General features: G+C 35.9%; 3 protein-coding genes across 3 annotated transcripts; 2 read left to right on the top strand and 1 right to left on the bottom strand.

Moving 5' to 3' along the window:
• Nucleotides 1–59,495: 59,495 nt before the first annotated feature.
• Nucleotides 59,496–105,962, bottom strand: ppp1r13l (protein phosphatase 1, regulatory subunit 13 like). Its single transcript, XM_056478208.1, has 13 exons — nt 105,835–105,962; nt 87,753–87,837; nt 81,045–81,157; nt 78,629–79,169; nt 76,513–76,605; nt 75,396–75,475; nt 72,752–73,124; nt 71,064–71,530; nt 70,830–70,967; nt 69,355–69,488; nt 67,967–68,133; nt 64,826–65,019; nt 59,496–60,369 (listed from the first exon to the last, which is right to left on the bottom strand). Exons 2-13 carry the CDS (start codon nt 87,787–87,789, stop codon nt 60,334–60,336), a joined length of 2,373 nt encoding a protein of 790 aa, XP_056334183.1. The 5' UTR covers nt 87,790–87,837; nt 105,835–105,962; the 3' UTR covers nt 59,496–60,333.
• A 424-nt stretch (nt 105,963–106,386) lies between these two features.
• On the top strand, nt 106,387–110,201 carry opa3 (outer mitochondrial membrane lipid metabolism regulator OPA3). Its single transcript, XM_056478351.1, has 2 exons — nt 106,387–106,547; nt 108,744–110,201. Exons 1-2 carry the CDS (start codon nt 106,406–106,408, stop codon nt 109,073–109,075), a joined length of 474 nt encoding a protein of 157 aa, XP_056334326.1. The 5' UTR covers nt 106,387–106,405; the 3' UTR covers nt 109,076–110,201.
• A 2,481-nt stretch (nt 110,202–112,682) lies between these two features.
• On the top strand, nt 112,683–140,591 carry hnrnpul1 (heterogeneous nuclear ribonucleoprotein U-like 1). The gene is made up of 16 exons (XM_056478436.1): nt 112,683–112,790; nt 117,379–117,574; nt 117,669–117,833; nt 118,960–119,176; nt 121,181–121,254; nt 121,340–121,479; nt 123,134–123,233; nt 123,327–123,439; nt 125,716–125,982; nt 127,211–127,333; nt 127,591–127,719; nt 133,445–133,610; nt 135,696–135,956; nt 136,045–136,196; nt 138,062–138,226; nt 140,382–140,591. Exons 2-16 carry the CDS (start codon nt 117,415–117,417, stop codon nt 140,496–140,498), a joined length of 2,349 nt encoding a protein of 782 aa, XP_056334411.1. The 5' UTR covers nt 112,683–112,790; nt 117,379–117,414; the 3' UTR covers nt 140,499–140,591.
• The last annotated feature ends 3,588 nt before the right edge of the window (nt 140,592–144,179 follow it).

Below are 144,179 nucleotides of genomic sequence, written 5' to 3'. Positions count from 1 at the left end.
TCTTGTGACAAACAGTCGCATGCCAGGAAGCAAGAACAGGATCTGCTGTGTGTCCTATCGCTGTTTATAGTGTGGTTCATGTGTCGCGTTTAAAACTTGGAAAGCACAAGGGGTGCTTCTTCTAAACTCTATTTGTGTGTGCTTTTGAGTATGCAAAAGATATTATATGTGAATGGTTTGTACAGCTTTTTTTTTTTTTTTTTGAGCTTGAATGACATCTCTTCATTCTGGTGTACACCATGTCTACCAAGTAAGGGTACTATTGGCAGTGGAAATGAAAGCCTGACCAAGGTGACCCATACCAAACTCTACTGTACTTTAAATGTACCAGATAGTGGAAAAGAGGTAATAGTGACCTGTCAGTCCTACAGACGTTTTAATGTGGAGATGAAACTGTATTATTTTTAATGTGGTGTATTTATGAGTTTGTGCCCAAACAGGGCTCAAACACTGATGCTCTCCTAACAATGCCACATAGTAGAAATTTTGCTGCAGTGCCCGGGGAGCAGTTGAGGGTTTGGTGCCTTGCTCAAGGGCACCTCAGTGGTGGATTTTGAAGGTGGTAGAGAGAGTGTTCATTCGCTCCCCTATCTAAAACTACTGCATGTACTGGCTATTCAATCTTTAACATTAGGGTTACAAGTCTGACTTTCTAAAAATTAAACTACAACTGCTCAAATCTGCGAATTTGATGATTAGCAAACAATATATTTTGTAGTCAACATGTTGGATGGATGAGAAATGGACAAGAATGAAGATCTGAGCATCTCTGACAATAGTCAAATTGCTATGTCAAGGCAACTGAGTCAGCATATCTCTGAAATGCAGTTGTGGGAGTTTACCAGCACATATTTGAGAAGAGAAAACAAGGTTTTGTGCACCTAAGACTCATCATTGCTTTTCCAAGGCTATGCCCTTTGTGCCAACAGAAGGTATATTGTGGCACAATACACAAAAGATAAATATAATGATGGATTTAGGAGGATATGGGGCTGCATAGCCATAGTCCAGTCAGAGTGCTAATGATGGCCGCTATTCACAACAAAAGCAGCTATAATGGGCACACAATTGTTGCCATTGGAAGGCTGCCTGGTCTGACAAGTCCCATTTTCTTCTACATCACATAGACAGATGTCTATGTGTGCACCATTTATTTGGGGGAGTAATGGGACTAGGATACACTGTGGGATAAGGACAAGCCAGTCATTCAAGTGAACATAAATGTGACATGTGCTACCTACTTAAACACTAGTACACCCCCCTCACAATAGTATTCCCTAGTGGAAGTGGCCTCTTTTAGCTACATAATGCATCCTGACAAACTACATGCATTAGTCAGGAGTTGTTTAAACAATATAATGTAAAGTTGAAGGTGTTGCCCTGGAGTCTAAATTCCCCAGATCTCAATTCATTTGAGTTTTTTTAGGATGAACACAGAACCTCAAGGATCTGCTGCCAATGTTGTGTCAGAGACTGACGGGCACCTTCAGAGGGCTTTTAAATCCCATACCTCAGTGGGTCAGTGCTATTTTGGCAATAGCAGAACACCAACAGTATATTAGACATGTGGTCATAATGTTTTGATTCATCTGTGTAAGAAGGATTGGTCATGCCTATTCTGCTGAGGTGATACCTGAAATTGAATGACTGAGTGAGATTACTTTAAAATAGTATTTCAACCTTGAGAACATAAACAGATCTTTATTGCACATGCAGCCTTTAATCAACTGCAGGTAAAGAGCATTTATTTCCAAAACAAAAGAACAAAAAAAATCTAAATAGGGGTATTTGCTGTGAAGCCAGTAGTCATACGTAACTCAACAATTTTTACCGTACATGCACAAAAGGGTCAGTATACAATGCATGTGACAAATTTTGTCATCATAATAGCATATACACACGTTCCAGATTTAGTTTTTGCACACAAGTCACATACAGTTGAAGTCAGAATTATTAGCCCCCGTTTTATTTATTTTAAATTTTTTAAATATTTCCCAAATGGTGTTTAATAAAGCAAGGAAATTTTCACAGTATTTCTGAGAATATTTTGTCTTCTGATGAAAGTCCTATTTGTTTTATTTTGGCTAGAATAAAAGCCGTTTTAAATTTTTTAAAAATCATTTTAGGGTCAAAATTATTAGCCCCTTTATGCTATGTTTTTTCCGATAGTCTACAGAACAAACCATCATTATACAATACCTTGCCTAATTACTCTAACCTGCCTAGTTAACCTAATTAACCTAGTTAAGCCTTTAAATGTCACTTTAAGCTGTATAGAAGTGTCTTAAAAAATATCAGATAAAATATTATTTACTGTCATCATGGCAAAGAGAAAACAATTCAGTTATTAGAGATGAGTTATTAAAACTATTATGTTTAGAAATGTGTTAAGAAAATCTTCTCTCCGTTAAACATAAAATAGGGAAAAAAATAAACAGGGGGGCTAATAATTCTGACTTCAACTGTATGTGTATAAAATCATTTTGTAGCATATAGTTCATCCACAAGGTGATAGCTGTCTTGATGCACTGATTAAAAAATAATCAATGAAAAACAACTTAAACCGCACTGACTGGAATGTGCACAAGCTATAGCAACAATGCATGCCTACATAGAATGTACTGTAGCATGCAATAATGCAGTGTCGTTTACATGGGTTTTTCACATGTGGTAAGAGATTGCGCACAGATGGACACACAGGCTAGGAGATATATCGTCACCTTGGAATTATAAGGTTCTATCTGCGTTCTAAATGTTTTGGAGAAATTGAGAAGTTTTTACATTCCATATAGCAAACAACAGGCACGGATTGGCTAATCAGGAGGACCGGGAGAGTTCCCGGTGAGCCGGTGCGTTTTTTGGCCGCGAGGGTCAGTGTCCCTAGCTGCCTGCACTCTCAGCAGTTGCACTTTTTCATTTATTTATTTGACCATAGCCTCACCTTTTTTATTCATTATTTTATCGTAGCTCTTCTCTTTTTATTTATTTTCTCGCAGCTGCATGCTTCATAAGCAAAATGCAGCCTGCAGGTTAATGAAGATGTAATTATCATTCGACCCCCAACATCGGCACCTTGCTTATCAGAAAAATCATTTGTTAGACAGAGATGAAAAATGGACAATAAAAAGCGCAAAGGTGGCGCTGAAAAGGCCAGAATTTTAAAAAGCTGAGTATATTTTTTTATTAAAACCAGCAGCAGCAAGAATACAACAACTCATAAAGACGATGAAATGGCCGGTAAGTTAACGTTAAGCTACTTAGGAGCAATGCAAAACAATGATGTCTGCCAATCACTGTTTATGTACCGAATCTTTTCTTGTACTATAGCTCTTCAGCAGCAGCCAATTTGTCCAGTTTGCTGCTAACATTGAAGAACCAGGCCCCGTAACGTTACCAAGCAACAGTCATGAGCCCAAAACACTAGAATGGGCAGATAGGATTGTCATTGAGTGAATATAAAAATTTGAATAATTAATATAAATGAACATTACACCTGCTCAATGAAAAATGCTGAGACAATTAATGAAATTAGATGATTCGCTACATTAATAAATCTTATTTAACTTGATCAGAAGGCTAAAAAAGGGAAAAATAAAGATGAAGCCATCATTAGAAAGTAATATTCTGATTCAAAATGTCTGGCAGATAACAGTGTAATACTTGTTTTATTCTTTATTTGTGTTTAAGGACTGGATAAACAATTTCGCACAGAATATATATTCAGATGTTGCAGAAAAGAATGTTTTAAAAAATAGTGTTGGAGATTTAGCTACCCTTTAATGTTCTCATATTTAAAAAAAATATATTTGAAGTTATAAAGCAGTTGTGTCCTTGGAAAAGATGTGGTAGTGTCATTAGAAATGTCAATACATTTAATTTTAATCTTTATTTTTATGCATAGCTTAATATTTGTATTTATTGGATAATTTTGGATATTTGTGAGCGCTAATTCCTACAGAAAATAGATTTTGATACTGTTAAACATTACATTGTGTTAAAAGTTCAAATAAATCTTCACTATAGTACTGAATTGGAAATGACATTATTTTAATAGTCGACATGACAGTTTAACATGACAGAGACCCTAAATATACTCTAAATCTAACTTATCAAAGTTCTCTTACATTTGCAAATCGGAGTAAAAAAAAACACAGTAAATGCAGATACAAGCTTCTAATTCTAAAAAGTCATTTTCCGCTTGGAATTATAAGGTTCTATCTGGCAGATCATTAATTGAAGCATTACTTCTCAAGAAATATAATCAGTCTGCTTATTCATTTAATTAAAATATAAATTGTTGTTGTAACAATCTGTTGATGTTTGAGAAAGTTAAATCTTTGGTTTCTATAATATTTATGTAATGTTTTCGGATGAATATTTTTTCTTGTTCAAATTAAGCATACAAGGCTGTGCTAAATATTTTGTCTAGTGCAGATTTTAATTTTATGTAATTAACATGGCAATATTAATAGAATGGTATGCTTTATATGAATTATTGAATTATATTTATCAAATTATATGAAGTATTTGCCCTTCAAGGATTAATATCAAATTTAAAGACTTAAAAAAACAGACAATGAGCAAATGAGTTTAATAAACACTGAAAATGTTTTCTCTGACTATAAATACACAAATACAAATTTCCCATTTAATATATTACATTTTTAATAACTGTTTCTTTTTCAACAATGTAAAATTTAACATTATATCACAATGTCAAAAAAATGCTTCTAAATCATCGCATTTACACACATCTTTTCAGTTTCAGGTTTCTTCTCAATGTTGTGTTTCTTTATGGTCTTTCTTGCTGTCAACAGAGCAGTGCAGCAGAATGACAAAGAAAGCTGATTCTGATTGGTCCTCGTGCGTGCATTTGAAGTGAAGTTTCATAAACTAATTTCGAGAGGAGCACGTGATATGATTGAGTACGTCTGGTCACTCACCTGTAATCAGTAATAATCCAATCAGAGTGATCCTAGTTTACTATAAATGGATCATTTTCTCCCTACTGTTTCTATCTTCATTTGGAAGAATCCCCTCTTCCACCCCATCTCCTCCTTTTCCTCCCTTTTCTAAAGGGGGAGCTCTCGAGACCTACCTGATCTCGGATCTCCTGATATGCTTATCGACCAGGCGGGAGCCCTGGGCTCAAATATCTCCGAGCTCAGGGTTCTCTCCCGGGACAGCATGCCAGACCTGCTTTATACGCCAAGCATATCTAAGTGGGAACTCTTGAAATGCTAATTGGCTTACAGAAAGAACCTAACCATAGAGCCAAGCTAGAGTTCAAATTTGTAGATAAGACCTTTTCTGTTTTTTTAAATAAAAAGTCTTAAAATGTAAACAACTTATAAAAAAAACATCACATAATGTAAATAAGATGTCATTTAATAAGAATACGTGAATAACTCAATTTTGACAAAAATGCAGATAGAACCTTATAATTCTAGGGTGACAATATATTTTTGTCGCAATGTGCATTCAATGAATGCCTGTAAATGAGTATAAATCAAATGAATATTTGAATACTTTGAATACTTTTGAATACTTTGAAACAATGCATGTTGTTGTCTGTAATGTATGTGTAATGTGTAATAATCTGTAATGTATGTGTAAAATAACAAAAAAGTAAACTTTAGACACAATACAATGTCTGGACTCCATTGCGAGATTCAGTGGTTACATGTTTTATTCAGCATAATGTATAGGGGCATAAAAAATGTAACTTCATTATGCCTACATAGTAGAATAAATAAATATAAATAAAATTTCCTCCGGGTGCTCCGGTTTCCCCCCACAGTTCAAAGACATGCGCTATAGGTGAACGAACTGTCCATAGTGTATGAGTGCGTGTGTGTGATTTAGAGTGTGTGGGTGTTTCCCAATACTGGGTTGTGGCTGGAATGGGCATCCGTTGCGTAAAACATATGCTGGGATATTTGGCGGTTAATTGCGCTGTGGCAACCTCTGAAATAGAAACTAAACTGAAAGAAAATGAATGAATGTATAAAATATAGCTTAGTTGTTCATAATATGCACTGTCAGAGTTAACACAACATTTTTCTTCCTTCATATGAGGGTGTTAGCCATCTTGATGGCTTTGTTTCCAGGCAAACAAAATGCACGGTAACAGTTTGCACATAAGTCTAAGTGGGTGCTCCAAGAAAAAAATCTTTTTTATTTTTATAAAAAAATATAAAACTAATATAAGTTTGGTCACACCAAGGCTCCAAATAAAAAAAATGAATTGAGCCTCCATTGAAAATCCAATAGGTGTCTAGCAATAGTCCAGAAATAGACTTCACGTGTAGTCTTTCATTTCTGTCTTGTTCTTGATGACAAGTCTATTGTTAAACGTCTATTAGATTTTTACTGACAGACAAAATGTAGCCTTGTTTTATCAGTCTCTGTTAGATATCTTTTAAATATACAATTGCTTGAAGAGACTCCAAAGGTCACATGATCTTACACAATATTTAAATAACATAGTTTTTTTTATACTTTTGGAGCCATGGTGTTGTCAAATTTTTGTTTCTAGACAAACCATTAAAGAACAGCTTTGTATAATTACAAAGCAGTCATTGTGAGATGATATTTTTTGATTCTCGGGCATTGCTAAAATTATTTTACCAACTAACTGATGAGTAACAATGACTATTATTACTCCAATTAGGTGTTTGACATGTTAAAACTTGGGCCCTGGCCAACAGATATTTTAACACACTGTAATAGCAAACACAAATTCTCACATTGAGCATACAATTTTCAGGTTCTACTGTAAAAATCAAAACCTTAGCTTTAATTTGGAGCTGATTTAGACAAGTGAACAATGCTGTACTGTGTTATTAATGTGAACTCTATAGTAAATCCAAACAGAATTGTTTAATCCGAGGCAGTAAGCCCTTCATGTTGTTTTCACCCCCTGACCCATATCTAGACATTGTTTTTGTGAAATTTAGATTTCCATTCAGTTCATGGAGGAGAAAAAAAAACAACAACAATTTGTTCTGTCCTGGATTTTAACATTAATACGATGGACCTCAGGGGACCCGACTGGGATAAAGCTGAGAGCAGGGGATGGACATTAGTAATCAATAAAAATCCTCTAGGCTTATGCGTGGTGTTTCATGAGGTGCGCTCTCTCTCCCTCCTCCCTCCACCACTCCAGTCTTTCATGTGTGTTGACGGGAATAGGTCATTCAGCACGGTGAATCTGATGCTTCATTTGTCTTGTGCTGTCAGAACGACAGCTGTTTGGTTGAGTGTATGGTCAGCATGGATCAATAGCCTTTCCTCTTGCTCGCTGCACCTTGGCTGACAACAAATACACTCACCATTTACCTCACACACAAATTGGGAGGACAAGGGCAGACGGATGAAGAGGTTGAGGTCGGTCAGAGGTCTGCATTAATACGGGGGAACAAAAACAGAACTAGCCACCATACATATACCGTGAACCTGCACATTTGACGAGTGAACAATAGACTGAGGGGACTTCTGTGAAAAGATGTGATATGTATTGAATACAAAAGGCACTAGACAGAACACAACACCATTATAAACTAAAAATAGAAATGCGTTTTTTATGTATTGTGTGCGTTAATTTTTTATGCATTAACATTTGAAAATGGTTTTCCAAATGCAAGGTTTTGGAAACAATGTTATTGCCTCTGTGTAAATTTTGAAAGCACAACTTTGAGAAAACAGTCTATAGTAAGTAAACAACACAATAAAAATGGCTGATTACTGATCTGAATGTGCATTGACGTGTTTGTTCACAAAATGGTTCCCGTAAATAGTGGCTTTGCATACCAACCCAGGCTCATTCTGATTACGTACCTCATATACATTTCTGGAGAGTGCAAAATAAGTTTTTGTTTTCGTGAATACATCAGAGGCCACTGTGTACGATTTTTCAGATCTCAAATTTCTGTCGCGGGTACATCTCAAGTCCTCCGGCGTATGTGTCGAGCCACTGGACAAACTGGTAAAAGCAGAAAAGCCATCCACATGCAGGTAAGTGGTCAGCTGGTAAGCACGAAAAGGAATAGCATCGTACCGCCCCGTAGCGTTCAATTTAAAGATGAAATGCAGCCTTACAAAGCTCAAAATTCGTGATCTTCAGAAACCAACCCAGGCTCATTCTGAAAACGTGGTCCAGAGGACGTTTCTGGAGACAGCGAATTATGTAGCCGGAGGTACGTATGGCTGCATTTCATTTTTTAAGCGAGCGTGGCAGGCCGGTATGACACCATTCCTTTTAGCGCTTGACGGCTGACCACTTACCTTCGTATGGAGGGCTTTCCCGCCGCAACCAGTTTGTCCGAGGAGCTGACCACGACGACGACGACCGGGTTTAAGTCCAGGGAAGAGCAGTTCCAGAAATCAGGTGAGACTAAAACAGAATCCAAGAAATAAAGCAAAGAGGTTCATAACAGGGTGAGAGTTCGGTAAAAATACGAAAACATGGTAAAAAAAAAAAAAAAATCGGGCTTTTTTTTTTTCGGACGGCTTTTGTAAATCGTTGGTTGGGTTTAGGGAGGGCGGGTCAATCGGCAAAATCGGTTGGGTTCAGGGAAGTCTATCATTCAGCCAGTCGGACAGACAGACGTTCGTTCGACAGCAGCCTCTGGTGGGTTTACGCGAGAACAGCGCGGGCGCGAACGGCACTAGCGGGAGACGTCCGAGAAGCCAAAAAGGCGCACACAGTGGCCTCTCGCGGATTCGCGAAAACCAAAAACTGCAAAAATAAGTACCTCCCGGGACGTATTTCGCGGTCTCCAGAAACGTCCTCGGGACTAAGTTTTCAGAATGAGCCTGGGTTGTCAGAAACATATATAGCGCTACGTTTTTAAGAATGAGCCTATGTTGTTGCAACACATTTATGGTTAAAAGCTTGTGCTCTCCAACACCTGCACATCACACTAACAATTCACGTGTGCCACAAAACATGCATACTAAACACCATACTACACACGAACAATAGAAAAGTAACAAAGTTTATGACATACAAATCAACAAGAACACATTATGTTACACAAAAATTATGATAATTACTTTGAACTATAAAATATGGCTCTTGCACAATGGAAACTAAAAACAGAATGCAGTTTAATGTTCTAAGGGGCCATTCACATGTCACATCTTTTGCATACTCAAGTTCGTTATTTCCAGTGGTTTGTAATGCACTCATATTTTCCAGGTGAACCTAGTTGAAAGCAACTTAACTTTAAAGAAGTCAAGCGCAACACGAGTCATGTGACAAGAACCAACCAATCAGATTCACACTTTGTATGGAATATAACATTTCAGTAATAACAATAGACTAAATACCTCAATGTGGCATGGTGGCTATCACTGTAGCCTCACAGCAAGAAGGTTGCTGGTTTGTGCCCCGGCTGAGTGAGTTGGCATTTCTGTGTGGAGTTTGCATGTTCTCCCTGTGTGTGCATGTTTCCGTCGCGTGCTCTGGTTTTCCCCACAGTCCAAAGACGTGTGCTATAGGTATGAATGAATGAAGGTATGAAGAATTGAATAAGCTAAATTAGCCGTCGTGTATGAGTGTGAATGTGAGAGTTTGTATGGGTGTTTCCAAGTGCTGGGTTGCATCTGGAAGGGCCAAAAAAAGTTGGCAGTTCATTCTGCTGTGGTTACCCCTGGTAAATAAAGTGACTAAGCCAAAGGAAAATGAATAATTACCTCAAACAATCACTGAGCACAAACACTGCAGTGCTTTTTTAATTTCCTCCATAAATAAAACTTTTAGGTCACACTTTATTTTGATGCTCAATTTGTTGAATTTAAAGGGCACCTAGGTTAGCCCTTTTTTCAGATTTAACATGAGTCTTTTGTGTCTCCAGAATGTGTCTGTTAAGTTTCTGTAAAGATTTTTTATTATACCTTTTATAAGATTCTATTTTATACATTTTTGCACCAGGAGGCTGTTTTGTTGTACTGTACCTTTAAGGCTAGTCCTCCCTGCTTACCGTTTCTACGTGCCTTTCATCGTGCCTTAATCTCCTCCCTCGGCTGCGTCAGACTACAAACACACATAAAGGAAGCAGATCCCATGTAGCGTTTGTGAGAAATACTACAGTAAGAACTTTAAAAATTGGTATTTGATGCATTTGTTGGGTTAAGATGAGTCAACTTAACGATGAGTCACACACAATGTCGTTACAAAGTTTACACACAGTGCAGCAGACACACACACACACACATACAGACAGACAGACAGACGGACAGACAGCGTGTTTAGCTTTGCACTCTTTTTGCATGCACATGTGACAGGATACAGGTTAATCTCCACTGCTGTATGAATATCTGTTATGCTAATGTACAAAATAAACCTAATTTAACGTCCACAAACCGGGATTAAAGCATCTTTTTTATAATTGTTCTGACGCGAAAGTAGATTTTTCACCATAGGTGCCCCTTAGGGTAAATTGTATCTACTGTATATTCAATTAATTCTCATTAGATTATAAGTAGACTGTTAGGTTGGGGTTGGGGTTAGCGTAAGTTGACATGTAATTGCAAAGTTTCTTATAGTCAGTTAAATGTCTGTTGAAGGAGAATATCAACAGATATTTAGCAGACAGTCTACTAATGCTCAAATGGACCGTCAAAATTAAGTGTTACCACAGACACCATGCGAGCAGAAGGTCAGAAGTGCATTGAAATTGATGAAAGACGATGTGCCTTGTGTTTTCCACACAGTTTCAGATGTAATATAAGCTGTTTAAAAAAAAAAAAACTTACTTCAAGAAAGTTGAGATTTTAATCCCTTTAGCACAGTGATATAATTAAATTGCCCGAACAACTATATCTACATTCATTCATTCATTTTCATTTTGGTTGTATTTGCAAAAAAAAAAGGTTTTTATTATTTTTTATTTTTTTGAAGGTTTAATTTTTGTTTCAAACTTCCGCTTTCACATAGTTTGACAAACCAAAATACTAGAGGACAAAAAATGTTGTTACTACAGGATCCAAAGGCAGAGCTATCTGCAGCTAAAAAAACATTTATGTTTACACATAAGGCTACACAAGGGCCTGTAAGGGACATGGACAGTTCTGCAGATACATGGAAAAGTGGAGGTAGAAAAGTTAGAAACAACTCTGAATGAGGAACCCTTTCACAGACACATTTTCAAGATATACAGTATTCTTGTGCTGCAGCTTGTGAGACCCTCTTTGGAATGAAAGACCACCAGTTTCATATTTGGTAAATTGCACTCTTCATATGTATTGTATGCATATCACACAGTTGATCGCAGCACTTGCAGTTAAACTCACATCATAAGCAATTTATTGATAATTTTTCCACAGTTGGCACTAAGAAGGAAAACAGCAGCATTGTCTGAACAGCAGCTAGCATCAAGCATCAGCTAAATGAGTCTGGACAAGGGATTAAAAGGCTTTTATTTCTGCAAACAGCACAATGCATCATTTCTGATTGATTAGCCTGGAGTAGATGTCTCATATCAGCACGTTCTAAATGTGCACATGCTCAAACTACCTATTTTTCTTCTGCATTCACACACAGCAGAGTTATGGTAATTGACAGGTAATATTACAGCTTCAATTATATCAATAAAACTGCTTCAATTAATTTTCCAGTATTTTAAAAATGTATCTGTTCACAGATGATTTACAGATAATTTACTGGTAATATTATGGAAACTCTGTATGTGTGAAAGGAGCTATTGTAAACTGACCCATGAAAAGGTTAAACCATTCTAGTAAACCACTGGGTTACTCCTAGTCCAGGCATCACGCAAAGCATCAAGGTGCAAAGATCACTTTGAGCTCTAATCCGTCCTGCAGCAGAAGGTTAATGTCATGACGCATATACAGTAGTAGCATATCCTGACCCGACTCATCACGTCAGCCATCTGAAAAGGTTAAGGTCATTTATTCTGTTGATTAAAGCAGTAATCCATATGGAAAATCTGTGCTGTTCTTATATGCTGGAGGATTGTGGTAATAGAGAGATTCATATTATTTGACCTCACTTGCACAGGCAATAACGAACACACACACACACACACACAGACCAAAAAGCCTCATACTAATTTCTACAGTATAAAATACATTACGCCGATGGAAAGTCTTCATAAGTAAAATAAGTGTGTGACTTATATTTCACTTACATTGACTTTCCATCAGCGTAACGTATTTTATACTGTAAAAATTAGTTTAAGGCTTTTGGTTTTATGTCTTGACCTTACCCCTAAAACCAACATTCACAGGAAACCTGGATGTGGAAAAATTTGAATGTCAAAACGCCTAGTTAAATATGATTTTGCAGCATTTATTTCTTTGTGAACCACTATAATAGAGTATACCCAAGTCATTATACAATTTTATGGCCTCTTAAACCACATATACCTGTTCACCCACACACATTTACACACAAATAGCCTGCATATATTGGAATGTATGGCAGTGGCATATATGTGTGCGCACATGCTGTTTATTCAGGCACACTGAGAGCAGACAGGCTGAAATAATCCCCAGTGACAGTAGAGAGAGTTTCACACCTGACAACAGCCAGACAAATGAGCTCAGCGCTGCGCTCCGCTCCTGCTCATTACATTTGGACGCACAGAAACCCGCACAGGCCTAAAAGAAGACTATAACATGCACATGAAAAACAGTATGTATGATAGACAATTAAATACCAATATGGTTGGTATACTTAAAGCAAATTTATTGTTGTTGTTGCTGTTGATTCATACATTAACAGTCATTTACAATACAATATACAATACACTGCTGCAATTTATATACAAATATATATATATATATATATATATATATATATATATATATATATATATATATATATATATATATATATATAGCTTTGGATAAAAAGCGTCTGCTAAATGACTAAATGTAAACATATATATATATATATATATATATATATATATATATATATATATATATATATATATATATATATATATATATATATATATTATTATTATTATTATTATTATTATTATTATTATTATTATTTATTTTATTTTATTTTATTTTATTTCATTTTATTTTATTTTCTTTTTCTTTTTAACGTCTTGTTTTTAACAGGGTTTTGATTAAGGTCAGTTATCCAAACTCATTATGCAACTAGAACATTTGAAAAAACCCAAAAGCTTAAACAAAACTTCAAATAAATGATGCATTAATTAAAAAATGACAAATGAATGAGATTAATTATGAGATTTAAAAAGTACTTTTAAAAATTATTAATTAAAGTTCAAAATCCTGAGATAAAAAGACAGAAAGAAAATTGACTAATCATGCTTATGAAATAAAACATTTGACTTTTTTTGCCATAACTGTTAGAGAGCATTCAACTGTAACATGAACTTTATTTTACTGTAGGACAGTTATGCAGTATGTTACTGTATTTTAAAGTTACATTGTGAAAATGATGGTGTATTTTACAGTAAAGATATTCATACAATTCTGTAAATACATAGAGCAAGATAAATAGTGTTGTATATGTTAATACAGTATTTTGCTGTAATTAATTTACAGAAAGTTATTGTAGATTTTACAGGAAATAGTTAACAGCGTACCTTATCGGTTTCGCATTTGCTTTATACACTGAAAAAAAGATGTCTGCAAAATTGTTGCAAAAAATTTTTATGTGTTGAATTTAAACAAATTAAATTTAGTAATGTTCAACCTAGTTTGTTTGTTTAAATTTAGCCCAAATAAATTGTTTACAAACACATACTATAAAAAAATTTAGTAAATCCAAGCAATCATTTATTCATTCATTCATTTAATCATTTTCTTTTCGGCTTAGTCCTTAGTCCTTTATAAATCTGGGGTCGCTAGCATATGTTTTACACAGCTGATGCCCTTTAAGCTGCAACCCATCACTGGGAAACATTCATTCACACACATACAGTACACTACGGACAATTTTATCTTATCCAATTTACCTAGAGCATGTTGCAGGGGAAACTCCACACAGAAACGCCAACTGACCCAGCCGAGGTTCGAACCAGTGACCTTCTTGCTGTGAGGCAAGCCCCCAAGGAATCATCTTTGAATAATTTTTTTCAGTGTATATGCAATAATTTTCATTTTTTGACCCTACCAGTGAACGAAAATACAGTGACACTGTATGGCTATAAAAATGTTTTGCTGTAAACCCTCCCTCAGTGTGAACAGAGCTATACTAATAACTGAAAGCATATTCAAATTAATTTCCAAATGAACACAGGATATTTTCGACATTTTGAAACGTGTGATGGAGCTGATAATTCACCTCGATTAACCTCTGAAATCAAAGAAAAATAAAACATTAAACACAAATTCCAGACAGCATACACAGTGCTCTGTAACAGCCCCCCATTGCTAGTAAGTGTACAGAGCCTTCTCTCAGTCAGCAATGCTGCGGTTCAGAGTAGCTCCAGTTAATGACTTGTCACATTACAATCCTCTTAAGGAGCTTGAGCTGAATCCAGCTGGTTTCCCACTGATTTCCTGACCCTGTTGTCTAGCGTCTCTCTCTCTCTCTCTCTCTCCCTCTCTCTCTTTCCCTTTCTCTCCTACACACACACACACACACACACACACACGCACGAAAGGCGACCTCAGCAATGCAAAGACCATCCAACCTCAACAAGCTCATTACCGAATCAGCAGCTGAACCAACTTACTCAACACATCCAGCATCCCTATAGCCCAACATGTGTAATTCTCTCACTGCTGGAGTCACAAAATGGCACAGAACTGCTGCATTGAGAGAGACAATCTGATCTGACACAATCTGCACAATCTGATCTGACAGATAAGTTTAAACCTGCCCACTTCTATAGCTTAACATAGTAAAGAATTTTTTTTTAACATACAAAAAAAGTAAATAATTAAATAAATATAGCTTCTAGACAAGGAGCAGGTGAACGTAATTAGCACAAGCTATACAGAGCAGTCATTTTTACATTTTTAAAATTTGTAATTTAATAACTTTGTTAAAATTGAATTGACCATGAATGGCTATAGCGAGCAAGTTGACCACATGCATTTTAGCATCCGCAGTTCAGTGTTGTCAACTATTTTCAATTAAAAGGCGCTATACGCTCTGCTCGAAAAGTTGATAAATGTTGCTAGATTACGTCATACGTAAATTTGCATTATTACTGACGTCATTATTTTTTTACAGCAACATCTTGTTTTTAACTGGGTTTTGAATCAGGCCAGTTGTGCAGCCTGACGAAAATTGTGCCATTATACAGCTGGAACATTTAGAAAACAAATTTCCTGCTTACGTAAACCACAAATAAATCATGCTTTAAGAAATCATGAGAAATTAATGAGATTATTATACACACATATACATTTCTGGAGAGTGTCAATTATGTGGCCAGTGGTTTGTATGGCTGAATTTTGTTTTTAAAATAAATCCTACGGGGTGGTATCATGCCGCTGACAGCTTCTGTTTCTTTTCGCTCTACCAGCTGACCTCTTATCTCCATGTAGATGGTTTTACACTGTTTCCAGTTTGCCCAGTAACTTTCCATGTATGTTGGTGAACTTGAAACACAGAGATGAATTGACCACAATGACGGGGTGGTGAATTTTCGGCCTCTGGTGAATTTAACAAGAACAGCAGACACGAATGGCACTCGCAAGAGAAATCTGAGATCTGAAAAAGTGTACACAGCGGCCTCTGGTGGATTCGCAAAAACAAAAACTGCAAACAAAGGTACCTCCTGAGATGTATTTCGCGCTGTCTAGAAATGTATACAGAGGTACGTATGCATAATGAGCTGCGTTAAAGCAAGACTCTTATCGGGTGATAAAAAAATCGCTGTTAATCTATTCTCAAAGTTAGGTTGGGAGCTGGGTCTATTCTATGCAAGATATGATGACTTTCACCTTGATATTTTAGCATGGATGTATACTTGGCCAGAGAGCCTTCTGAAAAAAAGTGCCCTTCTGAATCAAATCAGCAGGATGCCCTTCTGGATCTTTCACTTACTTCGAAGACACTACTGACTACACTTACATGGACATCTGTAATCTAGTTATTTGCCTTAATAGACAATAATATAATTAAGGTGTTTACTGAAGTGCTTTCATGTAAGAGTTTCCTGTCATTTTGGGTGCATTTCGGCAGTTTCACTATCATTCAAGAACATTTCATTCATGCCCCCGTGACAAACTGTTGTATTACACGCAAATAACGAGTAAGGACTGGTGGAAGAGTGTTATGGAATTACGCCACTAATTTATGCATACTCCACGTCTAAATCCATTTCTGTTTAGTTCAGTTATGACTTTAGTTGGCCTATGGTAATCAAAAATTGCTATTTCGAGCTTTTATAGGCCTAAACAGTTAGTAAACACAACTAATAGTTAGTAAGTACATCTTATTCAACACAATTTATTTTCATCACCAATTATCATAGAACAGTTTCTCAAGCAGTTTGTGATGCATTTTGGAAACAGGAGATGAGCCCCTGGTCTAATGCGCCACCTGGCTCAAGAAACCCGTTCTCAAAGACTTTCTTTTAGTCATTATTTGGGTAGCACACATATTCTGAATTCAAATGAGCCATTTTAATCTAGATTAATCTAGAATAATTTCAAGATTACAGTGAGATTAATCTAGATTTAAAAAAAAATGTATGCCCGCCTATACTAACTACATAACTTTACTTCAGAACATTTCCTTGTCTTTCAAAATAACATTTTCACTGTAGTAAAAAAATTGCTAAAGTGACATACACACATACACAGGCAGTCTGGTAACTCGTACCCAGTTATTGTACAAAAAAATTATATTTTAAGGATAACGACCTCGTAAAATATGACCACAGACATTCAAAGCTTAATTCTAAAATCTCCATATAAGCTTTGAATGTAGATATCATTCTCTTTGGCACAGTATTATGTGAATGATCAGAATGACTGCTATGGCCATTTTACCACAGTAGTTATATAATTCTGGTAGTTCCAGTGTTGATGAATGAATGAATGAATGAATGAATGAATGAATGAATGAATGCATGCATGAATGAATGCATGAATGAATGAATGAATGACTGTGACATCAACCACTGATTGGAAGGTTACATTGCAAATGTAATTGATAACAGATTACAAGTGTAATTATTTCACATAGTGTAATAAGTAATGTTTGGATTGCTTTTAAATCTAAAACATGTATCATTTTAAACAGGCAGGGTCATTCATCCAATAACACTCAACACTGATTACTGTCAGACTTTCAGAATCCTTGTAAAAATGGGTTTTTAACTACTGCGGTTCGAACTGTAGTTTTGCCGAATGACTAAAAAAAGTGATCAGTATAATGGTGAAAAACTGTACATAGTCAAACCATCCTTCTGCATTCTTATACCCAAAACGGAAATAAGGGCAGCATTAATAGCTAAAAATGTGGGAGAGCATTGCTATTACGTGATTAAATAGTATTGCAATATGAAGCAATTATGTGTTAATGTTAAATCAAAAGTAATTCACAAATACTTGAAAATGAGATGATTTAATGACAATAATTCTCTACGGTTACAACTGAATTAATTATAAAATAACTGTAAAAATTGATAAAACATGAAGTGATAAAGACATATGATAATAATTCTACCCGGTTTTAAATGTAAAATAAAGTTACCTCAGAGAGAGGGAGAGACAGGGGGAGGGAGAGAGAAAGACAAAGAGAGTAAGTAGGCCTCAAAGAAAGCCTGATAGCAGTAGAGCCAGAGAAGATCAGTAGAGCAGGAGTGAAGCAGAGCAGGAGAGGAGCAAAGCAGGAAAAAGAACAGACCAGGAAAAGAGGCAGAGCAAAGTTTACCAACTATTTTCTATCTTTCTTGACCATGTGACCAAAGCCCAAATACTGAAACATTCAAACTGACCAACTAACTTGTAACCACATCTAATCAGTATCTGCCTTTGGAGTCAGTTTGGACCTTCTTCGGTGAAAAAACATGTATTGCCATACAAACAAATGCATATGATAATATCAGCCTGATCTCACGAGAAAACGTAAGTACTTTACGTTTTGTCAGTTTAGTGGCTAATTCGTACAAAATTGTACGATTTTAAAAAGAAGGCATGGCACCTAACCCCACCCCTAAACCCAACCATCATTTGGGGATGAGCAAATCGTACTAAATTGTACGAATTAGATCGTACGAATTCATATGAATTTGCCACTAAATCAAAAAGTTACGAATTGCCATGAGATTGTGTTAAGGTAATTTTCATTCCTACACCTTCACCGCTTTAATTAAAATGATTCAAAAGATATATCATTTTAAAGCACAGCCACCACAAAATCAAAATTGAGTACCATTTCACTTTAAAGTCGTTCTGAGTGTAAAGACATACGTATTTAAAATCAAATCATCCCTTGAAGAAGAAAAACACACGAGCATCACATCACATGGGCTTCAGCTGTTAAAATAAGATTATTTTTATGGGAAAAAATATAAACATTTTAGGTTATACAGAAAATACAGTTTTCACAGTAAAAAAATCATTATGTCATTGGAGAGTCTCAGATACCACAAAAACAAACATGCTTGCTTGAGTATTCACAAATTCATTTGACATTTTACAAATTTTAAAACCTCTATCTTTGTTTATTTGTTGTTTTGCACGTGATGGTCTAACCCAGGGGTCACCAAACTTGTTCCTGGAGGGCCGGTGTCCTGCAGATTTTAGCTCCAACCCTAATCAAACACACCTGAATGAGCTAATCAAGGTCTTACTAGGTATACTTGAAACACCCAGCCAGGTGTGTTGAGGCAAGTTGGAGCTAAACCCTGCAGGGACACTGGCCCTCCAGGACCGAGATTGGTGACCCCTGGTCTAACCACATCCCTTTCATTTGGCAGATCACTTGTTCTTAAATTAGAAGTAATGCAGTTTTATAAATGAAGACATAAAATATGTCCTAATTCACATGCCAAGTGTGCAATGTTTATGCACCTAAATGTCAGTTATGTTCTGTAATTTCAGATTCCAATGCTGACACAGACCACATAAACAGTAGTATACATAGTGCATAATTTGTGACAGATTTTTAATAGATTAACTGAATTTCTTACAGTGATGCTTTTGTTGCACTATAATACTGTATCATACTTTTTTATTATTATTTATGAACCGAAAAAATGCATCAATTGATGAACTCATGAAAAAAAAGCATTTTTAAATAAACGAATAGAATTGATTAAAAATGAGCATTATTAACACTAATGGCATCCTTGAGCAAGCGGTCTACTTACAAAATAAATGATAAACAATAAATCCAGCAGCTTCCAGTGGCTTAACCAACAATGCACGAGCGTGTGCTGTTCTAAAAACTAAAATTAGCTGCGCATATCCAGTGAAGCTTTTGTTTTTCTGTAACCCGACAGCTATATTTTGATGTTTCAGTGGTGGCTGGTGCTTTAATCTTCACTTTCAAAGGGAATCAAGTGATGTAGGCCTGTGGACAGACCTGACGGTGACTTTGAGCTGAGACAAGAGCAGTTCAGTCTCTTGTAGCTAAAACAAAGCCTAAATGCTGACAAAGTGTGTTTGTGTGTGCGTGCGTGCGTGCGCGTGCGTGTGTGTGTGTGTATGTGTGTGTGTGTGTGTGTTTGTGTGCGTTTGCCAATGTGTACTGGTTTTGTTGCAGGGTTTGTGCGGGTGCTGGAAATCATTTAAAATGCTTGAATTTTATTCTAGTGTTTCCAAGGTTTCAAAAGTGCTTAGATTTTGGATAAAGTGCTTGTTGCTTCCATAACAGTTTATCTGATTGAATAGGTAATAATTATTAACTTTATGAGTGTAAGAGGCTAAATTATCATATGCATTTGTTTATATGGCAAAACATGTCTTTTTGACTCAAGAAGGTCCATACTGACTCCAAAGGCAGATACTGATAAGATCAGGGCCTGGTGTGTGGACTTTGGGGCTTTTACGATGTGGTCACATGTTGATTGGTCAGTTTGAATGTCTCAGCATTTGGGCTTTAGTCACATGGTCAAGAAAGATACAAAATAGGTGGTAAAACGCTGCTTGGGCTCTTTTCCTGGCCTGTTCTTTTCCTGGTCTGCTTCTCTCCTCCTCTGTAGTCTATCTTCTCTGACTCTACTGCAATCAGGCTAACTTCTGGGCCTGCTCTCTTTGTCTCTCTGTCTCTCCCCTTGTGTCTCTCCTTCTACCTCTGGTAACTTTAATTTTACATTTAAGCTGGGTACAATTTATATCATATGTTTTATTATTCCATATTTTATCATTTTATACAGGTATTTGTAATGAATTCAGTTGCAACCATAGAGAATTATTGTCATTAAATCATCTCATTTTCAAGTATTTGTGAATTACTTTTGATTTACCATCAACCATTAATTGCTCCATATTGCAATACTATTTAATCACGTAATAGCAACGCTCTCCCACATTTATAGCTATTAAAACTGCCCTTATTTCTGTTTTTGGTATAAGATTGCAGAAGAATGGTTTGACTAGGATGTACAGTTTTTTATCATCAATACTGATAACTTTTTAGTCATTCGGCAGAACTACAGTTCGAACCGCTGTGGTTTTAAAACCCATTCTTACATTAGCATAAAATAAATATGCATAAATTAAAACTAACATGCATGGGAATGACTGCTTCATGAGTGAATAATGCATGAAATTACATTAAATATCAATTTGAGATGCAAGATGGCATTGAAAGAGAGTAAATGAGAGTCATTCAATGTTAGGCTTTGGAAAAACCTGGAATATATTTTTTTCCTTAGACTACAGAATGCTATAACTCGGATATAATGTGAAGTATGTAAATATGTAAATTAAGGTCTGGGAAAGCCTGAAAATGCACCTGGAACGTGCTTAAAAAGTGCTTAATTTTGACTTTGGAAAATACAATCACCGGCCACTTTATTAGGTACACCTGCCCAATTGCTTTTTAACAATCAGCCAATCACATGGCAGCAAGTCAATGCATTGAGACATTTAGACATGGTCAAGACGATCTGCTGTAGTTCAAACCGAGCATCAGAATGAGGAAGAAATGTGATTTTGACTTTGAACATGGCTTGTTGTTGGTGCTAGACGGGCTGGTCTGAGTATTTCAGAAGCTGCTGATCTACTGGGATTTTCACGCACAACTATCTCCAGGGTTATAGAGAATGGGCAGAAAAAGAGAAAATATCCAGTGAGCGGCAGTTCTGTGGGCACAAATGCCTTGTTGATGCAAGAGGTCAGAGGAGAATGGCCAAACTGGTTTAAGCCGATAGAAAGGCAACAATAACTCGAATAATAACTCGTTACAACTGAGGTATGCAGAAGAGCATCTCTGAACGCACAACACATCCAAACCTTGATGCAGATGGGCTACAGCAGCAGAAGACCACACCGGGTGCCACTCCTGCCAGCTAAGAACAGGAAACTGAGGCTACAATTCGCACAGGCTCACCAAAAGTGGACAATAGAAGATTGGAAAAATGTTGCCTGGTCTGATGAGTCTCGATTTCTGCCGAGACATTCGGATAGGGTCAGAAATTTGCATCAACAACATAAAAGTATGGATCCATCTTGCATTGTATCAACAGTTTAGGCTACTGATGGTGTAATGGTGTGTGGGATATTTTCTCAGCCCACTTCGGGCCCATTAGTATCAGTTGAGCATTGTCACAGCCACAGCCTACCTGAGTATTGCTGCTGATCATGACCACAGTGTATCTATCTTCTGAAGGCTACTTCCAGCAGGATAACGCACCATGTCATAAAGCGCAAATCCTCTCAGACTGGTTTCTTGAACATGACAATGAGTTCACTGCACTCAAATGGCCTCCACAGTCACCAGATCTCAATCCAATACAGCACCTTTGTGATGTGGTGGAACGGGAGGTTCACATCTTGGATGTACAGCCGACAAATCTGCACCAAATGCTTTATGCTATCATGTCAATATGGACCAAAATCTCTGAGGAATCTTTCCAGTACCTTGTTGATTCTATTCCACAAAGGATTAAGGCAGTTCTGATGGCAAAAGTAGGTCCAACCTGGTACTAGTGAGGTGTTCCTAATAAAGTGTATGTAAGAACCCTGTTGGTGATTTATGAGGACACAAATTTTATAATTACATGGGTATGACCTAGATTTTATTCTATGTTAAGGTGGTTTATGAGTACATACCCGGTGACCTGGTAATTAATAAAATGATTAAAGTCATACTTAAAAGGGTCTTCAAAATTTGCCACGTTTCCTGTGAGTGTTAGGTTTAGGATAGGCTTAAGACAACATAATAAGTGTTTTTAGGAGTTAAAGTTAGGGTTTGTAGATTAGGCTTAGGGTTGTAAATTACATAATGCCAATGCAGGGTCCTCATAAACCACCAAAATAAGTATGTGTTTATGAGAGAGAGAGAGAAAAGAGAGAGAGCGGGAGGGCTGAGATGTACCGTGGCTGCAGGCTGTACATCACTGAGGAAGAGATGCTGTCTTTGTGCAATTTTCTGTTACGCGTGGCATTACATGCCAAGTATCAGCAATCATCAGAATCACTTATCTTTCCTAGAATGTTCCAGCACTGTTCTGCGCCTCAGGAGCCATGAATTATTTATCTCTAAAAGGGGGGGGGGGGGGGGAGATAGAAAAATTGGTTGAAAGGATAATCAGAATGGAAAGATGGGATAAAAAGTGGAAATCCCACTAAAATCCCACTGCCTATCCAAATTGTTCAATCCCTCTCTACGTTTCAATCTATCCTGTTCTCTCCTGTGGTTTGCCCCCCTCTGCGAAGCTCTGATGATGTGCGTCCAAGAGCATGAACTCGCTTTGTGAGGGATCAAGATGACTTCCATCAACAAATGTTTCACAAAAAAACACAAATCTGCAAAATGGGGGCAGAATGATTCGAATCGAAAGCGCATTTCTGTCCTCAACATCCAATAACACTCAAGTCATGCTCGGTCTAACTCACATTTGTAAGGTGTCTCATCCATGAAATTTGCAATTAAGGCATTGTGACGGTCAATATTTAGACAGGCATAAGCTAACACAATCCGTTTATTGAGCTCCCACAGGACGGATTTATGACTTGGATGTTGCTTCTTCATAGATCTCGGTAATAAGATATCTTTGCATGAAATGTTTATCCTAAATTCCTTTGGGGGGCACAAATGAAAGAATTGTTGACATAAAGAAAAATTAAATGGTTGTGTATTGGATGTCGAAGGTATAAATTTATGACTTTAATGCCAAATGTTTGATACACTGTTGATCTTTTCTAATTCATAAGACTGTGAGATCGAGTTTTTGAGTCCCATGTAAGTTAATTTTTAAAAAGTTACACACACATTCAAAGAGGACAAAACTGTATACAAATCATAAAGATATCCCTTTTATTTTTCCAGCATCAGTCTTGATAACTACCAAAAAGTATACATTTTAAGCATGTCAACCCTTTGTATAAGTCTCCAAAATTCCACTATTGTTTTATGTACTAATATTTCCCACATTTATATATTTAACGATAAATAAATATTTATTATATATTTATTGTTTTTACAGTTCAGTTTTCCATAAGTAATCCACCAGAGGCCGCTGTTGACTGACTGACTGACCAATCGACTGACCCACCCTCCTCCTTCCCTAAAACCAACCAATAGTGTTTTCAAAAGCACTGATTGACTAACCCACCCCCTTCCCTAAACCCAACCAAAAAAGCCCTTGTCTGAGTTTTCAGATTTTACCACATTGCCACCCTGTTATTTACTTTCCTGGCTTCTGCTTTCTTACCCACTTTCTGGACTCGAACCCCGTCATCTTGGCCAACTCCTCTCTGCATCTGCCGACATACATTCGATAAGTAACTGAAATGGGGCCATAGCAATGTCAAACGGCAGTGGAACGCAAGCTCACAAACGCATTTAAATCCGTAAACTTATCCAGCATATGTTTTATGCAGCGGATGCCCTTCCAGCTGCAACCCATTTCTGGGAAACGTCCATACACTCTCATTCACACACATACACTAGGGACAATTTAGCCTTCCCAATTCACCTGTACCGCATGTCTTTGGACAGTGGGGGAAACCGGAGCACCCGGAGAAAACCCACGCGAACGCAGGGAGAACATGCAAACTCTACACAGAAACACCAACTGACCCAGCCGAGGCTCGAACCAGCGACCTTCATGCTGTGAAGCGACAGCACTACCTACTGTGCCACTGCGTCGCCGCTACAGTGTTGTTCTTCTTCTTTTCTTGCTACAGTGTTTGTGGGCGGGACCAGGGATTTTCCCGGGTTTGTGTGTGCAACAAATGGGCGGGCTTAAGTTCTGTATCAACGTCATGCCGGCATAGCTAAAGACAAGACAATTCATTTAAAGCACTATGAGTCGACTCTTTTATAGATAAATCAATAGTTTTAAACAGCACACTTTCAGATTAAGTCTTTAAATATTTTACTTCACTTAGAGCTGTTTCGCACTACATGGAAGGTCATTTTCAAAAACCCATAATATATAGCCATAATAATCTTTAAAAAAACTAATTCAGCCTGTAGTCTTGAAAAACATAAAACAGGAGAAAAGTGCTCCACAGGCCTAACCAGAAAAAATAAATATAGCAAAATACAACCTTTTTAAAAGTATTGTTACCCAGGCTCATTCTGAATATGTACCGCTATATAGAGTGCCAAATACGTCCCAGGAGCTACGTTTTATGCAGTTTTTGTTTTCACAAATCCACCAGAAGCTGCTATGTATGCTTTTTGGACCTTAAATTTCTTTCACAAGTGCCATTCGTGCCTGCTCTTCTCACATAAATCCACTAGAGGCCGCTGTTGACTGACTGACTGACTGACTGACCAATCGACTGACCCACCCTCCTCCTTCCCTAAAACCAACCAATAGTGTTTTCAAAAGCACTGATTGACTAACCCACCCCCTTCCCTAAACCCAACCAAAAAAGCCCTTGTCTGAGATTTCAGATTTTACCACATTGCCACTCTGTTATTTACTTGTTTATTTTATTTCTTGGCTTCTGCTTTCTTACCCACTTTCTGGACTCGAACCCAGTCATCTTGACCAACTCCTCTCTGCATCTGCCGACATACATGGCGAGCAAACTGGACAAACTGAAACAGTGAGAAAGCTGTCTATATGGAGATAAGTGGTCAGCTGGTAAGTGCGAAAAGGAACGGTGTCATACCGCCCTATAGCGTTTATTTTAAAAACAAAATGCAGCCATGTGTACTTCTGGCTACATAATATGCGATCTCCAGAAATGTATATAGGGCTAAGTGTTAGCCCAAAAATATTTACAATTTTAAAGGCTTGTCAACAAAATTCAAGCCGGTTAAAGAATGTAGTGACTTAAAGCTTAAATTTATGCTTTTTTAAAAATGCTAATTTCTAAGATTTTAACAGATTGTTTGTGCTATGTCACTAAAGACAATGTAAGAATCCATTAATTTTAAGTGCAGAGGAAAACTGGTTCATTTTGAGCTTTTATTTTGCTCACTTTGTGTGTTCTGGTTTTAAAATGTCCTGTCACGTCACCTTCTTCAGTCACTTACTTAAACATATACACAGTACGTCACAGGAACTGACATGGAAAGAGACCCCACTGCTAAGTGATGCTTATGCTGGAATTTAGTTTTAGTCTCTATGAGACTGTGTGTCCTTCTCCTCTGAGAAGCCGCCCTGCTTTAATTATTCATGACAGGACGCATTGCCATGACAGACATTTCAATCTGGGAGATCGCTTAAGTGAAAGACTCATTCATGGATTGCAAGTGAGTACTCTTATGCTTTGTAAGAGTTTCTCTTTGACATCAATCATTTTCTTTTTGGCTTAGTGCCTTTATTAATCAGGGGTCACCACAGCGGAATGAAGCGGCAACTTATCCAGCATATGTTTTCTCATTCACACACATACACTACGGACAATTTTAGTTTACCCGATTCACCTATAGCGCATGTCTCTGGAGTTGTGGGGGAAACTGGAGCGCCCAAAGGAAACCTACACAAACACGGGGAGAACATGCAAACTCCCCACAGAAATGCCAACTGACCCTGCCGAGGCTCAAACCAGTGACCTTCTTGCTGTGAGGCAACTACTTCACCCAAAGGAAAAAAATGACTATAAACTCTCTGTGCAAACGATCAAAGGAAAACACTTAGATGTGGGAAGGTGAAATTCTGTGCCCCAGTCTTAACCCTTGAAGTTGGCCTGTTTCAATCTTAGGTCGGTTTCTGTTACTGGAGAACTCCACCCTCAGGAGAATCTTGAGCGAGCCAGGGGTATACCAAGATGATGCTGAGTTGCATCAAACTTTGTGTGATATCATTTAACAGAGTAAACCATGCAAGAATCGCAGTCTTCATGAATTACCTTGCCTTACCTTACCTTGCCCTTCGTTTATGTCTGTTTTAGTAGCATCGACTCTCATTTAAAATCCAGAAAGCCATGAAGAACCAGAAGTTCCAGAATGTGTTCAGTAAGCAGGCAGCAACTCATTCCCATCCATGGGACCACACTATCAACCTGCTTCCTGGTGCTAAATACCTAATGTTTGTGTTTTTACCCTTTGTCCATCCCGCAGCACAAGGCAATGGAGGCTTATGTATAAGAAGCAACAAGTCCTTATTCACGAACAAGAAGGATGTGTGGGTCTTCACCCGTGTATCGATTGCTGGGCAGATTGCAGATTTACACAGATTGTGCAGCATCATTAGCAACTTCTTTGGTTCCCTGCAGACTTGGAATAACTCAGAGAAGCTTGTATCTTCTCCAGGCTAGACCTGCGGAGCATGTGTACAACCATGTGGATGATCACTCCCTCTGGGAATTACAAATATAAGGTTATGCCGGATGGGCTCTCCATCTTTCCAGCCTACACACATGTAGTTTCTGAAGTTCTCCACTCTCTCTTATCTATAAACAAACAGGACAAACTGAAGACTCTGCTTTGACTCTGCACAGCTTGTTTGTATTTCTGTTTAGATTTCAGAAGGATCTGTCAGGAACAAGTACATGGTTTATTTTTAATGAAGTCCTGATCGCATTAGAGGATTAAATGATTTTTCTTTCTTCCCAGAGCAATCGGAGGCAATGTATTTTAGTAAATAAGGCACAATTAATTGGAGGGATCATTGGAAATCTTTTGTTGAAAGATGAAGCAGTCAGCTGGATCGAACCATTGCAAATACAGGTAAGTATTTTAATAATGCTTATTCTGGCAATGATGGCTTTATATAGATAAAGTTTTCAAAACACATGACTTCTTTGAAATATTGAGTGGAAGTTAATACTGTTTCCTGTGCAATTACATTAGCCAATCAAAACATTGACCATTTATGGACAATCTGTAAAGGATTGCCCCTTAAAGTTGTCAAGAAATGGACGTAAAGATTGTCCTTTTATCTTATATTGTGATTGAAATGGTCCTGAGATGAGAAAAAAGGGCAATGCATGATTTTGTCCTTTAGCAACCTGTTAGATCATTGGAAGGTGGGTTCTAAGAAAATGAAGGAAGATTACACACAGGCAAAAGCAGGGCAGAAACAAGACCCTCCCAAAAGGCATTCCATGTGACCAGAAGTGAAAAGTTGTGAAAAGTATATTTAAGAGGACAGGGAGGGTTAAGCTATTTGATAAAGGATTCATTCATTCATTCATTCATTCATTCATTTTTTTTCAGCTTAGTCCCTTTATTAATCTGGGGTTGCCACAACGGAATGAACTGCCAACTTATCCAGCAGATGTTTAATGCAGTGGATGCCCTTCCAGCTGTAATCCATCACTGGGAAACATCCATACACACTCATTCACACACATACACTACGGACAATTTAGCCTACCTAAGTCATCTATAGTTTGGACTTGTGGGGGAAAGCGGAGCATAAAGGATTATGAGGGCAAATAAATTTTTACTAAATAATGAATTGCACAGATACTGTACATTATTTATTTAAAAAAACACTAGTATATACATATAAAAATAATAATAAGAAAGTAATTCTTCATTTCATTCTGATTTTAAAAACAGATAATTTCCAAAAGACAATGAGGGTTGAAAATACTAGATTCTCAGATAAAAAATAAATAAATAAATTAATAAAAAAAAAAATATATATATATATATATATATATATATAGTGAGTTATAAAATTGATATAACATTACAAGTGAACCTCAAGGAACATTAAAATGGTGAAAACATACATGAACAACAAACTGAACAAAACAAGGTAAATTACTTATCCACAGTTTTAAAACAGACATCAGCAGGTCTTGATTCAAGTTAAACACACAATTGCAGGCTCACAAAATCTTTATATTAGCATATTAGAAAAAAAAGATGTCTAAGCAGTTTGTATCAAATACTGTAAATGTGTTTCTGTTTAATGACATTTCCAACCCCGGCTCCTTCTGAAAATGTACCCCTATATACATTTCTGGAGATCGCAAAATACGTCCCAGGAAGTATGTTTTTTGTTTTCAGCTTTTGTTTTCGCAAATCCACCAGAGGCCGCTGTGTATGCATTTTGAGATCTCAAATTTCTGCCATTCACGCCTGCTGTTCTCACGCAAATCCACCAGAGACCACTGTCGACTTACTTACTGAATGACTGACTGACTGACCGATTGACTGACCCACCCTCCTTCTTCCCTAAACCCAACCAATAGTGTCTTCAAATGCACCGATTTATCCGCCCACCCACTTCCGTAAACCCAACCGACAGTTTTAAAAAGCAATCCAGAAAAAGAACAGCCCTCGTTTGATTTTTACCACGTTTTCAGATTTGACCACATTCTCACCCTGTAATTTACTTGTTTATTTAATTTTTTGCCTTTTTTTTTTTGTCTTACTTGCTTTCTAGAACCGTTCTTCGCAGGATTTCACAGGTCGTCGTGGTCAGCTCCACTCCGCATCTCAAGATGCTGATGTACATTGCAAGCGAACTGGACAAAATTGTAACAGTAAAAAGTCGTCCACACGGAGGTAAGCATTCAGCTGGTAAGTGCGAAAAGGAATGGCATCACACCGCCCCGTAGCGTTAGTTTTAAAGACAAAATGCAGCCAAACGTACTTCTGGCTACATAATTCAAAATCTCCAGAAATGTATATAGGGCTATGTTTTTTGAATGAGCCTGTGTTGGACATTTCATGGTCTACTGTAAAACAGCTGTATCTTTGAATCACCTTTATCAATTTATTCATGGCATCAAGCACAACATTGGTATCTGCATCTTGATTGGGCTGTTATTATTATCTTCAGATTTCCTTGCAGTTTGTGTACATTTGACCTGCACCTCCGCCAAGAAGGATGCTCATCATGCTCAAGGTCACTGATAAGACCTTGATAAGACACTGATAAGACTTTGCTGGTTAAACTACATCTCTGGCTCTTCATTGGCCAGAGGAGTACTCAATGGTCCCCGGACTAAGTCTGCCCTTTCCCAACCTTAAGTTTCATTGCATAAATTATATTGAAGTATCTTTTTCTCTGTTTCTGCAAGCCTGCTCTGTTCTGGTTCTGGTCAGATGGTAACCCTTCTGTAAATGGTCTAAACCTAGGACACACCAAGCAATTTCCAGTGTTAAGCAGTAGCGTCACTACAAGTAGTGACGCTACTAGCTTAACTACATTTCTTAGTAGCGTGGCGGTAGCATCGCTACTTTCTAAATCAAATAGCTTTTCAGTAGCGAAGCTATTTTATTAGTTAAGTAGCGCAGTAGCGTCCATAAAGCTACATTTACCGATTGCGGATTAACAAGTGACGGCACCAACATTCACGGAGCTGTCAGCCAGTGTCTAGCTGATGAAAGTAAATCTATATGATGGCGAGAAGGACGATTTCTTCTTCTACCTGTTTTACAGTGTTCAACAACAAAGTTTTTGGTGCGTTACTGCCACCTCTGGTTGGCGACGTCCCTAACCGAAACTTACTTGATGGAAAGATGACTGAGGGAGAAAGATATTTCTGAAGCAGGACTCCTCGTGACCATACCTCGAGAAGTACATGTTAAGATGCAATAACTTAATTTCTGATGCTGTGCTCAAAAATACTTTAGTATATATATATATATATATATATATATATATATATATATATATATATATATACACACACACACACACACACACACACACACACAATATATATATAATGCTTTTTCCAGAATATTTCCCTTTACTATAAATTACTTCAGTACTTTAATTGTGTAACACCTGGTTTTATTGGATTTTTTTGTTTTAGCTGTTATATACTATAATGTGTTTCTGTTAAGTACAGCATATTATTTACAGTAAATAACTGAACTGAACTATTCTGCCTCATATGATTCATTGACAGTTTTATTGATCACTAAGATATGATTGACTCGGATTAAAGTTGCTTCGATTTAAAAATAAAAATTGTAAAAGTAGCTTAGATGTAGCTAAACTACTTTTGCCATGTAGCTTTTAGCTTAGCTTGCTACATTTCCCAGGGGGTAGCTTTTAGTGTAGTTAAGCTACATTTTAAGTAGAGTAGCAAATAGCTTAGCTCACTACATTTTTCAAGTAGCTTGCCCAACACTGTCGATTTCAAAGAACTAGTATAGAGAAAACTGGCTGTTCTTTTGTTGTTGTCCTTCTGGACCAAAAGGACCAAAAGGAAAACAGCAATTTCAACGAGAATGAATCTGAGAGAGGATGTACCTTTCTGCACCAGCAGGTGGCAGTAAACTGTATTATAATTCCAGAACGGGAAACCAGAACTAGTGCTGCACATATACAAACCATAAATAAAACAGCATTTATGTACCATTTTCAAAGTACTTCTTGCTCACCAAAGAGAGATTCACTTTTGCAAATTTTTCTGATTATGTGATAATCAATATTGTTTTAAAATATTTAAGAAATATGACGCAATGACAGTCAACTTGTGTTTTCCCGCTTGACTTGTGTCATTTACTTATTTACATCACTTCAGTTTTTGTTCACTTGCCTTGATTCATAACTAATCTGGACCAATCAAATCGCTCTCTTTCACCAGCGACTGACACTGATTTTACATCGTGAACAACTGTCTGATGTGATTCCAATGATACGAGATATGTGAAACACTAAACAAACTAGCCTGACAGAAGCTCACCTGATGCTGCCCTACAGCCAAAACTTGCTTTATCCCAGCCTTTAAAGTGTGGGTTGGAAATGAAACACGCATTGGTACATGTATTTCAGCTCTGGTTGTTTTCTCAATGCTTGTATATACAGTGATACAAACAGAAAGGGTGGTGTCAGTTTTACAGTGTCAGTTGAGTTCTCATATTTTGGATGTGAAGGCAATGTTGTTTTGCTTTGACAGCTCAGAAAACATCGTCTTCTTGACAAGTTGACAACACAGACCTAACTTTTCCAGGCCTCAGCTATAGCTGCTTTTTTCAGGACATCTAAATTGATGTTGACCAAGGGAATACCAATGAAGCTGGCATTATGCAGATTCATGTCAAGCCTATATAGAGATTGATTGATTGATTGATTGACTGACTGACTGTCTGATTGGTTGATTGATTGATTGATTGATTGATTGATTGATTGATTGATTGATTGATTGATTGATGCCTTCATTCGTGTTTAAGTCAAAAATTTGCAACAAAGACACATTCTGAAAACGTAGCCCTATACATTTCTGGAGATCACGAATTATGTAGCCAGAAGTACGTAGGGCTGCATTTTGTCTTTTAAATGATTTATATGAGGCGGTATGACATCATTTCTTTTCTCGCTTACCAGCTGACCACTTGCCTCCATATAGATGGCTTTCCCACTGTTACCAATTTGTCCAGTAGCTTGCCATGTACGTCGGTGGACTTGAGATCCAGAGCGGAGATGACCGTGACAACGGGGTTCAAGTTCGGTGAAGAATGGTTCCAGAAAGCAGGTAAGACAAAAATAAAAGCCAAAAAACTATAATTACCAAGTAAATAACAGGACAAAAATGTGATAAAATCTGAAAATGTGGTAAATATCAGGTAAGGGCTTTTCTTTTGCTGCATTGCTTTTTAAAACACAGCGGTTGGCAGGGAAGGGGTTGTGCGGGTCAATCGGTGCTTTTTAAAACACTATTGGTTGGATTTAGGGAAGGGGGGATCAGTCGGTTGGTCAGTCAGTAAGTAAGTCGAGTCAACAGCGGCCTCTGGTGGATTTACATAAGAACAGCAGGTGTGAATGGCACTCGGGAAAGAATTGTGAAAGCTGAAAAGGCGTACACAGCGGCTTCTGGTGGATTTGAGGAAACTAAAACTGCAAAAAAAAAAAAAAAAAAAAACGTACCTCCAGTGATGTATTTTGCTCTCTCCAGAATTGTATGTAGGGGTACGTAATTAGAATGAGCCTGTTTTGGAAATTTGCTTTTAGTGAAACCAGTGGCAATTACGTAAACTGCAGTAAGCAACTTTCTACCCATGCTCATGTGTACATGTGCAACTTGCAATAGATACTTGATGTAATGTTTTATTAAATACATAAATAAATTTAACTGCATTATCCTAAATAAGCATTCTTTTACTGTCATAGAATGCAATAATTTGATTTGCAGGGCAAAAACAATCAAGAAGTGAACTCATTTAAATATTTTCATTTTAACATTTGTTTCACATTCTTTAGGAGACAAAGCTACAGATATTTCAACTCAGCAGCTTCCTCAGTGTGTAAAAAAAACAAACCGAAACCTTCACATGAAAATAAATAGGCCATTTAATCTTTGTGTCAATTTAAAATTACTTGTACTTGCAGTGTTAACAATACATTACGCTATTTCCATTAAATTAACTCCAAAGCAGATTATTTATTTATGCTTGCATTACTATTATTACAGTCTTTGGGTGTCAGTGATTAGAGATTATTAGATCTTATTGTTAGTGCAAAAATTCTCAGATGCACAAAAGAACACCCACATAAATTTAAGTACATCAGTTTAATCAATTTGCTCTGAAGTACTCAAAAGCAGAAAACAGAAAAGAGTGGATCCAAATGGTCCCGAACACCTTTTTTAAATAAAAAAGGAAAACCTTGCAAAATGGAAGCATTTTAACAATTTTTTTTTAATTCCTCTCAATATATGCCTTTAAGTTTTAATGGTTTCTCCAGTACACAGCGTATGATAGTTTTACAAAAGCAAATAAGGGTATACAATTTTACAAATATATATTTTGACAAAATTTAGACTGCATAGTTCACATTAACACTTTTGGGCAGCATTTGGGCAACTTTCTGAAAACATAATGCTATACACATTTCTGGAGATCGTGAATCATGTAGCCAGAAGTACGTATGGCTGCATTTAGTCTTTTTCCTTTTCGCGCTTAGCAGCTGACCGCTTACCTCCATATGGTTGGCTTTCCCGATGTTACCAGTTTGTCCAGTAGCTTGCTATGTACGTCGGCAGACTTGAGACGCAGAGAGGAGTTGACCATGATGATGTGGTTCAAGTCCGGTGAAGAATGCTTCCAGAAAGCAGGTAAAACACAAACAGAAGCCAAAAAATAAAATAAACAAGTAAATAACAGGGTGAGAATGTGGCAAAATCTGAGAACGTGGTAAAATCAGATTTTCTTTTTTCTTTGTCTGGATTGCTTTTGAAAACTGTCGGTTGGATTTAAGGAAGTGAGTGGGTGGGTTATTCAGTGCTTTTGAAACACTATTAGTTGGGTTTAGGGAAGAAGGAGGGTGGGTCAGTCCATCGTGGGTCAGTCGATAGCAGATTTACATGAGACCAGAAGGTGCGAATGGCACTAGCGAGAGAAATTCGAAATCTCAAAAACCATACACAGTGGCCTCTGGTGTATTCGCAAAAACAAAAACGGCAAAAAACTGTACCCCCTGGGACATATTTCATGCTCTCCAGAAATGTATATAGGGGTACATTTTTAGAATGAGCCTGGGTTGCATTTGGGCATTTTCATTAACACATTTTATCAGTCAAAATGTCAAAACAGCATTGTAAGCTGGATTCATTTCATTGACGTCTTTAAAATTATTCATCATTTTATTTCCCTGCAAGTAAAAAAGAAAAAGCTATTCTGGTTGCTTAGAAACATAATAGCATCTCTCTTACTAAGATATGATTCATTCATAAACCTCAAGTGCATAATTTTTGCACCATTAGCATCAAACAGAATTGGGGAAAAAATGATTGTTTTAAACTCACACTCACAGGGAACATGGAGAAACTTGAATAAGGGACAAGAGAAAAGATCTGCTTTAAACTGAAAGGGTCGAAGCATTAGAGAGGAAATGTCAATCAATGTGTTTACTTTAAACCCAAATGAGTGAAAGAAGGCAGATGAGAATGAATGACGTTAATAAATAAAGGGTCAGATGAATCGGTGTACTGTGGAGAAGCAGTGAAAGAGAAAAGCTTTGAGTGAAACAGAGAGAAGAGCCTGTGGGGACTGAGTCATGAGTGCTTTTAGCCTTCTCAAGAGCTATAACCCAAATTAAAGTGAGGCTGCTAATGATTATTTATTTAGCTGCACTCTCGCTCGGCCTGTACTGCATCCCACACAAACTAAACTAACATCAGCACATTGGCCTACACTAGAGACAAAATTTACATGAAGCTGGATACATTTGAAAATGGCATTTTTGTCTAAAATCGCTTCTCGTTCACACTGATTTTCAGATTAAAAGTTGATCATCTATGCTAAAACGACCAAAAATGTTTTGTCCCTGTGCATGTGTTAGAGGTCATTCACACAGAATACATTTTTCCATTCCATTGCACAACCTTTCCATTGTTTTTCTATGTAATCATGCACTTGATAGACCCCAATACATTATTAATTCTGAGTGTGCCTCCCATAGTTGAGTGGGCTAGACAAACCACTTGTAGAAAACACACTCTTTCATCTCTCCGAAACTTTAACCGACACTTTTGGCACCAGTTTTTGCACATTTGCACTGAAGAATCTAACTGAGGATCTGAGAATCCTTGTAGCAAACTCATGTGTGTGTCACTTCAAGAAAGCAACCGTTCATTTGTGTTGTGTTGTATTTATTATTTGTTATTATTTGTTTGTTATTATTTTATTTATTATGTTTTATTGTCATCAATATGTTTTATTTAATCATATGGTGCTTAGTCATTTATATAATTAGCATTATATCATTTTATTGATTATTAGTAACAAATTGATTATTATTATTATTGATTATTATTTGTCATTTGATTATGTTTTTTTATTTTATCATTACTATTTTCCTATAATTATTGCTTTATTATTATTTCATTTTCACCAATTGGTATAATCTTATGACTGTGTGGATTTAAGCCACACTTGTTTTTAAGAGTAAGAGATAAGAGAATGTTTTCATTTCAAGGTCTGTATTGTCTCTGGACAATGTTGTGAAGCAGTAATTTTCCATTGCTGTTGCTTGTGGTTTAATAACACTTGTTGTATTTAACACTTGTTTGAATCATTTACATCTAAGATTATTCAGTAAATGCTGCTCTTTCTTTATTATCAATACTTCGTCTCTTGCTTCTGCTCCTCTCTAGCTTTCACAGTCAACTTTTATATTGATATGAGATTGTTAATTCAGTTGAATACTGGTTAACGGGTTTAGGTATTGGGCGGCTCTGCTGGCTTGTTGTCTGGATACCCAGGGAAACAGACATTTTCTGACAGGATCTGGCATCTGGGGCTGGATCTTATTCATCTGGCATGGAGAGTGTGTTCTAACCAGAGTTGGGTGTAACGCATTGCCCAGTAACACATTACTGTATTCTTAATACATTTTTGAGGAACGCAGTATTGTAACAAATTACATTTTACATTTGTGTAATTTGATTAGAGTTACTAAGTAAGTCAATGTAAGTCAATGTAAGTGCGTTACTTGATGCAACATCAGTTATTAAGCATGCACTTTTTTATAATAATATTTTTTTAGGGGATTCACCTTTATTGGTATAGGACATTAGAGATTTTACAGACAGGAAATGTGGGGAGCAGAGATAGGAGAAGGATCAGCAAAGGACCTCAAGCAGGGAATCGAACTCAGGTCGCCGTGAGCACCTTGGTGCTACATGTAGACGGACTAACCACTAAGCTGTTGGTGCCGGCTTGAGCATGCACTTTTAAATAGCTGGAAAACGTGAGCTGAAATGGCTGCAGTTTATTTTGTATTTTTTATAGGTATATTTTATGTTTTAAAAGTAACTTCAAAGTAAAGTAATTAGTAATGGGGCGACACAGTGGCATAGTAGGTAGTGCTGTCGCCTCACAGCAAGAAGGTCGCTGGTTCGAGCCTTGGCTGGGTCAGTTGGCATTTCTGTGTGGAGTTTGTATGTTCTCCTTGCGTTCATATGGGTTTCCTCAAGGTTCTCTGGTTTCCCCCACAGTCCAAAGACACGCAGTACAGGTGAATTGGGAAGGCTAAATTGGCCGTAGTGTATGAGTGTGAATAAGTGTGTATGGTTGTTTCCCAGAGATGGGTTGCAGCTAAAAGTGCATCCGCTGCGTAAAACAAGTGCAGGACAAGTTGGCGGTTCATTCCGCTGTGGCGAGCTCGGAATAATAAAAGGACTAAGCTGAAAAGAAAATGAATGAATGAAGTAATTAGTAATGTAATCAGATTACAATTTTCCAGTATTCATTCATTTGTTGTCAATTACTTTTTAAAAGTAACTTACCCAAAACTGGTTCTAACAGCACCAAACACATTTTTACAAAAAACAGTTATGAAGCATTTATGTGCATTTATAAAGTATACTTCACACAGGTGAGTACGCTTGACAAACCACCTGTAGAAACACTCTTCACCTGTAAAAAAAAAAAAATCCCCCCTTATTATAGCAGTAAATTCTCTGAGCTCAATCAGTTTCTCTGTATAATTAGCACTTCTTGTGTGTATTGCCTCTTCTTGTTGAATCGCTGAATGCCTCCTCAATTGTAAGTTGCTTTGGACAAAAGCATCTGCTAAATAATTTAATGTAAATGTGTGTGACCCTTATGCTTGTGTATTGTTAAAGTGCCACACACACACACACACACACACACACACACACACACACACACACACACACACACACACACACATTTATCTATGAGTCAGACACACAGAGTTTCTCATGTTGACATAATCGCATTACAACAGATGAGAGCGATTGAAACCTCACTGAGAAACGCTGGATGAGGTTTAACATGCTTTAGGAGACAATAATGCAATGTGGGTATATTAGTATGGCTCAGCACTGCCAATGATGATATAACTCTCTGCATCTCTTTCCTCCTCTGCAATGGTTTTTACTTAGCACAGCACTTTTCTACTTTTTTCATTAGCCTCAGTAAGGCACCTCATTTAGAACAAAGAGAGAATGACAGCTTAATGGATTATTTCACCCAAAAATAAAAATAATAATGTCATCATTAATTCGCCCTCATATTGTTTCAAACCTGCATGGCTTCTTTCTATAGTGGAATAAAAAAATATGTTTTAAAAAGGGACTGGCCATTTTTCAGTGGTATTACAAGAAATGGGGAAAGAATATTAAAGCTTCAAAAAAGTACAAAATATAACAGCATGTAAAATTATCATCAATATGGAGCTATAAATTGTAGTCGTTACAGTCTGCAAAGTACTTTTGGGTTATTTTTTTAATCTGGTCTGGTCTTGCCTGAATTAATATATTAATATAAATAAATATATAATCTTTTGGTAAGCGAAATAGACTTTTCAAGTAATTACAAGGAATAATGAATAGTGATGGGAAGTTCGAATCATTTTATTCACTTGGACCTTTAGGTTTCATTCAGTGAGATGAACTAATCTTTTTTGAGTCATTTCGTTCATTTTGCCAAACTATTATTAAAATTATACAAGTTGCTTCCAAACTCATCTACTACTAGCCCAAATGTTGATCACACTACAAACAAGTCATAACTAGAATACTATAAGAAAGAGAAAATAATTCTTCATTGTTTACCTGCTGTTTTGTCTATGATTATGTCAGCTCACACTGTAAAAAACCCCCGTAATTTTACGGTTTATTTCTGGCAGCTGGGGTGCCAGAAAAAAACCCATAATATGACGGCTGTTAATTTGCAGAAATTTACTGTAAAACTAACAGAGGTTGAATAACAGAAATTCACCAGAAATTTAAATTTTAGGAAATTTCTGTAATTTAATATCCATTATTTTACAGTAAATTTCTGTAATTTAACAGTAGTTATTTTACTTTTGTTTTCCCAGCTCCCGGAAACAAACCGTAAAATTACAGATATTTTTTTACAGTGCACCTCTTCTGACAAGTCTTTAAATTTCTGTGGTTTGTTCACGTCACACTGACAGTCCCATGTAAACTTAACCAGTGCACACAGCCTGAGCTGAAAGGAAGCATGATTATTTCATTTTCGAGTCTTCTGGTTTTTGAGTTGTTCGTTCGTCACGTGACAGCATGTAAAGAGAGATGGCTCAAATCGAGGACTCGAGAAATGAACGGATCAAATCTATTTCCTGCTCTGACTGCATATGATTGGCTTCTGTCTTTCAAATGATGAACGAACAACTCAAACTCGATAGAGGATTCGAAAAAGAAACTAATCTTCTACTCCACCTGCACAAATGTTACTCCCTGAGATGCCTCATTGTTCTCGTGTCATACAAAAGATTTGTTCAAAATGAGTGAATTGTTCAAGAATGACCCATCACTTATATTAAATTATTTATGTGCAAGCAAAAAGAATAATTGCAAGTTCAGATTTAGTCTGAACTAAAAGCTGTTGATATTTTATTGCAATACATTACTGAAAAAGTAATCTGGAATCCAAAAAAGTAATCTGAATTACTTAAATGATTATTACTTGCCTAGATAGGGCTTGACATCACTTTAGGTGGAAATCTTACACTGTGTATTTTACACACTATTGCGGTGGCCGAAATACAAAAAACATGCAAATACAAAAACACTAAGAAACAACAAACTGAGAAAATATCTTCATCAGTCTGACACCACATAGCCTACACACAAAATCTCACATGCAAATAGCGAAACATTCGGTCACACTTTATTTTGATGGTCCGTTTGTTGAATTCAAGTTACATTGCATCTACATGCCAACTAATCATCATTAGATTATAAGTAGACTGTTAGGTTGGGGTTAGTGTAAGTTGACATGTTCTTGCAAAGTTTCTTATAGTCAGTTAAATGTCTGTTTAGCAGCAGTGTCAACAGATATTAAGCAGACAGTCTACTAATACTCAAATGGACCATCAAAATAAAGTGTTACCAAACATTCAAATAGCATAAACCACAATTCAACAAGTTACAACATGATTAAATTTTGGGTGAAGTTTGCTTAATTATAGGAACTTTAATCCAGCAGGGTATAACAAAATTAGTTTTAAGGTTAGTAAAGTTATGTTGTTTAATATCTACCTATTGTATTAGAAATAAAGTTTATCCAGGTGGTTGTTATTCAAAATAAATTCTGAGAGCCTTGTTGGTAGCCAGATGGAAAGTAAGAAAAATACTACCGGCTGGATGTACTTTATCTAGCTTATTGCATAGCTACTTGCCACAAAATGTAAAAAATTAGACACAAAGCATTATTCTAAGTCTTGGTGCCATCTTGTGCTAAATCACAAGATGGCACCAAGCAGTCCAAAATGGGCAAATATGAATGTGGATGTATGGATGTGGATGTATTGGAGTAAATGTATTCACTTACAGTCAAGGTGATTCGAAGTACGCTAGTGAACTTATGTTATTTCAGCAGTTGTTATCTGGGAATAGCATAACATCATTTGGATGGTGCGAATGACCAATGAGAATCAAATATTCTAGAGAGCCTTTTAATAACTGGGAATAACTAACCTGAGAATGTCACAGCCAATCAGAATAAAGTATTCCATAGACTCATGTAGTAAACCATTCATTCATTCATTCATTTTCCTTTGGCTTTGTCTTTTTATTCATCAGGGGTCACCGCAGTGGAATGAACCACTAACCTATTCAGCATATGTTTTACACAGCGGATGCCCTTACAGTTGCAACCCAGTACTGGGAAACATCCATACACACTCATTCACACAAATACACTAAGGCAAATTTAGTTTATTCAATACACCTGTACCACATCTCTTTGGACTGGAAACCCACGACAAAACGTGAAGAACATGCAAACTACACACTGATATGCCAACTGGCCAAGCCTGGACTCGAACCAGCGACCTTCTTGCTGTGAGGCGACAGTGCTAACCACTGAGCCACCGTGTCGTCTCTGTAGTAAACCATAATAGCATAAATCAAGTTATAATGAGTTGTAATGTTTTAATTCTTCTTTGAAGTATCATTGCATATTACCAGAGAATTTAGAGTATAGACAGCCACTTCAGAGCAGCCCTAACTCAGCTGTGTAAAGACACCTTAGGAGACTATATGTAGTGTCAAAAAAACAGATTTATTCTTTCTGATCCAACATGAAGGGCAAAAATCAGACTCAACCTCAGGGAAGTCAGTGCAAGTCAGCAAAGACATTATTCTGTTTGAACTTTTCTCATTCACCCTTTAATCACTCTGCCGGTCATTAAGTCCAACTCTGATTCCCTCTATCCTGATTTATACCATCGTTCTTTCTTTCGCTGCCTCTCTATGCGTCTCTCCTTTTTTATTATCACGCTCTGTCTTTCTGCCTGTCTCTCTTCTCTTCTCCAGGGTCAGGTTCTGTGACAATTACTTTTAATCTGCCTCCATTACCAAATCTCCCTTCCATTCCTTGGTTCACAGTATTAATCACTTTAATTGCCACAGAGTCTGAGACACACACCGCTTTCAGGCTCTTCTGAAAGGTGTTCCCATTGTGAGTCTAATCCCGATAAATGGCCACTTTGGCAGTTATTTCATTATTTCTCATCTTCTCCGCAGTCATCAGAATCCCACTAAACCTCACAAAATCCTTTGAATGTGTGACTGTGTGTGTATTTGGAAAGGACAAATAATAGTGTATTCTGAGAATTCTCTCTCTCTTTCTTTGTGTGTGCATGTGACAGTATTAAAAACACACATTGTTCTCTGTGTGGGTGTGTGTTTGGAAGTGAAGGATAAAAAAAGCCTCATGAGTGATTCTCAAGTGCACTGTATGTGACAGAGCAGGTTAAAGGGACAGTGCACCCAAAAATGAAAATTCTCACCCTTCACCCGTCGGGATTTATGTTTAAGACTCAAGGGCTTTATTCTGCGGAAACAACCGCCTGGATGTACTTTACCCCATTTATTGCATAGATATTTGCCACAAAACTTTTTTAAAAATTAGACCAAACATTATTCTGAGTTGTAATTGTTTATTATAAAGCTGACAGAAATGAATATCCCAGCAGTTGATTTCCAGGAAAAACAAACCTTGGAATGTCACGACTGACCAGACAACCGTGTAATAATTTGCAGTGGTGTAAAGTAGCTGTGATTCCCGTCCAATGAAATCGCACTTAGAAAATAAATCACATCATACTGAACAATCTCAATACATGGGTGCTTTTTAATGCAGCAAATCCTTTGGAAGCACTAAAAATGTCTAAGAAGATATCAACATCACACAATGACCCAGGTTTTTTTCACTGATGAGAAAATGAAGGATGTCGACTGTATGATGACTGAAATCGCCAAACAGCCTTAAACAATCACTAAATGGAACGAATAAAGAATAGAAGGAGGGGCAGAATGAAGGAAGGGCCGAACAAGGAATGGATGGACTGGACTAATGAAGGAAGGAAGGACCAAATGAATAAAGGAAAGATTAAGGAAGGACTTAACAAACTAAGGAACGAAAGAAGGAACAAAAGAACGAAGGAAAGAATGAATGAGGGAACGAATTAAGGGAGGAATGAAGAAACAAGTGAATGTATTTTTTATAACAAACAATTGAATTAATGAAGGACAGAACAAACAAACAATGGATGGAAAGAATGAAGGCATGAATGACTATAGGAAGATAACTAAATGCACTACAGAATGTTACGTTTACACATCCCTGCACAAACTGCACGTAAACGCATCAACTTTTCACAACGTAATACTCACTACTCAATACTTTTGAGTGCTTTGAAAAGTGTTATTTTTTACTCATACTTTGAGTAGTGTTTACAACAGGTACTTTTTTGCACTACATTTTTGAGCAAGTATGGTTTATCAGTACTCTTTCCACCACTGATAACTTGTGACAACTGCCTGGATGAAATGGATCTCTTACATATCAAATGTCATCAATGCCAATAATGAAAAAATATCACTCACTTTCTCCTTTCATACAAATGCAGATGCTGTCATAGAATACATATTACCACAGTATGGTTCAAAAACACTATAATATTTAATATATTACTATAGAATATTTAAGCAGCTCTACTGTGTTTATTTTACATGTCAGACCTCAACAAACACCTATGATGGACCTATGATGAAATAACCATGGACTGATGATAGTTTGCTTTGACTGTTTGTTTCAAATTCCTGAATTGAATTCAAAACAATTTTTGACCTGATTAAAATGTCGTTGTGCTAGTTCATTCTTTGATTTGGCTTGAAGCATATTAGGGCCACATCCATTCACGTCAAAAGCTAAAGTATAGTTTAGGCATTATTAAAGCAGTCATTGGTTTTGTTCCTGAATGAATCAATGTTTAGAACTAATTGGTTTAATCAATCATTCAATGACTCATTCATTAAGCTGATATATGTCACTTTCTGCCATGATCATGTAGCCTGCAGAAAGAATATCCCCTAAACAATGGCAAACATAAAAAAGAGGTCACATTTCATTTTGATGGTTCGTTTGTTGAATTTAAGTTACATTGCATTTACATGACAAATCATTCTTAATAGATTTTAAGTAGACTGTTAGGTTAGGGTTGGGGTTAGTGTAAATTGATATGTACTTGCAAAGTTTCTTATATTCAGTTACATGTTTGTTGAAGGAGCAGTATCAACAGATGTTCAGCTGACAGTCTACTAATACTCAGTTGGACCATCAAAATAAAGTGTTACCAAAGAAGAAAAGAAAAGTAGAATAAAGTAGAGTTGAACTGTTTATTAGCACTGTTGAAATCAACCAAACATGTCAAGGACTAGCTCTTTTACAATTGATTTCAACATTTCATGTTACAATTTTCAATAATTTCATGTTCATTTTATAACAACATAATTTATAAACTGCAGTTGTATGTATGAGATAACTTCTGATTAAAAATGTAATCTTTTTATTAGAATTTGATTAGAAGGACAACCAGAGTATGTAACTTTCATACAAGTGTGTTTTCAGTTGGTCCTTTGTATTTTTGTAAGACATTGATATCTTGTAGTTAAGGTGTGACTTACAGTGGGGATTGAACCCCCTAATTAAAGCTTAATTCCCTCAGAAGGACATCAAAACAAGATGTTGTGTGGAGGGGGGTGAAAAGGGGGTGGTTTATGGGTGAAAAGTAGTTTGAGCTGATCTGTTAATAATAATATTAATAATACATTTTACCATGCCTATATTGAAGTGACATGGTGGAGAAGTTGGTAGCACTGTTGACTCACAGCAAGAAGGTCACTGGTTCGAGTCCTACCTGGGTCAGTGTGGAGTTTGCATGTTCTTCCCGTGTTCGCCTGGTTTCCTCCGAGTGCTCCAGTTTCCCCCACAGTCCAAAGACATGTGCTGTAGATGAACTGGGCAAGTTAAATTGTCTGTAGTGTATGTCCTGGTCCTCCAGGTTGGTGGTCGAGCGTTGGGCTAACAACCCACCTCATAAAAAGTAGATGTTATGAAACACCAACATGGTGCGGCTAAAGATATAAATGGCCCTGGGTGTAAGTAAAAGTTTGCCTATAGTGGTTCATACCATTGAGAATGCATGGTTAAGCCAGCAGACTATGCAAGAAAATTCTCACCAGTTGGAAATCGGCAGATCTGGCCAAACGATAAGTAGTCCAAGAGACACCGTAAGTATTATGAAGACACTTTTCTTGTAAATTGGATGCTTGAATCTACATATAACCTAATAGGAAAGTCTAATTAGACCCTGAGGACTCTATTTGAATTATCTAAGTCCATGGTAAGTGCACTGTGTAGGGTTCGAATCCACTTTTGCTATTTTAAGGATGAGAAAAACAGTCAGTGCATCCAGCGCAAAGTCTAAAAGGGTTGTTCTTATTTTTTAATGAGTTATGTGTGTGCTTCTAAGCATAAAATGCATTAAACCAATCAGTCACATCTCCCATTCCCTATATGAGTGAGTTGTGGTCGTGCCATGGTGCATTCACTATTACCATGGTGGACTTTGTTAGCAGAAAAACTGAATTCTAAATTAGTGAGGAAACAGATTTCAAGCAGATTATCTTCAGAAAGAGACAGATTTCACCAACACCTACTGAGGTGAAGACATAGGAGAAGGTAGCAGTTTTTATATTTATGTAGACAAAAATTGTTCTACAATTTAATCCTTTACTTTTTATATTTAAAGATATTTATCTGCTGCTGTGCATCTGTGTGTTTATTAAGTAACCTGTACACAAGAAAATATTGATTTTAGAGCAGATTTTAGTTGGTCAATGGAACAGTCTTTTTCAATCACCTCAAAATAGCAAGGTGCCAACATTGTGCCTTAATCAGTGTTGGGGAAAGTTACTTTTGAAAGTAGTCTATTACAATATTGAGTTAATCCCCCCAAAAAGTAACTAAGTGTGTTACTTAGTTACTTTTTATGGAAAGTAATGTGTTATATTACTTTTTAGTTACTTTTGCGTTACTTTTCCTCACCTGGCCGAGGTTGGATTTCTTTCAGCATGCAGGTGCTTTTTCACTTTTTTATAGAGAAGCTCTGCATTTAACAACCACCTATATACCTTCATTTTCCTTTAAAAACTGTAAAACGTAAAAAACGTTGTTGCTTCTACAGTAGACCGTGACTGCATCTCCTCAACAATAATAGCAATAACCATGTGTTAGTTTAGTTGAATTAACTGTTTTACCTGGAGAACGTGAACTAATATCAATCATAGCTGAAAGTGGGTTGAGGGTGTAGTGCTTCGCATCCAGTTTTCTTGCAGTTGTCAAGAGTGTTACTTACACATAATCTACATTATCAACAATCCTTTTCTTTAAAGAGCTCTAAATAACAAGAATCCATTGCAAAAATGTAAGTCTGTAGTGATGACGGGTGATTTGCGAATGAATCGTTAGATTTATCCAAATATTCTAAGTGAGATCTTCTTTTGTTCCTCACTTCGTCATTTTTTTTTTTCTCGCCACTGGCTTGCTTGGATTGGGACTTGTGGATCGATGGATCTGCTCTTCAGAGTTTGGACTTTCAGCAGTGAAATTTAAACCACACTGAACTGAACTAAACTGACTTCAACTCTGAAAACTGGACTTTACTAGAACTTCTATGTTAAGCTGCTTTAACACAATCTACATTTACATTGTAAAAGCGCTATATAAATAAACATGAATTGAATTGAACTGGTAGAACCAGTTCATTAAATTGAACGGAGTTGTCGTGAAATGGTTTGCGTCTTCAGTTAGCACTAACATACCGGATACCCTCTCTGACTCGAAATAAACCCATATGCAGTTATTCAGTTACTAGAACAGTACACTGACTCATCTGCTGTGAAAAAGGAGACCCAATGATGAGGATGAGTGTGAGCCGACTGTCTGTTTCCTCGCAGCACGCTCTCTAATTAAGTGTGAGACTCAACCTGACAAAGGTAAATTTTATTCAACAATATGGTTTTTAAAACAAATTAAGCAAGGTAAAAAGTAACTCGCGCTACATTTTTTTAAAAAGTAACTCAAATAATATTACTTATTTTTAAATGTAATGCATGTTACTTATAACGCATTACCCCCAAAACTGGCCTTAAGACGCCTCCTTTTTAGACCAGCACACCCATGGGCTCACAAATGTGCACAAATGCATTTGAAACTAGCAGAAAAAAACCTTACATCACACCTGGAACCACATTGTGCTAGCTGTATGATAGGGCCCAGAGTGTATATTGTAACAGACGCCTATACGCTCATCCAGTAACAATCTTTTATGATCAGCCAACAAACTTCTAGTAGTGATGGGTGAATTACTGGTAAATGCTTCAACAGATTTGATACCCTTAATATAAATGCACATCACCTCATCTAATATATCTCATTTATTGTATAAAGGCACCTGGGGATATGTGTTTTAAGCTGATGCTATCACTGCAGTGCTATGTGAGCTCAACGGGATGAACAATAAAGTCTATAAAGAGAGTACGAGACTGTTAAATAAAGGAAAGCGTGGTTAACGTAGGAGCAGGTGAGTGAGAGTAATAGATGGAAAGTGTCTCTTGAGAGACATTGAAGAAAATGGAGATACAGGAAGAGGATATTTGTGGACGTGGAGGTCTTTAGTGGTGTTCTCCTCCACTTGCGGCTGCTGTCGTCCTGAAACCCTGAATGATTTATTAAAGAACGCTTGCGAGAGAGGAAAGGAGGGACGGAGAGGGCAGCCAGGCGAGGCCTGATTAACCGGAGGAGGGAGAGAAGACAAGCATCCTTCTATTATTCATTACTCCGGGGGAAGAGAGAGAGGGACAGGAGGGTATGGAGAGCAGGGCTGGAGATAAAGACAAAAACAGAGGGAGTAGAGGAAAGGAAAAAGATGGGAAGATATTTTTATATGGCACTCACTGTCTCTTTTGCCCTATTTTGAGAGCCTCACACACTCCTGCATGCTGAGAGTGAATGTGTGCCATACCAAATGAGATGTTTCATACATGCAGTGTAAATTACAGGGTGGTTTGGGCTTGAACCGAAACTAGAAACAGAACTGAATGTACAGTATAATTTAAGAGTCGACTACTGCAGAGAGAAAAAAAGTATTACGGTTAATGTAGTTATTAAAGTGCCTGCAGTGACATGATTATGGTTATTCACTTAGCTGTATGCAAATGAGAAACGCTGTAGTACATGTGTATTCATGAATAATCCAACAGAGTCTGGAGGCAATGTTTTCTTGAAATCTGAGTCTCATCATCTAAATGTAAATATATCCTGCCACACAACATTATAAACTTATGAACTGAACAAATATCTGTAGCATTGTGTTTGTTTATTGATCTCAATTTACACAGAATATATGTCATTTACTAAACTCTCGACTCGCATGTACAGTTAAAATATGTTTTGTTTTGATCTCGAAATTAGAGAACAATTTGCAAACACTTTTTGTCAGGTGTCACTGGAGTCACCCCTGTTACCTGAACCCACTCACAGCCATTCACATTCCCCTGATTACTAATTGACAGCACCTGTTCACAGAGCACTCACCTTAAAGCTGCGGTCACACTACAGTTTGAGCTTGCCAAATTCTGTCTGTTTAGACAAAGATGTTTAGACATTAAGAAGCCAGAGAGGTCCTGTTTTGATCCTCGATTGGTCTCACGCAGTCAAGTGATGCGATTTTGCAGGTCAGAGTTCCCCAACTTGATGCATGACCTTGCGTTTCCAGTCGGACACATTCGCGTGCGTATGAATGGAAGTCTATTGAGAGAAAAGTCCAGTGTGACCGCAGCTTAACTCGGTCATCGTTGATCCTGATACTCACATCTAGTGTCATCTCCTGATTGCTCCATGTGACTACACTCCTGTGATTCTTCTCCTGGCTTCCAGCAATCACCTGAGTGCTGGTATTTACCTGCATGTACTGATGGTTACGTCTTCCTAGATTTCCCTGCTTGTGTGTTGCGTGTGTCTCACGAATTTCTGTAAACATCCCCTCAGACTTCAAGAATGCACAGTTAAGACTTTGTTTGACTATTCTCAATAAACACTTGTCTATTTACTCCTTTTTTATTTAAAAAACAGTTGACAAGTTTGTATCAATTTGTTTACAATACAGAACATGAATTACATTGTCAATGAAAAGACAAAAGAGAGAGAAAGAAAATAGTGATAAAAATATGATATAAACTTGAGGGTAAGACATTTAAGAATCAATTACAGTATATCAATTAAAGTCATTACAAAACAAAATAGTTCTGTTTGCTATCTTATTTTCAGATAATGAAATTAAATGTAAAGACTAAGTTCTTGGTAAAATATGGTTTGGTATTAGTAAATTTGCATTTGTGGATATGGAATTTACAAAGAAAATAAATTTTAATTTATAACAAAATATGCATTTCTTCTTGGCAGATTGGAGGCAGATTCCTAATAACCAAAATTAACTTCTTTAAAAGTAACAGAATCATTTTGTTGTATATTATCATTAATAAATGAGCCAATATGTTTCCAAATTGTTCAACATAATTAGAATCCCAAAATAAATTAAAAACAGAATGTTTCAGAATGAAATTGACAAAATGAACGTTTTACATCAATATTAGAATTAAACTTTTTCAAAAATTGTTTAATAGGATACAATTTGTTTATTAATTTCAAAGACACTTCTTTGACCTTGTTGGCAAGGAAATATTTTTGTAGCAAAGACCATATTTTTTCCTATTTCAAATCTTTTTATATATTATACCAATAAGAAATTACAGGGGACAATGTAACAACCCTTTTCAATAATAAGAGATCTCATTTTGTAGCGTCTATCTTTTTTATTAGAAAAACTCATTTTACCTATAAACGTCTCTGTCAGGCGTTTATATGTCTTTTTTAGGAGGGGGATGATTGCCATTTTTACATGTTTTGTGTGTGTATTTTACTCCTACTCCTGTGCTGTTCCTTTGTGGGACATGAATAATATTTACAGGAATAATGTAATCTTCATCTTTCAGAATTAAAAGGCATTTTAATTGTGGTTTTACCATGCTAAAGCAGTGCTTTACTGTAGAAAACAAAGCGATTAACGGTAGAGAACATCAATGATAATAAAATTGACTCATCTTCTATGTAACTGCTGTATACTTCAGTTTATTAATGTTTTACCATAGAATTTGTTTTGCTGCAATCACTGAAGGCAGTTATTTCATGTTCATCAAATTAAGCAAGATTTAATTTGTTCTAATTGGGTTCACAGAATTGTGTTTACTGAGGTACAATCATTGATCAAACTCTCCAGGAGTAAATAGAAATTATTATAAAATGTAGTAATGGGATAATTTGCAGTAATTTCCATCCACGCACATGTGCCACTCTGTGCATATTGCATTGAGAAATACACTTGTTTACAGAAAGATCTCCCAACTGTCTATCTTATAAAGCCAATATCTTCGGCAGTAATTACTCAGCACATGGCTTTTAATACTTGAGAATGAACATTAAAATAAAGATGAACATTCAGCATTTATGACTCCACGGACAGGGATCTTGCGTAAGGAGGGGCCACGTTAATGTGTGTGTGTGTGTGTGTGTGTGTGTTGGTGTGAGTGTGTGCTGGTTTTTTGGTGTTTACAAGGACAGCTTTTTGTATAATGACATGGGAATGATATAATTGTACTCTATCAGAATTACAAGGAAATGCCTTATGTTCTTGTAATTCAAAACGCTTCAAAATCATATTAATGGGGTCTTTTGTCATTCCACAGATTTCCTGTGAAGGTTGGGTTTTGGAGTAGGGGTGCGGTAGGGTCATATAATTAGCATTTTCTGTATAAGATGCATTAATTCTATGAAGTGTCCCTGTGTACCATGTATACAAGTACAGTGGGCCAGTGTTTTTACTATTAAAGAGATAGTTTACCCAAAAAGGTTAAAATTTACACATCATTTATTCATTCAGTCATATTCCTTTGCATTAGTCCCTTATTTATCAGGGGTCACCACAGCACAATGAACCACCTACACATCATTTAATCACTCTCAAATATTTCTAAATTTTCTTTTTAGATATTCTGAGGAATGATGGAAACCAGTAGCGACAAAAAATACTATGGAAGTCAATGGCTTTCCAGCATTCTTCATAATATCTCCTTTTGTTTTCAACAGGTATAAAGAAACTCAAACAGTTTTGAAACAAGTGGAAGATGTTTAAGAAAATTTTCTTTTTTTGGATGAACTATCCACTTTAGCAAATGCTAAAACTCTTAAAATGTCACATTATGATATTTTAAAGGTTCCCCGTTTTGTTTTCAAGGTCTTAAACAGTGACAGAAGAGTCTTCGCATTGATCCCGTGGGCCAGCCTGATCACCTGCTGGTGATCTACTCACACTTGCAGTTCTCCACAATTGACGTCCAGTGTCCTCCAGCCTCTGGCACATAGACTGCAGCTTTCCACAGAAAGTATGGCCAGAGGAGAAATGGTCATGCCCAACTGAGCCTGGTTTCTGGTTTTGAGGTTTTTTTCCTTTACTTTAGTCAATTGAAAAAGTTTTGTTCCTCACCACTGTCACCACTGGCTTGTTTGGTTTGGGACTTGTGGAGCTGCACATCGATGGATTTGCTCTTCAGTGTTTGGACTTTCAGCAGTGAAATTTAAACCACACTAAAACTTCAACTCTGAAAATTGCACTGACAGTTTAAATTTACTAGAACTTCTATGTTAAACTGCTAAGACACAATCTACGTGAAGTTTATTTATAAACTAATTTCGAAAGGATCACGTGCTTATGATTGCTTGCAGCGGCCCCACATTATCCAATTTATTCACCAATCAGATGATTCCTTGGCCACTATAAGTGCCCTGGGTTTCATACCACAGACATCTTCGCTTTGAGGCTTCGTCACAGCCAGCCACTGCCACTACTACTACTGCTACTACTACTGCTACTGCTACTGCTACTGCTGCAACTGCTGTTGCTACTGCTACTGCTACCGCTACAACCACAACAACAACTTCAACAATCACATCTCCAACTACAACTCCAACCACAACAATCAACACCATGAGCAATACCAATTATGACAATAACAGCAACAATAACAACATCATGCCAGACGACCAGGACACCAACCCTCAGGATCATTCCATCAACATCGATTCCTCCCCTGCAACTCAACATTACCTAGCACAGCAAGGCCCCCAGCCACAACCCGAAGACTCAACAAGAGGCAGAAGAATCACCCACTCCACCACCAGACTGCACCGCCACAGATCACCATCAACAGCCGCATTAAGAATTCATAATATTTCACCTACCTCATCCTATGTCTCAGCCACCTCCTCCATCCAGCTGTCAAAAAGAATAACTGTCACAGAACTCTGGAAACTCCTCGCCAATCTTGGCATCCATGCTCCACAAAACCTCAATAAACCTCAAATTATACAACAACGCCACTTCGGACTCTCACCCCTCACTCAGCCTATCTGCTAGATCAACCATCTCTCCCACATCCTCGCCTCCGGCTAAACAACTGGCGATCAACCAAAAGGTTTTCGAGGATCTGGGGATCCCCAGACTATAGCAAGAGAACTACAGCCACTATAAGTGTCCAAGGTTTCATACCACAGACATCTTTGTTTGGAAGAATCCCCCCTTCCACCCCTACTTCTCCTCCTTTCCTAGATGGGTGGCACGGTGGCCCAGTGGTTAGCACTGTTGCCTCACAGCAAGAACATCTTTGGTTCCGGTCATTAACAAAACCAGCAGACGTTCCTGTGCAGAGTTTGCACATTCTCCTCATGCTCGTGTGGGTTTCCCCCACTTCCCTCCCACCGTCCAAAAACATGCAACTTAAGTTAATTAACTAATCCAAATCAGCACCATAGACATGCACTTAGCAAGTAGCTCTCTCTTAAGAGCAATCTCTGTCTGTTTATTAGCTTCTACAGCAGGGGAGTTCTCAAGTTCTACCTGAGCTCAAACTCCCCTCTTGCCTTGCAACGGGAGGTAGCCCTGGGCTCAAGGATCTTTTGAGTTTAGGGCTCTCTCTTGGGACAGCTTGCCAAACAAGATTTATAATCAATCATCAGCTAAGTGTGAACTTTTGAAATTGTAAAAGCGCTATAGAAATAAACATGAATTGAACCCTAACTCTTCATTTTCTCCATAATATGCATTTAATATCACTACATTTTTCAAAGATGTCAAACAATCTGTTCAGTTTTGTTCTTTCTAAACTTTCTTTGGGGCAAGCCTCTAATTGGTCTGATGTGTCTGTGATTGGTCTACTGATTACAGTATATGTCAGTGAGCAAGTGGAGTTTATTAAAATTCAACCTAGCATGAACAAAGCAAAGTACAGATGACTGCTTTCAAAGCACTGCTTCATGAAGCTTGGAAACTTTCATAAAACTTTTGTTTCGCATCGGTGGTTTGGAGCGTGTATAAAATTGGCTATGTCATGTGTTTCAGTTAAAGAAGTTTCGTTATGTCATTACAGTTTTGAAACATTAGAAATTTTAATGATTTTAGGCTGGGACATGATCTTTGTAATACCATAAAATCCACAGGAATCATGTGGTCACTGAACAGGTTTCATCATTTTTATTTGATCTCATATCAGTTTAACGGGTTTATAGATGCTTTAATGAAACATTTGTGAAAACAAAAAGGAATAATATTAGTTAATAGTCTCTTGTTGACCTGTTTAGCAGAACCCACCATGAAACAATCAATAGAAGCCTTGAAAATGTATAAAATACGCATGCAGATACTTCATATTTAATGATATTAAACAAAACGTTAATTGCAGTTATAGGTTTTACTTTTAATTTAACCTGCAGTGTGTGTGAAAAAGCTTGATCTACGTTTTGCCTTAGGATTTTTTTGCATTTACATGTTTTTTACCAGCAGGTGTCCCTACAATGTGGTGTTTCAAACACTTTAAAAAGATTAAGCATTTTGTGAAACAATTTGTTCAAATTTTCCTTTGTTTTTCCCCATCACTGAAGCAATGCATGACTTGAACCGACTTGATGCAGACATGAGATAAACAGAACAAAGCACAAACTCACCAAACAGCAGGTTACACAAAAAAACAAAGCTAGACAAAAACAAATGGAAACATGAAGGTTTTTTATATTAAATAAAAAAGAACATGTGACACAAACAACCAATGAGAGTCAAAAAATCAGTCAGCAGACAACAGATATCACTTGGCAACCAATCACTGGAGGGGCAAAAAAATCACATGGCAGGACAAGCACAGGATATCTCTATATACCTTTATTGTGAACTCATTTTAAACTATATTTACTAACAAGTGTTCATGATACGTTAAGGCATATTTGGTCACGACTTTACTTAAAGGGGCCAATTGCATGAACTAGTTTGTGCAAGTGGAGAAAGGTATGTGCAGTATTTTTTTGTTCTTGGATGAAATAGCCATGGTGACGTACTGAAGAAAAACAGGACAAAAAAATGTTTGAAATGGAATTTATCTGGTAAATTATTTTTAAATGAGTTAATTTTTAATTATATTTTTTTCCTGAAATGCTAGAACAATGTACATTAAATGATGAAAAAGGTCATCACCTCCTTTATATAAGGACCTTCTTACACTTCACATTTATAACAACATTTTCTGAAATGTGATCGGAAATGCCATTCATAAGTCAAGACCAACATTCTTATTATGCATGTAAATGTTTAAATGCTTCAAAATTGTGATAATCCTAAAGCATCCCAGTCATTTGCACCATTCTGAAAGCAACTGTGATGCTATCTTTGTGCTTTCAGGACTAACAGCACAGAATATGCATGAAATATATGCATTGTGATCCAGGGTAATGTTAGCATACCAGCAAGAAGGATGAACCACATCCAACAGGAGTAACGTTGGACACAAAAGGAAGCTGTCTGAGAGGAATGTCTAGGTGCTAATGTAACCCCGCCGGTCCTACGCCACCCAACCCGCTCCGAGCGGGTATCGAACCGGCGACCGTCCGCATGGGAGTCAGGTGCTCTACCAAGGAGGTTAAAGACCATGGCCTCTAGTGCCTGTCGCTAGAGCACCTTTAGAGGTCAGAGGAGGGAGGTTTACCTGCACAGCACTTACTAGCTGGCCTCCGTTACACTCACCCCCCTAAACCTCACTCCCATCCGGGTCACGGCACCAATGTAACCCCGCCAGTCCTACGCCACCCAAACAGCTCCGAGCTGGTATCTAACCGGCGACCTTCCGCATGGGAGTCACATGCTCTACCAAGGAGGCTAAAGACCATGGCCTCTAGCGTCTGTCGCCAGAGCACCTTTAGAGGTCAGAGGAGTGAGGTTTACCTGAACAGCACTTACTAGATGGCCTCCGTTACACTAACCTGGATTGTATCAAAAAATATATAAAACTACAGCTTCCCAACTTACTGCATAATTAAATGTGTACCTCAACTCCAGCAGTAAAAATTCGGGGCTGTGGACATTGTAAAATATGTATTGTTCTCTGATGAGTCCACCTTTACTGTCTTTCCCACATCCGGGAGAGTTACAATGTGGACAAGCCCCAAAGAAGCATACTCACCAGACTGTTGCATGCCCAGGGTGAAGCATGACGGTGGATCAGTGATGGTTTGGGCTGCAATATCATAGCATTCCCTAAGCCCAATACTAGATGGGCTGCCAAGGACTACCAAAACCATTCTGGAGGACCATGTGCAATCAATGGTTCAAACATTGTATCCTGAAAGCGATGCCATGTATCAGGTTGATAATTCACTAATACACACAGCAAGACTGCTAACAGAATCATTTGATGAACATGAAAGTGAAGTTGAACATCTCCCATGGCCTGCACAGTCACCAGATCTAAATACTATTGAGCCACTTTAGGGTGTTTTGGAGTAGCAAGACAGGAAATGTTTTCCTCCACCAGTATCACATAGTGACCTGGCTTCTATTCTGCAAAAAGAATGGCTCAAAATGCCTCTGGCCACTGTGCAGGACTTGTATCTGTCATTCTCAAGGTGAATTGATGCTGTATTGGCTGCAAAAGGAGGCCCTACACCATACTAATAATACAGTACATCACACACTGTATGTATGATATATCAAATTATGCACAGTTATATGAAATGTGTATGTGTTTGAGAGAAAAAGAATCAAATATATCAACTTTATCAACATATTTTTCAGCTTAAATGTTACGGCACCTCTGAAATAATTCAAAACTAACTTGTTAATCAATAGTTTTATCCAAGGTCATGTCATGTGCACTTTATGATCTATTCAGTCATGCGCACCAATGATTTTCTTTCTGCTAATCGTAAACACCAAAATATAGATTACCTTCATATTCAGCTGACGGGTTTCCTTTTCTCCATTTACACATGAAGAAGAAGGAAGAGATAAAGAAAGAGCCTTTCATTTCCAGCACATCATTTTTTTCCACTCTAATCGGTTTCTTTTTCTCTCTCTGTAGAGACATCGGACAAGCCCATCTGTTGGAGGCTGATTACACATCTATTTGTTTTGCGGTGCACGGACACTGTCTTGTCACGTCAAGTGGGCCTGTCAGGAGATGATGGGCCAAAATGCCATCTCTAATAATGGCCGACGCATCTCTAAACTAACAGTGGGTGCCTGAGAGAAAAAAAGGCGGGAAAATGGGGTGAAGAGACAAACTGAGGAATACAAAAAAATAATAAAAACACAGATGGAACAAGACAGTGGGAGAATCAAGAGAGAATGAAACAGATGATGGCTGGCAGTGGAGTGGAACTCAACAAGGCAAAAAAGATGAGCTTTGGGAAATAAAAGGATGAGGTCTGAAAAGTGTGAAAGACTTTTAAAAAAAGCTGAAAATCATTGAGGTGTGCCTTTGGATATGAGGTTTGCTCTCTCTGTTCGAGCCTTCCAAAGCACTCTATTCTCTCTACCCTCCATCATAATGGGGTTCCAATGAGGCATCAAATGAGTTCTGCCTTCACACAATCACTATTCAATACAAAGGCCCATCGCAACAGCACCAGTCCTGCATCAAACACACCTCTCACTGTGAGTGATGAACACTGGTTTGTTCTATGCCTGAAGAAGGACATGCACATCTATACTAATGTAGTGTTGGGGTGACATTTGTATTTAATGTTTATTTGGGGTATTATGTCATTTAAGGCTTACTGGCCAGAAAATAATCAGATGCAATTCAATAATTTGAAAGATTGTATTTAGCATTTAGCATAGGCTCCATCGAATGATAAGAGTTCAGTACGTGGAAGTCACATACTGCAAACCTTAAACATAATTGTTTCTTCACTCTCATGTAACTCCTAGAGGACTGTAGCCAGGAGGGGTTCGGGTGGTTTGAAAGACCCACTCCTCACTGAGGGTCCAGAATTTGTCCCATACATGAGCTCATTTGTCCTATTTGGACTGCTACGCCATAATGAAGTGTGAAAATCACACATCAAAAAAGGCTACTCACTTTTGGGGATTTACACCTACCTAACTTTAAATAGTAACAGTTCTTGACTACAGTAAGCTACAAACACAAACACTTTGAGCTTTACTGTGGTAAAATGGTAAGTTTCATGATCAAAAATATTAAAAGGTTTACATTATGAAGTCATAAGAGAAAAAATGTATTGTGTTCAATATTTGTTTTTATACAAACACAAGAAAACATTAATGTAATGTCCTAGAAAAAATATGCCTAGAAAGTCAAGTTTTTCATAAGTTTATATTTTAAATTTGATTAAGATAGCATACAAAATGAGATTTCTGTAAAAAAGGTTTTCCGAAGCTATACTGGTGTCCTTCTTTCCCTCACCGTCAGAGGTATTTTCTAAAAAACTAAAACAGTAACAGTTGCTGATTAATTTGGTCTACACTCACAGTTCATGTATCTTTGGAAAGAAGACACTTTGGGCTTTATTATCCATAATCTAGAGTTTATTATGCTCAAAATGAAAAAAAGTTATCGATGCTTAAGTAATGTAAAAAATATCTGAAATATCAGAAACATCAGGGTCAAGATGAAGAGTTTGGACATGTTTGGAAAGGGGTTCCCACAGTTTAATGACAATAGTGCTAGAGTGGTGAAGAGAGTGCCTAATTTGCTCTAATTTCATAGAATAAAGAACATTTCTTATCCAACAAGTGTGAGAAGGAGGGTAAAGGCTCTTTCAGTTCAGAAGAATTAACCGCCTAGCCGGAAGGGTTAAGAAGGCTACAAAGTCTACAAAACACTTTTTTATATTTAAAAACTTTGACAGATTCCTATTTTTTTTTTTTTTTGTCTAATGGTATATGATGTAATAAATTTGTATTTTTAAAATAACAATTTTTTGTACATATTATTGTATTATTTCTTTATTCTAAATTTTTAGGAAATGTGTTTGGCACATCAAAAAGTGTGGTTGTTGTGACCATCCAACAAGCTAATCCAGCCAAAAAAAAGTGCTTAAAATGCTGTATTTAAACCTCATAATTAAACAGAAAATGAGGCGAATAACTGAAAAAAGAACCACCCCTATCTCCAGGCTGGCTACGGGCCTGTTCTCTTATATATATATATATATATATATATATATATATATATATATATATATATATATATATATATATATATATATATATATATATATATATATATATATATATAAATACTTTTAATACTATATATTGTATAAAATCCCTGTCAAAATGGCCAACTAGAAACAAAAGATCATTGACTGTGATCATTAATATGCATGCCTTGGGCAGCATTTGATTGGCCACAATGTTTCCTACTGAGATTACAATGATGATAATCAACAGAGCACATTAATATTAACAACCGTTTCAAATGAAAAAAACTGAGCTTTTCATTCTGGGGTAATTCCTGTGGTTATAAAAAAACATAAAAGCATTGCTGCAGAATGTCTTTGCACGTTTATATCTCACAGTTCTGGAAAGGAGATATTTTGTGAGAAATAAAGTAAGAATTGAACATGAATTAAGCACTCAGAATTACTCAGAAGTTCTTTCTGCATTCTGAGCTGTTTTGAGATATTCAGCTTTAAAGTGTTTTGCGTTCCATCAACAGTAACAGTATTGGCTTATGGCAAAGTTACATTTAATGCTAACTCATTTAATATATCAGGACAAAATATTTGTTATCAAGCATATAATATATTGCTAAATGCTTTGTTCAGTGCAGCTGTTAATTTTAGTATAGGCAAATGATTGATAAATGAACACATTATTGCAAGAACAATATACAGTGCATCCGGAGTATTCAAAGGAGTTCACCTGTGGTAAATTCAGTATATTTAAACCATATCTCCTTTCTTCAATTTTATTTTCAATCTTCTGTTGAACACAGTTCCCAGTACTGAGTTGCAGCTGGAAGGGCATCCACTGTGTAAAACATATGCTGGATAAGTTGGCGGTTCATTCTGCTGTGGCAACCCCTGATGAATAAAGGGACTAAGCTGAAGGAAAATGAATGAATGAACACAGAAGAATATATTTTGAAGAATGCTTGAAACCAATAACCATTAACTTTTAAGTATTTGTTTTTCCTAAAATGGAAGTCATATTTACAAAGATTACAGGTTTACAACATTCTTCAAAATATCTTTAAAATATCTTTTAAAATCTTATATTGTGCCCAAAAGAACAAAAAAACTCGAACTGGTTTGGAACAAATCAAGGGTGTAAATGATGACAGAACTATCCTTTTAAGAAAAAAAAAAATGAATAATGAAGTTGTCACAGAATAAGAGTATATGAATAACTCATTTAGGTTTCGACATAAACTTGTAATATGTTTTACAAAAACATTTAAACAGTACAAACATTTTTCCCCTACCCACTCGATAAAGATCACCACTAAAAATAATATTTATGTCATCGTGCACTGAAGACATCTGTGGTTGTTTTACAACACTTTTATTTCATACACGAGAACCCAGCTGCGACTATGATGGTGCACGGTGATGTTTACCCAGACCATCGTTTTCTGAACACTGTATTCAGGAGAATAAAGCCCCTCGAGGCTTATGTAATCTTACCACAAGCATAACCACATTACAAACAACTAGAAAATGAAAAGCTTTTTAGTTGACGCTCCAGTAATTCCAGTGTAGGTGGATTTTATTTAAAGGTTTGACCATAATTATATCTGCTTATGAGTATATTAAATTCGTGTACCACTGTAAATGCCAGCATTCATCTTTGAGTGTGGTGGAATGAACGGTACTGATCCGATAGCAGGCCGATCTAAAGAATCCTCCGGAACTTAATTAACAAGATTAATTGCTAGCTTGCTTTGCTTTAATTAAACCTGAGTATTGTGTTTACTCATACAGGATCATTTATTAATCATATATGCTTCAAATCATACACTGCCTGCCTCTGTTCAATGTTTTAAACGCATTAATCAACTGCAGTCACCGTAATATCGAATTAATACCTGACCAAGACGATGAAGAACATTATGTTAATATATCATTTGGGATACATTACCTTTTAAAAAAATACATACAATGCTGCTTTAGTGACCTCTAGAGGTCACGTGGGCATAGTGTTGTGGGTTGTGTGTGTGTTTTGCCCTCTGCTGGTGGTTTTCATGCACAAAAATGCCCCCCGGATACAGTACAAGCATAATCTGGTTTGCAAATAGCTTTATTAGCAATTATGTAAATCCCTGTAAAGAGCACAACAAACCACAACTAGTATTTATTTTATTTATTCTTTTGTGCAAGAGCATTACAAAGAGAAACAATGTATCAGCGTCTTCTGAAAAGTCACAGTCAATGGATTCAACAAAGAAAACAAAGCAAGCTCTCTCTCTCACACACACACATGCCTCTAATACAAACTTCCCTCACATCAAAGCAAATATTTAACACACAATCCACATGGAGAGCACACCGTTTTAAGAAAACGTTTGCTCATATTCTATAAAGCACACGGCGAAAACAGAGACAGGAATAACCAGTTTAAAAAAGTTAAATAAAATAAAGAGTAACATTATCAAATACTGTAAATCATCTGAAGCGGATTAAGGACACCAGTCTTTTAATCAATATCTAAAAAGCATTTGTGTATCAATGCAAACTTATTGATTAGGAATCGGTAAACAACTACCAAGCAAATGAATACACAAAAAGCAATACTGACATACTGATGAATTCCTTTCTGCTCAGTGCTGAAGAACATTAGTCAAGCCTGTCTGAACAAACAAATTATGAGATATTTATACAATAAATTTATGAAACTGAACCTCTAATAGGTAGCACACTCCGATGTAATGTTTAAATGACAGTTTTCCAATAGTTAGGTTTATATAAACCATTCAATCCACTTTTCCCAGTCAATCGACTTGTCATGTTTGACTACAAAGAAAACTAAACTGGAATTCAAAGGAAAAAAAACAACATTAGCTCTACACTGTACATGTTTGAAATCCCATTATAGTTGTCCATAATGCAAAGTTTAAAACGAAGAAAGTAGAGAAAAGCTCCAACACATTCAAACACCAGTGAGTCTTGTGTTCAGATGACATTTTTCAGCAGAGAGTCTTGGGTCGCACTTTAGGAAAAAGCTGCATGAGAGAGAGAGAGAGAGAACAGCAAGAATGAAGTTAAAGACCTGCTAAACCTCATAGTCTAATGCATGCTTGCAATAGTATGAATATTAGGACATAAATGACCTTGAAAATATGGTTAAAAATTAGAAGAATGTATGAAAGACAAAAGGCTGCTGTGGCTTACCAGACAAACAACATTTATTTTAGACATTACAGGAAAAGAGAGGAGTATCTACTTTGTATACCATTTATTGAAGAAATAAAGCACAAAGACGTTTATGAGGATAAAAACTTTGGTCAAATTGTCACTAGTGTTAGCTTTAGCTTTATTAATTTTAGTTTCAAAAATAATAATTTTATAAATACTAATACTAAAACATTTTGGTAATTATTCTAATGCAGTCATCTCACTGAAATTTTGAGCCATCTGGAGGGCCAATGGGTTCCTTGATACATGAAGCATTGCTCATACAAGAACTATTTATCAAATCTAGCGGTTTTATTTTGGCAACACATCAAACAAAAACTGCATATGAAACCATACAAAACATTCTAGCTATTGACATAACCTCTGTTCCCTGAGATCATTGCGAGCATTGCTTTAATGCATATAGAAGAAAACTCTTGTTTACTGAAGCCAGATTTGTTCCCATTTGTGTAAATGTAAAACAAAGGTGCTTTATCCTGTCAGAAAGGGTGGGACCAGGCTATGACCCTGCCTATTATAACATTCTTCACATTCATTCAAATGAAGCAACAATCAAGAAGTTGTTTTTGTTCCCTTTTGAATGCTCACTGTCATTGCTTTTGAAGCACTTCAGAAGGATCTTACAAATATGCAAATACTAAGTCCCGAACATAGTTGAGGACTATGGTAATTATTGTAGGTATACAGATACTAGGCTGTAAGGCATTGACATTCAGATTATAAAATCTGGCAAATATAGTCACGGCAAGCCGGTGACCCACAAATGTCATCAATAGAGACAACACTGGACCATGCACTGGAGGATGCTATACTCCTGGTAGAGTAGGCTCTCAAAGGCATAAGTTAACTCAATGACATCATATACCCAGTGGGAAAATCACTGCTTATGACTGACAGTCACTTAGACCACACTTAAAGCAGACAAAGAGCTGTTCTGTCTGTCTGTACTCTGTTCAGCACCTTAATCGAGCAGAGGGTCTTACGCCCGATTCACATGGGGCTTCAGCAGCAATTGGCGCTCAAAACATTGAGAAAGTCCCAACGTCTGCAGCGAGCAATGCCACTGAAGTGGTTCTGATGGATCCACAATGCAGTTTGGCAACGCCTGACATCACCCATTCAAAGTGAATGGAAAGCATTGACGCTAACACCTGTGTGAATGTGGTATGAGGGTTTTGTTTGTCGTGTGCAAAAGCAATGTGAAGCCTTTGCTTTAAAGATGTTGAGAGCACTTTGGCAACATAGCCGAGCTTCTGCTTAAGCACAATTTCTTCGTCGAAAGGTCCAAAACTTGAGAGAAGAAGTACTGACTAAGAACATTTGCTGGTCTTTGACTTGCTTATTGCCAGGAGGGCCATTTTTGTCATCAAGGGCCATACCTGGTTCCTCCACAGAGGAGCCACTAGGAGGAATCTCTTTTTACCTGGGGAATCAGCTCCATTTGGGGAACAGATGTGAATCTGTCCAGGGTGCCACAGCACTGACAGTGGTGGTCTACCCCAGGAGTTCTCAAACTCCTGGAGGGCCGATGTACTGCAGATTTTAGCTCCAACTTGCCTGAACATACCTGCAAGGATGTTTCTATAAAGCCTAGTAAGAGCTTGATTAGCTAGTCCAGGTGTGTCTGATTGGGGTTGGAATTAAACTTTGCAGGACACCAGCCCTCTAGGAGAGAGTTTAATAACTCCTGGTCCACCCTAACAGGAGCTTGTGCCAAGCGTTAGGGCAAACATGATCGTTGAGCCAGAGGTGGAGGGGACACATGTAAATTAGGCACAGATGAATAACAGAGGCAGTGGTTGCCTTTAAGTCGACCACCTTCTGAAAATGGTTGAGGGCGCACATTGTCACCAATTTAAAAGACACCACCTGTCGCTCAATAGACAGTGATCACTGGTTATCATCCAAGCACACATTTGGATCAAGTCCAGTAGTGTACACTGGAGACATGGCCAACCAAGAAATAGCATGTTTTGGCATCCTTCACTTCAGTGAGATTGAGATGATACTTGAGCACCACCAAACTTTCCATCTCCTTGCCGATTGATTAGGCCATCACATTCATGGCCTAGAGAGTTAGGTCCTTTAGCTCACAAAAAGCCTTTTGATGTGGGTGTTTAGAAGCACTGCCATAACGTGCAACACTGAGCCAGCCTTGTTATCCAGCACTGAGGTGGTCCTGCAGGGCTTGGAGAAGTGTGCAGCATGAATCCTCAATGTAATGGCAGAAGGCAAACAGAAGTGTGAATAAAAGCTTATTCCAGTTGAGGGAGTTTAGTGTATCCTCTTTGCCCTGTATTGTCAACAGTGGTGAGAATGGCCATAAAAGAAGACCCAGTTCTTGCTGAATAGGGGCATGTCATGTCATGTTATTGTGGACAGTGAGTAAGGACTGTGACATGCCAAGCCAAAGCCAAACAACTAGCACCAACGAAACCCAACTGTGTTATCACATCACGTTGGATCGCATCTGGACCCAAATGCTGTTTATGTACACACCAAATTCATGAAAGCCGACTGAAACAAGAGCCACGTTCTGTGCCTGTGTAAAGAGGATGTGTCTTTCTGCTCTGCTGGGGGCATTAGTCTGTTTTATTGTCACGCAAAGGAGAACTTAATTTCCTATGCGCACAGACAAACGTAAACAAAACAGCATTTAGCGAAATAACAGCAGGCCTCGTTGTGCTTCTTCTTGGCTTGAATTGTATACATGCTACATCACTTCACTATGTCACACTCACGCTCTGATTTACTGTTGAATAACCAATCAGAATTCTCTCATGAGCTGATGTCCGACATCGATTCTACACGCTAAATTGGGCCAACGAGCCCAAGTCTCCATGCCGCCCCTTGTAAGATACCAGTGTTCGTGCCGGCCTTTTGCGGATGAAAGTGAACAGTGGGGGGCGGGCGGTGGTGGTGGTTTTGAGTCTCCATGCCGCCCCTTGTAAGATACCAGCGCTCGCGCCGCCCTTTCACAGACGAAAGCGAAGGGGGGGGGTTGGGGGGTCGTTGTGTCCTGCCCTGGGCGATCGGCCACATTGCCCTTGCCTAAATCCGCCTTTGCACAAATTGTGAAGTTGGAAGAAGGGCCTCAGAATCTGCTTTGAAAGCTTCCTAATCTCCAGTAGCAGAAATGGCCAAAGACTTGGAGTCATCTGCAAGCTCCATGTCAGATGAAATGCCACAGCAGCAGTTGAGGGCCATTGGAATAAATATGACAAATAAATGAGAATTAATGTGACAAATGGCACAATAGGCAGGCTTATATCACATATTCTGGCAGGCTAAAGCCCCCTTGGTTTGTGCAGTTACACTAACGTGAACGATTCAGGCTTTAGTTTTTGAGTAAAACCCACTTTACTTTTATTATTACTTTTATTACCTGAAAAAAACTGCCAACAGCATTAAGGTGGTGAGGTTGAACATATTTTTCCAGTTGTTTTCAATGAAATGCTAAGTGTCTTTTAAAATTCTGAATGCTGAATATGTGCTCTACATTTATTCTGGTTGCTGAGAGTTGAAAAATGCTCATCATTGGTGAAACACAGCACTTTTACTGTGAATTATTAGCCAATCATCCAACCACAGTAGAGGTAGGGTGGGACCAACCTACAACATTCTTTCTACAACTTGCACAAAGACATTTAAATTTAGTCATGATGTTTTTGTCCAAAGTAACTTACAAATGACATCAAGCACGGCAACTGAAAATTGGAGGAAAATTGTGCTAAGATTTTTTGGAGACAAATTATTTCTAAAATCAGCAACAAGCAACAGTATTGTCAACATTCTGTGTCATAACCAAAGGATTCAGCTGCCTAAAATGCTTTGGTGGACACAGACTTCAAATGACAAATTTCACTGTGGAAATAGTGTGAATGTGAATAGTTCCTTAGGTCGAGGTGGTCACCAAAATGTTTTTAGAAAGCTGAAAATGATAGTTTTAGGTATTTGAGGGTGCTTGTGTGTGCACTTTTATTTATCTGTAATTTTTTGCCAATTGAACTTAATCTCTGGTCATACCAATATGATTTAACATTATCAAGACTTGCACATCAGGGCTAAAGATTTCCCCTCATAGATTTTGCAACCCAATTGGTTTGGATGTGTTTGTCAAAATGTGCTGCAATGATAATAGAAGGCTGCTTGCTTTATTGTGACTTCTGTGTCAGCAATGCCTCATGCATACACAATTTAAAATACAAAATATTCTACATAATAATGGCAATGCCCATTTTCTTGTAAATGGGTTCTTCTTACCCCAAAGTAGTTGTTTGGTACAAAGCCCTCTCTCCCGCACAGTGAAGCCCACCACCAGCCCTCGCCCTCAGGTTTCTGCAGAATGGTAACCATGTCTCCTTCTTTGAAGCTGAGTTCATCAGGAGCCTGGGCAGGATATCCCCACAGTGCATACACCACCCCACTGTTCTCTACGCCCATTGCTTCCTCCACACCTAAACAATAGCACAGACATCATGGTGACTACAGCAAACTAAACTGCTGGATACATTATGGGCCAATTTATTAGGTACTCCTTGCTAGCATAAGATTGAGCCCTGCATTTGCCTTCATGAAGTATTCCCAAAGAAATCGCCCATTTCACCACATCTCAAAGGTGCTCCATTGGACTGAGATCAGATTTGTCATTATTGTGCAAACACACAGAGTTTGTCTTGTGTGTGATTGCATGTGTATGAAGAAAATACCAATAAAAACATCAGGGATACACTTGCGAACGAGCGAGCGAGCGAGCACGCACGCACGCATGCACGCACACACACACAAAATATACTGATTTTATTTTTATTTTATTATGTTTTATCCATACATGTTGATTGTTAAATTTACAGTTTAATCTGATCTGTTACTATTTTAAATTTGTATTTTATATTATATACAGTTGAAGTCAGAATTATAAGTCCCCCTCTGAATTCGATTGTAGGGTTAATATTTAATTTAAAAAAAATGATTTCAGTTTATTTTAAGGTACAAATCTGTATGCTGTACACTATTAGCAAAACATTAACTAAGACTTTTAGTTCAACAAACTACTAATTAATAGTGTGTTTACTGTAGGTATTGGGTAGGATTAGGGGTATAGAATAAAAACTTGCAGACTATGTACTTTACACAGTTGTAATCAGATTTATTAAACCTCCTTTGAATTTTTTTTCTTTTTTAAATGTTTCCCAAATGATGTATAACAGAGCAAGGAAATTTTCACAGTATGTCTGATAATGTATTTTTTTTCTGGAGAAAGTCTTATTTGTTTTATTTCGGCTAGAATAAAAGTAGTTTTTAACTCTTTAAAACCCATTTTAAGGTCAAAAATATTAGCCCCTTTAGGCTATCATTATTTTCAATAGTCTACAGAACAAACCATTGTTATACAATAACTTGCCTAATTACCCTAACCTGCCTAGTTAACCTAATTAACCTAGTTAAGCCTTTAAATTTCCCTTTAAGCTGTATAAGTGTCTTGAAAAATATCTAGTAAAATATTATTTACTATCATCATGGCAAAGAGAAAATACATCAGTTATTGAGGTCTTAAACCTATTATGATCAGAAATGTGCTGAAAAAATAAACAGGGGGGCTAATAATTCAGGGGGGCTAATAATTCTGACTTCAACAATATATATATATATATATATATATATATATATATATATATATATATATATATATATATATATATATATATATAAATATATAAATATATATATATATATATATATATATATATATATATATATATATATATATATATATATATATATATATTACAACTACTACTACTATTTATTGTGTTTTCTATACAATAACTGCAATAAAGCAATTATTAAATAGAATTGAATTGAGAGAGAGAGAGGGAGAGAGCCTTGCACAGAAGAGAGATCACCGCTCGCTCTGCTGCTTGTTATCTTTGTGTATTTTGGAATTGAACACACCAAATATAAAGATATGTGGGACTGGGACTGTTAGTCCCACATGCCTTGAGGCTTGTCTTCTCATCACTCACCCTTCACCTCTCATAGGAAGATTTTAAAAACTCTGACAGACATTTTACAGTGAGAGGAACTGCATCTGCACCTTGTCTACTGACGTCATTACAGCCATGTTGACTGCAGCAGTCGATTAAAATAATCCTACAGTGGCTGTAGATGACTTTACTCTTTATTAAGTGTCTCTTGCAGCAAATCCAATGACGCGTGTAGTGATGATTCTCTCCAGACAATCAGTATCTGCAGTGTTTACACATGACACTATAGTAAAGGTAGTAACTGCCTTTCTTTCATCTCAAACCAGTCTATCACTCAGACATAAACAAGCTTTTTGACCGTTACAGAATTCACAATTGGATATTCTAATTGGAAATCTAAATATATTTCTGTTTTACAGATCATTCTTTGTAAACCCTGGTGAAGACATGCGTGAAAATTCCAGCAGATCAGAAGCTTCTGAAATACTCCTACAAATAACTCCACATTCAAAGTCACTTAAATCGCCTTCTTTCCTCTCCATACTGATGTTTGGGTTGAATTTCAGCAGACTATTTTTGACCACCTCAGCATGCTTAAATGGATTAAGCTGCTATTATGTAATTGCCTGGTTACTTATTTGTAATAACAAGCAGTTGAACGGGTGTACCTAACAAACTGACCGATGAGTAGGTCCACACAGAATCTGCGCGTGCAGAAATCTGCAGAGTTTTATTCCATCATTAAGTCTATGTATTTACTTCTGTAAATGTAAGTAAATTTATATTTATTCAGCTTTAAATAAATTTCACTAATATTTTGTGATATAATAATAGTAATATTAAAAAAATGTTCATATGATTTATTTACAGTACTGTTTGTAAAGTAACATTTTCTGTCTTTAGTAGATCTATTATTTGAGAGACTTGCTTTGCTTACCAAATAAGTGGATCTAGTTGGATTTGCATTGTAAACGTTAAATAACAGTTAAAAATGTGTTATTTTTTAGTTCATATATTAAGTTTTTAGTTATGATACTCATTCCGCATAAATCTGCTGATTTTTTACAAAATTCTGAGCGGAAACAGCAAAAAATGTCCGCAGATTCTGTCTGGCACTACTGATGAGTGTGCCGATTAGTGTGTTCAAATTACTCAGTGTTTGTGAATAAATCAAGGTGTTTTACATGTCATCTCCACCCAGTAGTTATGTATTATCTCATTAGTACTGACCGTTGTTTCCAACCCATTAGAGTATATGTACTATTAACTCAGGAATGAACAGCACATCGTGTAATGCTAAATATAACCCTGGGAGTTTATGCATATGGGCGTCATGTCTGTAAAAACTTGTGTCATATGGTTTATATCTGTAAACAAGTCATGTCTGCTTTTATTTACTTGATTGCAACATCCTCACCTCTTAATAAGCTCTCACACTCTTCATATCCTGGAGCGTACGGGTCACACTTCTGGGACGCTGTGGCCCCATCGCTGTCTGTTACGGCCATCACTGCTGCTCCATTTCTCACCAGAAACTCAGACATCTGCCTGTCATTACAGGACGCAGCACAGTGCAAGGGTGTCCTGTCAATGACATGGGAGAAGTGATGGGTCATTTATGAATGATTTTTTACTTTGAACAAATCTTGTGACTCGGAAACAACGAGTCGTCAATGCAGCTCATATGCAACATCCTATAGGCTTTGTACCAATGATAGAAATGATTCATATCTTGAGTCATTAGGTTTTGATCCATTCATTTATCTCATGACAAACCCATAAGCTTAGCCTATGCGGTCTGAGCCACAATGAGAAATAGTTCGTTAATCATGATTGGTTTTGGGTCATTTCTTCCTTTGTCATTTGATATGACAGCAGCATTGCTTATAGAAATTAATGAATCATTTTGAATCTTCCTCATAGTTTTAGTACTACAATAATTGTTACTATTACGGTTATGTGATGCATTTCTGGTCTCAAACTGCACCATGTTTGACATCCCAAAAACTGTCAAATGAATGTTAGTCTGTCTTTTTCTTTTTAACTCATTTTTTCCGTGTCCAAAGCAGATGGTCAAGAGTGTTGGACTGATTCCTGCAAAGACCACAATGACAGACAAGTCTCTGCACTGATCCTGTCGGCTAGTCTAAACACCCATACGGTGACTTAATTGGACCTGCACCTTCTCCAGGATGGACATTCATTGTTCTCAAGCCTCCAATGTGCAGGCTGCAGCTCTGCCCAAGACATTTGGCCAAAGGAGAACTGGTCGCCCCAGCTGAGCCTGGTTTCTCCCAAGATTTGTTCTTCACTTCTGTCAATTGGTGTTTTGGTTTCTTGCCACTGCCGCCTCTGGCTTGCTTGTTTGGTGCTGGTGGAACTCCTCTGATTTAAATTAATCTAAACTGAACTTCAACAGAAACATTTATACTAAACTGAACCAGTTATAATTTACTAGAACTTGCTGGAATGTTCCACGGTTTAAATATGTTGTGGCTTTTATTTTTTCTGAAGAAGTACTCATCGCATAGCTTTAGCTTCCAGGCATGTGACATGACAAATTAACAAACAAACAACTCAAAGAATTAGCTTTTGAATTATGTGTTAGGGAATGAACAAAAATGTTAATTATGTTCTGTCAAAATGAACTAAATAATTTGTTCATTTTGATGAATGACACTCAAATGTCAGGGTTGGTAAAATGATTCAAACTTGCCATCACTAAATGAGAGTGAATATATACCTTACATCCGCAGGAAAATATATAAGCATGTATATACACACTTGTTAAATTGATCATCTTACCAGCCATGGCTGTCTGGAGCACTAACATTAGCACCGATTCGCACCAGGAACTCCACCACTGGGAAGTGTCCACCACATATGGCATTGTGGAGGGCAGTGATGCCTTCATCATTAGACTGGCTTGGGTCACTCATCTATATGGAGACAAACAATTGCTAAGGAATTTGACAACATTACAATCCATAGTAGGAATGCCCTTTTGACTTTCTGAGTACCTGGAAATTTCTATTGACTTTACTTCAGTACTTCCAACTTAAACTAAATACAGTGTTCATACACATTTTTACTACTAAAATTCCATGACTTTTCCAAGATATTTCCAAAACTTTAAGGTAAATTTATTACAGCTTACGATAACACACGCAACAATCTATTTAGTTTCAATTTATATTTATATCTATGTAAAATTGATAATGCTTACACCGCACTAATAATGTCAGAGTATGTGATTGGCAGAGGACAGAAAGGTAGTTAATAACCTATATTCAAGTATACAGTATTCAAGTATCTTTTTTCCGTGACTTTTCTAAAACTTTGTGTTTTTTTCTGTTTTTCCAAAACTTTTCCAGGCCTGGAAAATGCATTATCAAAATTCCATGACTTTTCCAGGTTTTCCATGACTGACTGCCAACTGACCCAGCTGAGGCCGAACCAGCGACCTTCTTGTTGTGAGGCAATCGTGCTACCCACTGTGCCACTGTGACACCCTTTATTATTATTATTATTTCTATTATTATTATTATCATTTTAAACATATAACATTTAAAGGGATAGTTCACCAAAAAAATTAAGTTCTGCCATCGTTTACTCATATTAACTAGTTTCAAACCAGTTTGAGATGTTTTCTGTTGAATACAGAAGAAAACATTTGAAGAATGTTGGTTAACTTTAACAATTGACATACATAGCGGAAAAACAAATACGGAAGTCACAGGTTACAGATTTCCAACATTCTTCAAAATATCTTTTGCTTTCATCAAAAAAAAAATTGTATTGTGTTGAAGATGAGTAAATGGCTTATTTTTGGCTTATTCTTATATTTTTACATATTTTTAAATTATTTTTAATGTAACATACATAACATAATTAATATAGTTGATTATGGATATTATTTTATTAGTTTCTAGAAATTAATTTAAAAACAGTCAAATCAGCTTCCCTAATGGAACATAAATAAAATAAAATAATAAACCTTTCAGAGCACAAAGCGATTCCTTTGTAAACTAATATTTTATTATCAACAGTCAGCAATAAGTTGCAATACCCCTACCTACAGTCCCATGTTGGTAATGTCAACAATTGACCTGACTTACATTCTGAAGTGGTAGTATACCTTTGAGCTGATGTGACGCCACAACATTTTTTGATTTGCTTTATAGTTTTCATTCCTTTTTTTGGTTCTGAAAACTTTTGATTTCTTGGGAAATGAGGGGAACTACAATTTATGTTTCTAAAGTTTGTAGAGAGAAATATACCTTCTGTGCAGCCCTCTGTACTGTCTCCAACTCTCCGACCAAAGACCCATCCAACATCAGAATCAGTGGGCTCAAGTGAGCTCTACGGCTGGCAGATTTATTGGCTTTGCTGCCCTTCCGTAAGATAGAGTGAATACCCTGTAGGAGCAGATAAGATCGAAAAGCAGATTGAAATCAAATATCCTGTTAACCCTCAGCTGTATCTGAACAATACGTAATCTGTCCGCCCCTCACCTTATGTTCAGATGAGATGGTCTCTGTGACTCTTACTGGAACTAAAGATACAGGAGATTTTGAGCTCTCTTCGCCATCAGAAGAGCTGCTGTTTTCAGCCGCTGGGTCTTCCTTGATGCGAAGGGCCTTCCTGCGAAACATTTTATTAATCATCTGCTTGTAATAGTTGGGCTGGGAAACTGGGAGCTCTGGCAGGGGCTGAGAAATGTCGAGTGAGCTGCGTTTCTTCAGAGCTCTGGGGAACTCAGCCCGGATGCGCATCAGTTCGTCGAGATCGGTGTCCAGATCTGCCTGCGGGGCCACGACGGGCTGCAGGCGTGTGGGGCTGAGGGGGCGAGGTATCTCTTGGTCCTCCACTTTAGACTCTTCTTCTGGTTTCATGCCTTGGTCAATCAAGCTCACAGGGCCTACAGTTTTGCTCAAGTCTAGTTTCTCAAGCTCAGCATCAACCTCTGTGGGCTGGAGTACTGTTTATAGAAAGGAAAATAAAAGTAAAACATATGCATATGTAGAAAAGTGTCTATAAAATAAAATTAAAATTTTTCAAGACACTAGTATTCAGCTTAAAGTGACATTTAAAGGCTTAGCTAGGTTAATTAGGTTAACTAGGCAGGATAGGGTAATTAGGCAAACTATTGTATAACTATGGTTTGTTCTGTAGACTATTGTAAAAAAATATAGCTTAAAGGGGCTCATAATTTTGAACCTAAAATGGTAAAATAACTGCTTTTACAAATAAGACTTTCTCCAGAAGAAAAAATATTATCAGACATACTGTTAAAATTTCCCTGCTCTGTTAAACATCATTTAGGACTTATTTAAAAAAGAAAAAAATTCAAAGGGGGGCTAATAATCCTGACTTCAACTGTATACATATATAAATAAAATGATTAATTTAATAAAGGGGGCTAATATTATTGTCAATAAATGGTTTTAAGAAATTAAAAATGGCTTTTACTCTAGCCAATATAAAACAAATAAGACTTTCTCCAGAAGAAAAAAATGATAAAAAACACTGTGAAACATTCTTCCTCTGTTAAACATCATTTTGGGGATATTTGAGAAAAAATAAAAAATAAAAATAATAATAATTCTAAAATAATAGGGGGCTAATAATTCTGACTTTAACTATATATTATATATATATATATATATATATATATATATATATATATATATATATATATATATATATATATAAATTTAAGTCAGAATTATTAGCCCCCTTTGAATTTTTTTTTTTTTTATATATATATTTCCCAAAATGGTGTTTAACAGAGCAAGGAAATTTTCACAGTATGTCTGACAATTTTTTTTTTCTAGAGAAAGTCTTATTTGTTTTATATAGTAATAGTAATATTTTACTTCAACTAATAATTAATTTGGCTAATAATTAAAAATATGACTTTTTAAAATATCTAATAAGATTAGATATTATTAATTTATTATTAATTAATTAATTAATTAATTAATTAATTAATTTGATTAATAATATCAAAAAAAAAAAAAAACGAATACAAAATTGTCAAAATAGAAAAGGTTTTATTCAAATTATTAACAGGCGAAAAAAAATATGTAGTTTAATCCAAGTGAATTGCATTTATGTATTTGTTGAACAAAACACTATATGCCAAAAAAGTGTTACATCATTAATCCATTTACAAGTACTCATGGACTCAGGGAGGTACCTTCTCTATAGTAGGCAGGTTGTTTTTGAGGTTGCTGACGTTGAGGTGTTTGGTTTTGCCACATATAATCTTGGGGCAGAGGAAGATGTTGGTGGTAAACTCCTTGCTGTGGCTCTCCCATTGGGCCAGGTGCGTATCTGCTGACAGCTGCAGGATAGTGGTGGGGGTTCTGGAGTCTAAAGATGACAGAAAGGGGGATTGGCCTGTGCCGAGGAGCTCCAGAGCTGACAGGAGGAACGGAGATCCGAGAACTGATTGACGGATTGCTGTAAGGTGAGCTGCTGCCAGAGGAGAGATCAGGGGGAACTGAGATACGAGCGTTCCTTGGGAGCGAACTGTGGTGGTATGATGGAAGTGAATGTGGCACAGTCTCCTATTGGCAAAGACAGAGAAAGATGCTATGAGAATTAGACAATGGAGAATGCTTTTGAATGATTTTGTTTTTGGCATATATTTGCAGTTACAATACAATACAGATGTAAAATACCTGCCATAGCAATAAAGAACATTCAAATTGTAACAAAACAAAAGAAAAAAAAAAGTCAACACGGAATTAAGTTTGTTAGTTCAAAACAGCTTTCCAGTTGGTAAACACCTTCAAACTACCATTGGTTTGTTGTGATGATTACAAAATACTGTAGAAGAGAAGTGGCTCTGAGACTCCACCTTTTTAGAAATGGAAATCTTTTTGGGTTCATTACTTCTGTTCAGATGAGAGTAAAAACATGAGCACATAGGAGCAACTGAAGTTGTGGATATAGATACTGTTTTTATATGCTTTTTAAAGAAATCTATTGTATAAACTGCTATTCAAATAAACATGAAATAACTTCACCTGCTGAATATCCACATTTTCAGATATTTTCTGAACTGCAGAGTAAGAACGAGTCGACCAGACATTTATGACATTCAACAAATAATGGATCTTCTTCTAACAAACAAATTAAAGGGATAGTTTACCAAACTTTACGTATCATTCACTTGTCACAAACCTGTTTAAGTTTCTTTCTTCTGTTAAACAAAAAAGAAGATATTCTGAAAAATGTTTTTTTTTTCAGAAATTATTTTCTGAAAACCTGTAGCCATTGTTTTTCCTATGAAAGTCATTATTTACAGGTTTCAAATCTTTTTCAAAATAACTTATTTTGTATGTTTGCAAGAACACTGTGTGTCATGCTCAGTCACCTGCTGATATATACCTCGGATGAGCCTGTGCATTGTTTCAAACATAGAAAATCACGAGCAGGCATCAAGGGGGATTACATCAGATAAAGTCATTTTTATGTGCACACAAAACTGTCTTGTAGCTTGGTAATATTCCGATTGAACCACTGAAGGCATATGGTTTGCTTTAAGGAAGTTTTTTGGTACCTTTCTGCATGGAGGATGAGGGAGCTTTTCAATGTCACCTAAAAGATTCTACTTTGTGTTCTGAAGACGAATGAAGGTCTCAGGGGTTTGGAATGACATGAGAGAAAGTCATTATTCAAATAATTAACATTTTTTGGTGAATGAACTATTCAATAGTTTTACTTTTATCACACTTACGGCTGTTACTTGTTTTGCTCATATCTAGAGTTCCTAATCAAGCCAGTTTTTGCTACTATCTATCTTTCATAACCTAGAATTTAACCTTCAAACTGATAGCCACTTGTTTAAGATATATTTAGAATGATTTCTAACTTCATATTTCTCTTTCAGTTAAATCAGCTAGAACAATTTTGTAAGCACTGTCACTGCTCATTGCAGCAAGCAGCTTTGAGATATTCACTAGCAGGATATCTCTACTCAGGTATTTCCGACTTCTTTTCGCCTCTAAGCAAAGAACAGAAATTTGCCTGGGTAAATCAGGGCTTGCAAGAAAAAGAGTCAACAGCTGTTGTCTGTTTTAATGGGAACTGTCTATACTTGTTTCCTATACTTGGAAATTCCTAAAACATAATTACATATATACATTTTTTTTTCGCACCGACTGCTTTTATTTTTAACAAGGTAGAGTATCCTGTGGATTAACTTGCAGTTGAAAAAAAGCACTCAAGAAGCATCATGTGGGAGAGAAATAAAGAAAATGTCAACGGGTGTGTTCTTAAACATCATTGGCTCAGATCCCTGGTTTTTATCACTTCAGATAGCTCACAAAGACATTTCACTGTAATAGCAAAATCAATACTTGCACACACATTCTCCACACCCTTAGGTCTGTCACAATAACATCTTTTAGTTGTGGAGTTCATTGTTCCATGAATAATTGCGATGAATTATACAATTGTAATTTTATAAGCTATTGAAGGCGACTGATTACACATTGCCAAGCCAAAATCAGCAATAAAAAAGATAATAATAAAAAATTTAATTTCAAAAAGACTGGACCTTTGTTGCACTGAATTATACAATCTGCTTCTGTCTGTTATACGTTTGGCAAGAATTCTTTTAGCAATTCTTCTTCGATGCAGTGTGATTGTTTTTTTTTTTTTTCTTGCACACAAAGCATATTGGTTCAGTTTTATTTATTTACTTTTGTACACACAATCGACATAATATCACATCACCAAAAATTATCACGATCATGTGCATACTGTATATAGCATATAAAGTCAATGTAGTAAATATTGTGACATGCCTAAACATGATACAGTTTGCACACCTTTTTGGCAGGAAGAGGAGCATCCAGACTGGATTCTTTCCAGCTGCTGTTGGGGACAGGTGGTCTGACCCATTCATTCTCTATGAGAAACAAAGGAAATCATAAAATTATGCAAAAATGAAGATGAAGAAAGAGGCAAACCTTTACTGCATGATGTTGCTTCCTAGCAAACTAGTTTTTGTTATTATACAATGACATGATGTGGCCACTAAATTGAAAATATAATGGTTTGAATAAACTAGTATTCACATCTAATAAATATTATTCATTCAAAAGTGAAATATTATAATCTGAAGCCCAAATAAAAATACTTTCACATTATTTTCCTTAAAAAGAAACACAGATTTACTTAAGAATACATATTTATTTAAGAATTGAATATATTACCTTAAGTAACTATACAAACCACTGATTGTATTATTATTACAATCTTTCAGAGCAGTGGTTCTCAACCCCATTCCTGGAGGACCACCAGCACTGCATGTTTTAGATGTCTCCTTTGTCTGTCACACCCATTACAGGTCTTTCAGTCTCTGCTAATGAGCTGACGATCTGAATTAAGTATGTTTGGTTAATGAGACATGGAAAATGTGCAGAGCTGGTGGTCCTCCGGGAACGTGGTTGAGAAACAGTTTCAGAGCATCTAAAGTCAAATAAATGATTTGTAAATTATAAAGTCTTAAATGTGTGTATTACATGAAGTAATACTATATGATGGTGAAATAAATATGGGTGACGCTAGTAAATACCATGTTTACTTTACCATGTTTCACATTACAATAAATATTTTCAACATTTTTATAAAATGAAATTAAAAAGAATTCTATCAGGTCTGTCATGTATTAGTGAAAGCCTGATTATTTATTTAATTGTTTTAATTAGCCCTTTCTATAGCTCAAACTACAAGAATGTGAGTTGAATTTTGACAGAAAGCAAGAACTGATCAATTCCAAGTGTCTGAAAAATGCTTAAATGTAAAATGATATTTTAAAAGCTTATATTGCATGAACTGAAACCAGTTTTTTCATTTTTAATTATTACACATTGTTGCCCCCGAGTTTATAAATGACTAACATTTTTATTTATACTGTGATTTTTGTGCAACAGAAGAACTTACTATCATAGGTGTGGTAAGGCTTTCTCTCATATGAAGCATCAAGGTCTGACTCGTTCCACTTGGAGGAGTTCTTCGGCCTTTGCATTCCTTCCTCTGCAAGAAGATAGATGAAGAAAAAGAATGTGTGAGGGAATCAATAAGCAAAAACTTAAAACATCTACACTGTTTAATAAAGAAAAACCCTGTATAATATATTTAGGGCATATGTCCACCGAAGTGTTTTTGCGCTGCAGAAATGCAAGCAGACCATTTTTTCTGTTGTTGTCAATAGAAGTGCTGCATTTTAAAGGTCCCATGACATTAAAATAAAGCTTTTTAGATGTTAATATCAGTATTGTTAACTTTTAAGATATCTATAAGCTACTGTGCCCCAAAACAATGAGAAATTTTCTTATCAAATCATAACCAATCAAATGCTTTCTTTAGTCTGACGTGCCCCGCCTCCTTCAAGACGCTTCTCATTTGTGTTTCATTTGATGCACTTGAGCTGAACCATACTCACTGGCAGAGCAGGGATAAAATAAAACGCTATTGGCTATTTAAAAAAAAAAAAGGAAGGAGCTACACTATGTCCCACTATCTCTTCGTGTTTCTGTTCAGATTACGTCAAACATCAAATAAAAATGCATATTTCAATGTACATCAAGGGACATGTGTTTTATGTTCGGTGCTGTAATTTTTTAAGAAATCTGACAGTTGGAGAAGTCCTCAAAGCTGAGGGTTTCAGAACAGTGCCTGCGTTTCTGCAGGACAAAAAAAACTATTCAGTGGATACGCACCTTTAAAGAAAATATTTACTTAAAAAGTACTAAATAATAATAATTCTATGACATTTTAAAAAAATAATTAAATTTGGAAACCTATTGTTTAACAGCATACATGTTGAGATGTAAAAATATGGGATCATGTTATCAAATATACATATTTCTTCACTCTATAAATTAAATATACATTTTGATTAATGTTAACATAGTTGTTTAGAAAAGAGCAGCAAATGAATCTCTCATTTTGATATTTTTGATGTGTGATTAACATTAAATAACAGAGATGTCACTTTAAAAATTCACAGATCTAGAATGAAAGTTATTTTCATAACAGTTCATGTTCATTTAAGACAAAATTTGTTGCGTTTTAAAACAAAACATGACAAGACAGACATGTTTACATTTTATTATGCATGTTTGTCTGTTTAAACACACACCCAAATCCCAAAGAGTCCACTTTTGCTTCTTTTCAAATTGTGTTTACAGAAGTTGCTTGGGGAACAGTGTCTTTATCAATGTGGAGTGTGTCTGACATTCACGCACCTCTACATGAACTAAGCAAATCGAAGGTTGCATAGGAAAGGCAAATATGCTCTTTAAAGTCCCCGAATATTAAAACTAACCATATTGATTTTGTTAGCTCACATTGCTAGTTTTTTGGTGAACAATTTATCTGTGCATGTCATTAAGAAAAAAATAATAGTTTGCCCTTCTAATCTTTAATTGAAAACTGCAAATGCATTTCCTGTTTGTTGTTTTCAGTTTAATTGTCAGATTAGGTATATCTTAGGAATTGGGCATGGCTGACATAATTAACCACACTCCTCCAACTGTCAGTTTTGAGAACAAACAGAAATGGTGAGGAGGAGGAGTCTGTTAGGCTGTAATAACTCTCCCCAAACACTTTTCCAGATCTTTCTGAATGAAATGCCTAGTTTACTACATCAAATCAGCTTACAGTAGAAAGAAACAAGCCACACCCACTGTTTACTCATTTAATAATCAGTTTCTCTAGGAACTGCATCACTATACAAAAAAATAACTGTCGCAGCATCCGGTTCATGTGGATTTAATGGAAAGGCAACAGTACAGTGTACACTACTGTACAGTATTGAGGACACAAGATATGTCCTCGTAAACCACCTTAATAAGTGATACCTATCGTTATACAATTTTGTGTCCTTGTAAACCACATAAACAAGTGCACAAACACACTATGAACACATACCTAGAGCAGTTGGAACTGTGAAGTGAAACTGCAACCTTTGGGTTACAAGTGGCCCAACTGGTCCACTTGTTTCGCTTACAATTGTACATTAAAAAGATTTGAATCTACTCAAAATCCTAATTACCTGGATGTCTGAAGTTGCGTGGTAGAGTACTGGCTGCTGGCTGACTAAATGATTGAGAGGAAGGAGGTCGATCCAACCTCGGTGACCTGGGAGCTGAAAACAGTGGGCTTGATGGAGCCTGAAGCGAGCTACGAGGTGTTTTGCTGTCATAAGTTGGACTGGATATCTCCCCATAGCTCAATGATCCTCTTGTGCTTCGATCCTGAGGCCTCAGTGGCATCTGTGTCGTTCTCCTTAATGTATTTGGAGACATATTCTGGTCGAAGGTATATCGTGAATCGGAGTACTCTTTACGGGTTGCAAAAGGGGAATGCTGGTGGGTCAAAGGACTGGGAGATGAAGGCATGTATTTCATGCTCTCTCGGCTAAGTTGAGGAGATGGATTTTGGTTCAGGTTGGATTCTTTCCAGCTGTTGATGGGGTCTGAGCTAAAGACGCTTGTGGGACTCTGGGTAAAGCTTGTTTTGGGGCTCTCATTTCCATTATTGTTAAAGCTGTTGGAGCTGCCATCGTTGCTGATCTGAGCCCTGGGGCTGGAAATCTACAATTAATGACAAAAAACATGCACTGATGAGAACTATAGTCCCATTTGACAAAGTTTTTGACTAGAACATATTTCTGTCATAATTTTCAGATTAAATATTGTTCCATTAGACTGGTATACTATTCTATAGGATGCTTTACAATAATATCCGTGATTATATGCATTAGATTAATCAGTGCCAAAGCTAAAACTGGAACAAAATAACTTCAAAATTAATATGTTGGAGAAAAGTATTACATACCATTTTATTGAACAGGAAAAATTAAGACTATTAAAAATATTAAATTAGCAAAAACTCATTTGAATTTAAAATTATTATCTTTTCTCTATTTCATATTTCTAAAGATGTTAGCTGACTAAACTCCTATTTCAATGGATTTAATTGTTTAATAAAGTTTTTAAAATAAATGCACCAAAAAGTATCATCTATATTCACTGAGAAAGGGGGGTGTACTTATTTATGCTGAGCATTGTATACCAAAAATCTCATATTACACATATTAAAACAAGTATTATTAAGACGTTTACATATTTGTGCTTTGCTGCTTACATTCAAACCACTAGGTTTTTCCTATTTTTCAGCATGTTTTTAAAAATGTACTTTAAAATACATACATTTTTGCATGATCACTTGTTTTTATCGTAGGTCAATTTACATACAGATATCTGTTAAGCAAAATGTTGATGAATCATCATTTTGTTCATATTTAGATTCTTATTTATTTTTGACTATATTTTGTTTTTAAGTTCTATTCAATTAACTAATACATTTGTGATGCAAAGATACATTAAAAGGATCTAAAGCACCAGTAAAACATTTATTTCCTTTTATTTCTATTTTTAAAAAAATCTACTTGTGTGAAGAACACTGAAAAAATGTATCAAGATATCCAAAAATATTAAGCAGCAGCAAAACACAGCGTTCAGCAATTATAATGATAAATGTATATGACAACAACAAATGTTATACCTGAAAGCAGCAAACGAAAAAAAATTTCATGTATTTACCAAAAATCATATTAATCATAAACCATAATATTCTACAATATTACTGTAATTTGACATTACTGTTTTTCTATTGGGTTTTAAAAATACATTAACTGAATGTAGCTCTGGTGAGTATACAAATATGTTGTGCCCAAAAATGTGTGTATACAGTTGAAGTCAGAATTAATAGCCCCCCTTTGATTTTTTTTTCTTTTTTAAATATTTCCCAAATGATGTTTAACAGAGCAAGGAAATTTTCATAGTATGTCTGATAATATTTTTTCTTCTGGAGAAAGTCAAATTTTTGTTTTATTTTGGCTAGAATAAAAGCAGTTTTTAATATTTTCAGGCACATTTTAAGGTCAAAATTATTAGCCCCTTTAAGCTAAATATATTTTTTCGATAGTCTACAGAACAAACCATCATTATTCAATAACTCGCCTAATTACCCTATCCTGCCTAGTAGACCTAATTAACCTAGTTAAGCCTTTAAATATCACTTTAAGCTGTATAGAAGTGTCTTAAAAAATATCTAGTAAAATATTATTTACTGTCATTATGGCAAAGATAAAATTAATCAGATATTAGAAATGATTTATTAAAACTATTATGTTTAGAAAAAAAACAGAGGGCTAATAATACAGAGGGGAAAAATACAGAGGGCTAATAATTCAGGGGGGCTAATAATTCTGACTTCAACTGTATATAAAAAAGTTTGACAGCATAAAAACAATCTTTGTTTTTACTCCTTACAATATTAGCCACCAAAAACAAAAACAGTGCTGAAACAGTTCTGTTTATGGTTTTAGGCTTTTATGGATCTCAAAAATTAGCAGAACATGTTGAAAATACTAAAGGAATTCAGTGTCATGTTCTGTACTGTACCTGTGCCGTGGTTTGCACTACAGGAGCGGCTTCTGTCAGGAGAGAGGAGAACTCTCGTGAGAGCTCATCTGCCGTGGCCAAAGATGCATTCAGTTCATTGTTGATAGACTGAACTACAACACACAAAAACAAACATTGAGTTAATATCCAACAGGGGTTATCAGTGTTGGAGAGAAACTACAAGCTTAAAGTAATAAATCAAATAGCATAACTACATTTTTCACCTTGACAGTACCTCAGCTAGAATAATGCGAGAAATGTGCTGAAATTTTGCAATTTGACAGCACGTTAGTTAGTTAATTTAAAAACAACATTAGTGAAGAGGCATAGAAACTACAAGTGCGCATCAACAACGATACCCAAGAAATCAAATGACTATGGAAGCATCTCACAGAAGGATTTATTTCAGACTCAACTGAATTAATAAATAGAGTTTGAATGCAATTAAATGTCCTATTTTCACATACTTTCAGATATAGCAGCACCACAGAGCCATAGATCACTGAGAAATGATGCAAACAGCTCTAAAATGACAAAATAATTATCTTCAATTTCAGGATTGCACCAATTAATAAAGAAATGTAGATACTGGATGGATCTATTTCTGACTATCTGTATTCCAGCTTCATCTTAAAAACAAGTAAGTGCAGTACCGCTGCTCCCTATACGCAGAGTACGCAGGTTGCGTAGGACTTCAACTCCGGAGGGGGGCACCATCTCGGTTGCTCAAAAATAAATTTTTAATATTTATTTTTGTAATATTAACATAAACTGAGTGTAAATAAAATATATTGATAATATGTTGATAAATACATTTAAAAATGCATTTTATGGCGAACGCAAAAAACGTGAAGCAACTTTTTTCTGTTTCCCCAGCCCACTTGTGTCTCCAACTGCTAACAGCTTATGATTATAAGCAATGCAAGTTGCAACTCTATAGCCGGGAAAAGACAACAGCAGTCTGGAGCTGAGAAGAGGAAAAAAGTACAAGATGAATCGCATGCATCACTTTCAGGTTACTTATGTCCATGAATCTGGAAAACATATTTTTGGTTGTTCAAGTAAATTAGTGAGGCTAATGTTTAACTTCGCCACAACTGCACAAAATCTGCTTGATTTGTTGTTGTTTACGCCGTTTACTCTTCCCCATGTTGATGCTAATTACACAAATTCAATTATTATTATTATTATTATTATTATTATTATTATTATTATTATTATTATTATTATTATTATTAACTTGTGCAATACTTTACAATTCTGTTTGCACACCAGTTACATACATGCACTGCACAGTTATTTCATTGTTTTTTTCAGTGCAGTTATCTTTGTTTATTGTTTTGTCTATTCCCTTACATTTCTTATTGCTGCTGCTCTCTCTGAGAGCTGACAAGTTAATTTTGTTGTATCGCTGCAATGACTAAAAAACTCTTTAGTCTTTACATGAGTAGATATGTGTGTTTTTATATGCCAGTTATTTTCTTCTTTTTTTTTTTATTACTATATGAAACATCAAAACTGAGTAATATTCTGTGGTTTCTGAAAGATCAATAAATATAAAGCCACAAGCCATAAACTATTTTTTATTGCATTGATTTCCTAATGTTTAATTTTGTCTGAATGTTAACAAAAAAAACTGTTTTTGTTTAAAAGTAGTTATTTTGAGTTATACTGACAGCAATGGTCAATTTTTGTTAAATCCACATTTTGGTTGTAGTGTAGGAATATTATAAAGAGTGCTTGACTAGCCCGTTGTCTTAATGGTATGTGATGAGTTTTTCTTTAAATGACTAATTTCATCTGTATTGTACATGCAGGTTTAATGCTGTCATTTGTCACAAAAGATCATGATCCAGCACAGCTTCAGAGGCACCAGCAGCTGCACAGGTATAGACACAGTGCTGCACTGAGGACTGTCCAATTACAGAGAGGGTTTTATTTCTCACGATTTGAATTTAGGAATGCTTCTGCAGAAGACATGTCAGTGTTTATTTATGTAAACTGTTACTTTGTAATGTAAATATTTGAATGTTTGAGTATAATTTTGTAATATCATTTGTATGCATATATATATATATATATATATATATATATATATATATATATATATATATATATATATATATATATATATATATATACACACAAATAAATAAATAAATAAATGTTTAAATCCATATGTTTGTGTGTTTACAGTAAAATTTAGCTTTTTAAAATTTGGCCAGCAGCGGCCCTGAGTAAGTGCTACACTTTGTATTTTTATAGGATTTTGAACTAATCATCATGTAAATCAATGTGAGAGTTCCACAGCAAATGTGGACAAATTTAGCATTGTCTTACAGATCAGAAATTTGTTTGTCATGTGTTAACTGTAATTGCACTTTGCTAAAAATAGTAGAAAATAAGAAGATAAAGATGGTAAAACACACCGTGTCTGTGTGTGCATGCATGTATGGGTGTTTTGGTAATTGCGCACAGCGAACTTTGTAACAACATTTGTGTGTTGCTCATTCATTGTTGCAGATAGGCCAAATAAACTCTACAACAACTGCATAAAACCACTCAGAAACCTCCTGGTTCAGTTTTAACTTGGTATTTGTGACTGTGGGTCTCTGCTTCATCAGTCGTTGTCCATTATTGTGCTGTGCTTTTCCATTGTTGACATCTGAAGCTAGGTATCGTTGAAGCAGACATGCTCAAACATATTAATGTAATCGGAGCACATTTCTTGTCAAAGTTCAAAACTTATAACAGACATTTCACGCTGCAAAAAATTTCTTCGGGGTGACATCTCTGCAGCTCCAGCTGGAGCGATCCTCAAAAAATTCTGCGAACTGAGGGTATCCAAGCTATCACAAAAGTTACATTATAGTCTCTTTTATCCGCTCTATCTCCAGGAGCTTCTGGGAGAGGTGGGATATCTGTTATCAGTGTTTTCAATGATATAATGTTAGTTTTGGGTAGCAGACGTTTGACTACACATGTTCAAGCAAAACAAAACAGTTATGGTTTTTAAAATACTCACAGAGGTTTATGGAAAGATAATCATTTACTATACTCTGACAATGTGTGTTATTCACAACAGACACACACCGCTTTGGTTCACTTTTAACTTGGTATTTGTGACTGTGGGTCTCTGCTCCATCAGTCGCTGTTCATCATTGTGCTGTGCTTTTCCATTGTTGACATCTGAAGCTAGGTATCGTTGAAGCAGACATGCTCAAACAGAGCACTCTATTTGGAGTCAGAAGGGGAGAATCAGCTTGTTTTCATTTAAAGCCACAGGCGCAAAACAGCTCTGGCACAAATATTGACACTTTCAACAGGGTATAATAACTGATCTGATGCGTATTTTGGGCAGAAAGAGAAAAAAGAGGCACAATAGGTGCCCCTTAAAATATTCCTCATTGAATTTTAGTCAATTGTTTTATGATATACAACATCTTGAAACAAGTTGTATCAACATAACTAGCTTTTTTAGAAGGGTAGTTTGATGGTACCATTACCTGATGAGTAGCTTGTAACTTAGACTAACCATTCCTGACACTTTTTGCTCTTCAACGCACTCAAACGACCACTCCTCTGTCATTCAAAACCAGACAAGCAAGTTTGTGTTATCTCTGGATGAATACCTAATGCACAGTTGATTGATGGACCTATCTTTTGGAGGAAAAGCGTGAAAAGTATCTGCCCCGGAAGTGTGCGGAAGATGATAGGTGTTGACAGTTCCATACAGAGCGAATGACTTCAATTAAACGGCAAAAAATAGACATTGTTTGTAGTCCTTTTAAAAACATATGTTTGAATACTATTGTGATTAACCTAAAGTTAATCTTCGATTTAAAGGGGTCCTATTCTGCTCATTTATAAAGGCTTTATTCTGTTTTTCGAGTGTACTGGAACATTCTTTCATGCTTAGAAGTTTGAAAAACTTATTATTTTAACACAATTTACATTACAATACCTTTCCCCCCAGCCTGGCACAAATGGCTCAGCTTGTTCTGGGTTTGCTAAAAGCCCACCTTCCGAAAAACGAAATGTGTTGTGATTGGTTAGCTGTCCTATTGTGTTGTGATTGGTGAAGCTCAGGCCCCATTTACACTAATACATTTTAGTTTTAAAATGCATAACTTTTGCTAAGGTTCCACCGTCCGTGCACACTACCTTGAGTTTTCAAGCCTCGAAAATGGAGCATTTTGGAAACGCTGAAGAGGCCGTTTTGGTTTTAAAATGCTGCTGCTCCGTGTCAGTGTGGATGGGTGATAAACAAGACATCTAAAAATGGAGGCATGGCTGCAGACATTTGCCTATCTGATTGGGCCTTTTTCTCAACATTAAGTACACAAAATTCAGTCTTGCATCCTTTCCTTAAGTTCAGACTTCGCAAGTTTGATTTGGAAAACAATCTTCAGAGGACATGTCGGGTAAATCTTGTGTAGGTAGTGTAGGCTATTTTATAACCTTATTCACATCACCCTGCAGGCAACGCTGTTTAACTATCTTGACAATAAAATGAAAACATGATGTAAGGAATTGCCTATTTTCATTTTGATATTAACAACTTACACACCAATAATGTTAAGGCATTGTAGCAACATATTTATATAACTGCCATCTTCACTGTATGCATAGTCATTAAAAAGAAAAAAAACTGAGCCTATAACAATATAAAAATATGAAACATACCCTGTCTCTTTTGCTGAATATCAGTTTTAATAATCAATAATGGCAATCAATAATACAATAAGTTTATACAATATAGGAAATAAAGGCAAGCAATCAATCAAATGTGCAGAATCAGTGTACGTGGTTACATAAGTTAATATATTAACTTATCTTTACTATTAGCCAAAACACGTTACCTGAGAACAAGTAATAGATTCAAAAGACCAAAGAGTTCTTAGATAGAGACAAGATGAATTAAATATCACATTTAACAACTATAGTCAGATGAAATCCAGCGGTAGATCCTTGATAAACTGTCTGACATGCGCTGCTCTCACCTGGGGAGGCGTGCTCAAAGCGCCTGCTGACTGCCTAGAGCTCAGATGTCTGCATACCCTGCAGCACATGCCACAGTGTATCACGTGATGTGCGTTTTCAGCGGTGTAGTGTGGATCTTTTCAGAAACGCTAGATGAAATGCCACCGATGTGGATAATATTTATTCTAAAACACCTTTTTTTTATAACTGAAACATATTATTACATTGCAGTGCAGCCCATCAGCCGTTATAGACAGAGTCCGAATTATTGACGATCAGGAGGGTCAACAGTTTCAGCAGTTTATGTAATATATGATTCAGTCATTTACATATTTATTTTTAGTTATGTCTAGTTTATTAATAAAGCTTATTTATGTTTTCAGCATTTTGAGGGATATTTAGTGTATTCTGACCTACAGTATTCTCTGATTAGCCATAGGTTAATTCTAGATACAAACACCTATTTTACAAGAAAGTCTTGTGAACACAAGGTCTATAAGGGCTCTTGATCTGCCAGTTTCAGCATTGTTTCTCAAATAGACTGACTGGCGCGATTATGCATTCACAATGGTTTGAACCGTTATAGGGGTGGTCAAATGTATATTTATATTATTTATAAATTATAAATTTCTCTTGTTTTGACCACCTTCACGGGGGATAAAGCGTTAATTAGGGGCATCAATCCCCCCCAAACCCCACTGTAATTCGCACCCTGGTCATAGATAAACTAATATGATCATAAATAACATGTCTCTTATCTCCCTCTTATATTTAAATATCTAAAAACATCTTTAAATATTTGTAGCTTTTTTCTTATGCCCAAACATACACTCCACACTCACTGCAGACTTCAAATAGGCATTAAAAAAGTGAAAAAGCCTAATAGGACTCCTTTAATATTTTTAAATAAAGTTGACAATTAAATAACATTACCATCAATTGAGATTTAGATTATATTTAATATATTAAAGCATGGCATTTAAAAATGCTAAAACAGTAAGTTCATGCAAGCTAATGCTAACTTAACTGACCTTTTATGAATATAAACATCATCACTGCATGACGTTAATGGGCAAACAACATATGCAAACTATCTCTAAGGTCGAGAGTTGAACAAATGGTTATCACCCACAATTAACATTCAAATATCCCCATTTTAAAGCATTAATTAAACAAAAGGTAGTTTATTTAACATTTATTTAATGACATAATATTAGTTTTATAAAGACTGTAATTCTGTGAGATGCATAAACTAAATTCAACTGTATATTTTTAGTTGCTCTAAATGTCACCCCTCGAAGCAGCACTTGGACGTTTAGCTTGCTCACTAACCATTCTCAAGCACAATTGGGTCTCTGTTGGAAGTTAAAGAGGGAGAAATGTATGACAAAGATATATAGCTTATGTAGGAACCGTAAGTATGTATTCAGTGGTTGGTGGTCAAAATTAGTCTGTACAGAACACCATTGTGTACGAAACATGGTTAGTCCACATTCACTTATCAAGCTACACTTTCAGAGTAGCTTCCCCAAAAATGTTGATTTTAGACATTCGCAAAAATGGACAAATGCAACAAGCCTCTACAGAGCGATTTAATGCTTTAGTTGACCTGGAAAAATATTTGCAAGCTTAAACCTGTAAGCAAATTAAAACTGCTTCGTCGTGTCCAGTCCTGCATTGTTTGTACACTGGAATGAATCATAACTGGGGTATTGAAGTACTTACACATCAGGTTGCTGCCAAAGCCTCCCTGGGAGTTCATGGTGTCCGGGTTTCTGGATGTATGAGTCCCGTACAATCAATGCACAGCCTGAGTGAAAAGAGGAAGATCAAATTGAGGAAGATCATCACAATGTCTAACAACATACCTGACATGACATCAAACATCATAATGTTGTTTCTGGTTCGAAACTAAAAATAGTTGTGTAAACATGGTTATACCCATAGCCTGCTTAGTTGGGAAAAGATCATTAAGTTTAAAAATGAATGTGTAGCTTACAAGATTGTGCATGGTTTCGCTCCTCCCCTTCTATCTGACTTTTTCCTATTTAAATCTGTAGAAAACAGAGTGACTTGGGGTGGAGCTAGAGCTGACTGTATTATTCCACGTAGAAAAACTCCTTTTGGTCAAGCTTGTTTATCTTTTAAAGTATCACATCGGTGGAATACGATACCGCAATCTTCTGAGAATGTGAATCTTTTATCATTTTAAGAAATGGCTTCTTAATAATCAACATTGTGATTTATTTGAGTATTTTTATTGGTATGTTCTTTAACGTCTGGCAAAGGGACTAACAATAAAAACTAGTCTTTGGGCTAATTTGGGTACATTTTCGTTCTTGGTGAACGTTGATTAATGTACACTGTCCCTTGCTATGAAAAATAAAATAAACTCAAACTTATATCTGTGCCTTAAGAACTATTCTGACTAACCAGCATTTAGTTATATGTCATGCATTTTGGACTGTAATCAGTCTAATATTGTATGAAAAAAATAGATTACTAACTTGTAAGATTAAGCTTTGGGGATTCATAAAATGCTTTCTAAAAAATAAAGGACCCGTTTTTACTTCAGTGGAACCTTTAGGGTCAATACTGATACTTCAAAGTAGACATATGCCAAAATTCAATAATTCAGAAAATTTTAATATGTGCAGAAAAGTACATAAAAATGCATATAATAGTACTTAAAAAAATCTATATGATACCTAAAAGGTAAATAGTAGCACTTAAAGTGTACATGCACTGTAAAAAAAATCCAGATTTTCACAACATGTTACTGTAATTTTTCACAGGAAATTACGTTAGTATCACTTTACAGGATTTACCAGTAAAAACTCACAGTAACGCGTTGTATTCAGATTTCTATTTGTATTTTTTAAATTTTTTTGATGAAATTAATCAAATTAGGATGATTACAGCATATTACTGTAAAAAGGGCTATATCTTTTACATGTCAGTTATAGGAATTCAAACTCTTTTTATTTCATTCAACATAGACATTAATACAAATGTACTTTTATGTATTGACACTTTTTTTGATATTTAGAAATAACAGAATGTTATTGCAGCCCCAAAATCTTCAAAAATAACTTGAAAGAAAATCATCCTGCTTTGAAACGACATGAATGAAATTATTTAATTTTATAAGATTAACATGGAAATATTATTTTTTTTTTAATGAACATAACTTTGTGCTTAGCCAAAAACCTAATAAACTGGAACAAAAGTAATTGATTCATAAAACCAAACACTGTTAATCACCCAAAAAGATTTCAAAGTCTTGGTAAATGTCAGAATGACTAGCTGGCGAAAGCCTGCATCACAGTAAAATATAGTCAGTTCTACAAGACAATACTGTGAAATCACATTAATGGACTTTCCTATCTACTGTAAACACTATATGGCTGTAATTTCACAGTAATTTAATGTAACAAAATCGCAGTAAATTACTGTTAACTACCTCATAATAATTTGTTGTATATTAACATATGGTATTTTGCTGTGAAAGTAATGCAATTATTAGCCAGTAATTTACTGTGAATTTAAGGTCAAATCTATTGACGGTGTAAGTGTATTATTATGCTTATACCAGATGCTGCAGACTAAAACTACGATCACACTAGGAGGCTTACTGCTGAAATCTGACTTTTTCTCTGATCTGATTTTATTGCAAAGCTGTTCACATTGTTGTTTTAGATCAGAACAGATCATGGTCCTAAACTGTGCAAAAATACAGCTTCACACAAACATTAACTGTTATCTTTAACATCAACTGTTTTGTTAATGCATTATTATTCACGTGAAATATTTCATGTGTGCAGTATTTTATTCATTTTACATATGGAATTTTATGGTGGTATAAAGGTTTATTAAATCTAACTGGACAGTGTATTTTTGGTTAAAGGTTAATGAGCAACAGTTGTAGTTCTAAACAATAAACAAAATGCCATTTCACTACTGATCAGCCGCTTTTTGTAGTAAGAGCCAGAATGATGCATGTTGATCGTAAATGCTATAAAGATCGTATAAATTCCAGCATAACCAATTACACTGCGGTCGCATTGCAAAACATCAGATCTGTATCAGATTTAATACCACATATGATAGTGGCACAAATCAGAATTGAAAAGATCAGATTCTATGCTGTTTGAGCCACATTTGCCTGCATGTTCCCAATGTTTGATATACGTCATTACGTGATAGGAAGCTATGGATTGTTGTGAACATGTATAGTACGGTCTGCAGAGGCTGGGCATTAAAAGTAATAATTTTGGGGGTGGGATAACTTTCTTCAGATTTCACTTTGTAAGATCTCAACATATGATCAGGAGCCAAAGCCACAGGTAAAAAATCCAGTTTTGCCTATATAGGTTTGACCTAAAATCCTATTAATTGCTCTGTTGAAGAAAAGTGTCCTACACCTTGATGACCTGAAAGTAAATTGAAAAATATTGTGAGCTTTACCTTTAAATGTATCATAACTCTAATGTTTGTGTGTTTGTTTATTTAATCACATACTGCACAGTGCATATTTTTAATTTCTTTATGGTCAGTTTTCAAAAAAGACAAAGAAATCAATGCATAATATTGACCTTGTATTTTGCAATGTGGAAGTAAGCTCTTTTGTGCGCTTGTTTTAGAACATCTGATTCATTTGCCTATAGGGGAAATGACTATGAATAATAAAGGGCAGTAAAGTGTCAAATTACTTGCTCTACAAATGAGTGCTTATGAAAATAAATTAAAATAATACAATAACAAATAAAATTCAACATCAAGCAACATAATGAGCTGCTTAGTTATAGTTTAAAAACAATGGAAGTGAATGAGACTAAAAGTCTTCAGCCGAATAAGGTTCCAAAGGCTGCGCCTGCAAATACGGTAAAAAATAAGGTCAATAAACTATCGTGCATTAGGGCTTAATAAGAGAATTTAAAGCCCAAATTTTCCATCATATAAATGCAGCTTTGATGGCACCTTTAAAATCCTACCAACCCTAACCGTTTATATGGCACAGACAAAGATTAATGAGTCATGATGATGCTATTCTGCAACGGTGAAAAGATAAAACATGCCCTGCCTAATAAAACATTGCTCATAAGCAGGATTTACAAGAGTAGGACTTTCTGATGCATTCCAACACCACTCAGGCCTCCAGTTCAAAAACTGCCAATACATTTAACAGAAATGCACCCTTTGTGATTTATGAAGCAACCTGCAATCCACGCCTGACATCTGTTACAACAGCCTCTTCTCTACAGTATAATTAAATTGACGCCAAAGGCCAATGATTCAACAACTATGACCCCCAGGCAGATGATGCTAGAAACATTTAGAATGACTTTCACATTTGCTTATGTGCACTGAGATTTAAATATGTGGCAATGCATATAGGCTGACACATTCACAACATATGACTTTTTGTTAGACCTTTACCACCTTAATAGAGCTAAACAATTAGTTGTAAAGATATATCAATTTAATCATCGTTTAAACGTATTCCTAAATGACAAAGAATTTATATCTTATTTATACTTTTAAAGGTACAATCACAGCAGATGTTCAGATCATCATTCTGACTATGGGTTCAGTCTATAAGAGAGATACACAATCAATCGAACTGAAATCACAATAATTAATCAAAAACTGCAACTGTCATGTACATCTTGTCAGGAAAACATGGTTCTGTGATCAACAGTAAATCTCCACTGATGGCCAAATGCTCTCGTGTGGAAACCCCAAACACCCAAGAATTCCCCATAGAATAAACAGAAGATTTAACTGCTTTCATTGATTCAGTTAAAACTAACAAACACATTTCACAGCCTTTATTTGAAACAATTGGCAAGTTATGAAGTGAGCTTGGAGTAAAAATATGCTATTGAATGTGCCATTTTCACATGCCTCCAAATGTAGCAGCAGCATACAGCTGTAGATCCCGGAGAAGCTATGCAAATCATTAAGCCAAAAAGATTACCTTTTTGGAAATCGTTAGGGCCTGATTAAATCATCTGAACTTAAAAACACAATTCAGGCTCATAGCCAGCCTGGTGAAAAGCGTGGTTCTTTTTTCTCAAAAAATGGACTTTTTTTTTACAGTTATTCACTTCATTTTCTATTTAATTATGAGATTTAAATACTGCATTTCAGTGACATTTTAGCTGGATTAGCTTGTCGGATGATGATCATAACCCCAATTTTTGAGGTTCCAAAAACATTTGCTAAATATATAGAATTTAGAAATATGAAATATGCCAGAGTTCCTACCAGGTCTAGAAAATTTGATCACATCACCCCAATTTTATCCTCCTTACACTGGCTGCCTGTTAAGTTTCATATTGATTTTAAAATATTGCTTCTTACCTATAAAGCTTTAAATAATCTAGCTCCTATTTATCTAACCAACCTTCTGTCTCGCTACAATCCAAAACCGCTCTTTAAGATCTCAAAACTCAGGGCTTCTCGAGTTCGAAAGGAGGTTGAGCCTTCTCATTTATGGCTCCTAAACTCTGGAATAGCCTTTCTGATAATGTACGAGGCTCACACACACTCTCGCAGTTCCAAACTAGATTAAAGACCTATCTTTTTAATAAAGCATACACACAGCGCATCACTTTGCAGTATGTTTGTTTCAGTGTTTGGACTCTCAGTAGTGAATATTAAACCACACTGACCTGAGCTAAACAGAACTGAATTTAAACTCTGAAAACTGAACTGACACTCTTTCAAATCACTATAATCTTCTATGTGAAGCTGCTTTGACACGATCTACATTGTAAAAGAGCTATACAAATAAAGGTGAATTGAATTGAATGAAAAAAAAAATTAAATACAAATTTATTACATCTTATATCATAAGAAAAAAATGTTTTTAGTAAAAAAGTACATTTTGAAAGTTCATGGATAACAATAGCCTAATTCATATTAAAATGAACTTTAATATGTGCCTTTTTTGGTGTTTCAAATCTTTTTATTGGTATTTTTTTTCTTTTTAGAATCAGGTCCAAGATTTAGATTAAAAGTTGGGCTACTTGTAGTCAAGGATGACTTCACTTTCATCATATTGTATGTTTTCTTTAATTAATTTAATTAATTACTCTTGAAATATTGCAGTTTATTTCTAAAAAAAATAAAATAAAATAAAATAAAAATCAATGTATAAACACATTTCATATAATAACTTTTCAGGTATTTTTCATTATTTTTTTCAGGTATATTTCATTATTTTTTATTATATGCCAAGTCTAAAATTAATGAAGATTCATTAATAAAATTAATTCAATAATGAAACAAATAAATGAATAAAATGTATTACTATATACACACACTCACTATACAAACTCTGATAATATCATTTATCCACGTTCCTTTTTGAGCCACAGTATTAATGCAGCTTCTTCTATTAATGTACCTTAAGGTAAATTGCCATTGCTGTCTGTTGAAGGTGTGTCCGTGCTGTCAACGACGATCGGGGAGGGGCAGTGAATCAGCTACGTCAGTGGCACCAGTCAATTAACCAAAATGTAGTGGCTGCTATTTATTTAATTATTGAAATATTGTGAATTTACGCAAGTACATTTAAATTAATAATATCAACAGCAAAATCATATTGGGGTGGCCACAGTGGTGGCCAGAGTCTACACGGCCACCCCTGGCCATCCCTTGGCCCGTCCCTGCTGATTAATAAAGGGACTAAGCCAAAGGAAAATGAATGAATAAATATATAATTTGTATGGCCATACACCCAAAGTGCTTTACAATGATATGGGGGGTCTCTCCTCACCCCCACCAGTGTGCAGCATCCACCTGTTGATGTAATGGCAGTCACAGGGCAACAGCACCAGTGTGCTCACCACACATCAGCTGCAGGTGGAGAGGAGAGACAGTGATAGAGCCAATTCAGTAGGTTGGGAATAACTGGGAGGCCATTATGGGTGAAGGCCTATGAGGGAATCTGACCAAGACACCGGGGTTACACCCCTACTCTTTACGAGAAGTGTCATAGAATGACTAATGACCACAGAGAGTCAAGACCTCAGTTTAAAATCTCATCCAAAAGATGGTGTTAACTGACATCATACCGTCCACATCACTATACTGGGGCATTAGAGCCCACAAGGACCACAGGTTGAGCCCCCCTGCTGGCCTCACCAACTCCGCTTCCAACCCAGTTTCCTACATGGTCTCCCATTCTGAACAAGCTCAGCCGTGAATAGCTTAAGTGAGCTATGTTAAACTTGTTAGTTAAGCACTCATGCACCAAGCCTAGCTCTGCTCCAATGGTTCTAGACCAGGGCTGTATAACCCTGTTCCTGGAGATCTACCTTCCTGCAGAGTTCAGCTGCAACCTTGATAAACACACCTGTCTTTAATTACCAAGCTCTCCTTCAGATTCTACTTAGTTGGTTTAAATGTTTTTGATCAGGGTTGAAGCTGAACTCTGCAGGATGGGACATCTCCAGGAACAGGATTTGGCATCTCTGCTCTAGACCCTGCATATACTCGCTACCGCTAACAAACTGATCAATCAAAATCTTGCGCTCTACATTGCTGCAATGTGTAGTTACATTATTTGAAAGATTCAGGTCAGGGTATGAGTCTGCAACTGTATAGTAAAAAAAAACATGCTCAAGTGATCCATTCAAAAACTCAGACTCATTCAGTATTTAAGCAAGTGGGCTGCATCCAAAATAGTGTACTTACCTACTTTATGGTGGATGACAGACAGTATGCGACAAGGTGACACTGTCTCTGTCTCTTATGTTCAAGAGAATAAAATCTCCACTTGCTGGGAAACTAGCATAATTCATCAATGATTCAAAATGAAAGCAGCCACCACGAGTTTTCCTCCATAATACATGTGTTATGGGTGGCAGATGCAACATGCAATAACAATCTCTCTGATGTTATCTTGAGTTTGGAGGCGGATTTCTGATGTTTGGGAACACAATCATGCTAGACAATTCTAGGATGTACTTAAAAAATGATGATGGACTTTCACTGAGATATTTTTAGAATTAGTATGACAACATTTGAGATGATGTGACCAGTGTGTTAGCGTGTCCTTTTTATCCATACACATCAGCTTTTGAGGAAAAATAAACAAATAAAAATCACATGACATGTTTTGATTTGCACTGAGGAACACATTTTTGTGTCAATTAAAAGAACATATCAGTTGAAAGCATGTTTTCAATGCGCATTTTTAGAATTTCCGTTCAGCATTTTTATGTGATACACTAAAATGTATAGGTGGAATTATAAAAACTGAATCATTAATATATTAATATTGTTCTTTGACTATTTTTTTTTTTTTTCAAAAAGTTTCTAAAAAAAATTATCTAAAATTCATTCAAATGTATTACTTTTTCATGTGGACATGCAGAATTTTTTTTCTTCTTTTCAAAACTTCTAGTAAATTAAGTCATGATCTCTATTTCAAACAAAATCAGAGAAACACAACAACAGCAGATGTTTACTAGTTTTTAGTCTGTTCTTATTGCAGTTTTCAGAGAGCCAGTCAGTTCTAGATTATTCAGTATTGAGTCATTCATCTTGCAAAATCACTTCTCCTACACACAAAGACACACACACGTACGCGCACATGCACACACAATCAAATGCTCCACCAGATGATTAAGAATTTAGGTGTGGAAACAAAGATATAATAGAATATAATAATGGCTTATTAGTAATATTAATATTCATTAGTGGTATTATATTAGCTACATTCGCTTTAAAGACACTTCTTAACATCGAGAAGCTTTTTTGATACTTTGCAGCAAAGTAAACTGCATATTTGTGTACACTTTTGTACTCTCTATCCAAACAGCACTCAAGCACAGACGGGAAATGACTCAAAGCCTTCATCTTGTCTGTCCTGTCACGATCAATACAGTCTAGTAACCGTCACTGGCTCATTGATTCGCATTAGACGTCATTAAATGCACTCTCACGATTCCTTCCTTCTTAAAGGAAAGTGACAAGACTGACAAGACAAGAAGTGACAGCATATGATCTGAAAACCAGGAAATTTAAACAGAAATGTTTCTTTGTTTGTTTATTTTTAAATAAAAATATTGTCATGTTTGTTTTCTTTTTACCAAAGAGCTTAGATTCACCAAGAGGTGACACTCAATAGAACGTTCCAGTGCAACAGCAGCGCCGTCCATTGGATCTTTTTGCTGTCGCGATGTCAAGCAACTTTGTTTTTTTATTTATTTATTTATTTAAAAAGCGCATTTAAGCTGAGATACAACCTAAAAGACGGGAATACAACACTTACTATCACAATCATCAGCACTTATAATAGTTTATTTTACAGACTTATAATATGCTGTTGTTCTAAAGGAATTTTCATTCCAAAATGGCCGCCACGTGACACTAGCGGCATCTAGTGGCTGTTTACCAAATCACAATAGAGTGTCGCCTCTTGGTAATTCTGTGCTCTTTACTCAGATCAATAAAGGTATTTAAAAATACATTTAATCTCATTATTTATTTATAAATATGACATGACACGATTTGTTTTTATAGTTCTAAAATTGTTCAAAAATGCATCTAGTATATATATATATATATATACATATATATATATATATATATATACATACAATGACTTGAATACACATTTTCTATGATGAGTGTCTTAGATTTATAAATACCCTGTGAGCGACATTCTTAAACTACAATCGTTTGAATTAAAAACTTCACCATTCCAGAAAATCTTAACATATGTTTAATCATCTTTTTTCCCCCATGTGATGTTATTTCTCCCCTCTCGTTTGCTGATTAAGAATTTGTGTGACTGATAAATGAGCACTTTTGTTGCAGTGTTGTTGAACTCGGGCCTGAAAAAGTAAGCCTGGAATGTGGAGCTGAGAGAGTCACAGGTTAATAATAACTTGCTGATAAGAAGACCAAACCCATTGTGAGCCTGAGGCGGAAAGCATCAGATTAAGACAGCAGTGTTTAGTGATGGATCGAGGTGTGGTGGTGACAGAAAACATCTGCTCATGTTCTTTCTCAACTCAAGTTTCTCAGTGGGTTGTTACACTTGTCCTTTGCACTAATCATTATGATATGAATTTCTAGGGAACTGTTTGCATAGTGTAAATTGTTTTATTGTACACTGTATAAAAAAATCTTCCTGTCCTCAAATTTTAGTTGAATCAAATTAACTTGAGTCGTCTTAACTTAAGTCGAACTGACTAAAAAAGTATGTTAAACTTTGTATAGCTACAAGAATGTAGATATAATTACTGATTCATTTATTAAATTTGGTTAAAGTAGCATAAAAGCATTTGTTGCCATGGCTTTTTATCATCTAATTTTTTACAGTATTGCCTATGGCCCATTAATCAAAGAACTGCATCTGCATGCACAGAAAACAGCAGTTGTGGTGTTGTGTGTTCCTTGTGTTAGTTAACATTTAGTTTGTGCTTGTTTAATGTTATTTTATATGGTAAGCAGATTTAGAATGTAACAGTTACATTTTAAAGTCTGAGTGAAATCAAAAAGTACAATGCTTACTTTGCTAGCTCGCATTGTTATTCTTAAGGTGAATAATTAATCTGTGCAAGTTAATCAACTGAAGAAAATGAAATGAATATTTGTTTGGGTAATGAAAGGCTGACCATTTGCTTCCGCGTTACTTCTGTTGATGTCAACCTGGGGGATTGCATAGCAAATGTATATTAACATTCTTAACCACATTGCTACCAGGGAACAATGCGGAAATAAAAAGCACCACCCCTACTTAATATTCAGCTTCAGTTGGAAGTACGTTAACATACTGAAATAAACATCTCAGTAACTTCCGGTTGACACAGACTGACCTTTTTTTTTCACATTTAGCATACATTAATAGATCCAATATGTCTTCATAGCCTCCAATTTTCACACTGGAGGACAGCATTTTGACTGGACAAGGTGTATTTACTTGTGAATGATTAATTCACTTTATAATTAATTGCAAATCTTCTTATTTAACAACTTATTTGACATGCATTATTTTCACATTATGACAACAAACTCACAGTAATAAATAAATGTGGTCCAATGAAATCTGTTTATTTTTTCTCAAAATCAAATCAATCTTCTTTTTTTTCTTTTTAAAACTATTCTGGATACTATTTTATTTCAGGTTTCATTCTTCCAGACTGTGGATCAATGGTTATAATAAATGACAGCAGAACAATAGCCTAAAATCATAAAACCAGTCCAATTTTACATTTCACGTTTATACAATATTGTAATTTTTAGTTATATTTTTATGAACTGCATGAAATCTTTTTTGGTTTGTCAGAAAGATAAATAAGACAACAATGTGCCGACTATATTGAATCCAATAAAACATTTTTACCATTTTTATTAAATATTCACTATTGCTTTGCTTTTGTTTGCCATTACAGATCAATTTATATTATTGGTATATTTTTTTTACCTAAATCACATCAGTATAATGTATAGAGGCTTTTAAACATACACTCAGAAGTTTAAATGGAAGGGGAACTGCTTTCCTATGTAACTTTGAAACCAAATCTTCAAATAAGCAAACAAGATTTAAACAAGATGGTGGCGCATACACACACTGTGGCTTCTCTCTCTCCTGACAAAACCGTGTTTTTGTGTTTTTCGTCTTGTTGGTTGCAGTGTTACTGTATACCCTTAAGTGTAACTGTGTTGTTTACAAATTGTTATTTTTTATATATATTTTAGATTATAGTATATGTGTAATTGTAATTATTGTAATTTCTTTTTCAATTTTTACTTTTTGTATTAATATTAACAGTTATGCGCCTAGAGTCTGAGTGTAACGCAATTTCAAGTTGAGTTGACAATAAAGCTAACTTTGACTTTGATAAGCAAAAGTATTAGCCAATCATACCAGAAGGTGTTTTTGATTTGTCATACCCATTTAAATAGTGTATTCAAATTATGATGTATTTTAATGTAAAACTTTTGCAAAAATGCACAATAACACACACAATCTCAAATGGGTGCTCAGCCAAAAAAAAAGTACATAAAGCAAGTAATAAGACGGCAACACCAAAGCTATCACATGGCATATGACATTTCGTGCACTTCACACGGAATGTGATAGCCTTTAAGTGTAATAAATTCAATACTTCTGGAGCTTTGGTGTTGCCGCCTTTATATTTGAGTGACGTTAGAAGTGGGCAGTGCAATTAAAATATTAAAAAACACTGCCCATGAGTCCTTGGATTCTGCAATTTCATCCACATTCTCTGCACTATGGAAATCACAGGCCCCTACATTTGTAAAAATACTAACACCTGTACTGTCAAAAGTTTTGTGCCTGCACTTCTAATCATTATCTGTAGGGTTTAATATCAAGTTGCTTTACATATTTTATCCCGAATGTATTCTGTCTAATTGAGGTCAGGACTGTGTGCAGGCCAGTCAAGTTTCTCCAGACCAAACTTGCTCACCCACTTCTTTTTTGAAACTTGCTTGCTGGTGCGCAGTCATGTTGAAACAGGAAGGGTTCATTCCCAAACTATTCTCACAAAGTTGGGAGCATGACATTGTACAAAAAATGTTGGTGTGCTAAATCATTATGAGATTGTTTTTACTGGAACTAAAGAGACAAGCCCAACCCCTGAAAAACAACACAGTCCCATCTCCACCAAACTTTGCACTTGGCACAGTGCAGTCAGACAAGTACTGTACCGTTGTACTGGCAACCACTAAACCTGACTTGGCCATCCAACACTTTGCATTGTTCAGCTTGATTTAAGGCTTGAATGCTTGGAGACTCTCTACACGCTGTTCTTGAACTAATCTGAAGGCCACATGAAGTTTGGAGGTCTGCAACTGTTGACTTTATTGCAGAAAGCTGGTGACTTCTGTGCATCTCAGATTGTGCTGACCCAACACTGTAATTTTACATGGCCTACCACTTTATGGTGGATGAATTGCTGTTGTTCCCATCTGGTTTTAGGGGTGTGAAATATGATGAATGTATATTGTATGGAGATAAGAAAAAGTCTGTTGTTTTATATTATGCTCTATTGCTTATTTTGTGGTGTCACAATATTGTTTAAGGTAACACTTTTTCATAATTTACATGAACACAATATTCCATGCCATTATTGGGATGCAGACAAAATCATGAATGAACACTCAATCGTGAGAAATTATAATTTGCATTATATAAAATATCTATCAGTTCATTTATATGTATACATTCATTCATTTTCTTTTTGGCTTAGTCCCTTTCGTTCCACGGTGGAATGAACCGCCAACTTATCCAGCATATGTTTGATGCAGCGGATGCCCTTCCAGCTGCAACCATCTTGTGTCTTGTGTTGGATTGTGGGGGAAACCGGAGCACCCGGAGGAAACCCATGCAATCACGGGGAGAACATGCAAACTCCCCACAGAAATGCCAACTGACCCAGCCGAGGCTCGACCCAGTGACCTTCTTGCTGTGAGGCGATCGTGCTACCTACTGCGCCAATTTGCATTATATTTAGCAATAGTATTAATTATTTTATGTGATGTGAGATTTTTGTCATATCTCCAAGCCCTAATTGCTTCCATTTTGTCATAACACTACTATCACGGAATATTTTATTTAGTGAGGAAATTTCACAAATGCACTTATTGCACAGATGGAAACCAATCACACCATGACAAAATTTATTGCGCTTCTGACAGCGACCAATTCTTCTGTAGTGGATGTTATAAAGTGCAATCAATCCTACAATGCAAAATAATAACCCATATACACTTATCAACATTTGTATACCTGAATAAAATCTAAATATTTAGTTTCATTACTACATATCTCACTAGGTGTGAAATTACTATCACTGGGTTTGTCCAAGAAGTTGAAATTTGAATTAGTCTGAGAGGTTTTTTAACCAGCAAAGCACAAACAAAACGACATCCCTTCCGGTGCACTCAGTGCTCAGATTCACTCACTCAATTTCTTTCACTTCTTTAACCTCTTAAGGCACAAGATGTTTTTTTACATGCATTTTTGGACTATTTGGGCTCATTAGAACCTAATTAGAATAAAAATCTAAGTATCATCTTTTGATATGATAGAGAGAAAAATTATGTCCGTATATGTGGACTCGTGGTCCAAGTTTACATAAAACAATTTTTTCTGAATTTTTTTAATGCATATATAACATAGATTATTTTTTAACTTGCTTTGACTATCAGAGAGTAAAAACTATTTTTTTTTCTCATTTTGGACAGTTAAAAATAGGGTTTGGGGCTCATATGCAGCAAAACAGTTGCAGGATGACACAGTATGTCTGTAACAAAATATAAAACATTCAAAGTATTGTAAATAGCCACCTAAGAGATAAAATGTGCTGTCCACGTATGTGGACACTGGACACTCAAGCCCTAGGAGGTTAAGGGGACTGATGTAAGAAATAGTGAGTCTAGGGCAAGGGTGCCCAAACTTTTTCGTATGAAGGGACAAAAACCAAATATCTTTGATAGCCATGGGCCGAAGATAAATATACCAAACAATTTTATTTAATAATATTTTTAAATAAATAGAAAACATTGCTTTGAAACATATTAAATAATGCAGTAAAACTTTTTAATAATAACTTATTGCAAGAAAAAACATAAACAATCACATTTATAACACATTCAATGCTGAATACCCTAGTCAAGCAGAATCTGCCTTTGCTTTGAGGTCGAGTGACAGTATGGACATTTTAAACTAATTTACAGCATTTACATTCAAACATTTAATTTCAGTGAACTAAAAGATTACTTTACATTTGAATCAGAATCAGAAAGAGCTTTATTGCCAGGTATGTTCGCACAGACGAGGAATTTGTTTTCATGACAGAGCAACAGAATTACAGAGACAGGACAAAAAACAGATAATAATAATAATAATAATAATAATAATAATAATAATAATAATAAATAAATAAATCATAAATTAAAACCTCTAAACCATTCCCATCATTCTCCCTCTCTTCTCATGGGATGGCGGGCCAAATCAAAGGTTACTATGGGCCAACTTTGGCCTGCAGGCCCTAGTTTGGGCATCTCTGGTCTAGGGGTCGCATTCAGATAAAACCAGATAATGTCTAAAGTTTGAATATGTAGACAAACTTTTTCTTGTAGTCTGAATAACTTTCAGCACACATTGATAGATCCAGTATTTTTGCCTTCAAATTGCACACTGGAGAATAGCATTTTGACAGAATAATGTGTGTTTTATTTGTGAGGGATTACTTAATTTCCCAAATAATTGCGAATCTTCAAATATAACAACTTATTTGGCATGCATTAGTTTCAGGTTATGCCAACAAATTAAGAATTTTACTGAACAATAAATATATCAACAGATATAAATAACCAAGTGTTAATAATCAGTCACAGTAATAAACAAATGGGGCACAAGGAAATCTGTTGAATTTTTCTCAAAATCAATCAATCTTCTTTTTTTCTTCCTTTTTTTAAAAATTCTGGATACTATTTTTTTTCAGGTTTCATTTTAATAATAATTTACAGCATTTAAATGTAAACATTTAATTTCTGTGAACTAAAAGATTACATTACATTTGAAATGACAATCTCTAAACCATCTACATCATTCTCCTTCTCTTCTCATGGGATGGCGGGCCAAATCAAAGGTTACTATGGGCCCACTTTGGCCCGCGGGCCCTAGTTTGGGCATCTCTGGTCTAGGAGTCGATTTAAGATAAAGCCTATGTCTAAAGTTTGAATATGTAGACAAGCTTTTTCTTGTTGGTAAATCTCATTACAAAAAAAAACTAAAACAAAGACAGACCAATCACAACCTACAGAAGTGACAACATTTCTATGAGAAATTCATTCATCAGCATGTCGTGGTGAAATAGCTGCTGTCAGACTGGCACCATGTGGTATTAAAACAGCTCAACCCAAGCTGCATTTAGACAACAACAGTTCTCCAGACAGTCAAAAGAACAGTTTAAGCAACGATGACTCTTCAGTCATCATTTACTCACCCTCGTGTCATTCCAAAACCTGACTAACTTTCATCTGTGGAAATAAAAATAGCTTATGAAAGAGAATGTATTTGCTCAAGTCAGATGACTTTCACTGCACTGACAACAAAAATCTTCTTTTGAGTCTGACAGAAGAAAGTAAGTCACGTAGATTTGAAGATACAATAAGATAGAGTGAACCACAACTTGAAAGTCTAAGTGAGCATTCATGACGTGTCTCAGACATTACGCTATCTCGTGGCATTGAAACCAACCAACGCTATCATTCTAGAGACAACAAGAGTGTTTCATAGTCTAGTTGATAAGAACAGTCATTCAAACCGCATGTAACAGATCTGGAATCTATGCAGGACCTTGCCAAAAAAAAGTGCAATCGTAACCGGCTAAAGCACAGATAAGAGGTTCTTTAGAAAGTTACAAAAATCAACTGCACAAATACAGCAAGTTACAAATTAAGATAAAATTTAGAAATTTGCAGTTACAGTAAATGGTAGTGGAGCTTATAGGATTTCAAAACCTTGAAGAGGCTTCAGCTTATGAGCAGTTCATTTTTCTCAAAGAGCTTTATGACGACAAGGATCCCTGAAAAGATAAAGAATAGGATTTCATGAACTCTGCCCTAATGCACTCCTAAAAATGTGGGTGGAAATATCCTGTGACAAAACTAAAATGGAGAGTTCATTAAAATAATGCAAATATAAATTATATTTAATAGATAGATAGATAGATAGATAGATAGATAGATAGATAGATAGATAGATAGATAGATAGATAGATAGATAGATAGATAGATAGATAGATAGATAGATAGATAGATAGATAGATAGATAGAAGTCAAATTATCTCTGAAATCAAGACATTTGATCAGATTTAAATGAACAAAAATATGAGGAGTGTCCAGTTAATTTCAGACACTGACAGCCATCCGAGATCATTGTGAATAAAGCCTGTTAGTCACCCATGATTCCATGGGTGGGTATTAATAATCCTAACACTCTGTCTGACCTATGATACTAGCCACTTCTGCTTTTCTAAGGGATGTTTGTTTATGTGCAGCCCTGTGTAGAGGACACTCTGAACAGTCTCAAATAACATTTGCTTCTGGAATCTCTCAAGTCTTCAAAATTACAAGCTTAACATTCCTTGTGAATCACACAAGTTTCCCAGCATCCAACCCGACCCAGTTTAACCTTTAAAGACTGAACCGTAGTGCACACAAAGACAGGCTGGAAAGTGATTGAACCAACATGCAAAGATTCATGTTTACAGTGTAAAGTGCAAAAGGAGGAATAATGGAATAGAACAAGTTGTAGCAGGACAGGACCAGACAAATATGTAGCTCAGCTGGCTCTGACAGCATTTAGTGAGAACTGTACAGTGGAACTTTAAAAAAATGACATGAAGGTACTCATTATGGACCGGTTACCAAAGAATGTATAAAACCACACAGCTAAACAAAAGATACAGTACATGGGGCGTGCTCAACTCTACATGTTCAATATTTCATTGACCATTTAAACTAATTTTAAGATTAGAAAATGACAAGAAATGTGAACAAAAAAAAAAGTAAACAATCTGTTTTATATCATATTTGATATATCAGGCTTTTGTGACTTTTTTTAACGTTTGTTGCGCTGAACGACATATTACTGCTATGTAAAATCATAGTAAAAATGCATGATAGTCATCAGAATTTGAACGTTAAAAATACATAAATAATAATAATAATTTTAAAAAGATCATTAAGCCAAGCGGCTGTAAATATTAATCTTAAAATTACTGGTGTAAAGTTGGATTTATATTTACACGTGCGTACTTCATACCTTAATAACATTTTAGAAAAGTATTCTTTGCATATTGTAAATAGAGAAATTATATTTATCAGCCAATGACTATCAAAAAAAAGTACAACATTGTTGCAGTCAATTAAATGGCGCTAATGTCGTTTTGACGTCATAATTACATGCGATTCCAGACTGAATATTCAAAGTAGCGTGGTAAACAATATTGACACAGTGTCACAAGCACTTTGTGCTAAAACTGTAGTACGTCATTACAATTATTATCATTTTTAAAATCTGTTTTAGTATTTCACTGAAGGCTCAAGTCTGAATGTGTGAATGTGTGAATAATAGAAAACTTTACCTCAGTCTTACATTTCAGAACTGAATTTATGTCGATTTTGTACAACAGGTTTAAAGCAAAGTTCATTATTTCATATACAGGCTTCAATACATCAAATATGATGCAGTAGGCTTTATGATGAAAAAGTTTAGACCTCATGCATTTCTAGTATCTAAATTAGTAACACTGCTTACAAACATCTGTTAAAAAAGCCACAAGCATTCATCATGACGGGTCTTACAATGCAGAAGGCTTTGTATACATTGTATTAAAATCCTGAGCACAATACATTACAAAGTTACCATATAACTAAATAAATAAATGCTCGAATAAGCATTTGTCTAATTTTAAGACTTAATTCAGGCTGTATAATGAATAATATATCGTTCAGAGAACAACTCAATGAGATCTGCCTTCAAAAGCTTCTGCGTGCGTTTTTAAGACATCTGATTCCCATTAAAGTGCCACTGGCTCCTCCTCGTCCACTTCACACACAAAGGCGCCTTAAACTATAACAATGTTACCCATTTTTTAAGTAAAACTGAGAAAAAAAATGTGTTTTAAAAAGCTGGCATAACGGGAACGAACAAGTCTACTGTACAATCCACGTCGCCTTCTCAAGTACAGTAAATCTCCGAGCTAAACTCTCAAAAGCACAATAATATGAAAGATTCCTGTACCTTGAACAGCTGCGATAGTTGTCAAATTGTCGTACAGTGAAGTCCTAAAACTTAGTCCCGCTGAGCATGGATGCGTTACATGACTGTCTGCAAAACTTTTCTACGTTGTTTAACCCTTGCTTGTTAAGTTCTGAGAAATTCAGTCCAGCCCACGGCTTCTGAAATCCGACCCAAGGTGTTAGAGACGCACAGCTGGCGCAGGTAAACAACGCGAGACAATGGCCGAAGAAAGACACATGTCGTTTGTTTATTTGATTTAATATATGTACATTTAATTGCTTTTACATTTTGGGGCGAAATTAACTGTAAAAATGCATTATAAACATTCATATATATTACGCTAAGCTACTAAACTAATAATAACGTAGAGGAGCAAACGTTAAAAATAAAGGGTAATATATGTGTTTACTAGTTTCTTCAATAATAATAATAATAATACCGAATACTTAAAATTCTAATACGTTTATTAAGCTCATGAATATTAATTTTACGTCATTAACATTACACATAAGCATCGCCCACATGACGTCCTTATCATCCCGCCTTCTCAGATGACGCATTTTCCGCCAAGATGGTTGTCGGTGCCTTTCCGATTGCAAAGCTGCTCTATCTGGGCGTGCGACAATTGAGCAAACCATTGGCTAATAGGATAAAAGCAGGCGCGCGGAGAAGTGAATTCTTTAAAAACTATATCTGCCTTCCTCCGGCTCAAGGTAAGCTGATATTTGCCTGTTCGTGTATAACGATGGAATGATGTCAGACAAATGCTAAGGGTGTCTGTGGGCGTGGACATAGACACACGCAGCCAATGGACGCTTGTCTGCTTCTGCTTTTTAGCCAATCACGGCTGCTGCGTTGTTCTTATTGGGTCCTTTTAGTGACAGACTTTCGAAGAGACAAATGAGGTATCAGAGTAAAGTTTCCTTTAGACAAATGAGATTTGAGTTTGATTCAAGAGGGCGGGACTGATCTGTCATTGAGAGCAGAGAGGGTACACACGACTCGAGTGTAAAAAAAAAAGTGCAGCTTGTTGTTAAATTGCTTATAATAAAATAAAAATGTATTTAACCTAATGTTTTTATTGTACTTATTTGAACTTGTATAATGAACGTTTCATATATTAGCCTACTCTCTTTATTATATTTTTACACTAGTCAGTTTTAAGATTACTTTTTACTGTCATAAACATTAACATGCAAGTTTAGATTAATTGAAAGTACCTCTTTTTCCTTGTTTGCTAAATATGTTTAATATAGTTGTATAATAAACATAATGTGATCATACAGTACTATATATATAAATAAGAGCTATATAAAATATCTATCAGTTAATTTATACGTATACATTCATTAATTTTCTTTTCGGCTTGGTCTCTTTTTTTAATCTGGGGTCGCCACAGTGGAATGAACCGCCAACCTATCCAGCATATGTTTTACGCAGCGGATGCCCTAGCTGCAACCCATCACTGGGAAACATCCATACACACTCATTCACACACATACACTACGACCAATTTAGCTTACCCAATTCACCTTTACCACATGTCTTTGGACTTGTGGGTGAAACCGGAGCACCCGGAGGAAACCCACTCAAACATAGGGAGAACATGCAAACTCCACACAGAAATGCCAACTGACAGGGCTTGAACCAGTGACTTTTTTGCTGTGAGGCGATTGTGCTATCAACTGCTCCACCGTGCTGCCCTATACATATACAAATAATTAGTATTAAAATATTTTATTGTTATGTTCTTTAATTTTCAATATTGTTTGTTTTCACATAGTAGTAATTTTTTAATGAATCACTTGTAATTTTTTATATTGTTTTATATAATAATACATTATAGGGCTGCACAATAGTTTCAGCATTGGTATTGCAATGTGATCATTAGCAATAATCGCATCGTAAGCATAAGCAATGTTGAGTCTGGATTACTATTTATCATTTTGCAAGTGTTATTTGAGACCTGTGACTGTGTGAGGGTTTTAAAAGCATTCGAGTATAAGAAAATGTACCATTTGTATCTTTGACAAATTAATAACGATTAATTCTATGGAATTGTTTATAAAACGAAGACTGCAGTATTATTTTACATTTGAGTATTCAATTACTGTATACATTTGGACTCTTTGAAAAACAAGAAAATTATTAAAATAAAATAAAATAAAAGTTTATTAAATTAGTATATTTTTCTTTATTGAATTTATCTATGCTTGTAGATTATATTGTTGGCACTGCCCTACAGAATCTTCCCAATCAATCTGAAGTTTTTTATTCTTTACAAACATTTATTGAACTCATCTAGAGAAATTGTATTTATATTGCATAATAAAAAAATATCGCAATGTGTAATTTTTCCAATATTGTGCATCCCTAATACATTATAATACATATGTCATTCTTATTATATATACAATTTATTGAGAGTAAGGGATGTTTATTTTAATATCATATGATTCTAATTTTTTAGATATTAATGTGATAATTTTGATTAATATTTGTAAATATTACACTTATGTGTTTTACAATGTAGTCTTTCACATTGTATAGCTCATTTTAACATTAACCTAGTCTGTTTGATTTTTAATATAATGTTTAAATATGTTTTACAATGCAATCTCTTTTTCAGATGTACATTTTAGTTAATGATACATCGTCTCTTTTTCACATATTGAATGTGATAAACAACTTTATGTAATTTAAAATGCAATTTCTTATACACACCATGCAATTCCAATATTTTTGTAGTCTCTTCTATTTTAAAATGATAGTTTCATACACTTTTATTTTATTTTATAGTGTAGTCGCCTCTTTTACTTGTATTTCAGCACGAACGTTAAACCAAACTGTAACCTTTCAAACGAACATATCAAGTAATTAATATCATCAGTTATGTTTTCTCTCTACAGCATATCACTGGGTCGAGATGAGGACAAAGATGAGAATTATGGGTTTCCGTGGCTCCACCATCAAACCCCTGAATGAAGAGGCGGCTGCGGAGCTCGGAGCTGAGCTGCTCGGCGAAGCCATCATTTTTGTCATCGGTGGAGGCTGCATGGTGCTGGAGTACAGCCGTCAAGCGGCAAACTCTAGAAGAAAAGAAGAGGAGCTCGCACAATCCATAACCAGCCTGCAGACACAACTAGGAGAGCTGGCCCTCACCACAGAGACACTGGATGCCCAGATCAGAGAGGTTAATAGACTTCTGTTGTCTCTTCCAGCAGCCCCAAGTTCCAAATAACAGTGTGCATCACTGAATTAGGCCCTTTCTGAGGAGGATAAACAGACTTGTCAATAGGGACTGGCATCAGTTGTGGTGCAGCACTGCCATATACACACATACAAAGTCTTGCTTAAAGGTATAGTTCTTCCCAAAATTAACATTTTTACTCACTCTGCACTTGTTCCAAACCTGTTTGAGTTGTTGAACACAAAGGAAGACATTTTGAAGGCAGTTACCACTGACTTCCATAGTATTTATTTTCTTGTTATTATGGTGTCAATGAGTACAGGTTTCCAACATTCTTCAAAATATCTTAATTTGTGTTCAAAATAAGCAAGAAATTCAAACGTGTTTAGAACCACTTAAAGGCGATTACACTCAAAAATTGCTGCTTGTTCAAACTACTTATTTAAAATGAGCTAAATCAACACAATTTTGGAGTCTTTTTGGGATAACTTAATTGTTTAAAAAAATTAAGTTCAATCAACTTAAGTTTGTAAAAACGATTAAGTTAACTTAATTCATGTGTAATTGGTAAGTAAAATGAGTTTATTTTTGGGTGAACTATAGCTTTAAGTCTTCTTACACAGACAGTTATAAAAATAGAAAGAAACAGAAAATGAGTAATAAGGCTGTGCAGGATGAATGTTGGCCAGTAGGATGGCATAACATTATTACTCATTACTGATTGGTTGAATGAATGTGTTATCAATCATTCTTTGATGACATAGTTAAACCATTGCATTATTTGACCACTCATCATTCTGCAAAGTTCAGTTTGAGCGTTTCTTTATAACATTTCAGTGATTTTTTTTTTTTTTTTTTTCTTTCACCAAAATAAATTGCCTCAATTTACAGAGAGTGAACTTTAATTTGAGCTTATATGTAATAAGATTTTGAAGCTGGGCTTATTGATCATCTGAACATGCGCTTTGTCAATACTTGATTGACAATATTCATATGGTAAATATGGATGTGTTACTCCGCATAGGAAACAGAGAGCTTGTCTCACTGTGTGTGCTATGAGAAAATCCCCATTGCATTAAAAGACTGCTGTGTTTAATATGGCACGTGTATATGGGTGTATATGTATCATTGTAAAATAAAGTGAAATATTCTTGATTATATTAAAATTGTGAAAACATTTTGTCGTTGTGAAAGTATTTTTTTTAACAATGTTTTTGAAACACATTTATTTAAACTTAAAAAGGTCTGATATATGCATTGGACGATAATGTTCAAGGTATACTGTGGTTTGGAAAAGTCAAGGTTTTCAAACCGCCAACATTTGCTATTATACTGTTCCTATAGTATGTGTTAGAATTTTTTATTTATGTTTTTAGGACAGCAGTATCTCCAGCAGAAATGGTTTCTAAAGATTTCGTTTTAAACTGTATATAAGTCTGTTTTAGAAACAAATGAAGCCAGCATAAGTCAGTGATTCATTTGAATTATTTAGCCTGGCATGTTTACTGCTCCAGGATACTTTAAATGTTGCTCAAAACAAAATATATCGTGTTCAAAGAGGGAATTTTTTGTTTTGTTTTTACACAGACATTTAAAAAGAACATATTTTAAAGCAGTAATCACAATACCATGAAACCGTGATATTTTTATCAAAGGTTATCATACCATCAGAATCTTATACTGGCCGATGCCTAGTCTGATAACATTCTTCCAAATGTAAAATATATATATTTTTAATTTCCTCCAGAAAATAACATTAGTCCGGGAAAACAAATACTTGTATTTATTGTGATTAAAAATCAGGGCTGTTCCACTGGTCCAATGAAATCAAAATCAAGTGTAGTAGTGCAATAGGATTATGTTTGTTGGATTTTTTTTTGCAAACCAACAATGCTGTGTGTGTAAACCATTATTAAAAACAGTCCTTCTTTAAATGACTTTGACATTTATTATTTAAAACAGTCAAAATATAGTCAACCATTTGGTAGAACAGGCAGTTAAAGGATTAAAAAAGATTAAAAAGGTTTCATACAATGATTGTATGGGGATTCTTCTTAAATGAACATAGATGGTGCAGTGAAAGTGAATTTTTCTGTAAGGTAAGAGCAATCATTTTTTGATTTGATGTTTGACATTTGATGTATAAGTCCATCTGTTGATTGGAGAATGCTCAGAATAGCATTTTAATGTTGTTCATAAATCCTAGGCTTACTGAGGTGCGTATTTGTCACTTTTGATGAAATGTCTTTTTTAATGTATATTGTGTGGTTTGTTTTGTGTTGTCAGTCTTTTGTACTGTTGGACCTAGCGTCTGGAATAAAGAGAGTATATAATAATAACTAATAATCACTAACACAATTATTACAATTGAAATGTATTAAACATGCTTAAAATAGAAAAAATGTGATCTGTAAAATAATAAAACTCCATGTAATCATTGTTGTTAAAAAAATGCCCAACACCAAGAACAAGAGAGAATAGCACATTGTTGTTTTTTGTTTGTTTGTTTGTTTTGTAAGGACCTTGGGGGAAACTGGATGCAAACATTGGATGCAGCTCAGATTGCACTGTAGCAGGTCTGCATCCAGACCCCTCTCGGCGCAGTGGGTAGCGCTGTTGCTTCACAGCAACAAGGTTTCTGGTTCAAGCCTCGGCTGGGTCAGTTGGCATTTCTGTGTGGAGTTTGCATGTTCCCCCCCGTGTTCATGTTTTCTCCGGGTGCTCCGGTCTCCCCCACAAGTCCAAAGACATGTGGTATAGGTGAATTGGGTATGTTAAAAATTGACCATAGTGTATGTGTGTGAATGAGTGTGTATGTGATTGTGTGTATGTTTTCCAGTGATGGGAAGGGCATCCGCTGTGTAAAACATATGCTGGATAAGTTGGAGGTTCATTCCACTGTGGCGACCCAGATTAATAAAGGGAGTAAGCCGAAAAGAAAATGAATGAATGAAGGAAATTGGCCGTAGTGTATGAGTGTGTGAATGAGTGTGTGTGGATGTTTCCCAGTACTGTGTTGCAGCTGGAAGGGCGTGCGCTATGTTAAACATATCCTGGATAAGTTGGTAGTTCATTCCGCTCTGGCAACCAGGTCTGGTTATATATAACTTCTGCACATTTCACCCTGTGTGAAAAAAAAGGGTCAGTTGTTGTTTCTGTGTGGAGTTTGCATGTTCTCCCTGTGTTTGCGTGGGTTTAGTGTTCCGGTTTCCCCCACAGTCCAAAGACATGCGCTATAGGTGAATTGAATATACTAAATTGGCCGTAGTCTATGTGTGAATGTGAGAGTGTATGGATGTTTCCCAGTTCTGGGTTGTAGCTGGAAGGGCATCCGCTGTGTAAAACATATGCTGGATAAGTTGGTGGTTAATTCCGCTGTGGCGACCCCTGCTGAATAAAACGACTAGCTGAAAGAAAATGAACTAATGAATTCATTTTCATATAAATATTTTCTAATTAATTACGTTGGCTAAAAATCATACCTCCAAGTGTAGAGTGGCTTCTGGATTTTTCGAGGGGTGTACTCATTTACCCCTTACTGTTAAATAATAAAGAAATGGACATATTGGAAACCATTGGCATGCGTTGAGGGCAAAGACTGTTGAGGGTGTCGAAGGTCCCTCCAGTAGGAGGCAGCACTCAAACATTATGAACAATATTCAGTGTGTCTTCTGCTGCCCCGTCTAGAAGCCCGCGAGGTTGTAATCCTGTGTTTGTTTACATTACACAAACAGGCTCCTTCAACTGAACAATAGCCTTTTCTCTGGTAAGTCCATTGCACATTTTAACTAACATTTTAGAGTTAGCATTACAATAATAATAATAATAACAATGCATGTTCCTTTACGTGAACCCAGTGTGCTAATATAACGTGTTCCCTAGATTGAGAAATCAGACGAATGCTATTTCGCATTGATTCGCATCTTAATTTGAATGAATGCATTTGCTAAATTGCATTAGATGAGATTGTTTAACCCTATGCATGTGGTAAGTAAACAACACGAGATTTAACGTTAGCCAGTTAGCTGTGTGAATGACCCACCCTGCTGAACTCGTGCCTATTTAAAAAAAATCATAGCTGGTTTCAACATGTAACGCTACGTTATTATTACGTTTCTTTATGTATGGCCTAACATGATTCAAGTTAGCAATTAGCCTGTTAAATATGATAGACTGTGCTGAACCATAAACAAAGCAGCTCCCACATGAAACATGAAACTGTTTTCCAGTTAACGTTAGTCTTAGCTAACGTTAGTGCAAACTGAAAGACCACGTTGGGTCAGGCTGTTTAGCTGGTTAGCTATTGTAGTGACTGTAGCTAAAAACGAGTCAACGTTCTAATGGGGATTGTTTTCATAAATGAAAAAAAAACTACTGTATATTTACTCACCCTCTGGCCATTCAAATTGCAGATGAGTTTTTTTTTCTTCAATTGAACATTAGAAGCTTTAAGCTGAAACCTTTGTCCTTGGAGGTTTTTTCGAATTCAAGTCAGCCTACAGCACATTGAGAGTCAAAATATATACAGTGCTCAGTATATACAAGTACACCCTTTACAAATCTCTCTTTAAAATTAATATTTTAATAGGAAGCTATACAATATTATATGTGTGTACGTACATTAGATTGTTTTGCTATGAATATAGCCAATGCTGCTGAAATGGCATTAAAACCTAAATAAATAATTAAATATACATTAGATTAGTCAGTACTAAAGCCAAATCTGCAGTTTATTTAACAAAATAACTTAAAATAAGGGTTAAAAAAATTGTACACCCAAATTTATATGTTATAGAAAAATATGATATACAAATTTAAAAGGAGGGGGAAAAAAGATGCGAAAAATTTGAAATATTAGTTACAATTTTGTAGGTTGATTTAATTGTATTATCTTTCAATTTCTAAATATGTTTGGTGACTAAAATATTATTTTAATAAATATCTGTTTAATAAATCTGCTTTGTTTAAATGCACAGAAATGCATTGCCTATATTCACTGAGAAATCGATAAAATATTCTTTTTCAAAATGTGGTGTTCTCTGTTATTCTGAGCACTGTATATACAGGCAAAACAAAACTGATAGCTGTAGCTCCTGAATAATATGTTCCAAAGATTGATCATAATTTGAATGTTTTTTGCTGAATTGCAGTAAATGAGATTATTGCTAGAAGTTTAGCTGGTGTAAACCTGAAAGACCATGTTGGAAGGTTTGCTAGTTTTTTTTTGAAATATGCAAATCAAAACTAGCCCAATGATATTAAAATGTAAAAATATGCCTCACTGCTCATTCATAAAATATGTATTTATGTAGGCTGCACGATGTTGGAAAAATACAACATTGCAATATATATTGTGATATGAATACAATTTCTTTTAGAGGTTCACAGATTAGGAACGAATTCATAATTTTATTTTGATTGGGATGATTCTGTTGGGGATGCATAAAATATAATAAACAATCTACAAGGAGAGATAAATTCAATAAAGAAAAAAAAATATATATATATATTTATATATATAAAAGTGGTATTTATGTATTTTAAACATTTTATTGTTTTCCGAGGAGTCGAACCTTATTCAGGTATACAGTAAGTGAATTATAAAATGTTAAGTAATAATCTTTTTTTTTTTTATAAACAATTCAATAAAATTAATTGTTGTTAATTTGTCAAAGACACAAACGGTTCAATTTCTAATGCCTAAATGCTTTTAAAACCCTCACACAGTCACAGGTTTAAAAAACACTTGCAGAATAATAAATTATAATCCAGACTCAACATTGCATATGCTCGTAATGTGACTATTGCGAATGATCACGTTGTGATATCAATGCTGAAACGATTAATTGTGCAATACGTATTATAAGTAAATAATTCAACTTGAGAGGAAAATTGGTGAAAAACATCCCACAGGTAAACTAGAGGAAGTGATGCACTGCTCCATGTTTGGTATGAACCCAGCTTTAGAATACAGTCGTGTTGGTCAGTCAGAAAGGTGAAAACAGTGTGCATGCTGACGCCATGAGGCACAAACTGATTCTGAAATTTCTGAAAAAATTCACACTGGCAAGTAGGGGTGGGCGATATGACCTAAAATTAATATCACGGTATTTTTCATCTTTTGAACGGTGACGGTATAATATCATGGTATAACTTTCAATTGCAAAATAATATACATCTCAAGGAAGAACGGACAAAAGAAAGTCTCACTTCTATCACTCTTTAAAAGTTTTGGTTTGGGTCATTGTAAATGCTCAGTCTCGTTATGAGCTGATCTTCATTTCTCTGTGTTGGTGGAATAAAGCAGGCGAGTCAGCCGCACCAATTTATGAGCAGACAGAGCAGGATTCTCGCGATGACCACCAGCGCAATTCCGCTCTTTGTTATGAGCCGTAGTTTCAGTGTAAACTTAGTAAAGGTGAGTTTCTTTGGCGATGATGTGTACAGTGTTAGATTTTATATTTAGTGGACATTTGCGCTGACAAACGGTGAATGCAACGCATCGAGATTCGGGCACCTTCTCCGAAAACACTCGATTGATCTCAGCTGGCGGATCAACATTTACCTCATGTCATGATCGCTGTCATCTGCGCCATTATTATTATTATAACTTTAGGTGAGGTTTGCAAACCTGTGCACTTTTCACTCTTCAGCCGTTTGCATTTCCTGCAGTAACAAAAGCTCCCTGTTATCTGACAGCGGGAAGCGTTAAGTGATTAACAGCTAATATGAACCAATACAGCGGCAGGGTAGAGCGATTCAGCAAGTTTTTAGAAAAAATCAAATCAGATTGCACTACGACCATTATATTCAGACACACAAATGCTCCCAAATATATTATGAGGGCGCATAGATTACATTTCGGGCGCTCATGCGACCAAAATGGTTGCAATTTCGAGCCCTGTAGTATAAGGAAATGTATGGCCACAACTGAACGTTTGAAGAAAATTGAATGCCTTATTATTTAGAATTAGCTATTATTGATGTAAATGCAGCCGTTCAAGGCACATAATTGATTTATTACGGTATTGACGGTATTAGAAAATCCATGTCGTGGCGCAATGTCACACCGGTGATGACTATGACATCGGTGTACCGCCCACCCCTACTGGCAAGAGTTTTCAGAAAGTTTTGGTTTCAGTCCTCTCAACTGATACTGCGTTTTTAATTAATTAATTTTATTATTATTATTTTTTGCATGAACGACCAATTTTAGGGCCACGGTCTCTCATCCAGTGTACCTGTGCCTCACAAAAGTGTTTTCTCAGTATCATCATCCTTGTATGATTTTTATTGGCAAGTGATTAAAAGCAGCTCAATTCTGCTGGAAAATATCCAACTTGGCAACCCTGGTGTTGGCTCAACATTTAGCCTGTCAGGGCTATTATTTAACAAATGAAACAAGATTACAGCCAGCATCTTTGTGTTCATTTTTGACTTGAATTGTTTACTTGCTACTGCACTCTGACACACTCACGCTCTGAGTCATTGCTGAATAACCAGTCAGAGCAAATGACATGATGAAACCGTCAATCTGTGGAAGAATTCAAACATTATTGGACTTGTTACCTTTAATACACAGTATCTGCACTCTGCTAACGGTGCAAAAATCACAATTCAAGGTTTTGTCACAATTCTTTGTGATGTTGGTTTTACTATTTTGCGATTTGTGAAAATATAAACAAAAACAAATAACACATTTATATTACTAATGCACACAATACAAATAAATCAAACAGTGGTTCACTTTTCATTTATAGTAGGTGCATTTAGAAGTGGAAGTCAAGAAATGTATTCAACAAATGTAAAAATATATGTTTTGTTGTATTGTTAACATAAAAAGGATAGTAGACCTATAAATCCGATCATCCTTCATTCAATCTCACTAATTTTATCATATATATATATATATATATATGTTATTTTGAAGAATGTGGGTAAGTTACTGGTCCCTGCAGACTTACAGAATATTTTTTCCTACTATCAACAGCCAGCAACAGTTTGGTCACCCACATTCTTCAATATGTTTTTATTTGGGTTCAGACCAAGAATGAATACAGATTTGGAACATCATCAGAGTGAGCAGATATTGACAGAGTTTAAAGTCCCAGTGAAATCATAGTTAAAGTTTCTTTATGTGTTAGTCTTAAGGTAGTCTATAATTTAGTGTGGTCCAAAACAGTGACCAAAATCCCATTTAGAAGATATAAAAGTTCAAATCTTTAGGCTTGTCTCCTCTGACCAAATGAATCAAAAAATATTGTTATCAAACCTTCTAGCCGATTAAATGCTCTCTGCGCAGAAGCATCTATTAATATTTTGTAGATAATTAAATTTGACTTCAATTTCGGCAGGACTGGGAGTGAGAGCTCCACACTGTGTCATGCAAGATGAGTTTGGATGTGAAGAAACTGAAAGTGAACGAGCTGAAAGAGGAGCTCCAGAAGCGTGGGTTGGACACTAGAGGACTGAAAGCGGATCTGGTGGAGCGGCTGCTGTCAGCTCTGGAGGATGAAAAACAGCCCACCTGTGATGAGGAGGCAGAAACAGGTACTCGAGTTTGCATGCTTTATTTGTTCCATACTGAATAGTAGTAATAGTGATGAACATGCATTTATGACAGTTGCATGTTTGCATGTGACAGGAGTTGCAGAGGCTGGGAATGATGAGCAGTCTGACCAAGGACAGATGGCTGATGAGGAAGAGAGCTCTGAGATGGACACCAATTTTCCTGAAGTCCCTAATGATGAAAGCAAAATAGAGTCTGTGGATGAGCAGCCAGCAACAGTTGAGACGGTCAGCAAGGAAGGTAGGATCGCAGCTGCCATTGTTGAGCTTAGTACATTTAAGTTTGGTTTTTGAATTTTACTCTAATGGTCGGTCTAAATCATAAGTCTCAAACTGGATTCCTGGAGGGCCGCAGCTCTGCACAGTTTTGCTCCGACCCTAATCAAACACAGCTGATCCAACAAATCAAGGTGATCAAGATTACTAGAGACTATAATGCTGCGGTCAGACTAGAGGTTGTGCGTGCGAAATTCTGTAGTAATGCACTGCGAAAAGGGGTGGGAATAAACAAGATGATTAGACATTTAAAAAAAAGCAAGCGATTGGTTCATAGAGGTCCATACATGTTTTGATCTTCGATTGGTCTCACACAATCATGTGATGCGAGTTCGCAGGTCAGAGTTCACCAAGCATGAACTTTCCAATGCAGCGGACTGTGAAACTTGACGCACAAGCTTGTGTTTCCGGTCTGACTCATTCGTGTGCACATGAATGGAAGTCTGTGGTGAGAAAAGTGCAGTGTGACCGCAGCTTTAAGCAGGTGTGAGTTGAAGGTGGGTGAAGCTAATTATGCAGAATTCAGTTCCTGACCCTCCAGGAATTAAGTTTGACACCATTGCTCTAAATCAGGGATCACCAAACTTGTTCCTGGAGGTCCGTGTCCTGCAGATTTTAGCTCCAACCTTAATCAAACACACCTGAACAAGCAAATCAAGGTCTTGCTAGGTATACTTGAAACACCCAGGCAGGTGCGTTAAGGCGATGGATGTGTTGAAACATTTCTATGTTTTACTGCAACGCATTAACTCTACAGGTGCCTGATAGTTAGCTGTGGTGCTAACGTTAATCATATTATTCCCTCTAGTGAAAGCATAAAAATTATCATCATAATTTACTTGAGTGCACGCCTCAATGTCTCGCTTCCCCCTTAATAGGTAATAGGCGCGCCCCACAGTTTTAAAACCCACGCTTTATAGCATTAACTGAGGATAGTTCACCAAGAAATGAATGTTTGTTGTGTCTTGATTTAGGTTCCTTTAATTAATCTTGAGTCCCACACTAAGAGTTCTAAGCACCCCTATTGGGGCTCAAGACCCTGCTAGAAAAGCACTTCTTTATATTAAATATCACTTGAACATGTTTTACAGAACATGAGGCAGCCACAGTAAAGCTGAAAAGTGAAGATGAGATAAAGCTAGAGCAGCAGGAGCAGAGACCTGAAGCCAGCAATGAACGGGAGGCTCTGGAAAGCCAGCAGACTGAAGAGTGCAAGACTGAACCAGACAGACATGCACATCATGGCCACAAGAGACGCTATGAGGAGGCCCACGGTAACAGCCATCATGATCACCGCGAAGACAAAAGGTGAATTTTACGCAAAGCTTTTACTTTATTGAAATCAAAATTTACCATCTTTGTTTTTTTAGCGCAAATTGTCATTCTTTAGGTGAACAGTTAATCTATGCAAATTAATCCACTGAAAAAAACCTCTGCATTTCTTTCTGCATTTAGAGTGGTGGCTCTTTTCTGTTGATGTCAGTTTGACAACTTCAGCTACAATATTCTTAACCACACCCCTCTTACCATTAGTTTCACCTACTTAGTATTCAGTTTCAGTTGGAAGTACATAAACATACTGAAATTAAAGGCTCTGCAACATCTGGTTCATGCAACATCTGGTTCATCTGCATTCTTTTGGCAGACAAATATTTTGGTTTTAATTTAGCCAATCTCTGCTGTGGCATATTGCAATAATATTATGGTACAAAATGTGTAAAATGAAGTAGAGGTGAGCCATCAGACATATTTTATTAGGCTAGCAGCTCAGGGGCCACACAAGAATGGGCAAACATCCAAAGATTCTGTGATGTTTCCAGCATTAAGTAGGAAATAAATGACAACAGGCAGTTGTATTTTTAGAAAACAATGCACACCTGAGGTGGTCGTGGCCATTACACCTCAGATGCAGATTATTTTCTAATTATTCAATTAATTGTTAGTCCAGGTTTTTGTTCCGAAACAGCTCCTGTGTAGTGCTGTATGATAACTCAAAATGAAATCAAAGTTGTTATTCAGAAAAGCTGTAATAGACTGATTTCACGCAGCTTCCATTTTAAAAGTGAAATCGAGGCTGTGGTCGGAAGAAACCCGGAAGTGTCGCTTGAAGGCGCATAGGAACGTTGTGTACCTAGCTCTATATCTTATCAATGAAGTGAAAGGGACACAAATTTATAATTTCACCGCCTTCCAAGCGACCCGAAGGTCCGTTCTGAATGTATAGTGAAAATAAAAAGCGATATCAGACCTCATTTTCACCTAAATGGCACTAGTTAGCTAAGGTTTTGGGCTTTCCCAAACATATGTTTTAAATGCCATTTATTAAACTCAAGTTAATGAACTGATTCTTTCACTATATGATATTTTTTCGCGATACTGACTTTTGTCACCAATCGGTACTAAAAAATAATAAAATGTCAATTTCCAACTAACATATAAGTTCGTTCTTGAACACCATAGTTTTGATTTGCCGTAGTATTCACCAGTGCTCAACAGAAATGACTGTGATTGGCCGTGAAGGCATACCTGCCAACACTCCCGTTTTTCACGGTCATCTCCCGTATTTCAGACCCATCTCCCGCCACCCTCCTGTTTTGTTATTTCTTTCTGAAAACTCCCATAATTTAAATCGTGGCAACAGCTGGAGGTTTGTAGTCCACAGCATGTTGTTGCAATGTTTACTGTGCTGGTGCTATACTTCCATGTTTCTTCCCACTGCAGCCTTGCTTTTGTTTTTTAAAATGGAGGCCACATGAAATAAACATATTGTCATGCACATCTTGTCAGAGAAGCACAACTCTGTGATCAGTAGGAAACCTTTTCTGAAGGCCAGAGGGCAGATTGCACTGCTTTTATTGACTATGCTTTAATGTGACTAATAAACACATCATCAAGCATTTATTTCAGACACCTATATCAAAGAATGATTATCCTCTTTTTTTTTCTGAAATTACAGTACCGGCTTTACTGGCAAAATGCACATGAAAATGTCCTAAAACTATTTTATGTTACAAGCGTCATCTGCTGGCAGAGTGAATTCACATTTTTATTCAACCCGTCTAATGTTTCTGTTTATTTGATGATTTTTTTTGCACGGGGATATTTTTATGTACCTGAATTTTACAAAGCTAAAGAAACATAATTGGGTTTTTACTTTATACTGTATTTAATGTTTTATTTATTATTATTTTTTAATTATTTGCCATGAAAAATGAAGATTAGCACATTATTATTTTATTTCTATACCATCCACATCATTACTTGATGTAGACTAAGTGATTTACAACAGTTTATTTTTTATTTTTATCAAAGGTCCCGGTCACCTCAGCCTTCTGCGGAAGAGGACGATGAAGATTTTGATGACACACTAGTGGCCATTGATACTTGTATGTGAACACTTGTTTGGTCTAATTATGATTCAGAATAATTTAAAAATAAACATCATGACATTTTCTCTACTCGCTTCAACAGATAACAGTGATTTGAACTTTAAAGTCTCTCCTGACCACTGCAGCGGCTATCCTTTGACCATCGAAGGGTTTGCTTATCTCTGGTCTGGAGCACGAGCCACATATGGAGTAAACAAGGGACGTGTTTGCTATGAGTTGAAGGTAATATCCAATAGAGGATAAAGTTTGGGTTTAACAATGCTGTTTAATTTTATAATAATTCCTTACATTTATATAGTGCTTTTCTGGGCACTCAAAGCGCTTTACATATTTTTGGGGTGAATCTCCTCAACCACCACCTGAAACACGACGAAAGCCATATTGCGCTAGTTTAACCCCCAACTCTTTGAATTTTTAACAACCACAAAGAGTCAAGACCTTGGTTGACCGTAAGACTGCACTCACTGAACACTATAGAGTCTCTATCAATATACTGGGCTGTTAGGACCCAAAACAGACTGCAGGTTGAGCACCCCCTGCTGGTCTCACTAGCACCTCTTCCGGCAGCAACCTAGCTTTCCCATGTGATCTCCCATCCAGGTACTGACCAGGTGCATTCCTGCTTAGCTTCAGTGTGCAACCATGTGAGAGCTAGCTGCCGGCTAGGTTCTCTTATGCTCACAATTGTTTAATCAAAATATAATAAACAGTAATCATGTGAAATTTCAAAATAAAATTACTGTTCTTTATTTCAATGTTTTATTAATGATAGGTTATTTATGTGACTTTTGAAGCTGAATTTACAGCAGCCTTAATTCAGATATCATTCTGAGAAAACATCTGATTATAATAGTAATGTCTTAAAATCCTTATCAATGTTGAAAACGAACTTTCTGCCTAATATATGGGTGAATAATTTTTTTTTTTCTTTTAATCAAATTCAAAAGAACAGTATTTATTTGAAATCTAAATAATTGGTCATTTTTGATCTGTTCAATATCTGCTCAATAAAATTATATATTTCTTTTAAATCTTACTGACCCCATGTTATTCAAAGGTAGTTTCTTTAGTTATTTCTATAATTTCTTAACTTTACATTACATTAAACCTAAAATCTACCCTAAAATTTGCCATTTGTTTTTTAGGACTATGCAGGATTTATCATATGTGGTATTATCACACATGTTGTTTTAACAGTGTCGCTCACTTTCAAAAATAAACAAAAGCACTCACATAAACATTCATAGAATGAAGAAGCCTATTAAAATGCAGTTAGAAGCTTCTATAAATCAAGATGCGAAAATGTATATGTTGGTTTTACTTTATTTTGAAGCTATAATATTGGAATGTCACAAAAGCAAAAGTGCAGAAGCATAACATTTGTGCATTGTGAAACCCACAAAAACATCCATCATGTCCTCTCGCTTGGCAAACCCACTTCTGTTTTGAAGAGTTTTCCAGTTTAAGTAGCCAATGGAAGTTTACATGGACAGGTGCTTGACCCTTTGATTTTGATAAAGGGAGTGAGTTTGCTTCATATTTGCTCTTCAAACTAACAGTGGAATGGTGTAAAAATATGAGGTGGAGCCATTCACTTGCTTTAAAAAAATAACCAAGTTTTCTGAACGAATTGTTTAAATCAATGATGTAGTGAATCACTCTTAAAACTTGCCACAGAATGGTGATTTTAATGTCTAATTTATTTATCCTGGAGAGCCCTAAACCAGCCAATGTTCCTGCCTAAAACGCACTCACAAGCAAATAAAAATTATTATTGAAAATCTAGTCTCAAAATGTGTTCATATTCAATCTTGCACACCCAAAATCATCACATAACATTATTAACATGATAAGCATCATGGCACTTTTTTTTCAGGTCAAGGAGTATATATCAGTAAAACATCTTCCCAGCAGTGAGCCTGACCCTCATGTTGTACGAGTTGGCTGGTCTCTGGATTCCTGCAGCACACAGCTTGGTAAAACAAACACATACAATCATAGACCAATGTCAATTGATCAAATAAATGATCTTTCTTGATTCTAACACATGGGAAAATGGCTTCTTTCAGGAGAGGAGACGTTCTCTTATGGCTATGGAGGAACAGGAAAAAAGTCTACCAATTACAAATTTGGAGACTATGGAGAGAAATTTGGTGAAGGCGATATCATTGGATGTTATATTGTAAGTGCTATTCTAATTTTCTGCTTTTTTGCTTTTAATATAGAATCTGTTATCTCAGTAGCTGTATTATTGTATATTGTCAAAAAGGCAGTTTTTTCTTAAAGAGATAGTTCACTCAAAAATAAAAATTTCTAACACTGTTTTGAGTGTTTTATTCTTCCTGTTAAACACAAAATCAAATGTTTTAAAGAATTTTGGAAACCTTTTATCGTTAAGTTCCATAGTAGGAATAGTAAATACTATGGTAGTCAATAGCCTGATCAATAATGAACGGTGCATTTTAAAAAAAAAATTACAGGTAAACTTGCTTTGGAAAATTTCGAGATATTTACCGGTGTTACTTTGCATTAGTATTTTTCATTATTTTGTGTAAAAAAATGCTCAAACAGCTATGTGATAAATGAAAAGTGAGTAAATGAATGTAAAATACTCTAAAATACTATATTAAAAAAAAAAAAAAAAAAAAATATATATATATATATATATATATATATATATATATATATATATATATATATATATATATATATATATATATATATATATATATATGAATATTCATTCTGTATTGCAATGCAATCATTCACACGGAACATCAGCAATAACACTTCTCAATTACTTTCAATTACCCTTAATGGAGTGATGTCAAGCACTGGCAAACTGAATTGTGAGTTTGACTAGTCATGTTGGGTCCGTTGCTCAAAGCAAAAGTTGAACTGTTCAAGCACCAAAATGGTAAAAGGCATCAGCCAATCAGATTGTTATATGCAAATACATGTACATATGCTGGCTAATCATGTTCATGTTTTGCCAGCAAAATATGTCAAAATAGAGAAAAAACTAATAATACGGTTGGTAATAATCACCCAGTTCTTTATGATCAGTCTTTATATACATCTTTAAATACAACAACTACTACTACTCCTGTGCCAAGCTTGATGTGATTGGCTGTTATCACCTTGACAATTACATTAATGTGAAGCTTCAGCCACTCCCTTCATCAAATGTTAACGACTACACCCCATGTGAATGAAGCATCAGAGATACAGCTTTTAGTTTTTATGATAAAATAACTCTTTACTGTTTAATTCTATAATTGGTGGACATCTAACCTCAATGGCTAAACTAAAAATTTGAAGCAGAGAAGATTTTATTTCCTAAAACGCAATGTCCTCAAAACTAGTCATTTTCAGTTGGAATTAGCACAATGAGAAAGTTGCTTGATGGCATTTTGATTGCAGAATTTCTGCTGTCTAGTTCATTTCATTTGATGATTTTTCACAATTTCATAACATCAGTCAGTAGAACGCGTCTTGCTTTGAAAGTGATCTTTGTAGGGCAGAGGTTTGTGGCAGCAAAACAGAAAGTCCACAACAGAGGAAAAACAGCTTGTAAAAGTTTATTTTGTCAAAATGTATATATTTTTTTATTGTAGTTTTTACACATTTACATGTATTTTACATACTTTCTCCGGTAAATTGTATCACACCTTTTTAAAGAGCACATTACAGCAATTTCAGATGAGTACACAGAGACTACAGCTCACAGTTGTATTTCAGCTGAGTTGTGTGCTATGCATATTGCTAAACTAGCAGCATGCTTCTAAAATATAACAAAATACTCTGATTAAAACACAAAAATATCGCACAAAATGCTATCATGTTAATTTAATTAAATGTCAGTTGGTAAGACCTAGTATGTACTGTTAACTTAAAGGGCACCTATGGTGAAAATCATCTTTTTAAAGCTGTTTGGACAGAACTGTGTGTAGGTATAGTGTGTCCACAGTCATATTGGGGTGATAGAAATACATTAAGTTTTTTAATTTTTCTGATGTTAAAATAGCATCCAAATCCCTCCCATTTTGAGGCAGACTGCAACTTGAAGTAGGAGAGCGGTTTCCCCGCCCACTGAATTGATTGACAGCTGCTTATTTACATGTTTCCATAGTAACGCGTATAATCATATCAACAAGATAGGACGTGCGCAGAGATTGAGGCACACTGACAGGCACGTGGGAACGGTGGGCGATAATAAGGTATAATAAATAATCTGATCAGTGTTTTGAGCTGAAACTTTACAGACACATTCTGGAGACACAATAGACGTATATTATATCTGGAAAAAGGGGTAAACTAGGTGCCCTTTAAAATGCTGTCTAGCTAGGCAACTTGCTAGGTTTTGGAAGGAAAGCAAACCAAATGATAAACGCAAACCTTCCTGAAATAGTGGACATGATGGATAAACACAGTCTCATATGTTTGTTTTGTTTGCAGGATTTTGACAGTCATGAACAGGTGGAAATGGCTTTCTCAAAGAATGGGAAATGGCTTGATGTGGCATTTCGTGTGTCTAAAGAAGAGCTGGCCAGTCAGGCTCTGTTTCCTCATGTTCTGGTGAAGAATTGCGCTGTCGAGTTTAACTTTGGCCAACGGGAGGAGCCTTATTTTCCATTGCCAGATGGCTACTCCTTCATCGGAGACGTCAGCTTGGAGAACAGGGTCAGAGGCACTGTAGGTCCAAGCAGCAAATCTGATTGCCAGGTAATTTTTTAAAAAGGTTGTGTGATCACTAGATGTGATGTTTTATGTTGTCTTTGCAGTGCACCCATATAATGCCATATAAAGGCAAATCCCAACATTCTTTACAAAGTCTGACAGAATTTATACAATAGAGATCAAAATTAGAAAACAGTTTATGAACACTTGATCTTTATCAGAAATAATACATCATAATTTTTATAATTTGCACAATAATCTTCATATTTTTAAGAGTTTCTACAATGTGCTAGTATAACAGTGTTTTCTAAAATAACCATGACACTTCAAAAATGAATGAATTAATTAATTAATAACTTTATTTTGTTGAAAGCACAGTAGCCAAAATAAGAGAACTACAGGCATACAGCAGTCAATATTACAAGGAAGTGTTCAGGCCCTTGCTTTGAATAACTTCAGCAATCTGTGGACAAACAACATCACTAGTTGCTCTTTGAAGAGTTTATTCTGCAAATGCATTTCCATCTTTTATTTTTGGCATTAATCCTTGTGTGCACAAGTCCAAAACCACCTCAAGCCAGTGTAAAAACTTTTTTGCGATTTTTATTTATTTTTTTATTTTTTAAGGGATTTGCCGTTTTCATCACCTTTTGTTTGATGACCAATTTTTTTGAGGGACTTGAATGATTTCACTTCTTTCACACATAGACTTATTTGGAAAATTTCCAATGAATTATGATAATGTGTGAACAAACCACTTACCAGAAGTTTTGTTCTGTAAATGTCCAGAATGAGAAGTTATGACATTAGCAGTTAATGGTCTAAACTAATGACATGACATAAAAATGTGAACAGCACATTTTGAATGTACCTCTCAAGATTTTCCAGTAATTTTACGGCAGTTCAGTGGTATTATTGTAAAGATACAAAGTTTTAGAAATCACAGATTTGAAATGAATCTTTTATTTTGCTGTGACTGAGGCTCATCCCTTTGGAGAATTTCAGTCACTTTACGATGACTCACCATCCTGCTCAGTGAAACCAGGAAAATGAAACTGGGTTTGTCAGCAAATTAAGGAATTTACCACCAGGTGTCAGAGTTACACTAATAACTGAGAGGATCGGAACATATTAGCATAAATTAAATGGAGCTCTAAATTTAGAAGGTTAATCTAATTTTGATCTTCACTTTATAGTGTGTGTTCATTTAACAATATGATGCATACCCCATTAAAAAAGTGTGGAATCTAATGAGTGTTATGTTTGTCTGAAGGTCCTGATGATGATTGGCCTTCCTGCTTGTGGTAAAACCACATGGGCTGCTAAACATGCTGAGATGAACCCAGACAAAAGATTTAACATCCTGGGCACAAATGCCATCATGGAGAAAATGAAGGTAAGATCATCTGATTAGAACTTTTCACATTTAAAAAAAAAAAAAAGTCAAGCGCAAACTAAAGGAAACAGGCTTATTTGTACTTTGTCTAATATTTAATAAAAATTTTGAGTACTTTTTCTTTAAAAAATACATTTACATTTCAAAAGTTAAGTTCAGTAAGAGATTTGTTTGTTTCTTTTAAAAGGAAGAAGTGTTTAGAATAGCTTCACAGTATTACTGTTTTTACATAGAGGTCTGTCATGGTGTTACTGTAGGTGATGGGTCTGCGTCGCCAGCGGAACTATGCCGGCCGCTGGGACATCCTGATTCAGCAGGCCACTCAGTGTCTGAACCGACTGCTTCAGATCGCCACGCACAAAAAGCGCAACTACATATTAGATCAGGTAATGCAAATATTTCCTTATGATACCCAGAGAAGACATGACTGCCAATTATCTACTTCTAGTTTGTTATTTATATATATATATATATATATATATATATATATATATATATATATATATATATATATATATATATATATATATATATATATAAATATAAATATTATCATTATTATCTTTCAGGGTGCCACATGATAGAGTAGAAGCAATAATTGATGTATTGTACTGAAGTGTCAATGAGATGTTTTTTTTAAAGTATTTAAATTATTTTGCATGTCCTATTACATTTAAATTGTTCTGTGAGCCTCTGTTATCTTGTATTGGTAGCCTTTGACTCTATTAATATTTTGAGTAATTTCAGACTGGTGAGTAAGAAAAATTCCCGGCGTCGCTGTGTTAAATATAAAAAGAAATAACCTTGGTTTTAAAGAGATGGCACTTATACTGTGGGTTGTTGTTGATGTTTGTGTTAGTAACTAGGTAAGAGGTAAAACCAACCTTCTCAGCTTTGCAGAGCTGCTCTTGTTTGTGAGGTAATTGAGTTTTACAATCAGCATGCCGAGTCTGTTAATAAACAAATTCTGTATCTGTTAAGTGAAATCCTCACAAAAACATGTCAGTGAAAAAGAGCCTCTTTTAGAATAGTAGAACTGTTTACTTATTTCACACAGTATATTTTTGTCTGTTACAACAGTTACTGTGTCCGATTTGAAGGGTTTTTTTTGATGCATGTCAGACTACACATTGCTCTGTGAACTGTCATCGCTTGCTGTCTTTGACAACATGAGTGATGTGATTGTGAAGGCAGATAAAGAAACCGGAGCGTAAATGAACAGTGGCTATCATAATGTTTTCTGTACTAGCTCTCTGGGGTTAATTTTTTTTGTACCTCGTTTAAATGAGCTAAGATGATTTGTCAGATCTTGGATTTTCTTTTTTTTTTTCATCGATAATTTGGTTCTTCAATGAAATTTGTAAATCAGTAAAAGATTACAGAGTGTGCTTGTGTTTGCTGTGAAGGAGAGATCTACTGTGGCAAGACAGCAGCGAAATGACATCATATAATATTATTCAGTTATCAGCCATGTGAGCAAAATTGCATAAAATTAAGTGATAGTTAATGTGAATTATATAAGTTATTTAGTTAGACATTCGATATTTAGAATATAGATCGACATTTGTTGTAGGCTTTTTGTACAGTATTTACATGTTCATGTATCAAGAGTATTTAGCTATCCAGTTCCTTATTAAGAAATAACTTTCATAATCCTGTGGCATAACTGGTTATTTAAAATAATTTTGCATCAAAAAAGCTTAATGAAGCTTTATTAGGTACACCTGTCCAACTGCTTGTTAACGCAAACTTCTAAACAGCCAATCCCATGGCAGCAACTCAGTGCATTTAGGCATGTAGACATGAGCTATGTCTCATTTCAGAGGCTGCATCCTCTGTAGGATGCATTCAAAGTCCGCTGCGTCATCACGGCGCAATGAAGGCTGTCTCATTTTAAAAAAATTCTTAGGCTCCTTCAATCGCAGCCTCAAAATTGCGCACTGATAATGGCAGGACATTTTTAAAAGAAAAATCTGGTTTAAATGTATGAATTGTTTATTATTTGGTTTGATTCCATTCCAAAACCTAGCGAGTTGCCTAGCTATGACATGTCTTACTAAGGAGTGATCTTTATAGACAGTTTACATTTTTTATGTGTACATGTATGGATCAAAGGAAATATATTTCCAGCTTCTGTGTACCTTGTTTTGACTTCAGATCGCTTGAAATAAGTTTTAAAATTACTTTGAAAAAAAAGTCATTACAAATTTTATCAGCAGCTTTTACGGTCGGCTGGTGACAAGATTCGTCCTCTGTAGGCTTGATTGCCTAATTTCAAAATGCTCGGTTCAGCTTGTGTTGACTTCGAAGGATTCACCTTTGAAGTCCCATCCTTCGGAGGATGCAGCCTCTGAAATGAGACACAGCTACAGTCAAGATGATCTGCTGCAGTTCACACCGAGCATCAGAAGGGGGAGGAAAGGTGATTTAAGTGACTTTGATCGTGGCATGGTTGTTTGTGCCAGACAGGCTGGGCTGAGTATTTCAAAAACTGTTGATCCACTGGAATTTTCATGCACAACCATCTCTAGGGTTTACAGAGAAGGTTCTGAAAAAGAGAAAATATCCAGTGAGCGGCAGTTCTGTGAGTGCAAATGCCTTGTTAATGTCAGAGGAGAATAGCCAGACTGGTTTGAGCTGATAGAAAGGCAACAGTAACTCAAATAACCACTTGATACAACCGAGGTATGCAGAAGAGCATCTCTGAACACACAACACGTTCAACCTTGAGGCGGATGGGCTGCAGCAGCAGAAGATCACACCAAGTGCCACTCCTGCCAGCTAAGAATAGGAAACTGAGGCTACAATTTTTTGAGTCTTGATTTCTGCTGCAACATTCAGATGGTGGGGTCAGAAGGTGGCAGCAACAACATGAAAGCATGGATCCATCCTGCTTTGTATCAACAGTTCAGGCTGGTGGTGGTGTAATGATGTGGGGGATATTTTCTTGGCACACTTTGGGCCCATTAGAACCAATTGAGCATCATGTCAACGCCACAGCCTACCTGAGTATTGTTGCTGACCATGTTCATCCCTTTATGACCACAGTGTACCCATCTTCTGATAGATACTTCCAGCAGGATAACGCACCATGTCATAAAGTGTGAATCATCTCAGACTGGTTTCTTGAACATGACAATGAGTTCACTGTACTCAAATGGCATCCACAGTCACCAGATCTCAGTCCAATAGAGCACCTTTGGGATGTGGTGGAACCGGAGATTCGCATCATGGATGTGCAGACAAAAAATCTGCAACAAATGCTTTATGCTCATGTCAATATGGACCAAGATCTCTGTGGAATATTTCCAGTACCTTGTTGAATCTATGCCATGAAGGATTAAGGCAGTTCTGAAGGAAAAAGGAGGTCCAACCCGTTACTAGTCTCTATCTCCTGTGCTGCAAGTTAAATTTAAATGACACTTTAACCCAGTGTGGTTGGGTTTGTCCAACTGTGACCCAACATTGGGTTACAACAACCCAGCATTTTGTTTTTGAGTGTAGCTGTCAACATTGCATGTGCATCATTACTGTACATTATGTGATTATTAATGAAAAAAATCTCTCAATGAAAATATGAATGTCTATTTGATACACTGTATGAAACCATATTAAAACTGGAATGGTAAATTTGTCTTTATATCTAAAATTTCCATATTGGTATCTTAAACGTATATATTAGTAACTGAAGTGAACATATTAGTCACTTAAGGACTCACTTAAATACTTAGTTAAAATGTTCTATGTGAGGCCCTTAAAATAGTACCACCAGTTTTTGTACCTTTATTTCAGAGTAATTCATAACAGTTTAAATTATTATTATTATTTTTTAAAGTTTGTTGTTTTTTTTCTATACTTTTTCCTAATCAATGTTTCTAATTGTTCCTAATAACAAGTCTGTTTGATGCAAGGAGGCTTGGTAGTTCAGACATGACATGACATATTATTAAAGAAGACAAATGGTTGATGGAAAAAGCAGTGTGTATTCTGAATTGTTTTCTGTCAATGACACAGCAAGAATTGATCCGACAGCCTCTCATAATGTGGGAGAGTTAAAGGTACTATTTGGTATTGGGCCATAATTTGTTATGCTCTTGTTTTTGGAAACCAGTTGCAAGTTCCACTATCTTGATGACATCAAACATGTTGTTAAAGACATCAAACCGTGGTTTTCCATTATGTTTCTTATCCATGACACAGCAAGAATTTAGTCAAAAAGCACATTTTCACACTTTCTGATCTGAGTGTTGTATTAACGTGCAAAAAAGAAACCTCTATCAAGGAATGTTTTTATTTTAAAAATTCAATTATAAAATTGTTATAGTTTTTACTTAATATAATTAGGGGCCAAGCACAGAAGGTCCGTAGGCACCTATTGTATCTCTTCCAGTTCTTCTTCTTCTTCTTTTTTTTTTTTGCTCTGGGAGTCTATGGCAGACCTATGTACCGTTTGTGGCATTTGTGCAAATTTTAGCACACTGATTACAAACAGTCTGATCTTCAACCACAACAAATTTGGACTCTCTAGCGCCACCATTTGTCCAAAGTTTCAATTATGTTTATTGTTATAACTTTTGAACTGAATGGGCTACAATCAAAATTTCGCTATTTTGATTTTTTTGTAAAACCTATTTGATAGAACTCTTCCTAGGCCGCTTGTTTGATTTTTCACCAAAATGGAATCTAATGATCTACAGACCACGCTGACCAAAATATATGCAATTCAAATTGATTAGACAAACAGTTTTCAATTAACTTGCGAACAAATTTAGCGTAGAGCTTGCGAAAATTGACTTAAGGTGTTATCTCCATAACGCATTGACGTATTCACACCAAATTTGGAGTGTGTTATCACAATCATGGTCTAAGGTGAGCTGCAGTGTTTCGATGCACTGCCCCCTAGTGGTCTGGAGATACACAAAATGGCTTTCTTTTGCTTATAATTTCTCAGCCTTTAGTCCAAACTTAATGAAATTGGTCTCTTTACATCTGGCGGAGCATGCGAGTCTCTCAATGATCTCTGATTTTCCCTGGTCAACCATTTTGGCTTTTGGCCTTTTTGAATTGTCAAAATTGCTATATTATTTGGACACATTTTTGGATTGGTATGAAAATTGGTATGTCTTTAGGACTGTGTCGTGAAGGTGCTCAAAAAGTTTTCGTTGCAGCGCCACCTTTTGATCAAACATTATAACAACTGAAAAACTTTATATTGACTAATATTTCCTATTGTTATGTAACTTGTCTTGATACATTCATTGGGTTGTCCTGAAAATATTGATACCAATTATGTCTTAATTAACTGAACTTCCTGTTCGCCATCTTGCCTTAAGTCAAGAACCTAGTTTTTCGAACTCCTCCTAGATCGTTTGGCTGATGTGCACCAAATTGCAATTGCAAACTTGATGTAATGCTGCCAGATGACATTACAGGCTGAATCACGGCAATGGTTTAAAGTATTGAAACCAAACGTAATGTGTGTGATCTAGACCAGACATTGACCAAACTACATCAATTTGCACCACCTTCTGGGTAAAATTGAGAAACAATTAAATTCCATCATTAGAAATGATACAAATTTTATCAAATGACTTTTGAATAGTTTTGTCTATTGTCATGAGACTGGTCTTGTATCATACAGAGAGCATTAATATAATTTATTACCTAATTGACACGACTTTCTGTCCACCATCTTGAATTCGTTTGAAAATCTGTTGTTTTGAACTCTCTATAGATCATTAGCCCAATTTCCACCAAATTTGGCTCAGAGCATGCTGCCAAAAAGTTCTAGAATTTGTTCTGTAACTTGTTGCCATGCTTGTTTATGATGTGGCTGCTGGGCTGCTTGGCCCCGATAATTGCTGCTTGCAGCTATATTTTGCTTTGCTTTTACAGTGGTCTAAATAGTTGTACATTTTTGCAACCTTATTACAAAGGATCTCTAAAAAGATTTTTGTTCCAGGATGCAGGTTTTCGTAGACTCCTGTTTGGATTCTATTGCAGGGTTCCTGATTTCCTCAAAAATAAATTGGAGCTGGGATGAACAAAAAAACCAAAACAAACAACAACAATAATCAACCGTTTCTACTTCTCTTTTGTCACTGTGTCTAGACAAATGTATATGGATCAGCCCAGAGACGAAAGATGCGCCCCTTTGAAGGGTTCCACCGTAAGGCTGTTGTAATTTGCCCCAGGGATGAGGATTTAAAAGAACGAAAGAGTAAGCAAGCTGAGGATGGCAAAGATGTTCCCGATCAAGCTGTTTTAGAAATGAAAGGTAGGAACTCTGCTGTGAAAAACAACATCATAAATGATTAAATAGGTCTGCAACATTTGATTAACAGGTCTCACTTCATCCTTAAAAGTCCTAATTTTAAGTTTAATTGGTGATATTTTGATCGCTCCATGGATAAGCTTAATACTTTTAATAGCTTATTTGTAATAACTATTTTAGTTTGTCTTTGTCATGATGACAGGCTATAATATTTTAATAGCTATTTTGCAAGATTCTAGTGTATCCAGCTCAAACTATAATTTAAACTGTTAATTAGGTTTACTAGGCAAGTCATTGGACAACAGTAGTTTGTTCTGTAGCCAATCCAAAATATTTTTAAGGGGCTAATATTATTGACCTTATACATTTTTTGTTGTTGTTAATTATAACAGCTTTTATTAAAACTAAAAGAAATGACTAAAAACATAATAAAAATGCTGTAAAATTGTTTATAATGTGTTCCTTGCTCTGGTAAACTTTGTTATATATATATCTACAGGATAAATAAACTTCTTTCTAGCAAGTGGGTAAAACCTTGTGGTTTGAAGGGTGAACTTCAAACTATAAAATATCTTTTGAGGCTGTTGCCAACCTACAGTTTTCTTTCTCATGGTGTTTTGTTTTTCATATTGAATTTTTTGACTTATTCTTTATTTTTTATTGACTTTTTTTTATTATTTTTTTACTTCACATATTAAAAAATAATCTATTGTGCTCATTGTGGTGCTAAAATATACTCAGAATATTGATTATCATAATTTGAAAACTAGAATTTTGACAAGATTTCAGTGTTAAGACAATTCAGTTGTGCATTCATTTTGAGCCTGTGCTTTTATTCTTACTAGAGTGTTGAATATGCCATCAAATGATTATTATTAGGGATGCTCCTATCAATCGCCCGGAGATCGGTATTGGCTGATAATCACATTTTATGACTCGATTGGTACTCTAATCGCAAGTGTTCGTTTATGGGTTTACAAGCAGAGGAAGATCAATTTTAACTGTTTATGCAAGATTTGAATTCTTCTTTCATTACATGTTTCTATATTGCTTTTTAAGTCATTTTTCTTACCAGATATTTTTAGGTCTTATCTATTATTTTCTGTAAAGCTGCTACTAACCATGATGTGTCTACACTAACTAGTTTTGAGATGTGTTTGAGGGATTATCTGCAACATCCTTCATTTATTCTCTTAGGAAATGAGAGATCTCCACTTAAGTATCATACTTGAAGGGAAAATGTGCTGTATGCAATGGTAAAGTTATATACAGCTTGAAGCATCAGTATCAGTACTCTGTATCGGCCAATCACCATGACGAAGAATCGGTACTCAGTATCTGCTCCAAAAATCCTGATCGAAGCATCCCTAATTAATATTCTATATATGGCAGACAAGACATTTTAATGAGTGTCTTATGTAAATCAGTGATAAAGTGTAAGATATAAAGGCATAGTTCAACCAAAAAATTTATTATCTTCACCATTTATGTGCACTCTAAACTTTTGGGGTGGCTCTGAACTTTTTATTTTCTTCTATTGAACACTAAACAAAAGATTCTGAAGAATGTTGGAAATCAGCAGCCATTGATATCCATATTGAAAAAGATTGCTGAAGCCAATGGTAGTTTTTTCCCCAACATTATTCAAAATATCTTTCTTTCTGTTGAGCAGAAGAAATAAACTCAGTAAGGTTTGGAACAAGTGAAGTGTGTAAAGGAAAACATGACAGAATTTTCATTTTTGGGGTGAACTATCCCTTTAAGTCATTTATTATTATTATTATTATTATTATTATTATTATTATTATTATTATTATTATTATTATTATTTAAGCAGCAAAAAATGACACGTTAAAATAAAGCCGTATTACACTTTTAATGTGTTGCTACACATGTTCAGCTCTCAAGCTAATATTATCATGCAAATCTTAGTCACACACGTTCCAAAAAGTTGTGTAGTGTTGAGCATCTCCACGATTTCTACGTTTATGGTTTAATATAAATAAACAGTTTGTTTTGGAACAGTGGCATTTTTTTCAAGTTCAAAATTGAATCGATCTGCTTCTCTTATTTTCCATGGCTCCAAAGCCAACTTTGTGCTGCCCGAGGCGGGAGATTTCCTGGATGAAGTGATGTTCATTGAGCTGCAGAAAGAAGAAGCTCGAGAGTTGATCAAACGCTACAATGAAGAAGGCCGGAAGGCTGGACCTCCTCCTGAAAAACGCTTTAATAGCTGGGGAGACAGGAGACGCGAAAACAACAACAACAACCAGCGGTACGACAGTCATGGAGGATCAAGAGGAGGCCATCAGAGCAGAGGAGGATCTGGAGGAGGCTACAGCGGAGGGGGTCAGTTGAACTTACTAGCTCTTATGCTAACTGATTCAGTTTTGACTGCTCTGTCATTAGTGTTTTTCTTGCTCTGTGTTTTTGTCAGGTTATAATCGTGATGGCTACAGTCAGAACCGCTGGGGAGGGAATTACAGAGAGAGTCGAGACGGATACAGCAGCAGCAGCAGCAGCCATCAGACTGGAGGAAACTACAATAATAATCGCTATGGCTCTTATAACAAAGATGGATATGGTCAAGTGAGTGCTTGATGTCACTTTTCTGTTTTTATTTGTGACATGTTTAGCTACATGAGGTGTGTATTTGTATTTTTTTGTGTGTGTGTTTGTTCTTTTTTGGTTTGGCTTTGTTTTTATTTATTTGTTTATTATTAAAATCTTTGTTTATTTATAAAATGTGTTTGTTTAATTTTGTTTCTTGTCTGTTTTTGTTTAGTTATTTTATTTTTGGTTTTGTTTATGGAATTGTTTTATGTTTATGTTAATTTTTATGTTTTTATTTGTTTGTATTTTTATTGGATTTGCGATTTAAGCTCAATAATCTGTATTGTAGCTTCATACTGCAAAAATTGCAGTGAGTGTTAGTTAAGCACTAGTTTATTTTGAATAACATACATGTTTAAAGTTTTAGGTAAAGACATCAAACTATGTCCACACATGCACGCTAATTCACGGTTAGACTATTCGTATAACCGCTAAAATAATATAGTGAAATCAGCGAGTAATCATGCTTCATGTATTGCCTATTAACCCAATAATCAACTACCAGTGTTAGGAAAAAGTTAAATGTTACAATCTGCTGTCATTTTAATAAATAGTAGCTAAATGTGTTAGTTACATTTCAAGGCATTAGTGTAGCCAGAAAAATACCTAAAAAAATAAATAAATAAATTCACAGTTATTACCGTGAAAATTGGTTAAATTTTGGCATAACACGCAACTCAATATAAATTTTGTCATAATTTTATGTGTTTTGACTACTGGAATGATGGAAGTGTTAGTAATTAATGACAGAAAGAACTTTCAGTTTTGGATGAACTAATTCTTTATGAAAATTCTTTATCTTCTGCCCCCCTGTAGTGCTGGGCCTGATTATTACTGAACCGATACCAAATTGTCTGCTTCTGCATCGCGGTGCACCGAAAAAACAATTAATTTTGACACCCCAACTTGTAGTTGACTATTTAGTGCTTCTCATATAGCTGCCTGTGGTGCTTTTTTTTTAGGTGTTGATTGTTGTTTTCCTCGTTCTGCTACAGCTCTTACAAATGACCTGGTTTTGTTTGGTGCATGCGACTTTGAAACCAAGATATTCCTATATTACCGATGTGCTGTTTTTCTTTAATATTAATTAGTCTATTAATGCTTCTGAAGCAGCAGACGCCATCATCCCTCTCGTTTGCGCTTTCCTGTTTGTTTTTTATTGTGGGCGTTCCGCATAGTTCGGATGTGCAATTCTGATTGGGCAGAACGAAAGTGTGCTCACTCAATTGGGTAGTAAGACGGCAGTCACACATATGCTCTGGGTGGGGGAGGTTAAATAATAAATATTTCATATCGCAGCCTCTTTGGTAATCGCAACACTTCCATTTCGATTAATCGTGCAGCCCTAGTAGAAAGACATCAAGGCACATCCGAATCCAAACTCGGTTTCATTTCCTGTCTTCTTTTGGTCAAATTTTGAAGGTAGCATGTAAATATCCTTCGCTGCCTGTACGTTCCATTTCTGACAGTTGAGCTAGAAGAAAAAACATGGCATCTTGAAGTGATGCTTGGGTGTCACTTTATATGTAAATGCATGTTTTTGATATTTTGATGGCATTTCTAGTTACTTCTAGTTACTGTTGTAGTAAGCTAAAACCATTTAATTTCACCAAAAATAGTAGATGTTTTGTTTAAATCATTATGCTACCTCAGAAGTCTGTCTGAAGTCCTTATTATGAGTTGTTTTCATAAACGCTGCCTCTAGAGTCACTTCCTGGCAGGGCAGTGAGGCAACAAGTCAGCCCACTAAGCTTTCAGACACAGCCATCTTTTTTTCTTTGCATTCTGTATTGTTTCATATTTGTCTGTTTTGTTTTGTTCCCACATATCTTCATCCTCAGGGTTATAATCAAGGCTACAACCAGGGCAACTATGGCCAAGGAAATTACAACCAAGGCTACAACTATGGCAACTATAGCCAGTACCCAGGATATGGGCAAGGGTATCATGACAATCAAGGATCCGGACAGTCCTACCAGCAGAGCTATAATCAGCAGTATCAACAGGTCAGTTACTGTGAATGCTTTCTGATTTCAAGAATACAAAAGTAATGGCAAACAAATGACATTTAGGTGATCTGTTACAAAAGAGTGCATCAGTTCAATGGGGATGGTAGAAAAGACATATTTGCACACACACACACACACATTTGAAAGTGGCAGTTGAAAATACCACTGAAAATGTTGTATCACTTACTGGATGGCTCTTGTGTGGTAGCTGCTGTCTGAAGGAACTGGCTTAAAGGGGCGTGAAACCCCCCTTTTTCGGTTCAAGTCTACCTCAGAATGTTTTCAAAAAATACTTCGAAATGGGCGTGGAGCTCTGCGAGCAGAGGGAGGAGTGGGCATGGCTAGCAGAGCAGGGGGGAAAAGTGGGAAGTGAACAACTGTTGTCATGGCTCACATGACCCATGATTTATAGTTTACAAAGTTAAAATGCAAAGAAATAAACCGTAATTTAATGTCCTGCTACATATATTATTTGTAATTTCATATTACCACAATTTGTTCTATCATTATAAAGATAATCATGTTTATATAAACACTATAAATGAGGAGGATTTCTCTCCTCCTGAATCCCCGGGTCTGAATGCAGACACAGTGGAGCAGTGCAGCAGGTCTCTTGCCCTGACTATTCCAACTATTAGCCCTGCCGGTAATCTGGAGGATTTTCAACCTAGGTGAACACAGCAGCACAGATATAGGTGATGTGTCTGAATGGTAACAAACTCAACTGATAAAAGACAAAGTCCGCCATTCTCCAATTCTTGTACAGTTCTCCCGACAAAAATGCTTGCTGTAAACCAACAGATTTTCTGTATCAGCCCTGACAGCATCACAGGGAAAAACATGCAACAAACTTTGTGGATCATGGAAGCAAACACATACGACGCTTTGTGAACGGCTAAATACTGCTTGCTGTGCGCAGACGCGGTCTCATTCTCAAAACCAAAATATTCAGTAAAAGCAGAATGACTGTGGTGTGCTTACGTCTCCATTTTGGTGATTTGCTTTCGTTGCCGTCATCTAGCAACAGCTGTACACAAAACAGCAGCTTGATGACGCAAGCGTGTCAGCGTTCAGAAGGAAAGAAGACTGTATAAACACAAACCATCCGAGAAGGTTGCAAGGGGGACAGTGAAAGCGCCATATTTACATGCAACTGAAAAGAAAGTTTTGCAAACAAAAAAATAAAGTATTGAGCAAAAAATTGCAAAATAATGCAAATCTCAAAAAATCACATTGTGAAAATTGTGTTTTGAGAAATAAAAAGGGATTTTGCAAACAAAAATAAAAGCTGCAAATAAAAATCAAAAAGAAAAGCAAAAAGTAGTGCAAAATAATATATATTTAAAAAATATATACATCTAAATTTATAAAACCTTTACAAAACCTCTAGTCGATTGCAATGCTCATTTTGATTTGCTTCTCAGCCAACCTTGAGTTGTGAGAAGCTGTTTTCTTTTTGCACTTCACATTTCTATGCGTTTCACTTTCTGGCCCTGATTTGACAAGGGGACGGAGTCACAGGAACTGGGAAGCGACATCATCAGCTGGAGACATCGTGACACAAACGAAATCAGCCATGAATCGCTGTCATAAATTTAATTGAGATTAAAAAACTGAATCCTTTTTTTGGGGGGGGGGCTATTTAAATCATCAAACAGTAAAATTTGCAAATCAAAATGAGCATTGCTATTGACTTGAGAGGTTTTGTAAAGGCAATACTGGAAAAAAATATTTAGCAAATGTATATTTGTAAAAAATTGCAAAAATTATTATTTTTTTTTTTTGCACTACTTGATATTTATTTGCAGTTCTTTATTTTTTTTTGAAAGATTCCTTTTTATTTCTCAAAACTCAATTTCCCTTTGTGATTTATTTTTTTATTTATTTATTTGAGATTTGCATTATGTTACAATTTTTTGCTCAATACTTTATTTTTTGTTTGCAAAACTTTCTTTTCTGTTACAAGTATATATGGCCCTGGATTGACTCCATAGAATCTGGGTTCGGTCCAGGCAGTTGAACCAAGTGTGAAAGCACCCTTCGTTTTCGGGAGACCAACCTGATGGCTACAGTAGTTCCTATAACTGTATTCCTATGCATACAATGGTGAAAAGTAGTTGTTTCATGAAGCTCCTTTTATTTCTTTCTGCAGTATGCGCAGCAATGGCAGGAGTATTACCAGAATCAGAGCCAGTGGAACCAGTACTATGGTCAGTACGGGAACTACTCAGGACAGCAGGGCAGCCAGAGTTCATACGGCTCACAGTGAACCAGAACAACAATCTGACATCATTACCTCCGTAATTACACACATCCAGACCTTGCCTTACATAAAACACATCCTTCCACGTTAACGTCCATCATTTCATACACACATCTTGTTAAACATTTACACACTCTTTTCCCAAATCCAGGTAAACACTGGCTGTTAACTGATTGAGCTGTGATTGTTTTAAGCTAAATAACTCAGTATGGACATTACTGATATGATCAAACTAGATATTATTAGTATCAAATTAAGGTCAAATTAAGGATTTAATCGAAGTGTAATTTAAAGCTATTATATGGAGATATTATAGTTGTAGTACCACAAATCGCCTGCAGGTGTAGTAACTGAGGTGTTTCCTCAACACTGATTGTTTTGCCAAAAGCAAGTATTGATTTGCCTGAAATGTGTTTAATTTGGAAAGTAGATGCTTTCCATATCATAAATATAACGTCATCATTTCCCACAATTTAACATGTGACCGTATAAAGCATGTTTTTTGGTTTAAATTGTAGTTGTTCAGTGTTTGATAGACTCATTGCCTTCAAAAACACAAACTGAGAAGAGTTGTGTTTTGAGGACAAAAAGTTTTATTCTTCTTGATTTCTATAAAATCCAAGCTGATTTTAAGAGTGTTGATGATTAAACTGGCGGAGAAAGTATTGCATTTGTTTCTAAAATGTTTAGTTCGTACTGGATGTTCTACTGTTCTGACCTGTCCAATTAATTTTTGCTTTGAGAATTAAATCATAAAACAGTACTTTGACTCTGATGATGATTTAATATTCACACATGGTGTTTCACACACAATTTCGCTCCACCTCTTTACCGTTGACCAGTGCAGTGCCCCAAGGCTCTATTCCAGCACTCATGTTATTCTCACTGTTTATGCTTCCCCTTGGATCTGTATTTGAGAAGTGTGGTATGAGCCGTCATTGTTATGTGGATGACAGGTAACTCGTATGTGCTGTTGGGGATGGTTTCATCCACTCTGGGGGGATTTAGAGTCTTGATTTGGCCAAACTTTGTCTGTTTCAGCTAGCTGAATGATTTGAATCTTAATTTGACACACGTTTTAAGAAAATGCTTAACAATGCTCAATGCTACACTCTGGGCAAATAAAAACTGCTGTAAAATGCATCAGAGAAGTATTTTTCTCACTTTTTTTGTTGTTGCATAAATCTGTTCATCAACCACAGTCCTGATCTAAACTACTAAATTGCTTAGAAAATTACAGTTTAACTCTTTAATTGCCAAATTCACAAATTATGTCACTGATTTGGTGAAAAAAACCACACAAAATGACGTGTTTTCAATATTAAAAGTAATTGTGGCCTGGATTGTTTTTTTACCTTTATCAAAGTCTTGGACATGTGAAACAACATTGCCTTTGATGCATTGTTTTTGATATTCTTTTTCTCCCTGATTTACTGTTGGTGGCTGTTTTTGCCCTGTTGACTTCCATTATACCCAAATTGTTTTTATTACAAAGCCATGCCACCATATAATCAGGCATTTCTGATTGTTGGTGGTTTTCCCTGTTAGAAGAGGTCAGATTTGTAATTTTTACTGTTGATCATCAGTTGGCAAAATTAACCCTTTAGATTGGCCTGTGCAAAAAAAGCTTAGTTTCTGGATGTTATATGGAGTATAACAGCAAATTAAAGTGTGTGTATGTGTGTCTGTGAGAGTGAAAGTGACTTGCGCGCACTTACATTGATGTGTCTGAGAAAATCAAAATATGCATCTCAACTCTCAGAACTAAATGGAGTAAACAAAAACAAAGACTATATTTATGCACCATCAAATGTGCTTATAATGGAAGTCAAAAGGGCAAAAACAGCCACCAACAGTAAATTAGGGAGAAAAAATGAAAATCTAACAATGCATCAAAGCCAATGTTACTAATCGTTCACATGTCCAAGACTGATGAAAGGTCAAAAAAATCCAGTCCACATTTACTTTTTATATTGAAAATACGTCATTTTGTGTGTTTTTTTTCACCAAATAAGTGACAATTTTTGAATTTAGCAATTAAAGAGTTAAAATCCTGTCATTTTTAAAAACATTTTGTAGTTTTGATCAAGACTGATGTTGATTAACAGATTTATGCAATAAAATTTGAAAAAAAAAATGTATCGGATGCATTTTTACAGCAGTTTAATTCAGTGGATGTTTTCATCCTGAACATAATCAAAAGCTAGTACATTTGAACAGTGCACAAAGGTTAAATTTAAATTTATCTTTCTCTGAAACATAAGAATGAATTAGACCAGGTGGTTGACCGCCTCTTGGATGTTAAGGCATGGATGTCTCTAAATGTTTTAAGCCTAAATGAGAGTAAAACCGAGATTGTGGTGTTCACCCTTCTGACACACACATAGTACACCAAACCTTAAAAACGTCCCGGAGTTGCTCTTAGAACAGGAGTGTTCACAGACCAATTGTAGTTTATAACATTATTTTCACAATTTTTATTGTTGAATAATTTTTATCAGAATATTGCAAATGATAAAATATCACCTATTCATAGTGTGAATGGAGTATATGCACACAGGCTTTTCATTTCAGTCAGCCAGCCCCAGGGCTTCTGTGTAGTTGTCCTCCTTTACAAAATCCTTGCGTTTAAGATCTGATTTCTTTAAAAAAAAACACCGATCTTCACTCCCTGGCTGAAATCCGATGTAAAGTGGGTATCAGACCAAACAAGAAGCACTGCATTAAATTCCTTTATTCTTGTCATGCCTTAAAAATATGGAAATTAATTTTACCCCAGTATTTTCATTGGAGTTTCTGCGCTTGCCTGCTGCTAATAACTGCTAATGTTTTTTCGTCTCTTTCTACGCTTTTATAACCAAATGGATGCTTATATATATATATATATATATATATATATATATATATATATATATATATATATATATATATATATATATATATATATATATATATATATATATATATATATATATATATATATATATATATATATGTATGTATGTATGAATGTGTGTGTGTGTGTGTGTGTGTGTGTGTGTGTGTGTGTGTGTGTGTGTGTGTGTGTGTGTGTGTGTGTGTGTGTATATATATATGTGTGTGTGTGTGTGTGTGTGTGTGTATGTATGTATGTATGTATGTATATGTATGTATATATATATATATTATACATACATATATATACATACATATATATACATACATACATACATACATATATATAATTATATATATATATATATATATATATATATATATATATATATATATATACATATATACATATATACACACACATATATATATGTATATGTTTGTATATATTTATATATATAATTTACACGAGGAACTTGATGAGATTTGAGGCTAGTTTAATAAATGTGTTTATAGCTTTCAACTTCTCGCCAGTGATCATGAAGCAACAAAGTCCACGCATTTGTTCCCTATTTATACCTATTTCCAGACACCCCAACCCGCCACCCCCGTAATTCGCTCCCTGTAATTTGTCCATAACCATGGATCAAGCAGAGGTGAGAGATGCTAAGTTTGACTTTTCGGTGATCGTCTACTCTTCCCTGTTGATCACCCCTGACCTACTTTCAGGTGAATCTGAATTTCTGGTTTTGAATTTTAGATGATTGAATTTGATGTTCTGAATTTCTTCATCTTGAAACTGTATTTTAACAA

Source organism: Danio aesculapii, chromosome 18, assembly GCF_903798145.1.
Source record: "Danio aesculapii chromosome 18, fDanAes4.1, whole genome shotgun sequence".
NCBI lineage: Eukaryota > Metazoa > Chordata > Actinopteri > Cypriniformes > Danionidae > Danio > Danio aesculapii.
This window is presented reverse-complemented; position numbering and strand designations above follow the sequence as displayed.

Excerpts from the sequence above, each read along its gene's own strand:
- opa3 (XM_056478351.1), top strand. The coding sequence starts at position 106,406 with ATGGTTGTCGGTGCCTTTCCGATTGCAAAGCTGCTCTATCTGGGCGTG. Across the intron at positions 106,548-108,743 it reads CTGCCTTCCTCCGGCTCAAG|CATATCACTGGGTCGAGATG; the intron begins GTAAGCTGATAT and ends TTCTCTCTACAG.
- ppp1r13l (XM_056478208.1), bottom strand. The coding sequence starts at position 87,789 with ATGAACTCCCAGGGAGGCTTTGGCAGCAACCTGATGT. Across the intron at positions 81,158-87,752 it reads CTTTGGCAGCAACCTGATGT|TTCAGTCTATCAACAATGAA; the intron begins GTAAGTACTTCA and ends TGTGTGTTGTAG. Across the intron at positions 71,531-72,751 it reads ACCTGCCTACTATAGAGAAG|TACTCCAGCCCACAGAGGTT; the intron begins GTACCTCCCTGA and ends TTCTATAAACAG.
- hnrnpul1 (XM_056478436.1), top strand. The coding sequence starts at position 117,415 with ATGAGTTTGGATGTGAAGAAACTGAAAGTGAACGAGCTGAAAGAGGAG. Across the intron at positions 121,480-123,133 it reads GTGTTTGCTATGAGTTGAAG|GTCAAGGAGTATATATCAGT; the intron begins GTAATATCCAAT and ends CTTTTTTTTCAG. Across the intron at positions 127,334-127,590 it reads CCATCATGGAGAAAATGAAG|GTGATGGGTCTGCGTCGCCA; the intron begins GTAAGATCATCT and ends GTGTTACTGTAG.